This window comes from Rhinolophus sinicus, chromosome 15 (genome assembly GCF_057876585.1).
Source record: "Rhinolophus sinicus isolate RSI-liver-muscle chromosome 15, RSI-T2T, whole genome shotgun sequence".
In the NCBI taxonomy this organism is placed as follows: domain Eukaryota; kingdom Metazoa; phylum Chordata; class Mammalia; order Chiroptera; family Rhinolophidae; genus Rhinolophus; species Rhinolophus sinicus.
The window spans coordinates 102943563-103050740 of NC_142515.1; the positions used below are offsets into that span (position 1 = coordinate 102943563).

At 45.0% G+C, this 107178-nt stretch overlaps 2 protein-coding genes across 6 annotated transcripts; one reads left to right on the forward strand and one right to left on the reverse strand.

Annotated features, from left to right (window-relative positions):
* The first annotated feature begins 659 nt into the window (after positions 1-659).
* Positions 660-43612, forward strand: FAM167A (family with sequence similarity 167 member A). 4 transcript variants are annotated; one of them, XM_019733174.3, is made up of 4 exons: positions 672-1108; positions 6999-7098; positions 20195-20983; positions 40488-43612. In XM_019733174.3, the coding sequence occupies exons 3-4, from the start codon at positions 20615-20617 to the stop codon at positions 40749-40751; spliced, it is 633 nt and encodes a 210-aa protein (XP_019588733.3). In that variant the 5' UTR covers positions 672-1108; positions 6999-7098; positions 20195-20614; the 3' UTR covers positions 40752-43612. The 4 variants fall into 4 exon arrangements, 2 of the variants coding, with proteins under 2 accessions (XP_019588733.3, XP_074194443.2); XR_012498134.2 differs by lacking the exons at positions 20195-20983; positions 40488-43612 and adding an exon at positions 8658-10130 and having other exon boundaries at positions 660-1108; XR_012498133.2 differs by lacking the exons at positions 20195-20983; positions 40488-43612 and adding an exon at positions 8701-10130 and having other exon boundaries at positions 661-1108.
* A 34911-nt stretch (positions 43613-78523) lies between these two features.
* On the reverse strand, positions 78524-94761 carry LOC109448098 (L-threonine 3-dehydrogenase, mitochondrial). Of its 2 annotated transcripts, XM_088792545.1 has the most exons (10): positions 94619-94751; positions 89715-89833; positions 86523-86725; positions 84939-84981; positions 84170-84240; positions 82414-82563; positions 82143-82315; positions 81257-81347; positions 79904-80173; positions 78524-79291 (listed from the first exon to the last, which is right to left on the reverse strand). In XM_088792545.1, exons 3-10 carry the CDS (start codon positions 86707-86709, stop codon positions 79152-79154), a joined length of 1125 nt encoding a protein of 374 aa, XP_088648671.1. In that variant the 5' UTR covers positions 86710-86725; positions 89715-89833; positions 94619-94751; the 3' UTR covers positions 78524-79151. The 2 variants fall into 2 exon arrangements, with proteins under 2 accessions (XP_088648671.1, XP_019588629.3); XM_019733070.3 differs by lacking the exon at positions 89715-89833 and having other exon boundaries at positions 94619-94761.
* Positions 94762-107178: the final 12417 nt, after the last annotated feature.

The following is a 107178-nucleotide window of genomic DNA, read 5'->3' on the forward strand; positions in this document are numbered from 1 at the left end:
AGGAATCAGTCCGGAGGCCAGGGATCCCAGAAGCCGGCATACCCCTGGGATCTGGACTGCAGGCTCCTGTCTGCAGTCAGGATTGATCCTAAAGGTCAGGATGGGGCAGCTCTGGCTGCTGTCCTGTATGTGTCTTAGATGCCTGGAGCTCTAGGCTCTGGTGGAGCAGCAACTAGATTTAGAATATAACTGTCTCTAGCGGTTGACACAGCATATAGTATTATATGCCATGAGGCACCCTGTAGTTAGTGGGGGAAACACATGCCTTGGGGCAGGTCCCTGGGACTACTCCCAGCCGGTCTGGAAGACAGTTCTGGAAGAACGTCTGTTTCTACTTCATTTCTGGTTTCTACTTAGCCTCTCTGAGGTTCAGTTTCCTCATCTGTAAACCGGAGATGCCCACATCTGCTTGCTGAGTTGTTGTGATGGTGTGGCACGTTAGGTGCTGGGCAATGGGAGCTGCTGCTGGGAGTTTGAATGCAAGCCGCTTGTGGGTGGAGTGTAGGCTCTGGGCTTGGCGACGCCAGAAGGGGATTCTCCTGCCCCCTCCACTAGGCAAATTGCTGACAGTGGCAAAGCCACGTTGCCATGCTTGTGGGGAAACTGCCTTGGCTTCGGGTTTAATTTTTTTTTTTTTTTAATGGATATTTGGGTTTGGTTTCGTCTAGGATTTGGCAAATGGGTGAGGTTTGCTTCTCCTTGCGGCGGGGAGGCTGCTCTGGTCCAGGTCCGGGCTGGAAATGTGCAACAGCAGGGCTTTAGGACCCGGTACACGTCAGGGCGTCCCAGTCCGGGAGCCGCGGGCGGAGAGGTATGAATGAGAGGCTGGAGGGGATCGTGGCTGAAAGGGATTGTGGCGGAATAGCTCTGCCGTCGCCAGGCAACCGTCCTGACGCAACGCAAAAAAAAAAAAAAAAAAAGTCCCTTAAAAAAAAAAAAAAAGAATAGTGCTGAGAATTCACAAGAGCACGAGAGAACCGCAGGCAAGAGCCAGCTCAGCCCCCGAGGCCAGCAGGGCCAGAGGCTGCAGAGCAATGAGCCAGCGTCGGGAGGAGGAGGCGGGGACATCGGTGACACCCCTGGAACGGGCCTTCGAACACCCCGGAAGGTAGGTTCGGAAGGTGGGTTCCTGGCAAGGGCGTGGACATTCCCAGGGCTGGGGGTCAGGCTGAGGATGATGTAGCTGTGACCGGTGATTCTGGCACGGGAGGGGCTGGAGCAGTGTAGGTCCCCAGGGCAGGCAGTGGCGGGGAGCAGCCTGCCGGGGTCTGAGGGAGCGCAGATCCCAGAGCACCCTGTTGTGTGTGGACACCCCGCCTCACCGGCTCCTGGGGCTCACCACCCTCAGTGGCAATAGGACAGCGTGGCTCCATCTCCCATCTCCCTGCTGGCCCCTTCCAGGGTTAAGATCTGGGTGGAGATTTGGGGCATCAGGTCTGAGTAGGAACCCCACTCAGTCCCTCCAGGTCTACTCCCAGACTGCTAGTCATTTCTGAGCCCTCCATGTCCCCTCTGTCTACTTCAGGCTCAGTGATATGAAGTTCCTGCTCCAAGGATGCAGTGCCTAAGTCAGGAGATGTGACCAGGGGCACTTGGGTCCAAGGGTGCTCTGAAGGGCCGAGACCAGTGTGATAAGGGAAACTGCACGGCCCAAAGAGCCCTTGGGAATGGGCAGGTTAGCCATGAGGCTGGGCACCCAGGTCACTAGGAGAAGGCAGGAAGGTCTGCGGTGCCCTGCAAGAGGGCAAGTGTCTCCTTCCTCCAAGTCAGGTTAGATGTTCTGCTTAAAAACAAAAACAAAAAGCAAAAACAGCCCTATTGCCTGTATCTGGTGTTCGTTCCCCTTGGTGTATGGTTCTTCCTGAGAGTCTGGAAGGCACGTTGGTTGTCACCATCTCCCAGCCATTCCCGGTGAGTCCCAGGTAGGATGAGTCCAGGTCTCTGTAAGAAGGGCGATCCCCAAAGTGCCCAAGGGAGGCAAAGCTCTAAAGCAGCTTCCGTTCTGATACAGAAAGTCCTGCTGCCCGCCAGGCATGGATCAAGAATGGAGAGTGCTGGGCAGAGTCCTGGGAAAGCAGAGGTGGCTGTGGCGCCTCCCGCCTGACCGCGTCCACAGGATGGGAGCTGCTGCCAGCATGTTTGTAAGGGGCTTGGCAAAGCAGCCATGAGCTGTACTTAGAGTGGATAAAGATGACAGCTCTTCTTTCTTGAGTGCATTTACCTATCGGGCGCTGTTTAAGAAGCCTTCCTTGGTCATTTTGTCCTCACAATTGCCCTTTGAAGGGACATTATATCCCCATTTTGCTGAGTGGACTCAGAGATTAGTAATTTGGTGCAGTGCACATACCTGGTGAAAGAGCAGGGATTCAGCCTGGTGTGCCTGACTCCTAAAACAGTGCTCTCAAAGGAAGCCTACTGTAGAAGATAGGAGGAGAGAGGCCCAGAGAGGGGGAAGAAACCAACCTCACCCAGACAAAATGAGAGCTGTGTGGTAGCTCATCCTGTGATCTGGGAAGGTCCTTTGCCATCTCAACGGACCCCATGGAGCCAAAAACTATTTCTTATATCACGGGCTGAAAGGTTCTGTAATCAGGCCTGGCTTGCTTCAACCCCACTGGCTTGAAGCAGAGAGGAGGGTCCTCCTTCACCCCTCTTTTCCTCCTTGCCCACCTGAAAACCCCCCAATTTCTCATGTACTTGCTCTCGTTTTGTCCTCCCAACTGCGTGCATGAATTTCCACTAAATTATCAGTCCACTTCCATATTCACCAGCGTGATCTCCCTCCAAGAGGGGTTGTCTGGGAAGTAAATTAAGGCAGTGCCTAAGTATTTGCTGAGAGAGATCCACAGAGCCTCAGACAAATGAGGAAGAAACTACTTGGTAGGCTACTCACACACTGGACAGTTTTCTGTAGGTCAATTTTGCTAAGGGAAAATTCCCTTGGTCATAAAGGAGCATCTGGAATTCCCAGAACCCCCTGGGGCTGTGCTCTCCCTGCAATGGCTCTTTGCTTGGCTGGGGTGTTGAGCAAAGGTGGAAAGTGAACGATAATCTGAGCAGTTTTGTCCTTGGTTTACAGACAAGGAGTGGGGGATTGCTCACACTCAAATTAGAAATCCTTTAGATTAACCAGGATAGCTCTTAACATGCAAATGTTCCCTGGGATTTGGATTGGGGAGAGGAGAAAGGAAGGCAAGGAAATTCTGAAACAGACCTTGAAGGGGTGAGGATGGGTTACATGAGGGCAGTAGCCATGTGGGAGCAGGAAAGATGAGACGAGATGAGAAAGGGATTTAGAAGGGGGGTAACAGGTAGTAGGCCTAGCCAACGTTTCAATCAGCCTGCAGTTAGAGCTGCCACAAAGGGCCAAATTGCCAATGCTTGGAAAGCTGCAAATAGCAGGTCTTCCATGGTTAGGACAGTTTTCCTGGTGCTTGAAAGTCCAGTGCTTCCCCACTCTCCACTCGCGCCCCCCCCCCCCCTTTCTTCGGAGAGGTGTGGGAGAGGAAGGAAAAAAAGGAGACAGAACGTGGGCAGTAGGAAAAGTTAGAGGCTTGTGCTGCCCCATGCCTATTTCCTTCTAAATGCTACCCAACCCCCTACTCCTACCCCACAACAATGTTCACCCATGAAAAACTCCTTAGAGAAGGGAGTGCAGAGAGGAGCAGCCCATCTCCCTGCGGACACTTTCCATCAAGGAAGGGCTCTCTGATCTCTAGAGATAGAGGGGTAGTCAGCTCTTCAGCATCAGGGGCCTCTTCAAACCAGAGCCCCTGCCCAGCAGCCCCAGGAAAGTGCAGGGGTTCAGCTTCTCCCAGGGCACAGACTGAACCCCCATTTCTTCAAGGCAATCTCCACAGTATGGCCAGAAATTCTCCTCAGGTATCCTGATCCAAATGTGGGAGCTGTTAATGGGTCCCCAACGACTTTCTCATAGCGCTTGTCCCATGGGATCTCAAAGGGCAGGTCCAGTTCAGAGCTGGTTTTCCAGATATGTAATGGGCCCAGACAGTGACCTCCGCCGTGGCCACAGTTTCAGGGCTTATTGAAGGCTCAGCAGCATTTCCTCATTCCAGACAACCAGTAGAGCCTGTGGGTGTGACCCGGGCACTTCAGTCCCGGAAGGCCAGCTGGGGAACTCTCGGGGCTGAGTGTCCAGGAAGGTTCTGGATCAGGATCCTAGACTTGTCTGCCATCAAGTTAGAAGAGACTACCACCCTCTCCTGTGAACATTTACGTGGGCAAGGCCCTGGAGACATCGCATGTCGGTGAACTGACCTAAGTCTGTTGGGTCATAACTCTCCAGTTTTGCTGTGTTGGTGTTTGGTTTATTTGTTTGACAGCAGCCACTGAAAACTTAGAGGAAGTGAAGGCAAACCTCATTATCAAGTCAAATAAAAGCAAGCCTCAGACCAAATTCTGCCACAGATGTGGATCATTTTGGGGCAACTATGTATTTGCAAGCGGATCCAGCAGATTCACACAGACTGTTCTGGGGAGTCTGTCTCAGCATGCCCAGACAGAGTCACAGCCATCTGTGTCTCTTGGTGCCCTGACTGTACCCCGCATTCCCCCTCCCCCACCCCCACCCCAGGTCTCACTCCATTCTTTCACCTGCTCTTACAAGAGTCAAGAGTGTCTCAAAATTCATTTGGCCAACCCACATATCTTAAATACCTCTGCTTTCACCGAGGAGAATGCATTTCTAACATTTACTCTGCTAATTATCAAATGCCTGGTGTCGGGCAGACAGAAAGACAGCCAAAGTGCTGGCCCTAGCCTCCTCTAAAATGGGGACACTGCAGGAGGCTGCCACAGGAAGTGGGGACTCCTGATGTGAACATATCCTTACTGAATGCAGCTGGTGGCAACTAGCCCAATGATACCACACACGTCTGTGAAGGATTCTAAGATCCATAACAGACATTCTACCAAGGAGGCATAAGACTGGCCCTACCCTCAAGAAGCGTGGAGACAAGAAAAGACAATTTGTGCAGCCGAGAATACTGTGCTCACAGTAAAGCAAGGTTCCGAATATTCTGGAGCACACAGCTACGCTTGAACTAACTTTAGAGGCTCAGTAGCTGTTCTCTTTTGATAGGCCCAGGAGAGGTCCTGCCAACAGCTGTCATGGGCAAGAGGTGACACTTTATTAGAGACATAACTAAAAATTTGCATACAGTCTATCTCTTGGATCCTTCCAAGATTTTGAGATAGGTTCCAGTATGATCCCATTTCATGGATGAGGAACCTGACGCCCTTGGGGGTTAAATCAATGACCCAAGGTCATAAGATTAGTAAGTGTCAGGGCTGGGCTAGCAACCCACGTCCACAGCACCCAGCCCTGTCCCATCCCTAACTTGCTGCATCTGTCTCTTCTGCTCCTGATTCCTTCCCTCTGTGAAGTGTAAACTCAGGTAGCTCAGAAGCCCTGTTAAGTTCAGCTCAAGCTGACACAAGCGTGGAGCAAGGTCACACGTCCCGTTTTCTGTTATGCCTGTGTAGTGCCTGAGCCAAATGTCCCCTCCAAGCCCCAGTGTAAAGGCAGTATTGCACCTTGGATTAACTGCAGGCAGCAGGAAACATTGCTATCCAGGCTGAGGCCACATGGGAACTACTCCCAACTCCCTACCCCCAGTGTCCTTAGGACGGGCCCTACCCCCCACCCCCACAGGAAAACTCTAAGGGCCCTTCAACCCCTGTGGGAGGTCAGCATGCCCAGACAGAGTATTAAAGTGAAGTGACTTACATAAGCACAGAGCACAACATGAAACTTCTTAGGAAGTCCTTGTGAAACCATTGAGTTTTGGAACTTGTAATGCAGAGTAAAATAGAAAGCCAGCCATCAGAACAAATCCCACTTGAGCTGGAGTTTGTTGATTCTGCTCATTTGATGTCGGAGCCAATTATCCTGTGGATTTGGATAGTCCTAAATCTGCCTTGTTTGGGGGCTGAGACAAATGCCAGGTAGGAGACACTTTGGTGGGCTACACCCCACATGCGAGTATGTACATCCCCACTGTCATTAGTTGTGAAATGGTGCCCTGAATTTCAGTGACCCATTCCTTGTTCTTATAGCCAGAACCCCTGCTCGAACTGCGTACTACTTTGATCTCTGCAAATTGCCTTAAAGGCTACTCTGTGTCTACTTTCTGCTCCCTAATCCCTGCTGCGATGGCCTGTGGCCAGAAAAGTCCTGTGGTCACATGCAGCTATCAGCTGGGGTGGCCACAGGCTGCCTCAGCTCCTCCTGGGTATCTCTGCCTAGTCAGGCGTTTTCATGCTTCAGACTCTGCCTTTCCCATGGCTAATTCTGCGCCTCCCCACCAGACTCTCAGATTCCCAGGCACCTTTCTCCCTGCCTGTCACAGCAAAGCAGCCCTTTCCCAGGGCCTGGAAGCCTTAGAAGGGACACGGCAGGGACTCTGGGTGGCCCAGCAGTCCCCCCCCTACAGCAGTCCTGTACTTTCTCCTCTCCTTTCAGTGAGGCAATAAATTAGATCTATGGCTCCCAGGAGCTAGGGCCTCCCCCCACCAACAGGGAAGCACAACTCTTTCTTGGTGATTTTCTCAGCAACTTCATTCACTGGGCAAAATGATAGGAAAGGTCTCCACATTCCCAGCCTGTGTGTCTGCTCCAAGCAGCCAAGAGCAGAGGCCATCAATTATTCAGCACAGATGGAGCATTCTGAACGTGCAAAGGTCTTCACAAGTATTTTTACAGATTCTTACTTCACAATATCCCAGCAAGACAAAGCAAGGTTTCCCTGTATTCGAGACAACAGAAGCTCAACTTAGAGTCCAGAACAATCCAAACTCAGCCAACCTCACTAATGGTGCTGTGTGACCTGGGCAAGTCTGGCGACTTCTCTGGTTTGCGGTTGCTCTGTGGTCTAACTTGGGAAAACTCCTCCAGCCTAAGCCATCGTGTGTGGGGAAAAAAATGTGTAAACTACAGTGTGATTTCAAAATATTTGTGATTGCTCTTCTTATTCCAGGTGTGCAAACGGAAGCTTTGAATGATAAACTAAAGTGCAACGGTCAGCACAGGACATTGCAAACCGAGCTGTACTGGGAGACACAGCTGGGAGGACACGGGTAAGTGGATTCCTCTGTCCCTGCTCACGATGGGGGTGGCTCCAAGACATGGCCACAACCTCACAGGTGCTGTGCTCTAGCTTCTGTGCTTGTCAGGGTGGAAGGAAGCACAGAGGTCATTGCACCCAAATCACGCATTTCCCAGGGGGAGAAGCAGGAACCTGAGAGGGGAAGTGAGTTACAGCAGTCACTCAGGGTAGGACAGGGTCTCTGGGGCGGACTCCCAGGCCAGGGCCTCTTTCCATTGTTGACCCCAGCGGAGTGTCCAAATGATTGTCTCATTCCCCTCTCCCAGTAGCAGTGCTGGGTCCCAGGTGGGAGGTGGCTTGGGGCTGCCTGGAGCAAGAGAGTCAGGGGGAGAGAGGAGTACAGCCCATGGGTCCCCCTGCCTCCTTCTGAGTCCCGGAGGGGCCTCACACCCCTCTGCCTATCCTTCCACACGGGCTGCCTCAGGTCTGGGCATCACAGCTGCCCCAGGACTGCCCCAGGAACCACTATACTCCCTCTTCCCACCCCCCACCCACAGAAACACCATGGACAAAGGAAATGAATTCTGTCCCAAGCCAGGTGCTTCGCTCAAGTTCCAAGAAGTCATGTAACTTGCCCAGGAGAATTTCACAGTTGGGAATGGCAGAACTTTCCTTAGACTCAGGTCTTCTCACCACCAGGCCCTGCCCTCAGAGAAGGGCTCTCACCCTGGAGAGAGACCCTTAGGCTCCACTAGCTTCACTCACCAGCATCAGCAGAGATGGACTTCCGTCTCAGTGCTTGAGTCTTATCCGCCTGTCTGCCCAGATCAATTTCACAAGAAAACAAAACAGTGCCATTAGAATATTTAAATGTTATTATTTGCCCCTGGCATTCCTAACAACGCTGGGCTTTAAAACACTGAAATACTATAAAGTGTGTGTTCCTGTCACTTTATTACATATGAAGCCGTTTGGGGACATGGTCACAACCATGGAGTTGTGACGACTTGGGCTGAAATGGTGGTTTCTTCACTTACTTGCCATGACCTATCAAGTAGGGGTAATGCTAGTCCTATCTCAGGGTCATTTCAAGAGTTCAGGTAGACATTTGCACAGTGCCTGGCCCACAGTAGCCCTGAGTAATGATTCTCTTCCCCTCTACCTCTTGATTCTAAGAATTTTCATTTGTCCCTGTATTCAGGTAAAGAGGCATAGGCATTTATTTATTTCTCTTATTTGTACAGAAAATATACATTAAAGTTGAACTGTATAGATATACCAAGCAAACAGCTATGAGATGTGTGGGGAAGACTGGAGACAGATTGTGCCCTCTAGGATATCACAGTCTAGTGTAGGTAGGTTACTCAGATCCCTTTGATGGCAAGAGACAGAAGCCCAGCTTATACTAGTTCAAACAAAGGAGGGAATTTTTTTACTGCATAGAATTGGGAAGTTTAGGTCTTTGGGTTCTGCTGGGTCCAATGGCTCAAAAGATGTTGTTCTCTCTCTCTCTCTCTCTCTCTCTCTCTCTCTCTCTCTCTCTCTCTCTCTCTCTCCCTCCCTCCCTCCCTCTCTCTCTCCTTCCCAAAGATTTATTCCTTCTTACCACAAACATCCTTTCTCTTTAAGAAAGATGGACCCTGGAAACTCCAGGTTTATATCCTTCCAGCCAAGCTACCCCAGATGAAAAGACACCTGGTTTCTCCAAGTGTCTATATTTAAATCCCATTAAAATAGCCAGACTGGCCTTGCTTGGCCATGTGCACACCCACTGGACCAGCCACTCTTGCCAGAGTAAGGGCTGAAACGAACGTCTAAGTCTGGGTCACATAAGTGTTCCTGGGGGTCGGGGCGATGAGCAGAAAGCTATGACTCACAGACCACCTGAAGCGATACAGGGGTAGTCCCCACAGAAGGGATGCTGAACACAGACATATCTGTCCACCTAACAGGCACATCAGAATGTAACTAAATACTATGATTCACGAAGACAAATGGTCAGTACCTAAGACTAGTGCAGAAAAGTGCTAAAAACATTTATTAGGGGAGGAAATGATCAGTTCCATCCAGAAAGCGCAAAGACCGTAGAATGAGGTGGTAAACTAGGCTCAGACTTAGTCAAATTCAAACATGAGGTTATAGGGAAACGATAAAATAAAGAGTTGAGACCAGCCTCCCAAGCCACCCCTGGCTCTCAAGTCAGACTTCACTAGAAACATTCTGACTTTGAAAGTCTTACCCATGAATCTGCAGGCGGTTTTCTCCCAGGTAGGAAGCCACCTGGGGGTGTGAACTATTCCATTTAGAATGTGTTCAGTGATTCATACCATCTCCATCCTCAGCATTTATTGAACATCTGCTGTTGGCAGAACCCTGCGCTCAGCACACAAAAGAGGAAATAATGCCCTTCCCGTTGAGGAGCTAGACATCGGATCAGGGGGACAGGATGCTATCACAGTTCAAGGTCGTACAGGCCAATGTGCAGTGAGCATGGTGGAAGCCAGTGCCAGGGGAATTCAAAGAATGGCCTGGAAGGTGTCTGTGTGTGTGTGTGTGTGGGGGTCCTCTAGGGCTTAGAAGAGGAGGCAAGCCCTCAGTTGAGCTCTAAAGCAGAGCTTTAAACTTGGTGAGGAGCAGGGAGTTCCCAGATGGGCCAGAGAGGAACAAGGGGATGAAACAAACTGCCCAGAAAATCCTCCTTCATTCATTCATCTATTCATTCACTTAACAAGTTTATTGAGCACCTACTGTGTGCCAGGCACTGTTCTGAGCACTAGGGGTCACCACAGTGAACAAGGGACAGTCACTGCCCTCCTGGAGCTTCCATTCTGGTGGGTGAGACACACCATAAACAGGTAAACAGGTCGACATATCACATCATAGTTATACGAGTGATAAGAGCTACAAATAAAAATGAAGCAGGGACATTTTGATAGGATGGTCAGAGCTGGCCTCTGTGTGGAGGTGACATCTGAGCAGACATGAGTTAAGCGGCACGTGAAATCAAGAAGTCAGGAGATAGAGCCAAGGCTTGAGGGCAGGGAACACAGCCTCAGACTCTTAGAAGAAATGGCTGGATTTTCACAACGGTTTGCTGCCAGGAGGATGGGAGAAGTGATCCAGGTAGCAAATGGATGACTTCCAGGAAGTAGAAAATCGAGGGTTGTCCTGACCGGGCGGTTTGCAGCTCTAGCAGCTATGCTCACCCCTGAGGTCTAGATCACCGGTGCATTTGAGAAAGACCCCACTGTCACACAACCCTGATACCACCCCACTTCCCTTCCTGGCATCCCCACTGCAAGCCCAGAGCACATAGGCAGCAATATAATCCCCCCCCACCCCTACCTACAAACACACACAGTGTCCCACCATCCACACATAATTGGTGCTAAGGGGCCGGCCTCTGCACAATGTCATTCTCCCATCTCAGGCGCTCCCAGCATCGGCTCTGACCAAGACCTCGAATAATGACGAGCTGGGAAAGACAATCTGTGTAGAGCCAGACCAGCGGGTGTCCCCTCCTGCTTCGGTCACCATGGCAACCTCTGACAAGGAGTGGAAACATGCTTTCTGGCAGCTCCCTGAAGCTCCCTGGTTCCAGGGGGCAGCTCTGTGGGGCGCAGGGCTGTGCCCCCAACCTCTCAGCCCCCGTCATTAGCACTCCTGCAAGTCTGCAGAACACAGACGGAGATTTCACAGCCTCCATCAGCCGACCCTGGAGGTCAGTCCTGAGTCCCAACCCCGGGATCCTTGTTTAAGATAAGCATCAGGGTTTATGATTAAACCCTGACCAAAAAGCCAGCCTTGTCACAGCTCCACATCCACATACCCGACCCTTGTCACAGTTCCACCTGGGATAAAAAGGGATCAGCTGCTTAAAAAAAGGAGAAAAAGATTCAGGTGTGAGTGTGGCCTGAGCCACCCTGCATTTTTTTTTCAGTTTATAAAACACATTATAGTCCACCAAGCCCTTCCATCCTCACTATGGCTCTGCAGGGTGGATGCTGCAACACCCCATTTTCAAAAGAGGGACCGAGATCCAGGTAGGGGAGGCAGTGACTCCCCAAGTCCCACAGCTCCCACTGGAGGTGGCTCTGATCTCAGAGTGCAGACCTGCCCCTGGGGGGAGCTGAGGTCACCCTTTGTTCTCAGCCCTATCAGCCTCTGACCCACTCTCAGGTCAGCCCATGGGCCCTGCTTTGGTCTGGGGTAGAAGGTGGGGCCCCGCAGCTCAGCTGAGAGGTGGGAGGGGGGCCTGGCTTGGCTAAGACCGGAAGTCAGTGTGGGTACTTCAGCTCCCACTCCTGCAGCCCTCTGCCTCCCCACAAGGGTTGGCAGAGGACAGGGAAGAGCAATGCTGCCTGTCCTTAGGCCGCTTCTGAGCTCAGGGAATGACTCTCTCTAATGAGGGTTTTTGGCTTGGTGACACATGCAGCATGCTCAACAGAAGTGCTGGGTTCCGGGAGTGACCCCTCTGACCTGTTTCAGGAGTGTGACAGCCCACAGAGGGAGAAGGTGAATGAGAAGAGGTGGCAGAAGGCGCAGCAGCAGATACAGAGCCAGAGGCACTGTCCCCCAGGAGTGGGCCCTGCTGCTGTGGTCTGTCTCCTGCAGTGACATTTCTGCAATGAATTGGCTACACTGTGGCTAAGCATCCTGCAGAATCTGAATTTCCTTAGCAAGGCAGGTCTGGCAGGAGGATGGCATGTTGTAAGGGTCCCATCCTGCCTTCATGTCCCCACCATTGTCTATTATCCACAGCAGGTCTGTTGCTGGAGGCCGGGGCCAGCCTGATGGTGGGCAGGGCCTCACACGCGTGTGCACAGCAGTCTGTGGCTCCTCTGTTGAGCGTACTGAGTGTGTCCCCAGGCCTAAAAACAGAGCATGTCAGTTTATGCACAAGGACCCCTGCCTGGGTGGCACTTCTGCTAGAAGGAACAGTGTAAGTGTAAATTTACACATACGGAAATTGTTATCACGTCCTCATCATGCATTGCCTGTAGTAGATTATAAATTAGGAAACATATCAGCTATGAATACAGATGGACTCTGAGTAAAAGCTTCTTCTTTAAGAGGACAATGGTCATCCACCCTGTGGTTCTCACTGGAGGTGGCACCAGTTCCCTTTAAGGGACACATAGAAATGTGGGGAGGGGAGTCACACTATTTTATGACATTGCTTTGCCCTCAGTTATGTAATTTGCCTCCCCAATGAATTGTATGTTTCCCCTCACTTCAGCCAGGACTCTTGGTTATAAGCAACAGAAAATAACATTATTATAAAGCATTCACAGAACTGGCAGGAGGTAAAGACCCAAGTGCAGCTTGGAAAGCAGACAGGTGAGAGACCCTATAAATTAAATGATCCGTCAGAGACCAACTCAGTGGGATGCTAGGTTTTTACTCACACAACACCCACAGAACACCAGATGTGTGAGTGAGTTTTCCACACTAAGCAATTCTCCAATTCTCTGCAGACACCAAGTGGGCGTCCTTACAATTTAGTTCATTCTGACACTATCTACCTAAAGTTAGTATCTGATTCTGCCCGTTAAGGGCTCAGTCACACAAGACTGTCCCCTCCTTCACACACAAATTGCAAGTGCCAGGTTGTCGCTTGTATTTCTGAATGACTGGCTCTACATCAGGAATTACCCACAAACCCCTCTTTGGATTCAGTAGTTTGCTAGAATGGCTCACAAAACTTAGGAAACCATGTACTTATTATATGTACTAGTCAGATGAAGAGACTTACAGCACAAGGTAGGGGGGAGGGGTGCAGAGCTTCCATGCTCTCTCCAGGTGTGCTGCCCTCCTAGCACCTCCATGTTTTCACCAACCTGGAAACTCTCTGAACCCATTCAGTTAGGGTTTTTATGGAGGCCTCATTAGACAGGCATGACTGATTAAATCATTGGCCATTGTTGATTAACTCAACCTCCAGCCGGGTCCCCTCCCCAGAGGTTAGGAGTGGGGCTGAAAGTGCCAATTCTCTAATCACATGGTTACCCTGGCTGCCAGCCCCCATCCTGAGGGGCTTTCCAAAAGTCAGCTCATTAACATAAACTCAGGTGGGGTTGAAAGGGGCTTATTATGAGTAGCAAAAGATGCTCTTTACACTTTTATCAGCTTAGAGTTGTTTCAAGAACTGGGGATAAAAACCAGACATTATAACAAAAAGTATTCTTACCGATCTCATCACCTAGAAGATTAGGAGCTCTGTGTCAGAAATTGGGGAAAGAGACCAAACATGTATTTCTTATTATATTACAACATCATACCTTCCAACAGTTCTTTACCAGGGGTCGTTTAGCTGAGATTAATCCCCCTCCACCCCACCCTTCACATCTGCCTCGAAGGCTCGATATGGCCACAAGTGACCCCTAACTGTCCCTCTACCTGGCTTTACACACCAGATTCAGAGGCCTGGGCCTGGACATCTGATTGGCCAAGCTCAAGTCACATGGTTGCACCTGGTTGCCAAGGCACCAGGTGGCCAGGAGGGAGGGATGATATGATGCTCTGGTTTCAGGGGAGAGGTGCCCAGCCTATCTGCTGTCCCACACAAAATGGGGAGCTCCCTAAAAACAGGATATGGCAAACAAACAAGCAAAAAAAAGACAAATATCAACAAATATGCACCATGTTATTTTATATTTTTTGTCCAATACATGCTTATGTTGGTTACAAATGTCAGAAACCCAGCTGAAAGAAGCTTAAGCAACAGAGAACATGTAAGCTACATAATCAAGGTCAGGTGGGATGGCTTCCAACAGGGCCTAACTGTGGGCCTCTACCTCCCTCATCGGCTTGTCTTCGTTCGTCAGGCAGACCCTCTCCCTGTGGTGATTGAGATGGCAAGCCAGCAGCCCCAGGACAGCCATGGAACACAGGCTCAGGATGGTTCTGGCACAGAAACCCAGGAGGGCTCTGATTGGCTCAGCTGGAGTCATGTGACCACTCTGGGGCAAGAGAGGGCCTGTCAGTCCCATGGGAAGCACATGGAGGTCTCCACACAGGAAAAAGAAATGCTTTTCCCAAAGGAGGGAGGTGTTGCTGAGTAGAAATTACCTCGTGATGCTGGACAGCAAGGAGGTCCTCGAGCTCTACCTGTGGTGCTACATTGCGCTCTCTGTGCCAGCTCCCTGTCCTGGTCCTTGATGCAGGGTGAGGCTGTTCCTGTCTTTCGAGGGCCTGACAGCCTGTGTCTGGATTCTGAGGTCAGGGCAGGTGTCATGAGGACAGGTGGTGAGGATGCTGTCACGGGAAGCCCAGGTCCCCTCTGCTTCTCTGAGGCGGTCCAGCATGGCTCAGACTTGAGTGAGTATAGGCTGCAGCGAGTAGGTGGGAGTGGCTGGGGGAAACCTATTTGCTTATTTATCCTATGAATGCTTAAAGAGAGCAGCATGGTGCTACGTGCTGGAGGTTCCCGGATACAAAGCTGGGTAGAGGAGACCATCATGAAGCTCAGAGTCTGGGTAGAGCAGACCATCAAGAAAGTTTCTAGTAGACGTGCGATGGTTTGAGAAGGCCAGTAAGCCTCGTGGTTACAAGCCAGGCTGGAGCCAGCCTTCAGTTCCAATCCCAGCTTCCCCTCTTAGTTCTGTGACCTCAGGCAAGCTATCCAATCTCTCTGTGCCTCAGTCTCCTCTTCTGTGCAGTGAAGACCATGATGACACCTGCCTCATAGGGTTGTTGTGGGGATTAAATGTGTTAGTGCGTGTAAAGCTCTTAGAACAATGCCTGGCATGGTACTCTCTGAGTAAGCTTAGCTAATATTGTTGTGATGACATAATTGTTTTTCTGATGTTGTCTCATGCATCCCAGGCACACAGAGCTCAGGCAAGTTAAGGAAAACTGAAGGAGAGAATTCCTGAGAACAGCATACAAGGGAGGAGAGGGCGTTCCAGGGAACAGCTTGTGCAAAGTCACAGGCTGTGAAAGCGTGATATTTAGTAGGACAGGAGTGTTGGAAAGTTTGTGTATTATGGAGAAGAAATGAAATGGGTCTAGGGAAGAACCCAAGACTGGAAGAAGCAGACACAAGCCTGTGGATCCAAACAGAAAGGGTTGGTGTTTTAGTTTCTTAGAACATAGGGTGATAGAGAGTGAGAATACTGCCAGGAAATGGGCTCACACTACGAGAGAGAGAGAGAGAGAGAGAGAGAGAGAGAGAGAGAGAGAGAGAGAGAGAGAGAGAGAGAGAGAACGGATGAGCAGCCCCTTGCACCCTTCTTGCCCTCAGAGACCATCTAGGAAGTGGGTTTGAAAGTTGTCCAAGTGAACAGATTAGGTCATCATGAGATGAGGTGTTGGCTGAATGAGCGAGCTGCCCCCACCTGGCTCCTCCAGCAGACAGAAGAATTAGCTCATGGCTGGCAGGGCCTCCTTCGCTCCCGGCAGCCACTGTGGGCCGGAACGAGTCATGCAGCGTGTTTGAACAGCAGTGCCTGTGGGCAGTGTAGGTCCCGGGGCACAGGCATGTCCCTGCTGCAGAAAGACTGACACTTCCCTCCCCGCCCCAGGGCTGGTCCTCTGCTGCGGAATCTCAGGTTCCCCTGCAGCTGGGGGGCCTGCCTGGCGGGGCACGTCTGGGCCTGGTGGGATTATGGTCTGACTTTGTTTTTCCGGATGCTCTGGGTCCCGGGTCTGGCTCTCCTCCTCCAGCTCTTCATCTTTACAAAGCCTAGAAAGAGAGACAGAAAATGTGCTCCCTGGAGCAGGAAGGACGTAGGTTAGATGTAAAGAAAGACTGTCTGCCCAGGTTTTGAAGGGCTACTCTGCCCAGGGCCTGCACCGTCCAGCTCCCTGCTTGTCCAGATGGAGGGAAAACCCCCACGGCCCTTCTAGCCCAGGAAGCTGTCGGTGCTGGACTCTGCTCCCCCGAACCTGGCTGGCACCTCTCCACCATCTTAGCGTGGGTCCAACTCAGTCACCCCTGGAGTGGTCTGCGTGGATGACATTCTAGCTGGCGGGGAGGGAAGAAACCCTACTGGGGGGGGGGGCACTGGGACATCGAGAGAGGCAAATGTTCCCTGGAACACTGTCTGGACCAGGACAATGGATCCTGTCTCAGCAAATCCTGGTCATGTGGGCATGCTGGGGACAATGGCAGGCAGTCAAGCTTCAGCCCTCGCCTGCTACGTGAGCCCATGCCTCCTAAAGTTCCTGACACGAGCCTCTCAGGTGTGTACCACTCTTTACAGTGTGCAGAGAGCTTTCATGGTACAAGAGTTCAGTTGATCCTCACAGCCTCCTTATGAAGCAGGTGGGGGTGGGGTTGGGGGTGGGGGTGGGGCACCAGTATATAGATTAGGAAACTGAGGCCAAGAGGAGAGGGCTGATCCCCGGTACTTGGCTTATTGGTAGCAGATCTGGGGCCAGAACCAAGATATTTGGCCCCGGTCCTTGCTCTCACCAGGTGGTTAACACACTGTCAAACCTGGGTCATCCTGAAGCCCTGAGCCATCGGGAGGGGTGTTTAAAATGTGAGCAGGGAGGGAAGGGAGTAGGTTATAGTGTGGTGTTTTTGTAAGCTGGGCTTCTTTTTTCTTCCTGAGGCAGACCTGCTAGTCAGGGCATGATGAACATGCAGTTGAGACCCGAAAATCTAGGGGGAGGTGAGGGCCAACCGATCTCATCTCAGCTGGCTTCCAGGGAAGGATGGGACGGTGCCGAGATTGGCTCCCGCTGCCCAGCAGGTCAGGGACCAACAGGATGACAGCTCAGTGCAGCCAAAAGGGATCTGTCTGGCGATGTGACTGATGTGGCACTCATAGGTCTTATCTACTTAAGAATATTTTTTATTTAAAGTGTGACTTTGTCTAGGGTTCACTGTATACCAGACACCATGTTAAGGGCTTTATATTTGTTACTTTAATCCTCTCAATGACCTATGACGTTGATAGTATTACCCCACTGGCTGGCTTCATGAGCAAGGAGGGACCCAGGCAACCCCTGGGGCCCTGCACTTGAGTTAATGCTCTGCTGTCGCCATATTGAAATTCTTCATTCTTTTTAACAAGGAGTCCTGCGTTCTCATTTTGCATTGGGCCTGGAAAATTATATAGTCAGTCCTGGTGACCCCCACTTCTCAGAAGAGGACGCAGAAGCACAGAGTGGTCATGATGCGACATGCCCATGATCAGAGAACTGGGGACCCCAGGGGTCTGATCCCAAGGCCCCCGCTCTCTGGAGTAGAAAGAGGCTGACCGGAGTCAGAAGACTCTGTGCCCAAGTCCTGTTGCCGGCACCCACCTGTGGCCACGGGGGAGTCCCTTCATCTCTCCCAGCCTTGATTTTTTTCATCTGTGAAATGGGATGATCCCACCTGTTCTCAGGGCTGCTGAGAGAAGTGATGGGCCCATGGGTGCTTTTACACATTCCCTAAAGGTCAAGGGATCAAAGAATCATCATTAGCTGACTCACAGCGCACTGGTGCTTCTGTTAATGCCTCCAGGTTATCCTGACACTGTCTTCGAGGGCCTTCTCCGGATTGATTAAGAAAGAGCTAATTAAAATAAGCTCCCCCTTCCCGAGGAGGTAGCTACGTAAAGTCATCAAATCGTAGCTGTTGCCCACCTGAAAGAGAAGACTTTTCCCTAACAGTTTCTCCCTCCAGCCGCGGATGGCCTTGCCCTCTGTGGTGATGGTGCAGCTGGGAGAGACTCCCCATCAGTGTCATCTGCTTATGGCTCTCTGCAATTAGATCCTCTCCAAAAAGTATCACTGGAAATAATCAGAGCTCCTGTGTCAGTGGGAAGAAGCCCTATAGGGGAAAGCTGCCCCAAGGCACGCTCAAAACAGATTCTGGCACCTCAGCAAAGAGGCTGATGGCGCCTAGGAGGGGCTCCAGAAAGCAGCTAATAGGCCTTTAGATTTGGAGAGATTCTAAAGAAGCCTGTGTGACAGGAAAGACACCCATGAGAACACCCTACCTTTGCAGAGCGTGCTAAACCTACAGAGAGTGTGGACAACACTTAGTTCTGCCGATGCCCCAGACCTAGGATGTTGTTAGTACCGTGTTTCCCCAAAAATAAGACCTAGCCGGACAATCAGCTCTAATGCGTCTTTTGGAGCAAAAATTAATATAAGACCCGGTATTATATTATGTTACATTATATCATACTATTTTGAACCTGGTAGTATAGTATAGTATATTATATTATATTATATTATATTATATTATATTATATTATATTATATTATATTATATTATATTATATTATATTATATTATACTATACTATACTATATTATATTATATTATATTATATTATACTCAGTCTTATAGTAAAATAAGACCGGGTCTTATTTTAATTTTTGCTCCAAAAGATGTGTTAGAGCTGATTGTCTGGCTAGGTCTTATTTTCCAGGAAACGCGGTATGACCCCATTTTACTTGTGAAGAAACTGAGGCTCAGCTAGCCTGACAGCACCTACAGCTAAGGCCATGTGGTTCTCAACCCTGCTGCTCACTGGACTCTGTGGCAAGCTTTAAAACTATGCCGATGCCTGAGTTCCACCCAAGATTAACTGAATTAGAATCCCCGGAAGTGGGGCCTGGCAATCCATGTTTGTGGAAATTCCTCAGGAGATTGTCACATGTGTGGCTGGAGGTGCAATCTAGTTTTCTCTGCCATCAGGTGGCGTGGAATATTCCTACTTATTCCTCAGGGATGCCCCAAAGCAGGGGTATCAGAGTGTGGGGAAGGGCAGCCAGCCTTTCTCTGGTCAGATTGCATGGCAAATGGGGATTATAGAAGCATCTGGAATAGACAGCAAGCTCTGCTCTTCTTGAGCATCTCCATGCTGAGATTGGAGAGGAGCCACACACCTCTGTGGGTGGCCCAGCCTGGGTTTTGATTTTGCCCCCGCCCCCCGCCCCCCTTCTCTGCCTCCTCCTCTGCTTGCCTACCATCACCCAGTGCCCAGTTCCCATCACCCCAGACAAGCAATCACAACTCTTGGTTTCCGTTTTCCTCCTTGCCGAGAACATTGTAGGTACATACAAGTCAATACAAATCTCTCTTCCTTCCCTTCCTGTCCCACACCAATGGTGGCATACTCTCTAGGCTGCTCATGTCTCATTTTTTGTATGTAAGCTTTATCTGGGACATCATTCCATATCACTTCCTTATTTTTCATAGCTGCATGCCCTCAGCACAGATATTTAAAACTCACCCTGAAAACCAAAACCTTCTCTCCCCAGGGCAAGTCAGGTATCTCCCGCTCTGATGCACCCTGTCCAAAATGTCCCTGTGGGCCCAGAGGCTGTGGGGCCGCGGCCTAGTTCTAACTCTGAGTGACTTCTCTACCCCGTGCCCTGATATGATGAGGCAAATACCTTGGCTCAAACCGCCTCCCTAGACGTGGGGAGGCCAAATCAGACCAGAGCACTGAAGCCCTTGCCCAGTGGGCATTTCAGGTGAATGTGAGAACCATCTCTCTATAATGGTGAGTCACCACCTTGCTTGGTTTAACAATCTACCTTGAGTGCAGTCGTCTCTTCCTTCAGCTGCTGCAGGTTTATTTGCTTCCTCTTCTGAAGAGGTGAGGTAAGGTGTTGTTCTTGGAGGAAGAAGCTGAGAGTGTGCAGTAAGACTGGCCTTGAAGTGCTGGTGCCTGAAAATGGGTGCTGTGGTGGGTGGGGTGGGGTTGGGTGGGGTCAGTGGTCTGTGGACCCAGCGGCAAACCTGTGTCTGCCTGGGGACCTGCAGGCAGCTGCCGCTCAGAGACATAAGCCCTCAGACTCCGACGACCTGGACTTCTCCTGGCTAATTGCTGGGAGCTCTCGGGTGAGTCATTTAATCTCTGGGAGACTCAGGTACCGCAGGGATAAAATTGGGACAAAAGCAAGTAACTACAGACTTGCAGTAAGGATTAAATGAGATAACAGAGGGGGAAGCATTTCATAAACGGTGAAACAGTATACAAAGTATTGATTTATTATTAACCTCTCTGCATCAAGTTAAGGCATTGCATCATTTCCCTTGTAGTCCTGAAGTAGCAATTAGCAGCCCTGTCGCTGAACCTCTGTGAACCTCCATTTTCCCTCCTTGGGAGCTCAGGAGCACACAGGCCTCGTGCAAAGGGAGGGATTAGTACTGACACCCAATCCTTCCTGCAGGGCCGGCACCAGCCAGCAGATTCGCACCACCTGCCCTTCCCCATGAGGAGGGAGCTCAGCCCAGCTTCCCTGCCAGTCTCTGATCTGCCCGCACCTCCAGGACTGATAGATCTTGGCAAAGCTGCCCCCAAAGATTCCTGCTAACACTTGTCTGTTCCTGCCTTTTGTGAAGCATGGCGCCCACAGGACTCCGGGAAGAATCTTAAAGCCCGGAGCTCCCCAGCTGCTCCAGAGGGACTCTGTGTGGCTCACCCACAGTCTCTCTCAGCTCTCTCAGTCTCTCTCAGCTCTGGGAGCTGCTCCCACCCCAGCGATGCCCTCAGGAGCCTTGGCCCCAGCTGGTTGAGACCATTCCAGAGTGGGACCCAACCTTGCCACCCCACCACCTCCCATGTCTGGCTGCCCTGGCAAGATTCTAGAATGTCTGTGCCCCAGATTCAAGTAGAAGAAGTGGTGGTGGGGGAAGAAGGGCCGGCAGGAACAGCCCCACTTCCCGACGACCACCTCCGGAGCCTGAAGGCTCTCACTGAAAAACTGAGGCTGGAGACCCGCAGGCCCTCCTACCTGGAATGGCAGGCCAGGCTAGAGGAGCAGGCATGGCACTTCCCGAGGCCGGCTGCTGCGCAGGGGGAGTGTGAGGAGGGGCAGCCCTCCCTCTCCACCAAACAGCCCAGGCCGCATCCTCCACCTAAGGAAAACGCCAACCAGGATGTTGTGACCCGGTCCACCGGCAAGCTGGAAGGCTTTGAGAATATTGATGAAGCTATAGCCTGGCTCAGGAAGGAACTGGTAAGTGGCTGCCCGTCCCAGGGTCCCCAGAAAAGATGCCATCGTGTGTGTGTGTGTGTGTGTGTGTGTGTGTGTGTGTGTGTGTGTATATCTCCCTGTCTCCATCTCACTCTGTCGGTCTGTCTTTCTGCCTCCACCTCTGTCTCTCTGTCTCTCTGTCTCTCCTCCCCATCTATACCTCTCCCAGTTGCACATCTGTCATCTTCTGATTAAATCAAGGGTAGACCTTATTAGTACATGGTTACATGAGATTCATGTGTCAATAAGCCCCTGATCACAGGAGGTGATGGAGGAAGCAAGTGTTGCCCCTGAGAACCTGAGCCCATGGAGGTGCCCTCCACCTTCCCCAGTGCCACTCCTGGCATCAGAGTCTTATAATCTTGTTCTTGGGCTTCTCACGGGACTTCTGGAGTGTGACTGCCCCTCCTTCTCTCTGAAACTCTCTCACCCTGCCATTCACCCAAGCTGCTGGCCGGCTCCTGTGACCACCTGGTCAGCAAGCGTGAGTGTCTACTCACCCACAGTGCTGTGCTGCCCAGTGGGGTGAGCTCAGGGCAGAGCCATTGGGGCACAGAGCTGTGGGGAGACTGCTGTAAGTGGCCCAGGCTCAGCTCAGCAGTACTCTACTGATACTGAGCCGTGTGCAGGAGCTACACAGAGGCCAGCATGGCTGATTAGGCCTATGGTGGAGGCTCTGGCCTGGGCCTCAGAGGCTGAGTAGGAATCTGCTCAGAAATCAGGCCTGGGAGAGTGTCTGGGTGAAATGAGTGTAAGCAATGGGTAGGGGTGTGGAAGCTGGGGCCAGCAGCTCGACCTTATTTCTGCCCATGGGCACAGCAGGCTCTCAGCAGAGCCAGGTATGATGCTAACCTTCCCCATCACCTGCGGCCCAGGTCACATGTGTGCTATCAGGCCACTCTGGCCACAGGTGAGCCAGCAATCAAGAGCCAACTGCCCGCCAGAGCCGCTAGTATCTCCTGGGTCAACAGGATAGGCCTGCTTGGTTTGTTCTGCATAATCCTAAAAAATACACCCCTTCTGGGGCCTGGAATTCCCCGTAAGTTGAAGTAAATAACTGGAGTGGGGCAGGTAGGGGTGAGGAAATCGGGCATCTGATTAATTGTAAATATTTTTTTGGTTTTAATCTTTGAGACTGCTTCTTAAAATGTTCCATTCTACTATGTCTGTCTTTAGTAACTGGAGTGTTAGTTGGTTTGCCTAAAAGACGGGATACCTGTGGGTTCTCGCTATGTCACCAGACACTCCATCGCTACTGGGTGTTCACGGGGGTGAAGAGAGATGGACTCTCCGTGGCCGGGATGGACCCTGGAAGGTGCTGTTTAAATTCCTGTAGCTGAACTACTTTCATTTGTTTTCAGAAAGAAGAACAAAAAATATTTCCATTAACCAAGGATTCAGTTTGTTGGTTTAGGGTTCATTTGAGGTTTTATTGCTTTGGGAAGCAGATGCTTTTGCTTTCTAAGTTAGCATTCTCCATGGGCCCCACTTTGGGGTGGAGATCAGAGAAGGAATTCCCTGTGTGTAAACGAGCAGGGAGTCCTCTGGAGCTCGTCCTCATCCTGTAGATGAGAGCGGTGCCTCTCAACCCAGGGTGCATATTAGAATTGTCGGGAAGCCTTGAAACCTCCCAAATCCTAGGCCATATCCCAGACCGATCAAACGAACATTTGGGTTAGGGGTACCGAGGTGTCAGCAGTTTGTAAAGCTCCCAGGTAAAGCCAAGGGCAACAACCATTGCCACAGACCTACAGGCCATGCTCGTTTTCCTTGCCCAGCCACTGCAAGCCTAGCAGCACGAAGTGCCCTGGTCAGAGGATGCTGGCTGAGAGGAGGAAGGTGGGCCAGTTCAAGGACAACCATAGGTAATATGTAGAGTAATAATACTCCGTAAGTGGAGAGAGGAACATTCATTGTCAGGACTAACTTGGCTGCCAAAAGCTGTCTTAAATAAATACAGGGAATATCAGCATTATTACTAATACTTTATATTTGCGTGATGTTTTCCACCCTCCTGCCATGTGTCTGTGCTACCAGGGTTGAGTAATAATAGTGATAATAATACCACTGAGATTTGTCACTAATTGAGTGTTTGCTGTATGCGAGGTACATCACATGCATTACTTACCTCTTCCGACTGTCACATCACTTTCCTGTTACCCCCATTTTACAAAGGAGGGAACCAAGGCTCCGAGAGTAAGTGAGAGAGTAGAAATTTGAACAGTGGCCCATCTGGTTGCACCATACTGCATAGTATCTTCCAAAGATATTTGACTTTGCGGTGTGATTCCTAAAAATATAAATTCACAAAGATGTAAGGAGTCAACAGAATGCATGGGGGCGGAGGGAGAAACAAGATTGAATGACAGAGTCCCAGCCCTCACTCCATTATCTCTTTGATTCCTACAATGGACCTGTGTCATTGCAGTTATTGTCTCCATTTTACAGGCGAGTAAACTGAGGCTCATTGAAATCAGATGACCTTCCTAGAATTAAATGACTAACAAGTGGCAGTGCCAGAGCTTGAACTCAGCCTTCACAATTGAGAGCAGAGACCTTGGGTAGAGGCGGGAGATAAGGCTGGAGAGGTGGCCCTCCGGCAGGCGGGGCTGGTCAGGCATGCCTACTCCAGCTGTGTGGCAGAGTATCTCTTAGAGTGGTGACTCGACTCGAAAACTCTAATGCGCATACAGATCACTCCGGTCTCTTGTGAAAATATAAATTCTGTTCCTAAAGGTCTAGGATAAAGTCCATGGTCCTGAGTTTCCAACAAGCTCAAAGGTAATGCTAGATTGTTGGTCTACCCACTATACTTTGAGAATCAGGACTGAAGGGCAGGCATGAAAGACAAGCGCCAGAGGACCAAGAAGGGACCTTAGAGAAAGCCCCAGGGATCCCCAAGCCTGCACCCCGAGCCCTGTCCCTGCCATAACTGCCCTTTTGGCTTGGGCCTCAGCCAGTGAATGGGCCTCTGGGAACCGCCCTCAGCATTCCACACTGAGGGTCCAAGAACTGAACTCGTTCAGAAGAAGGTATGTCTGAGGTCAAAGGCAGCCCAAACCCAGACTGGCAGTCTGGTCAGCTCAAACGTGCAATTCCACACAGGAGATTAAACAGTAACACGGCAACTTAAAATCCTTTGATTGGATTAAACACAGATTTCCACATTTGAATAACAAACCCATTCTCCTGATTTTAAGTCTCAGTCAAGACATTAAACTTCATGTTATTTGTTTTTCTAATTCATCATCTGTGAATACATTCAAGGTGTCATTAAAAGTCAATCTATTTTTTTTAACCCAATGAAAGCAGTCTCAAGTAACCTGTTTCATTTTAAGCCCAGCATCAAGTTTTCTCTACACCTGGGCAAGCCCTCTATGCCAATTTGTCAGGCTCATGTGCAAATTCGTCTTTTCTCATGACTTGACCAAGGAAGCATTCAAAATCGGACTAGTTGTGTGGCCGTTTTCCCTATGCAAAGCCAAACACTCAATTTGATTGAAGTTTTGGCTCACTTGTGGGTTTGTGCCCCGTGGAGGGCAGGCCCTGAATGTTTCTCTGACCATCACTGTGAGGTGGCCCCAGCAGCAGTTACTGCAATCAGTGAGGCTTTGTTGTCAATGTTGATCCTTTTAGACCAGGGGTGTCCAAACTTTTTTCAACGTTTTTCACCAAGGGCCGTATGCGATAAAATACACAAACAGCCGGGCCACTCACTCAAGGTGAAGTACATATCGCCTCACCTGGTTTATTTAAGTAAACCAAATATATTTTTGGAATTTGCTGCGGGCCAATTAAAAATGGATTGCGGGCCACAGTTTGGACACCCCTGTTTTAGAGGCAATGTTGGGTCTGGAAGGATCAGCTAGTTCCCCCTCTCCTGCCCCCCCCCCAAGTCTCCTCCAGCTTAAAGGCAAAGAATGACTGTCTGTATCTTGACTTATTTCCAAGGCAGTGAGTAAAGGGTCCCAAAAGCTCCCTCAGGGGTCCACTCTCCCTCTTACCTTCCACTGCAGGGAAAATGACAGCCCCCAGAGACCTGCAAGTAGAATAAGTTTTCTTTCAGGTTCATGTATTGAGGGACACAAAAAAGGTGGGGCTCTTCAAATCCTGTTGGCATTAGTCCTCCAGCTAGGAAGGCCTGACCTTTGACTTCCTGAGTATTCAGAAAACATGCTGCCATCTGGCTATTCGGGCAGGGCTGCTGCCTCTGCACTCAGTGGCTTTGGGTCTCCTGGCTTCTCCATGCTGATGCCCAGCCTTGTTGCTTGTGGGAGATGGAGACCGGAGACCAACTCAGAACCCGGTGAGGTGGCCATTGTGCAACTCTGCTTGCTCTGGGCTGCTCACTTTGCCAAAAGGTGGCAGCCTCCAGCTTCCTACCTTCAGGCCACCCTCCGTAGGTGGCCAAGTGGCCTGAGGTGGGGTTGGGGGCAACGCTTAAGGAAGGGGTAAGCTAGAGAGGGCACAACCCTGAAGCTGAGGGACTCAGCCCTCTGACTGAGTCTGGAATTCAGAACATATCACAAAGGCCTCTGACTGTGTTTGGGCCCAGAGCTGGCAGCACTAGGGGAAAAAGGAATGTTCTCTTCTGTCTTCGCCCTTTAATCCTGCTGAAATGTTTCCCTTGCCAACCTGAAAGATAAACGGGAGAAATCTTCTACTTGGCCTGTATGATACCAAAACTAAAAACAAAACAAAAAACATTCCAGCTTCCTAAGGGGTTGTCTTTGTGGTGAGAATCCCTGGGCGTCAACAGATATTTTTCTTTTAGCTTCACACAGGTGTTGGATCCCCACAGACAGAGCCCCCGAAAGGTGTATATGGTTTTTAAAGAAAGGGAGAAGAAGCCTGACAAGTTTTAATCATTCTGGGGCCTGATGTGGCAAGAAGGGGTGGACCTGGACTCAATTGGCCCCTCCTGGTGGCAGCTTGAGTTCATCCTTTCCTGGTTAACCCTCTCCCGTCTATGCTGCCCGCTTGGCAAGCACGAGTAGAGTGTACAGGCATCCCTCTGAGGCCAATCTTACCCATTTCTGCTGAATGATATGCCAAGTGACAATTCAGATCCACCAAGCATCTTGTGATGGGGATGGAGGTGAGAAATGTGAGGATGGCAGCCATGTTAATACCTCCCATCTGGGGAGTATTTTACATACTGTATCCTGTGCGAGGTGTGGAAGTATTTGCTCTTCCCATTTTACAGATGAGAAGACTGAGGCTCAGAAAGATCATGAACCTAAGGGTCAGAGCGGTTAAGTGACTCACCCAAGGTCAAAGGCAAGGATGTGGCTAAACTAAGACTTAGACCCTCATCTCCTGGCTCTGGATCCAGATCTCTTTCCTTTGTATGAAGTACAGGTATTCACATCAAATGTTCAAATCACTGGGGCCATGAGTTGTCAAAAAGCCTGCATTTAAAACTATTAATTTCAGAACAGGACACATGTAAAGGATTATAGAATTATTAGCTATGATTCATAACAGTCCTTTAGCAATGTCAGGGCAGCTGTGCCTGTTCTATGATAAGGATAATAACTTGCTCAGAGCCGCCCAGGGAGTTGCTAGCCAAGCTGGTTTGATTCACAAGAGAGGCTTTTTTTGTTTTGTTTTTTCCCTTTCTTCTGCCCCCCCCCCCCCATTCAAGCTGTTGTTTCTCAGTCTAGTTGTGTAGGACACAGCTCCCTGGCCACTCACGCTGGCCACCGGCCACTCCCGGCAGCTTGCAGAAGCCCACACCATCCTCCAGCTGCTTACAGCAGCCCAGCTCCAGAGAGAGCTATTGTTCACAATCTTAGTTGTGGAGGGCGCAGCTTACTGGCCCATGTGGGAATCAAACCAGTGACCTCAGTGTTAGAAGCACGGCACTTTAACCACCTGAGCCACTGGGCCAGCCCTCACAAGAGAGTTTTTAGTTCAGGTGTCTCTTAGCCGCAGGCAGAGTCTTCTCAGTCTGGCTTGAGGCTTTCAGCCTGTCCACACCAGCAACCTGCAGGAGGAAAATTCTGTTCTATGAATCTGGCCCTTTAGTGGTTACTGAAGAATGTATACACAAAGGTGTCAGCAAAGGAAATAGGATGAAACAGCAATCATCTTTACTTTCTGGGAGCTAATATGATTCTTTGGACTTTTCTGTAGTTTATGAAATTTCTAAAATAGGAATATAGTATATATAATTAGGGAGAAAAAGAGATAAAAATAAAAGACGAGAGAGAGAAAAGAACGAAACTCCTCTGTCTTGCCAGTGTGATTGGTACACACTCCCTACCTTGTAGTCTTCAGATTAAATAAAAAGCATTGAACCTCCTAGATAAGAAAAATGAGGCCCGTGCGCCCCAGAAATTTCCCACGGAGCATTAGAGCTGATGAGGTGGGGGCTGTTGACCAATGAGATGCAGCGGACCGCGAATCAGGAGGTCTCGCCTCCTTTCCTTTTCTTGGCTGCCTTGCAGTGCAGAAGAGAAGGGAAAGGGAAGGAGAAGAGGCCTGATGGCCGTACCCAGCCAGAATAACAGCACAAGGTGGTCCTGGGCTGTACCAGACAGCCCGGGGTACGTTGATCCAATCCTCTGTCTATTCACTACAACTCGTGTTCACTGAGTGCCTCGGCTTAGGCGCTGGTGCAGGTGGGGGCCCAGGTGAAGGGACAGGGTTCCTGTCTGTATGGGGTTTCCCCGCCTGTGGAGGAGAAAGACATGTAAACACAGTGACACGGTGTGACAAGAGCAGTACTAGAGGTACAATAAATATTGTTCCAAAATGCTTGGGGGAGCTGAGGTCCGTGCTGAGTGGCCACCGTGTGCCCGTATAGCAGACAATGAAATTAGCCAAAGGGAAATATACAAATCCTTAACTTCCTCAGCAAACAGATTCACATCTTTAAGCATGATGGACATTAGGCTTCTCCTTATTTCTCCTATAATAATTAAAACCCAATTCCTCTGATGGGCAGCCACCCAGTTATAATAACTACACAACATGCTAGTGTGTTGTGACTATTGGATGAGGCACCAGGACGTTTGTTAAGAATACAGATCCCTCTTGGCCCTTCATAAAAATTCGGATTCCATACATCAGGGGTGATGTCAGGAACTTGACAAGTGCCTGTGCGTGATTCTCATGCAACTGGCCTGTTAGCTGGTCATAGGCAGAGTGGGCAAAGCATACCATTGCTAACTGGATTGGACTTCCAGTCAAATTCTGTCACATCCTCGTTGTGTGACTTTAGGAAAACCAATTCATGTAGCCCTGGGTTTGTCATTGTAAAATAGGGATAACAATACCTACCTGGCAGGGTGTTGTGAAGGATGGATGAAGAAGGCAGGAGCGGAAGGGCAGTGAGTGACTGCTGAGTTCCTGGAACAGTCAGGTGCCAGGTTTTGCACATTTATTTATAGGTCATTTTCCTTTCATGGTCATTTAATTCTCACAGCACTCTTTTAAGGTAGGCACTATTATTATTCCCATTGTATGGAAGAGGAAACTGAGGTAAAGTGTGAGGTGTGATCACAAAATACAGTGAATGTTTAAATAAATAAAATTTATTTCAGTAGAAGAAACACTGCCATTAATGCTCTCTCAAAACACTCCCCCTCGCTTCAAACACACTTATCTCATTGTTCTCGCCACTCTCTGAAGCAGTTCTGGAAGTCCTCTTTCCTGAGTGTCTATACTTCATCTTCCATCATGACAATGCTCTATGTCACACATGGCTTCTGGTACAGCAATTTCTGTCAAATAAAAACATTACAGTGTGTCCTCATCCACCTTATTCAACGGATCTGGCACCATGAGACTTCTGGCTCTTCCCCAAAGTCAAAATGACCATGAAAGGAAAATGTTTTAAATCGATTCGAGGCATTGAGGCAGCCACGACAGCGCAACTTAAAGACACTCACTAAAGAGGACTTTCAGAACTGCTTCAGAAAGTGGCAAGAACAATGAGATAAGTGTGTTTGAAGCCAAGGGGAGTATTTTGAGGGGAAAATGTGTCTTTCACTGTAATAATTTTTTTTTATTTAAACAGTCACCATATTTTGTGACCGTACCTCATAACTTGCCCAAGACCAACCAGCAGAGCAGAGACTGAAACCCAGATCTGCTGACCTCTGAACCCCTGCTCTGTACAGTTGCTAAACAGACAATTGCTCCTGTGATCTAATGAGCATGAGTGCATTTTGTGTTTCATGAAGTTTTATGCTCATTCAACACATTCTCTGAACCCCTGGGATGTAGGGCTGCTACTCTCCAAAGTTTACTCTATTTTGCCCTCCTTCCTAGAAGTCCCTCTGTCTCCTTTGTTCTCATACAAAGGCCAGGTCTGGTGGCAGATAGATTCAGAAGGGTTTGTTCAAGACCAAGCCATGCCCCTGGGCTAGACAATTCCTTTCCGAGGTCTGTATTATTTTGCAAGCTTCTGGACCTACCCCCTGCCCCCAGGCTACTGCCAGGGGCCGGAAAAACTGGGCACTGCCCAGCAGGTGTTAGTTGAGTCCCTGGATGCAAGCCTGAACCAGACACAACCCAGTGAGCAGACAAAAGCCAAGGGAAAGTTACAGAGAGGTTCACTCAAGGCGGCTAAGCGTCAGCAGCGTGGAGACAGTTTCCAAGTCTGTACCAAGGGCCTGGCACTCAGGAGACACACCTCTCTACCACCGGGGCCAGGCTGTAACGTGAAGTCTGCTCAGGAGCCAGGGGAGAAGGTGGGTCCCAGGTGGGTCAAGAAGCTTCTTTCTCCCACCCAGCTCCCACCCAGGGCAGGCACCCCACCAGCACCTGTGACCGAGGAGGACAAAACCTCCTTTTTCTGATGGTGCTAATTCTAATAGTACTAGTTAGAATTATGAACAGAACCATCAAATCTTAGAGCAGCAAGGAACAAAAGGGATGGTCAACCCTCAGTTTTCAATGAGGGAAGCTGATGTGAGGAGAGATTCTGTGAGGGCCTGTCAGACAGCAGCTCACAGGCTCCAGCCCAGCCCTCTCCACCCACGCCCTTTCTCATCTCTCATGTCAGCAGCCCTCTTGGTCAGTGGTCACCACATTTCACAGTCCTCAACAGTTCCAGAGACCTTCCTGAGCACACAGGGTGTGTGTGTGCGGGGGGAGGGGCAGCTCTGATTTCTCCCCTAACTCTGCAACATGAGAGGGGGCCAGGTCACAGACGCTCCACAGGCACAGCACTCTCCTGAGATGGGTTCTGAGTTCACCCCAGTCCTGCAGGCTGCGCTGAGGCCCCTCCAGCCGATGAAGCCTAAGCCATCTGTTCTTCCTAAGAAGGCAGGTTCCAGGCTAATGGCGTGTAAAATGATTTTGGAGAGCAAAATGGCCTTAATTATGCCTGGAAGGTGGAGCAGACACTAGATTTGCTTCACCTCCGATTGAATGCACAGGTGGGAATCTATATATAGAAACCGCAGGTGCGTGGGAGCCTTAATTACTTACACAAGACTCAACTCCACCGAGCTCCCCTCCCAGCAGCAGCCCTCTATCCTCTTGGTCAGTGGAGTCACGTCCCCTCTGGGTCAGCTTCGTGGGCTTGCTCAGCATCAGAGGGGAAACTCCACTTGGTTAGTTTCCAAGCTGGGAAGTTCAGAATCCAAGAACTCCTATAACCTAGTAGGAGAGACGAGAGTGTCATGTGGGAAATAATAACAACAACAAAAAAGATAAGTTGAATGCTTAGCTCTGTGACTCTGAAGAAGGGATAAAGTAGAACTAATATTTATGGAACCCCATGTCCCATACTAAGTGTCTTATTTTTTTTTTACTTATTTAATTCTCAGAACAGGAGTTATTATGCCCATTTCACAGATAAAGAAATTGAGGCTCAGACAGCTTTAGCAACTTGCCCAGAATCGCACCACCAGTGAGTGGTAGAGAAGGACTTTGGCCTCACGAGCCAATGCTCTGTTCATTCTATTTGCTAGCTCCCCGCAAGCCTGGAGGGCAGCCTGAGTGGGAAAGTCAGCAATAGTTTCCTCAGGATTGTCCCAGCTATGGAAAATCAAGACTTAGCTCTGGAGAGATTCCTTTCCTTTCCTTTCCTTTCCTTTCCTTTCCTTTCCTTTCCTTTCCTTTCCTTTCCCTTCCCTTCCCTTCCCTTCCCTTCCCTTCCCTTCCCTTCCCTTCCCTTCCCTTCCCTTCCCTTCCCTTCCCTTCCCTTCCCTTCCCTTCCCTTCCCTTCCCTTCCCTTCCCTTCCCTTCCCTTCCCTTCCCTTCCCTTCCCTTCCCTTCCCTTCCCTTCCCTTCCCTTCCCTTCCCTTCCCTTCCCTTCCCTTCCCTTTCACAAATGGCTTTTGCACACCAGAGCCGCACACCAGAGCCACACACCAGGCGCTGGGATGGTCCTAGTGAACGCACAGTCTTCATGTCTCCTTGATGTTTTCCAAACCCTGGTGGGGACGCAGGTGATTAAGCAGGCACCATCAGTGGCATGTGTAGGTGTTATGACAGAAGTTTCCATGGTGGGGTGTGTTACCCGACATGCAGGGATGGGGAGGCAAAGGCTAACCTGGACCTGAAGGATGATGGGGTGTAAAGCAATGTCTGTAGGGGAGGGGACAAAGACCCAGTGTGGCTGTGATGGCAGGGGGTCGGGAGGCGTGGGGGTGGGTGAGGGGCTCTGAATGGCAGTGCCGAGGCTAGAGAGAGCAGGGGAGCCAGGAGGGCTGGTTGGACCTTTGAAGGTTTGAAGAAGGGAAGAGACCTGCCCATTTGCCTGTTGAGTATAGAATTGAGTCCAGAGAGTCGGAGGGGAGGCAGGGAGGAGACTGGTGAGGAGGTGAGTGAAAGGTGCTGGGTGAGAGGTGACTGTGCATGTGCTAATCTGCGCTTGTCTTTCCCAACCTGGGAGCAGTGCCCATCTCTCCTGCGCTTGCTTTTGGGCACAGAATTCATTTCTTGGGCAGATAGTGTCCAGCGCCCCCCTCATGTCCAGAATGCAGTCTTATGAGGTAGGGAGAGGTGATCAGCATCTCCTTTCCACAAAGAGATCACCTCACCTGCTCAGAGCCACTCCTCTCATTAGGGGTTGGACTAGGACAGCATGTGCGTCCCTTTTGGCGGCTACCACAGATGAGCTGGCTTATAAACAACAGCTATTTAGTTCTCACAGTCTGGAGGCTGCAAGTCCAGGATCAGGGTACCAGCACAACCAGGAGAGGGACCTCCTCTGGGTCACAGACTTCTCACTGTGTCCTCACATGGTGGAAGGGGCACGGGAGCAATCTGGGGTCTCTTATAAGATCACTGATCCTATTCCTGGGGGCTCCACCCTTATGACCTCATCAGCTCCCAGAGGCCTCACCTCTAAATACCATCACACTGAGGGTTAGGTTTCAATATAGGAATTTGGGGGAGATAGGAACATTCAGACCCTAGGAGACTAGAACCCAGAGCCTCTGGGGACAGATCTGGGAGCCCATCAGCATTCATCACCCCATCTTTCCCCAAGGCCAGTCTCACCCATGAAGATGGCAATTTGGCCTACGACCTTCCAAGTTTGCAAATCAAAGACCTCGTCGTATATGTAGAGCTCGACTCTTGCCGTCGAGGACAGAGAATCCCTGGCAGGTCCTGAGGCCCCCGCTGCTCTCTGTCCCAGTTCTGGGGCTCTGTTCAACTTTTCCTCCCAGCAGACAATGGCTCCAAGGGGAGCACGACAGCCTGTCAGAGACGCCCAGAGAGACAGATAGATGAGCCATCTCCTGCTCAGGTGATGGGCGCCATGGTGCCCTCCTGCCCACCACAATCCAAGCTTGGGGCATCCCAGAGAGCCCAGGACCAACCTGGCACCTGCTCTGGCCCCAAGGGCAGCATGTGGCAGTCGTGAGCAAAGCCTCTGCTTGCCAGGAGCAGTGCTCGGCTCCCTCCAGAGTAGAGACCTTCAAGAACACATTTTAGTCTTCGCCTGAGTTGACAGCTTCCCCTGGAAATAAATTCACAAACTTAGTTTGCTTTCTAAGTGTGTTTGAAAAAAATGTTTTAAAACTTTTCCCAGATTCTAAAGTTGCCATCCAGCAGCACACTTCAATGACCCCACTCACCTTTCCTAAGAGCATTATTCTGGCTCTTTCTCAGAGGCTAGACGCAAGCTCAAATACTGAATAATATTTTATCCAGGCTTCTAAATGCGTTCCTACACAAGACTGATGAAAACAATAAGCTGGACCTTTCGGTTAAATTGAACAATCATGAGACAGGTTACACAATCTATTTTCGAGGTTTAGAATTAAGTCTCATAGACAACAGAGAGTGTTCTGTTCCTTCACATGCTGCTGAGAAAATGGCCTGGATTTTATTCCCAGTCTCTGTTCAACATCATTCAGGGACTAATGGAAGCTGTTGGGCTGGGATAGCTTAGATACAAACCTCAGGATTGGGGATTAAACAAAATTCCCTTGATCACCTTGAGATTTTTTTTCTGTCTACCCAGATCTGTGCTACTTACCATGCTCTCCAATCCAGCTCATTCGTTCACCTCTGGTTGGCCCCTGGGTGCTGGGATTTCTCTGGGGCAATAATTAAAGATGCATTAGGAAATCCCTTCCCCAAATGTGCTTGCAAATTTGCACAGGGTGTTGTGTCAAGCCACTGTCACTGTCTTGTTTTTCCAAACTAAGAGAACAGAAGCTTCCACAGGCAAACGTGCAGAATTCTCCAGAAAATGAAGGACTAGAGAATAGAAACAAAGCAGATCATGAATAACGTTCCAGGAAAGACTTTTGTTGGAAAGAGAAGGATCTGGGTGACAATCCATACATTGCACCTGTTTTAGGAAGCAGAGGCTGTAGTGGGTGAAAGATGGCGCCTTCAAAAGAATTGCTCCTTCTGCTCCTGATGGTCTGATATTTATCTGTCTTTTTTTTTAAGCTCCCAAAGTCTTCAGGACATTTTAGACCTGTAGATATCAGACCCAATAAAGTATTCAAGCAGATCCCATTAGCAACTAGGAATAAGGGTATTTGCTTCCCTGAGACACCAAAAAATTATTCAGTGTTTTAGACAGAGCGAGTGAACACAGAGGAAGTAGGCAAGGGGTGCTGAGGAAGGAAGCAAATTCTCCAGATTGCCAAAAAAATGCTGCTTCTCCCAATGCTGCGAGAGCCGTTGGCAAAGAACAAAACACTCTGTCCCTTTGCCAGTTGGTCTGAGTCCTCCATGTGTGACCACCGCTCCTCTAACCCACCTCGGAGAGGCCGTCAACCTCCCCACCACTCAGCCTGGGTCAGGATCTGGTCAGTTCTCAGTGTTGCTCAAGTTACAGTCTGCATCCCACTACTTACACGGGTGGTGTCTCCAACTGGCCAGGATGGGTTCTCAGTTGCCCACGCCTGCAACCACACTTGCTGCAGGTAGGGGGACCAACCATCCCTGTCTGCCTGGGACTGAGGAGGTTTCCAGGACTTTGGAGGCTAAATCCAGGAAGGTCGTGGGCACCTGGTGGTCGGGGTGGTCACCCCCACTTTGCAGCTTTTGTTGTTGCTTTTTAAATTGTGGTAAAATGTGTATAGCATAAAATATACCATTTTAACCATTTTTAAGTGTACAGTTCATTAAGTACATTCCTATCGTGGTGCAATGGTCACCACCATCCACCTCCAGAACTTTTTCATCCTCCCAAACTGAAACTCTGCATCCGTTCTCCCCTCTCCCCATCTCTGGCAACCACCATTCTTTCTGTTTCTATGAATTCGACTACTCTAGGTACCGCATATAAAAGGAATTATATATATTTGTCCTTTTGTGTCTGGGTGTTTTAACTTGTATATTGTTCTCAAGGTTCATCCTTGTTGTAGCATGTGTTAGAATTTCTTTATAAGGTTAAATAATACTCTATTGTATGTATATATCACGTTTTGTTTATGCATTCATCTGTCCGTGGACACTTGGGTTGCTTCCACCTTTTGGCTGTTGTGAATAGGGCTGCTGTGGACGTGGGTGTGCAATTGTCTGTTTGAGTCCCTGCTTTCACTTCTTTTGAGTATATACCAGAAGTGGAATTGCTGGATCATACGTAGTTCTATGTTTAATTTTTTGAGGAACTGCCATATGTTCTCCACATCATTTGGCTGCAGGTTTTGTATTTATTTCACCCATCCCAGAGGCAGGAGTCGTCCCTTCTTCTGACTCCCCAGGAAATCACTAGTGACCCATGAAACTTGGCTAACGAGACCTCACAGCAAACCGTTCCACCCTTGTAATAGATCTTTCTGTCCTCTGAATTTCCTTGCTGGCCACCCTCCCAGTGTCTCCTCTCCCCCAGGTCTCTCACCACTCCTCACCTCACAAGCACTCCTCACCTCACCAAACCATGCGAAGTAAATCTTTTCCTCATCTTGCAGAGCAGTGTAATTATCGCCTTTAGTTACTTAATCCTGCCCTTGGGGATTCACCTTCTACCTTAAGACACAGCCAGTCTCTTCTAAGCATGCTTGTCTGACTTGAGGAAACAGACCTGTGTTGGCTATGGCCACGCATAGACCATAAGCGCAGTTATTGCAAGAGGCTGCTGGTTGTCCACTACCCCCCTTTCTGTGCTTTCTCACCTGATGGGGACACACCCTGTCACCACAATGCACTGACACTGACACAGTGACATTTCCTCCCCTTTCACCAACTACTATACCATAATTACAGGATTGCTAGAATTACAGGCTGCCCCTCCAAGAATCAAGCAAGCGCCTTTATCCCTGGAACGGGGGAGTAGAGATCGTCACGTCCTATAGTTGAGCCTTTGCCAGGAAAGCATTAAACCCACATTGACAGTTGAGTCACTGGGGCTAGCATCTCAGTTTCTTTAATAAAGTCTTAGCACTGGGAGGGCCTGGCTGGTTTCCACATCCTGCACCTTGGCCTGGAGAGAAAGGACTTAAGTGGTGAACCTCTTACCTTTATCTGACAGGCATTGTTCAGTTTATTTGGCATATTACTTACTATCTAATTTGCTTCTCACGGTTTTTGGAATAGGCATTATGCCTTTTCTGTAGATGAGGAGACAGAAATTCAAGGAGCATTACTGGTTTGCCCAAAGCCACACAGCTAGTGAGGGGTAAGGTTCAGCATGAAAATCCAGATTCTAAACCCAGGGCAATGAAGTTCTTATTTCCGCTGACTCTGGGACCCAGCCCACCTCCGGGTACAGAGGGGCCACGGTGAGGCCACCAGCACTGAGCTTTCATGGGCCCCGCTGCGATCTGAGTACCACCCTGCATAGTTCCGTAACTTCTCAGAGCTGGTTTCCTAAACCATAAAACAGATCAAAATACCTATCATCTAGAGTTGTGAGAAGATGCAGTGAAATAATATATGAAACCTGTATCTGATAGTATGTGGCAGAAGATACGTGTGTGTTGTCATGGCCTCCCAAGTGTCTCCTTGGCAGAAAAGAGAGAAAAAGAAAGGGGGAGCTCCATCCCCAGACCCTTCTCTCCACACCCACCCTCAGGATCTGCTGTTCTTCTGACTTGCTCTCCACAGGATCAGCAAAGACATGTTCAATAAAATTTTCTAAAAAGATGTAATTTATAAAAAAGCCCCTTTAGCTGTAGGAACTGTGAAGACATTGTGGTAAGTGAAATAAACTAGTCACAAAAAGACAAATACTATAGATTTCACTCATCTGAGGTTTGTAACGTAGTCAAATTCAGAGAGCTAGGAAGTAGACTGGTGGCTGCCAAGGGCTGGAAGGAGGTGGAATGGGGAGATGATGTTTAATGGGGACAGAGTTTCAGTTTTGAAAGATGAAAAGGGTTTTGGAGATGGATGTTGGTGACGGTTTCACAACAATGTGAACCTACTTAATGCCACTGAACTGTACACTTTAAAATGGTTATGATGGTGGAATTTTATGTTATGTGTATTTTACCACAATTGAAAAAAAAAATCTGGGAAAAAACCCTCTTAGCCCCGCACATTTTGCTCAGGTTTCTTTGGAGGCTGTGTGAACTTTATATGGATCTGGTTTGATGACAGCAGAGTTACTGCTGAAGCATGGACTCAAGTTAGTATTTAAGACTTAAGCTACCCTTGGAAAACCCCTGTGTGGCCCACAGAGTAGGTGAGAATAGGGCCAACACTTCCAGTTTTTCTTGTAGTGTTGGAACAAACACTGTTTCTTTGAGCATCGGATAAAACAGTTGATTTATATTCATGGGTCATAACAAAATATACAGAAGGTGCCAAGAAAAATGTATACACATAATGTATACACATAGCTTTTGTCCTGTCAAAGGAAACTAGACGTGTGCCTTACTACCACCCCTCTGTCTAGCTGATTCTGATGGGTTTTAAACCCTAAATTGTTCCTCTGACATTTGACCAGATCTATCGGCCATAGAAAAGTGGCCCCTTCCTCCACCGGTACCCACTACAGGCCACATCTCACAGATTCTCCCAGACACCTGCTCAACCTGGAAGTCTCCCACTTTAAAGGGTCTTTTCAGACCAAAGATCCGATTCCTGAAGCCCAACTTCAAATCTAAACCATATGGTTCCTAGCTTTTCAATGAGATCTGTCTTCAAATTACAGAATACTCCAAAGAGAAGTGGTTTGAGTAAAACTCCCAGAAGACTATTATCAAATAAAACAATGGGTGTGAACTTGCACTGTCTTTCAGATAAATTTGACCCCTGTCTCAAAAGGGTTTAGGCAACACCTAACCCAGTTTCAGGCATAGCCAGGGGCTCCAAATAAATGAATAAATGACTAACTGCCCTGCAGTGAGCCCGCCATCATTCATTTGGTGCTATTCTAGATCAACATAATTTCTGATGGGCACTAAATTTGGGTTGTTACACCCAGGGATTGAGAAGTAAACTAATGAACGGGAGCCTATGAATTTTAATCCCAATTCAGCCATTAAATACTTTGCTTATCCCCAATCAAGACTTTCTCTCTTGATTTTTATCATCTATGAAATTGGAAGAAAAGCCATCTATGGAAGTCCATAAAAACAAAAAATGAAAGAGGGGAAAAAAAGAATAATGAAACGCTTACTGGTGAAGTCACTTGTTTTTCTACTCTGCAATAAACTCGATTCCAATCCTGAACAGGATATAAAGTGAAAACACTTGGATTCGTTTCCATAACCTTGGGGAGGGTCCCTCTGGAAAAATCATGGTTGATTTTTCTGAATCAGTTTGGCTCCAAACACCAGGGGAATGACACAGCTGAGACACACACACACACGACACAAAACCAATAACCACTTGCAAAGCACAGGAGGAGGAATTGGGTAAGAAGGAATTGGCTCTCGTGTCAAGCGGGAGCAGCTGGTGCTCTGTCTTCGTGACAAAGTGTCGTTCATGGAAAACACTCTGCAGTAGGAACCTGAAGAGGCCCTGTGAGCTCCCATCTCTGCCGTCACACAACCGTGAAACTGAGCAACTCACTGAAACTCCCCTGGAACGTGGGAAACTCTCAGACTGTCCTGCTGCTACCCCAGGTCGGGCTGTGAAGTTCCAACGAGGTTGACGTGTAGGTGAATTGTCACATCCCTTCCTAACAGGAAATACTGAGGCCCTAGAACTATTATGAACCTTCTAGTAGGTCCTTGAGCACAGAACTCTTTCCATAACCCCACACTCCAACTTTACCTGAAGAGGAAGAAGAACTTAGTTGTCAGGAGTTTGGGTTCCTGGGTTCGATTTTTCTGGGTTCCCAATCCCAGCTCTGTCATTTATGAGCTTTGTGACTTGACACAGGGACTTACTTGGCTGAGCCTCTGCCTTTTCATCTATAAATTGTAGATGATGATGATAAAATTACAGAGTTGTAGTGAAGACTAACTGCTGCATGTTAATATAACCTGTTATTGACTGAATGTCTGTGTCCCCCAAATTTCACATGTTGAAGCCTTACCCCACTCTGTGATGGTATTTAGAGATGGGGCCTTTGGGAGGTGATTAGGTTTTGAGGTCATGAGGATGGGGCCCTCATGATAGGCTTAGTGTTCTTCCCCCCCCTTCCTTCCACCTCCCCCAACCTTTCTTTCTCAGTCAAGTTGTGTAGGACACAGCTCCCTGGCCCATGCTGGTATTATGAGCCTTGCACTCCCCCCAGCTGAGGCAGTCGGTCGCCAGTCGTTGGTCGGCCGCTCACAGCAGCTCATGGCAGCTCTCACCGGCTGCTGGCCACTGGCAGCTCCTGGCAGTACATGGTAGCCCACGGCAGCACAGCACTCAGCAGCCCACGGCAGGACTCAGCAGCCCATGCCAACCTCTGGCTGCTCACAGCAGCCCAGCTCCAGGGAGAGCTGTTGTTCACAATCTTAGCTGTAGAGGGCGCAGCTCACTGGCCCATGTGGGAATGGAACCCGTGACCTCTGCTGCTTTAGGAGCTGGGCGCTCCAACCACCTGAGCCACTGGGCCTGCCACTTAGTGTTCTTATCAAGAAAGAGGGAGAGGGAGAGGGAGAGGGAGAGGGAGAGGGAGAGGGAGAGGGAGAGGGAGAGGGAGAGGGAGAGGGAGAGGGAGAGGGAGAGGGAGAGGGAGAGGGAGAGGGAGAGGGAGAGGGAGAGGGAGAGGGAGAGGGAGAGGGAGAGGGAGAGGGAGAGGGAGAGGGAGAGGGAGAGGGAGAGGGAGAGGGAGAGGGAGAGGGAGAGGGAGAGGGAGAGGGAGAGGGAGAGGGAGAGGGAGAGGGAGAGGGAGAGGGAGAGGGAGAGGGAGAGGGAGAGGGAGAGGGAGACCAGAGCTTTCTCTTTTCCATTATGTGAGGACACAATGAAAAAGTGGCCATCTGCAAGCTAGGAAAAGGATCCTTACTGGTAGGAACTGAATCAGCCCTCACCTTGATCTTGGACTTCCCGACCTCTAGAACTGTGAGAAATAAATGTCTATTGTTAAGCCTCCCAGTTTATGGTGTTTTGTATGGCAACCCGAGCTAATACATACCTGAAGAGCTTAGGACAGTGCCTGGTACAATATGGTAAAACATTCAATAATTATTAGCATATATTTATGTTTGGCTCTTTTGAAACTTTATTAAGGAATATGGCAGGCATTCCAAAATGTTTAAAGAATAATATAATAGCATAATGACCACCCAGCATAAGATTTAAGACAACTTCAACTTCAATAGAAGGTGAAGCCTCTGTGTACCTTCCCCAATCACATTCCCTCCTTCCCACCCAGAGGTAACCATGCTCCTGAAGTTGGTGTTTATCATTCCCATGCTTTTCTGTATACTCTTTACTCCATTTGTAAAAATGAGTCTGCATCAGAAATGCCATTAAGCCAGGACTGACATGTACCTCGTGCAGAAGGATTTTGACATAGTATCTAGCTCAGTACAAAGTATTGCTTGGCACCTTGATATGTGTGTCTTTTCACCTCCCTGACCTGGGAATGTGCTAATATCTCCAGGTGGCCCAATCGATGATGCAAACCATTATTTAGGTCTCCTATCAGCGGGGAACTATGTCAGGGACGCTGGAGCTGCAGCCCCCCACCCAGCTCAGCACTGATGCCCCTCCTCCCTTGCAGACAGAGATGCGGCTGCAGGACCAGCAGCTGGCCAGACAGCTCATGCGCCTGCGCAGTGACATCAACAAGCTGAAGATCGAGCAGACCTGCGATCTCCACAGGAGGATGCTCAACGATGCCACCTACGAGCTGGAGGAGCGGGATGAGCTATCCGACCTCTTCTGCGACTCCCCGCTGGCCTCCTCCTTCAGTCTCTCCACGCCACTGAAGCTCATTGGCGTCACCAAGATGAACATCAACTCCCGGAGGTTCTCTCTCTGCTGAGAAGCCCTAGAAGGGGGCAGAGGAGCCAGAACAGAGGGTTTGGGGCATGGAAGGGAGTTGAGGCCGAGTGGGTCTCCCCAGAGTCTGGGCTTCCCTGAGACTGGTGATCTGTGGACCCCCCAGCACCTGTCGGCAGGTGATCTCTCCCGGGGTCCCAGCTTTGGACCCCAATATCTCCATGACTCGCTCTCATGGGATACCCAAAGCGCCCTTTAGAAGGGCCACTCCATCCAGATGTTCAATGAGACCTGGGCTCCCAGAGTGATACGCCTCAGTACTCCCCTCAGTGACCCACATTCTTGTTTCCCAGAATCACTGGTGCTATGAGAACTGGGATCCCGAAGGGGGGCCTCCAAAAGCTGTGATTCTCGCAGAAGGCTTCCCACAGGCACTGAGCCCCCAGAGGGAGGGGATTAAATATATCAGATGTGCCCATCTTGCTGTGGCTGTCCTCTAAGTACTGGCTGGAATTACCCTAAATAGGTGACTCAACAACTTTGACAGGGACCCACCAGGAAAGGAAAACCAAAAGGAATAACAAAGTGCAGCTTGGGGACGCAGGTGCCACAGTTGGCAGTTCGTGTGCCATGTAAATTGTCCCCATTGTGTGTGGGGCCACAGCAGTGTAGCTTGGGTGGAGCAAGCAGAGGCCCTCTGTTGCCTGTCTGGCCACATACACCAGTCCCAATCTCCAAAGAGCCCCTTTGCCGCCCCACAACCCTGGGGGAGTGCCTAGGAGACCACCGGTGATGGATCCAGGCAGGTCTGTCTGTGGATTTCCCATAACTGAGTTCTCCCAGAGGGCAGCAGAGGCCTCCTAGTGGATCCCAACAATGTCCCCTATGTCACCTTCTTGCCCTACCTAGAAAGATTCAAGGGAGCCCAGTTGCTCGCCCTGAGCTCCTCTGAGATTCTGTGCCTGACTTAAATGACTAATTTTAATTGAATCAGACTGTTAGTAATCTGTTGCTAACTTGTTAATAACTGTTTGATTTTTGTCCAAATGGCAGAGCCAGTTGGGTAGGTCTAGTACAGAGGTTCAGGACTTTATTTGAAAAGGTTCATCCTAGTAACAAGTGTGAGCATCAGCAAGGTGAGGACTGAGACCTCGACAGGTTGGGAAAGTTAACCTGTAGAGCACCATGTCTCATTCACAAAGGAGTAAAGTGAAGCCAGCGGAGGAGAGAATAATTTCCTTCAGGTTACACAGCTCATTAGTGGCTTTAGAATATTGATGTGTTAAATCATGATTGATAATTCCTAGACAGATCATATATCAATGAACTTGAACTCCAAAGATGGTCCTAACGCTTTGCCAAACCCACAAACTGCCAACCCCTCTACTGTCCACCTCATTCAACCCTCACAGGCACCTTCCACTGTGCAATTCAGAATATTTGAGTCAAATTCAGAGCAATGTCTGGACGGCAGACCCACCGAACACATATTACCAATCACAATTCCATAGTTGAAGGAAGGTGTCCTGCCTTTCGGATTTTGTCTTCCTGTGTAATGTCATTGGGGCACACACACCCACATACCCCAGAACTCACGCTGGGAAAAGGTGGCTTTTCTTTTGTGGACAGGGAGTGGGAGGATACAAATGACTGCTCCCTAGTTAGACAGAAAAGAAGTTGGTTTCTTCTTTGTGATTTCGAGGACCTGCAGGGTTTATACTTCCTTCAAAGAAGTTATAACCACATAGCCGAATGTGTTTGGGCCCCATTCTCAGCAGTGACGAGAGTCTGAAGCCCAGAAAACTCATCCATGGAGACCTCGGGCAGAAGGCCAGGTCCCCTCAGGCAAGAAAGGAGGGAGATTTTCTTCACCCTGCGATGTCTCTCCTCAGGAATCCGTACAAGCACTGCCAAGGCCTGCAGGGGCATTCCTGCCAGCCTTCTCTGAGACAAGTCCTGTGGTTGCGCTCTGTCAGGCGGGCCTACACAAACCACGCACTCCGTACAGACACACACGTAACACATACTCGGTCTCACGCAGGAAAACCCCTTCCATATTCTGAAAAAAAAAGTGCCAACCTGATGTGTTTTTTCTTTCTAGAAATCATTCATCACAGAAACTGAAAAAGTTGGAATCAATTAAAGCTGAGTGATTTAGTTGAATTTCGTCAGCTCCATTGGATTGGAGTCAAGTGGACAATTTAGTTGCTCCGCTAGCCTAATGCTTCCTTCCTTTCTTTGTTCTCTGGGAGGGAACTGAGCTCAAGGCACACTTTCTTGGAGAGGTTTGCTGTCTCAGCTATTTTGCTTAGTTTATCTCAAGAGAATTTTAGTTTTGGATAAGCAGGAAGAAAAAGAGAAGGGGATCAGAGGAGAGAGGTGGAAGGGAAAGGACAGCTGTGTTTTCTTACTTGTTGTCCAGTGTCGACTAGCTCCCTTATTTCCACAGTGAATACAAACATCTAACCAGGTCAGTTCAGCTTTGTGAAGTCCCTGCCCTGTGGGGGTCAAGAGGTGCCTGAGTGAGCTACCACCTGTCTTGTGTTGCCAGCTCCCCAGGGCAACCTTCTGGCTTACCGTGTGTATACAATGCCATTTGCAGTTTCACTCATTATCTACCCATCTCCCTGCCCTCGCCAAGGACCCCTGGGTGAAAAGCTCAGAGTCTCCATTGACACTGCCATGTGTGGTAATGTCTGATGCCTTCGTGGGCTCAGCTGTGATCACAGAGGCCTGGAGAGCCTGGGCAGGCTTGAGATGGTCTGACCCGGGCCCGGGCTTCCTCCCTGTAGCAATACCAAGTGCTATTACATAATCGATGGACAGTTTATAATTTTATTTTTTACGATTATTGGTTTCTATATTGCTGTTAGAAAAAGTGAAATAAAATATTTCAAAAGAAAAGATCAATGTAAAGAGGAGAGATTTGTTTCCTTTTATCTGCTTCCTGTTACAGCACACACAGAGCCAAACACTTAATTGAAAGAAAGAGAAAGAAAGGAAGAAAGAAAGAGAGGGAAAGGGGCGAGGGAGGGAAGGGAGGGAGGAAGGAAGGAAGAAAGGAGTAAGAGGAAGGGAGGGAGGGAGAAAGAAATGAAAGGAGGGAGGAAGAAGGAGGGAAGTGGAAGGGTGGGGGAGGAAGGAAAGTAAAGGAAAGACAAGGAAGGGAAAGACAAGCAATCAACCACTGGATGGAGTTATCCGAGATAGAAAATGATTCACTCTAATCACTCTGCTTCCTTTCTCATGCCTTCCCCCAAGGGGCTGCTTGGCACTTGTTGCCATCAGGAGCTTCCCAGCTGTGGACGAAGTGAGCTCAAAATGAGGAGCTAAGAGATGCAGCCATTATCCTGAATTTGACAAGACCAGAGCCAAAGTAAATCCATTCTCTCCTACAGAAGGCCCTTCCAAAGGTGACTCATTGGTTTCAGAGTATTTGGGTCAAAGTCAGAGCAATGCCTGGACAGTGGACCCACAGGTTACATATTTCAAATCACAATTCCATTGTTGAAGTACAGTGCTTAGCATTACCACGCTCCGAGAACTTGTGCCTTAAACCTTCTCAGTCTCTGAATGCAGCACTCCTCACCATTAAATCTGCATGAGGATCACCCGGGGTGCCTATTGCAAATGCATATTCCCAGGAAAATTCCTAGGCTCCACCCCAGGGATGCTGGTATGCAGCTCTGGCATGGGGCCTAGGAATCTGTTTTTAACTAATGCCCCAGGAGACTGACACAGGTGGTCCGTGGACCTTTGAGAAACCTTCAAAAGGCCAGAGCGGGCAAGGGAGGCCATTGTCTGCATCATTCCTATCTCAGTGGAGAGGCTTATATGAGAAGGTCCATGCAGGGGTTAGTAGTTCCGTTTTGTGGAAAGAACCGCCTTAGAGAAGCTCTCTGCAGTCCCCTGAGGTTATGTCACCTGCCTGTCCCAAGAGGGTGAGTGACTAGATCTATTCCTCTCAAAGAGAACACAGTATAAATTGGCCACGTGGAGTATGGGGTACGAGGTGAGGGGCGGAGTTGGCACTTGGAAACCCACCATCACCCTCAGCTATGTGGTTCAAAGGGCACATAAGAAGCTATTGGGCCTTTCCAACCCTACAGATGGGACCATACATACTCTTTTCCAGCTCAAAGTGAAATTATTCTACTTTGGCTTCCAAACAAATTAAGGAATTTTAAGTGCTGCAGAGAAGATAAAAATGTGATGACCGCATCATTGTGTGGGAGGGGGCAGCTTTTACCCTGTGCTCAGAAGGCTTCTCTGAGAAGGTGCTATTTCAGCTGCAACCATGCAAATATCAGGAAAGAGATTGTTGTTCTGGACAGAAAAACAGGGACCCAGACTCTAAGGCAGGAAGGAGCGTGGTCTGTGGTGCAGCTGGAGTGCAGAGAGGTGGTGGAGGGTGAGCTGCAGAGACTGCAGGCCTGTCACATCAGCCTCATAGGTCAGAGTGAGGAGTCTGGGTTTTCCTTGGGTTGTGCAAGAAGCGTTTTGAGGTTTCTGAGAAGGGGAGTGCTATATGGGCTGATAAAATGCTAGCACAATCTATGTAGAAAGTAAGTGGGGAGTGGGGCAGAAGTGGAGTCCAGAAGAAGAAATAGGAGAGTGACTTGGAGGGAGTGGAACGGTGGAAGTTCAAGGAGGAAGACATTTTGAAACAATTATCTGAGAGAACGACATGTTAGTGTCTTAGGACAGGGTAGTCGAATCATCCTCGGCTTTGGCTGCCCATGTGAGGCTTGTGGTCATACATGTGAAGGGAATCCAGGCAATATGGTTGAGTGATTTTTCTCTCCAGCCATGATTAGCTGTCCCAGTGCAGACACAGGCATATTGCAGAGAGCGTCTATGCCAGGCAGGGATGCTGGAGGACAGGGAAGGCAAAAGTTGAATTGTTTTGCAAAGGAGCAATCATAGTGCTGGACCAAGGAATCCAAACCCAGTAAGGAGGGAAGAGAGGACATGGGGACCCAGGGAGGAAGGTAATCGCAGGGCTAGAGTAGTAGGGTTCCTGGTTGGAAGCCTCAGGGACATCTGGGAATTGCTGGTGTGCGTGTACTGGTAGAGACAGAGACACTGAGTAGAAGGTGATGATTCAGAGTATGAGGAGACTAGAGGAGACATTCCAGGGAGGGCTTAGCTTCCTTTGGCAGAGACAGAAGCCTGAGGCTGTACTGTTAGCTCCCAGTGACCCCAGCTAAGTGTGTGCATGGTGGACTGCTGGTACCAGTCAGAACCACGGCTTCTAGAGCCTCTCATAGATCTTGTCTATCTTATTTAGAAAGGGAGTTTTTTTAAAAAGATTTTTAAATATTTAATTAGATTTAGAAGGTACTTTCTGGTTTTTGTTTTTGTTTTTCGTTTTTTTAAATTAGTTTCAGGTGCACAAGACAAAGTACTACTTAGATGTTTATAATTTATATCCCTCACACTGTGTGAACCCCCCTCCCCCATCCACTATCCCTCTGACATCACACACAGCCATTACATTTCCACTGTCTCTATTCCTAATGCTGTACTCCGCTTCTTGTATATATACATATACATATATACACATATATATAAAATTATAGTTGACATTCATTATTGTTCAGCTTCAGCTTCAGGTGTACAGTGCAGTGATCAGGCATCTGCATCATCCGTGAGGTGGTCTCCCTAATGGGACAAGTGTCCATCGGATGCCCTACAAAATCAATCTGGGGACTGTAATCAATAATGTTGTAAAAAGGGAGTTTTGAACTTTGTTGACAACATTCCCTCGCTTCTCGGCTGGAGCAGAAACATCGCCCCTTCCTGATTCGCTGTGTCAACGCCCGGAAGCCTGTGGTCTTGACGCCTGGGGAAGAAAGCTGTGGCAGTGGGCTGAAGGAGCAAGATGGTAGTGCGGCAGAAGGGGCCCCTGCCAGTACAAACAGGCCTAGCATGACCGTGTGCCCTATCTGATGGGAGCTGCGCAGGCACATGGAAGCTTTCAGATGTCACTATTTTAAAATACCCTTTTCACAGGCTCAAAGCAAACACCGATGGAGACAGCTAGGCGGCCTCCAAAGGAAATTAATTCAGGAAGAGAAACCTCAAACATTTGAGGGCTCTGCAAAGCAGCCATCTACTGCTCACTGTGAGGAGATAAGTTCTCTGTGGACATTTCTCTGACCAGCAGGGAAGGGCACCAGGAGGGTGTGGAAATTCCCTGGGGACTAATCTGACAAGCCGTGGTTCCGATTCACAGGACTGTAATGGATTTCCTAAACCATTTTGTCAAACTGCCCCAAGAGGCCCTACTTTAGACTCTCTTCTCCATGCGGGGACAATTGAAATACTAAGGCGGGACTACTTTCCAAAGAACATCAAGAGTCCCAAGGGAAACCGGAGTTAGAAATGATGAACCAGCCTCCTGTCTCCCTCCAGGAGACTCTCCTCCCCGGGGGCCCACAAGCAGGAATGTTTATGAACGGGATGCTAATGACCACCCACCATTCTTCCCCACCTCACCCAGAGTGACCTCCAGAGAAATCCCATTGGCCTTAGCCCTAAGGACACCTTGGCCAGCAGACTCTGTCCTGTGGTATAGGCACCTGGGCATGACCAAGTTGATGCAGCGGGGGGTGAGAAGAAAAGATGAGAAATTCAATTAATATTTTTAATCTCTTCCTTTCTACTTTTAATATGCTTTAAATGTGCATAATGTGTTGGTACAATCATGCATTCTATGACATGCAAATCTGTCGGCGGGATACACACAACCCTATTTACTGATGGAACGCAACATGACACAAGGGAGACTGGCCTTTGCCTGCAGAGACACAGACTGGATTTGGACCTACTGCGCGGCCCCAGGCTGGGCCAGATGGACCAAGATGGATGCTTCTTCTCCGGAAACACAGGCACGACCTAGGCCAAACATCCCACTGCCCCTGTCTGGTCGCTAAAGGTCAGTCGCCACACTTTAGTCTTTTGGTAAAAGGCACAGCCTTCTGCCAGCTGCCCTGGGCTGTGTGTCACCCTCAGTCGTGGAGCAGAAAACACAAGGTGGAGAGGAAGAAGAGGGAGCAGGAGAGAGAGGAAAGGAGGAGGAAGCTAAGGAATAAAGAAGGTGCAAGAAAGCGCAAAAGGGGGGAGGAGTTTTTTCAAAGTACGGAGTTGGCACCAAATCAGAAAACATGACGGCCTTCCCTTCTGTGCTGCATCCCCCATGCTTCTTATAATGTCCTGGTCGATTCTTAGAACAAGGCCCAGATATCACAGTTTCTGAGTTTGAGACTCAGGGGGCAGGAGAGGATCCAAGGCCAGGCAGCCACAGGACTGGCAGTCACCCCACAGCCCCTGTGAGCCCCAACCACAGCTGCAGCAAAAGCAGTGGCTCTCGCTGTCTACTCATCCCATCTGCCCTGGCCTTGGCTGACCACCTCCTGAACAGCAATTCAGGGGGCCCTGCCGGGAATAACCAGAGCTCAGCCCACAGAGGGAGGGGCACATGGGAACTCCTGGAGACTGGGGGCTGGACATAGGAAGGGGTGAGGTCCCCATTGCCTGCTTCCACTGGGAGGAAAAACAGTACACGAAAGGTCATCTCCTGTATCCTCCACCCCAGCCTAGAGTTGCTTGTGAGCCTCTCTCTCTGAGATTCAATGAACCATTATAAAAATGTTGCAGGATGCCCCTGAAGGTGGAAATAGGTTTTCTAAAAGCAAGTTTCTGTTAAAAGTTTCCAGCCACTTATATTTCTAGTAGAGGAAACAGCGATTCTCCCTGAGAAAAATCGCCTGAGTGGTTCCTTTCAGGGAAGTGCATGAAAGGCAAGTCAGCAACTGTTCCTCGGGGGGAGGGTGAAGCAGGACTCTCTGTGTTGACAAAGACCACCCTCCCCCATTTCCCCTGCGATTGCTAGGGAGGGGAGGACAAATTGCATCTGGGCCAAGAAGCCTTCTGGAAGAAAGGGATCTTGACTCCTTTACAGATTCAAAGCTATTGAAACATCTTGGAAGCATCTCTGATGCTGGAACGCCTGACTTCTTCAGGGGGAGCACGTATGCAATTGAAGACATTCAGGGCTGCAAGAAAACAGGGTCTGTGACACTGGGAGCCTGGCCCTACAGTAGGTGACAGCCTCAACTTTAAGGGGCAAAGCAGAGCACTAGGAGCAGCCTGGGGGAGTGATGAATCTCAAGGAAGAAGGAAGGGAGAGACAGATTTTCCATGATGAAATGGGGCTTAAAATTATATCATATAAAATATTAAAGGAGCCCTGGCCTTACATTGAACACAAGCTGCTGATGTGGGACATATCCGTGCAGTCAGAATAAGTGGGCTTTAGCAATCAGAGTACGATTTTCTTTTCTATTACAAAACAGCAGGTCCAAGAGCTAAAGTGGCTGGTCAAGGTCACTGTCCAGTTGGTGCAGAGCAGGGGATGCCCCATGGCCTCCTAACTCCTCATCCCAGCTCTCCTCCACACGCTCTCTTCCTGCACCCCTTCCACCTCCAAATTCTCTGGCCCAGAACCAGCAGAGAAGGAGGTCTGAGAAAACAAATCTGTGAAGTACATCCGCCTATAAACAAATGGTTTTGTCATGTTTCTAATTCAGACCCATTGCTTTTAGGAAATCCTAAAGTGCCCCCATCTGGAGAAGCAGAGGAATCTATTCACATGTGGATTTTTGTCAAATAGTTTAGCAACACCAATAATTTGCACCTTGAAGTTTCCTGGCATTTCCGATTGTCATCACTTTCCATGCTTGTTGGAAAATTCAAAGTTCAGATGCTATTTCCACTACTCAAAAAGTGAAATCTCTAGCTGGAATACTCTGTCATAACGTCATTTAATTCTACAAAATAGTTTTAAACATGAGGTATATGCCAAGCGGTATGCCAATTCTAGGAAAGCAAGATGACTAGAGACTAAAGATATATGCAAGCTTTGGTTTCATCCAAGACATTCGTGTTGTATCTCTGTTCTGGAACGCAGTCCTTCATAAAGAAAATAAAGTGGCCATTTACCTGAAAATAGTACAAGTTTTTTAATCTAGTGTTTAATTTGGTGCTTTTCTTTTCATTTTTAAAAACTACAACTCCAGGGATGGTGTAGGTGCCTAATCACTGCGCTGTACACCTGACACTGAAGCTGAACAATAATGAATGTCAACTGCAATTTAATATGTGTGTGTATATATATAGATATAGTCACAGGATATGGAGTACAGCATAAGGAATAGAGTCAGGGGAACTGTAACAGCTATATACGATGTCAGAGGGGTAGTACATTGGGGGAGGGGGGTTATCACTTTGAGGGATATGAATGTCTAACTATTGTATTATTTTGTACACTTGAAACTAATAAAAAAGTAAAAATTTAAAATATTAAAAAAAATAAAAATAAAAAAAACTACAATTCCTAATTAATGTAGCCATTTCCCCCTTTACAAGTGATAAGCAAGAAACCTTCTATTTTTCTATCACATGTTCTTTCAGATGAAAACACCTGGACTATTCCAGATTTCCCCTCATTGGCTTCACTCAGTTTCAAAGCTCTAGCTGTCTTTTTCAGCTGCAGCTGAAAATCTGCCTTTCTCTTCAAGGACAACTTTCTAAGATAGTGACTCATGTAATTCAGTTTGCCTCTTCAGTCTTCCCATTGTCCATCTCTGTCTCTGTCTTTCCTCTGGTCCTCTTTTCCTGTGTTTATCCTGACTCCACAATTAGACTATAAGTTCCCTCTTTAAACTCCTAACACCTAACTCAGTATCCAGAACAGTGAGGGCTCTCAATAAATGTGGGGAAAAAAAGTAGGCTCAGAATTATTTTAAGACTCTCATCCACATCAAGTGTTTACAGAAAGTGACTCTGCATCCTTGGGGAAGAACAGCACCGTTCTGCAGTTACAACTGAGCTGAGCCGGAAGTGGGCATTCTAGAGCTGGACACTCACTTGCTGTGGTCTGAGTCTCCAGCCCCCGTCTGCTGGTGCTATTTCCAGGTGTCAATGAAAATGGCAAGTCACCTGCAAATCCAGACTTGACTCTACTTCGTATGGCCCATCTCCAAGTGTCCTTGGTATGAAGGCATCACACCTGGATCTCAGAAAATATCAGAGTAGAAAACATTAAAGGTATTAGATGAAAAGAAAGTCCTGGGCATATCAAATCCTAGAGAGGACCCAGAGGTGTGAGAGGTAAACCATGGGAGCCTGTGCAAAACTCTTCCATCCCTAGGCCTCTCTATTTGAAAAATCCCCAAATAAGTGGAAATGAAGCAATTCACTAAATAACTACTGCTAAATGCTATTAAATAACCTATGAGTCGAAGAAGAAATCAAAAGGGAAATTAGAAAATATTTTAAGCCAACCAAAATGGATACATGATATATCAAAATGTATGATATTCCAGTTAATACAGTGATTAGAGAAAATTTCGCTTTAAATATTTATATTAGAGTGCAAGAAAAGTCTGAAATAAATTTTTCAATTTTCTACCTTAAAAACTTAGTCTCCTGTCTGTTGTCTGTTGCTACTTGAAGGTTCGGTTGACGTTTTCTCTTTATCAATGGATGGCTGTGCCTACACGGTTACAATCACCATCAGGGAGCCTTTCGTATTCCCATTGGATTGTATGGTCTGTGGCCAGACGTCTTCACTTACATTTCTTATTGAATCCTCACAACCGCTCTTGACTTAGATACTTTTGTCATCTCCATTACGACAGAAAAGGCGATATTGGCTCAGAGAAATGAGTGATTTTTCTAAGATCACCCAGAAAATGACAGACCTGGGAGTCAAGTCCAAGTGCCAAGGAACTTTGTTTTCTGAATTCTCTCACCTCCCCATCCTCTTGTCCTCAGGAAAAGCAACTCAGTTATTACGTAATGAGTTAGAATCGCCATGAGCAATAACTGTTGATAACAGAACAATAACTGACCGAAGAAGCAGAACTATAATGTAACATGCATTTTCTTGCTCAGGTCGTTCCACATGTATTTCTCAAAGGATGGAGTGACTGTCACTCTGATTGTTGTGGTTAACTATGCTTTACTTATTAGTGTTTCAATTGAACAAATATTCTTCAGGCAAAGCACTCTTAGGAACTGGGCATTCAGAAATGAATAAGGTGCAGTGCTTGCCTTCCAGGAACTCAGATATCAGTGTTAAACCCTGTTTAGCTCAGGACTCTTCTTCTCTCCTGTGCATGGGCCTAACACCACCTGTGACTTTCTACCGAAATCCAATCAGATTACTCCCAGTTACTCACAAAATGGAGGCAAGGTAGGGGCACTGTATCTGGACTTTCCGTTTCCTGAGGGGTACAGTGGTGCTTCCCAACGTCGAATGGAGGGGGGCTCTGACAAATACAAGGGCAGTGATGGCCACAATAGGAAAGAGTAATTTAAACAAGACCTGGTTTTCAGAATCCAGAACATAGTGTGCTGTGTAAGGCTGTAAGTCTCGAGCTTGATATCCCCAAGCTATGTGAAAATTGGTAACGTTACCTCAGAGTTCTGGGTTGTTTTTACCATAACTGCCAGATCTAATCAGTCAAACAAGCTTAGTCCACAGGTCTCCTTTTTTCTTTCCTAAACGAATTTTAACACCTCTTTCACATCTTATCATCCTCAAGTCACAAACAGTTCTCCAGGAGAGGAGGTGGTGTAGGGAAGGGCACTTTTGTGATAAACACCATTCCCTTCATTCTTGTCCAGCCTTTTGAGGGCAGGGGAAGGAAGGCACAGGCCGTTATTTCTGTTTTCCAAGGTGAGAAACTCAGAGATCAAGGGGTGGGAACATGAAGGACAGAACGAACTGCCCTTGGTTTTGTAGGTCTCAATCCTTTTTAAAGTTTTGACATACTCATGTGTCTTCTCACACACATTCATTTGAAAAATTAATGTGAACTACACCTAAACTTTATTTTTAGTGCCATAACATGTAAAACTAATAACTTTCATTTCATTTTGCTTATGTGGAACACATATAGAGCAGAAAGGTGGCACAAACCTGATTCTTAGTTTCCTCAGAAACATGTGGGCCACTAAAGATGCACCCTTGTTCATATCACACAAAACAACCTCTGCCTGCTGTCTCACAATTAAGTTCAGCAAATAAATGCTTTCTCCAGTTGTCAACCTGGCTGACACTGGGGTGCCCCCTGGTGGCATAGATTTGTATAACTTTCAAACACCAGAATTCTTTAGTTTTTAAAAAATTACTCTGTCCTTTGATTATGTCTTCTTTTGTTTCCTCATTTTGGCTGCCTCCCTGTGTTTGTATCTATGTATGAGGTTGTTCTGCTATGTCTCTCAGTCATGGCTGGGTGGCCTTATGTAGTAGGTGCCCTGCGGGGCTCTGGCACAGTCTCCCTGGTCACTTGCTTTAGGTTTTCTAGGAGTGTCCCTTGTAGGATTCTGTGTGTCCTCCTGTTATAGTTGAGCCTTGATTGCTATTGGCACATCAATGGGTGGGATTGACTCTCACAATGATTGGCTGTGGGGTTTGGCCACGTCCACAGCTGAGTAGGATTCACCTCAGCCGGCTCTGGTGCCCTTTGTGTTGCTTGTGGGGCTAATTGGATGGTGCTTTGCTGTGGTCTGAAGCCAACTTCTGAGTATGTTGGTTCTGGGGCCTCTTGGGAGGGGCTCCTGTGGAGGCCTAGGTCACCCACTATTTGTGACCAGCCGGGGACTACCTGGTAGGAGCTACAAAGCAATCCACAGTTTTTTTGCTGCCTGTGGTAAACCTAGAGGCATGTGGGAGACACCACACTGTGAAGCGAAGACAGCTGCCACAGTACCTGGCCTGGGATAGCTCCGCAAAAAACCAGGACTCCCCGAGGCCTGCTGCCACCTGCTGGCTCTGTGAAAGTTCAGCCGCTGATAAAGACTTGTGCAGTACAAGAATAGGGTGAGGCAGGGTTTCAGGGGGTCAATAGAGTGAGAAAAGTTGTGGTCACCAACTTAATGTGGACTCTGGTTTGGTGCCAGTGCTGAGCCTGGAGCTACTCAGGAAAAGTCTCAGCACACCAGGGCCAGTTGTCTGCCTGGGGCTTATGGACTTTGATAGTTTTCTAAGAAGAGTGTAATATAGGCAGGGCTGGCTGTTCTTGGAGAAAGTGCTTCCAGTGTTGGGGGAGTCGAGTGGGGTGGGATCCCAGTGAGTCAGCAGGGTGGAGCAGTGGAGCTCACCAGGCCAATCAGATTCAGCTTTGGCTGTAAGCTTGCGGGGCGGGCTCAACACATTAAAGATGGCGGCTGCCTGCCCAGCTGCATGGAAGGAGAACCCCAAACAGGGAAAATGGTGACTGTCTTCCAGCCCTGGCCTCGAAGCTACACACCTCAGTCTGATCTTGGTATGCTTCTGACACCTCCCAAATCACTGTCCCTCCGCTGGAGCCCAAGGTGAGTGCCTGCGCGTGAACAAGTCTGTGCAGGCCCTTTAAGAGGATGCCTGGGTTTCCCGCAGCCTTCCGTCCCACCTGCGTGGTTCCAATCCCACTGTTTTTCACAGCCAGATGTTGTGGGGGCTTCTTTTCCCAGCAACAGTTCTCCAGGCTGGGGAGCCTGGAGTAGGGCTGGTGTCCTTCACTCCTCTGGGGGGAACCTCCGTGGCTGAGGTATCCATTTCTATTTTCAACCACCACGCGCGGAAGTTTGTGACCAGCCCGGGTTTGCATCTGCCCCACCTACCAGTCTCAATGTGGCTTCTTTATATCTTTAGTTATAAAACTTCTGTTCAGGCAGACCTCAGATGGTTCTCCAGGTTGATTGTTTTATAATTTAGTTGTAATTTTAATGTGTTCATAGAAGGTAGCAGGCACAGTGTTTACTCTACCATCTTAGATCTCTGAGTATTACCCATTTTTAATATCCTCTCTGCTTATATTGTTAGGAAATCCAAACACATTATCTGTAGGTCCCTGCACTGGAAAAGATTTCTGCTCTATAGGAATTATGTAAGTTTCACATTGAGATCTAAAGACCTCAGCTAAGCCAAAGAGTCCTTTCCCTTGTAGATACCAAGCAATACTCAGAAACATGGGGCCAGGCCACCTGTACCTCTTGCCCTTGCAATGAGCACCGTGATGATGGACTAATGCTAGGTACCCATTGCCTGGATGTGTCAGTCCTGGGCCTGGTAGCCCTCAAATCTGTTCCTCACCCTTTCTCTGCTCTGCTGTATATTAAAGGTGCGTCCTCAGCCTGCAAGCCCCCTCTCAGCTGTCAGCTGGGTTCAGCTCAATGAGAGGCACTAACAGGGATAGAAAGGCAGGAGAAGAGAGGCCAGGGTATTTCTCTCCTTCCCTCTCTGCCTCCAGCAGCATCTCTAAGAGAATTTACATCACATCTGCAGTTACAGCCATTCTGTACAGGTCCTCTGTGGCTCAGGTTCTGGCAGGGTACCTCAGTCCCTGGCTCTGGGAACCACCATCGCCTCCTCTCTCTGTCTCTCAGCCTAGGATGGAGTGCCTTCCTGCTGCTCCTAGTCTTGCATTGTCCCTGCTTTGTTCTAAAGCCCTCCATCACCTGGGTAACCAATTCTCCACATTTAATCTTCTTTTCTATAAATATATTTTCCTGGTTCATCTTGGGCTGATGTGTTGCAATTTCAAATCCAAATAATAATATCCCATGAGGAGGTTCTGCCTCTCTCCCTCACTGGCCTTGGGTTCTCCCTGCAACACCTCCTGTGGCTTGGATCTGCCCACTGTCATCTCTTCCCAGCTCTGCTTTTCAATAACATCATGTTTGTGGCTGGAGATCACCCATGGAGGGAGCATTTGCACCACAGAAGTCTGCAAACACTACAAACCAAGCCTACCCTTCCCACACCCTCTCCACCAAAAGCCAGCTGTTGAACATTTATCTGCACACCACAGGTGGAGGAGAACTTGATGCGTAATGTGATGGACACTTGTTCATTTAATGACTGACAGAACAAAGGGCTTCTCTGCAGAGGGGGTTTTCCAGCTTGCCCCACCTAGTCTTAAAGGAGAACTGGCCCAGTGTAAAGAAGTGGCCAGATCATATGGCCCTAGAGAGCCTTGGCTAGCTGTTGTCTCTCTCTGAAGCAGGTTGACACTGGGATGAGGTGGGGGAGGAACTAACTACAGGTGAAAATTTTCAGAGAGCATCAAAAAACTCAGTAATCAAAATGGCTCAGCAGTATTTTAAAAGATCACAATTAATGTCCCATAATGAACAAAATATCAAAATTTTAAGGAAAGGCAGGATTGGACAGAGCTGAGATTAGGGTGAGGTAAGATGAATCATGCAAGTGCTGGTCAGATCCTGTCTTGGTTAGATTTTGATCGTTTGTTCACACACATTTTTTCACATTGATTTTGATTTTTTTTTAAAGTTTATGTCTTTGCATTTGGCAATGATTTCTTGGCTATGACACCAAAAGCACAGACAGCAAAAGAAAAATAAATAAGTTAGACTTCATTAAATTAAAACTTCTGTGCATCAAAGGACAGTATCAACACAATAAGAAGGAAAGCAGAATGAGATAAAATATTTGCAAATTAAATATATGTAAGGAGTTAATATCCAGAATATATAAAGAGCTCCTAAACTCAACAACAAAAACAAGCAACTCAATTAAAAAATGAGCAAAGAACTTTACTAGACTTTTCTCCAAAGAAGACCTACAAATGGCCAATAAGCACACAAAAAGATGCATCACATCAAACCATCAGGGAAATGGAAGTCAAAACCACAATGAGATACCACCTCACACCCATTAGGATGGCTATGATCAAAACAAACAAACAAACAAACAAAACAGAAAATAAGTGTGGAGAGGATGTGGAAAAATTGGAATTCATGCATTGATGGTCGGAATGTAACATGATGCAGCTGCTGTGGAAAGCAGTATGATGGTTCCTCAAAAATGAAAAATAGATTTACCATATAATCCAGCAATTCCACTTCTGGATACATATTCAAATGCATTGAAAGCAAGGACTCAAACAGATATTTGTACGCGAACGTCCACAGCAGCCTTATTCACAATAGCCAAAAGGTGGAAGCAACCCAAGTGTCCATTGATGGATGAAGGATAAACAAAATGTGGTGTATCCATACAATGGAATATTATTCACCCTTAAAGAGCAAGGAAATTCTGACATAGGCTAGAGCATGGATGAACCTTGAGGACATTATACTAAGTGAAATAAGCCAGACACAAAAAGACAAATACTGTATGATTCCACTTATATGAGGTACCTAGAGTGGTCAGATTCATAGAGACATAAATTAGAGTGATGGTTACCAGAAGCTGGGGAAGGAGGAAATAGGAGTTGTTTAATGGGCACAGAGTTTCCGTCTGGGAAGATGAAAACGTTCTGCAATGGTGGTGATGGCTGCACAATAATGTGAATGTTCTTAATGCCACTGAAGTGTATACTTAAAATTGGTTAAAATGGTAAGCTTTATGTTATGCAGATTTTACTACGATTTTTTATCTACTGAATTAAATTATAATTTATCATGATTGCTGAGTCTTTTCTGGCACCTTCTTAAATTCTGTTTCTGAGAAGATTGTCTCATTTCTAGTCCAGGCCTGCTTGGAAGCACTCCTCAGGCAAATGTAGACAATTTTTCTGGTTTCCTTATCAGTAGAATACTTCTCCCCTATGTGACCATGGCCAGTGGCTGCTGGTGACCTTCTGCTCCCTGGTCAGGTGGCTGAGAGGTGAGGACCTGGTTTGGGGTGGGAGTGTGGAGGCAGGGTATAGATGTTGAGATGTACCTGTTAGAATCTTGAGATGATGGGCACATTCTGAGGTAATGGGAATTAGGCCCTCAGAAGGTGAATATTTTGGGGGGCTGGGGCATAATTCAACCCATAACAGACCTGACTGGACACCAGTGTTGCCACAGAGACTGGACAGCCTATTTGGTCACATGGCATCGTTGTGGCAGGGGTGAGGCAGTATGAGGAGGCTCCCTTCTTGACATGGGAGGGATCTTCCCATGTCATGAATGGGAATGTTGTGAAAATTGTGAATTTATAGTCTTTGTGTGTGAGTTTATAGCCACTTCCATCCAGCATCATTGTTGGGTATGTGTGTGAGCAGCTAAAGTGAATGCAGCAATGAGCTGGAAACCGCATTGCCAATTTTCTCATTTTCACTTATTCATAGAGTGGTATTTTTAGGCCCCGAGCTAGTATTACATTTAATATAAATACAGAATACTGGGGGAAAAGTAGTGTATTAGAAAAAATTACTGGTCTGGGAATAGGAGGCTTGTCTAGAGGCCCAGTTCTACTTTCAACAAAATTTCCCTCTCTGGGACTCAATTTTTTCATGCATAAAATGAGTCTTCTGTTGGTCAGGAAATATTTTTAAAATACTGATAAGTAAAAAAAGCAAGGTGCATATGTACCAAAGAATTGAAAATAAGGACTCAAATAGATATTTGTACACCCATGTTCATAGCAGCATTATTTAAATAGCTACAATGAGGAGGTGATCGAGGTGTTTGTTGATGGGATGGATGGGTGAACAAAATGTGGTATGTCCATACAGTGGAATATTATTCAGCCCTAAAGAGGAAGGAAGCCTTGTCGTATGCTACAACATGGATAAATCTTGAGGACATTATGCCAAGTGAAATAACCTAATCACAAAGGAAAATTCTGTATGATTCCACTTATATGAGGTTTCTAGAGTGGTCAGATTCATAGAGACAGAAAGCAGAATGGTGGTTGCCAGGGGCTGGGAGAAGGGAGAAATGGGAAGTTATGGTTTAGTGGACACAGTTTCAGTTTTGCAAGACGAAAGAGCTAGGAAATGGATGGTGGGGGTAGTTGCACAACAAAATGAATGTGCCTAACACCACTCAACTATACACTTAAAGTGGTTAAGATGGTAGATTTTGTTATGTGTATTTTACTAAAATTTTTCAAATGGGGGAAAAAAGCAAGGTACCAACCAATATCTATAATAGTTTACCTTTGTATTTAGAAAGGGGGTGAAGGAATAAAAATTTAGTATTAGATTTGCTTGAATGTGCATTTTTAAAGCTCTGGAAAGATGCTTAAGAAACTGAGAATAAAATTTACTTATGAAGGTGTGGGAACTGGGCAGATGGAGGGCAAGGGTAGGTGTGACATTTGTCACATGTCCTTTATGAGCAGTTCTAATTCTATATAAACAGGTCTCAGAAATTCCCAGCTGTTATGGAAAAGCAGACATGTCCTGATTTGAAGGTTACATAATGGCTACATGTGACCTCCTCAGAACAACTCTTTCTCGTCGGGTTCACCTTGAGCTGCCATTGACCAGTGGATTTTCTTTTATTTGCTTGTTTTATCTCACTTGAAACCCAGCATGAGCCCTCAGGCCAACCCAGCAGAGCATTTTCTTCTATAAACAGTCCCACTTCCTTGACAGGAGTGGGCCAAGGGGCACTGAGCCAGCTCAGTCAGGAACCTTCCCTCTGGGGATAGTTCCATCTTTCTGCTTAGCTTCCTACTGTCTCCATGGACAGGCTTTTATTCGGTGACACTGCTCTGATAAGATCCCAGACCTGCTTGCCGAACTCTTTGTCTAATAAGAAGATTCAAGGGCCCCCTCTCCCAAGCCTCTCTGAGGGTTGACCACTCTGGCCCTGTTGGGAGAGATGAGAAGCTCGGGTGAGGATGAACACCTGTGGGGCATGCTCCCTCTTTGCTCCAAAGTAACTGCTCTTTACCTCTTCTCTCATCCTTGCTTGCTCAGGAGAGTTGACCCAACTCCTGGAGTCCACTCCTTCCCTGCCCACCTTCTCTGGGGCCTGGCCCTCCAGTCCTGCACCCCCCCGTTCCACGCAGGAGCCGTGCCTCATTAGCACTGGCATAGGTCTGCAGTCAGACACAGGTGGGTGTGAATTCTTGCTCTGCTGCTTACGTATAAGTTGTGTGACCCTGGGGGAGGTGGTTAACTTACTTGCCTCTTGGTCTCCTCCCAGGTAAAATAGGGACATTGATAAAGTAACACGTGTATGTGCAACGGGGTCCATGCTCCCCACTTGTGCTGGGTGCTGGCATAGTTCTGCCTCTTGAGCTACTTGATGGCTGCATAGGACTTTGTGTCATAATTATTTATTCAACAATTCATTTGGTTTTATGCACTCTTCTATATGTATATTGTATTATACTTTTTAAAAAAAGTTTCTTAGAAAAGAAAACCTGTTAGGTGCTGAATAAATAATACATGCTAGTTTAGTTATCACCCCCTCCCCCAATACTGCATCAGTTCTCTCCTTTCTTAAAAATCCCTTTGATTCTTGTCGATGTAAGAAATGTCCAAACCTGTAGAGAATTTTTACCGGAGTATATTTGAGCCAAACTGACGATATACGCTGGGAGGAAGATCTCAAATCCTCGAGAGAACAACTGTTTTGCAGCTTCTTTTACACGTTTGAAATTAAGGTGGGAACGTAAGGAAGATTACATGGAAGTGGAAGAAAGCAAGGTGGGGATTAACAAGGTTACGAGCTCTCTTGAGGGTTAATATCCCCTTCAAGGGGTATCACTTCTGGTATTTCACAGGTGTGTTAGCCTAGATGCACAAGAGCAATGGACAGGGCTGGTTTAAAACCTTTCACTAAATAAGTTATATGTCTGGGAGTGACTACCCAGCATGACCTGCCTGGTTAGGAATTTATAATAGGATCACCCTGTGAGGTTACTTTCCACAGAACCCCTTTTTTCCTCCACATTCTTTACTATCACAAATCTCTGTCCCTCCCCAGCCAAGTTCCTAAAATGGCGAATCTAAAATTGCTGCCTCTACTTGTCTCTCCCCTTTCCTTTCGGTGAGCCTTTCGTGGCTGTCGGGCTGTGTCTTGGCAAGTCCAATCTCCCATCACGTTTCTGAGGGGCTGGACCATGGCTCATCGTCTGTTGCGTCTCTCCTGTTCCCACTGCAGAGTTTCACCTTCCAACACTAGTCAGCGTCATCGAGGGCACAAGAATGCTCTCTGGGCACAATTCCAGGAGTTAGGTTCTGTAAATGATATGAAGCAATGTCACCTACCCTTGCATCAGAATTCCCTGGGAGCTTTTAAAGATACCTGTTCCTCAGCCCCACCCTGATGAATCTGCCGGGAAGGAAGCTCCAGAAAGAGAATTCTCATCCACCAGACACCTACTCCCGTGTTTCCCCGAAAATAAGACCTAGCTGGACCATCAGCTCTAACGCATCTTTTGGAGCAAAAATATAAGACCCGGTATTATATTATATTATACCCGGTATTATATTATATTATATTATATTATATTATATTATATTATATTATATTATACCTTGTATTATATTATATTATATTACATAAGACCCAGTCTTGTATTAAAATAAGACCGCATCTTATATTAATTTTTGCTCCAAAAGACGTGTTAGAGCTGATGGTCCAGCTAGGTCTTATTTTCGGGGAAACACAGTGTGCACCAGGCACTTCCCAGACATCAGCCTATTTAATTCTTCTCCCAGTCCCATGAAGTTGGTGCTGCAATTGTCCTCATTTTGCAGGTGGGGAAACAGACTCACAGAAGGTGAGTAACTTGCAGTGGATCACATGGGCAGGAGTGGTGGAGGCAGGATTTGAAACCACGACGGCGGCTCTCACAGCCACGCTCCTCCCTGTCATGCCAAGACCACGCTTTTCATTCTGTCACTAACTTAGTCTGTGGTAGAGCACTGTTTCCAAAAAAAAAAAAAAAAAAAAAATGTTTAAGTGCATGCTGATCACCTGGGATCTTGTTAATTGTCACTTGGCGGCCTGGGGCAGTGCCTGCATTTCTAACAAACTCTGAGGTAATGGCGCTGCAGTTGGTCGGTGGACCTCAGCTTGAGTAGCAAGATGGGAGAAGAGGCAGAGTACAAAGAAATGTGACCCAGCCAATCACTGCGGGTCCCCTGCTTTTAAGGGTAGGTGAGCTAAGGGGTTATAGACTGAATGTTTGTGACCCCCTTCCCCCAAATTCGTATGTTGAAAACCTAACCAAAATGTGACGGTATTCAGAGATGAGGCCTCCGTGAGATGCTTAGGCTATGCGGGTGGAGCCCTCATGAATGGGCTTTGTGTCCTTATAGAAGAGACCCCAGAGAGCTCCCTCACCCCTCTGCCTGTGAGGACACAGGGAGAAGACGGTGAATCAGGAAGTGGGCTCTCACCAGACCTGAAATCTGTCAGCTCCTTGATCTTGAACGTCAGCCTCCAGAGCTGTGAGAAATAAATGCCTATTGTTTAAGCCACACAGCCCTAAATGACTGAGACATGAGAGCAGGGGAACTAGACGATCCCCCTGGAGGTCCCCTCACCACACTGCCTCACTTCTGCCAGCATCAGTCAGACACAAAGGTCAGCCATCTGGCTACTTAACACAGGACTTGAGACCTTGGAAAGTTCACTACAGATAGGAGGAGATGACAGACAGCAAGCTCATCTCAGGCCACATGGCTTCAGCCGTCTTGCCAACCTCTCCTCCAGGCCTGGGGCTTTTGCAGAAGACCACACTCAGAACATATGGTCCCCTGGGGGGGCATGCATGGTAAAGTCCCTTTTCCAGAAGTTTCTCTCTCAGGGACTATCTGCCTTGACTAGACCTCTGGCCGCCTGGGCTACAAAATGTTTTTCATCACATCACATCCTCCTCTGAGAAAAATATTGGCAGCTCTTCGCAAAGGTTTTTGTTTGTTTGTTTGTTTTTACACTTGATCTTAGCCAAAAGGCCGAGAAGTGATTTTTTGTTTTTGTTTTTGTTTTTTTATGTTAACTCTCTCCCTACAAGCCCAAGAAAGAGACCAATCACAATATTTGCTTGTCAGTCCCAGGCTTTCTCCCACTAATTATTCTTCTCCTCAGGATTCAGGGTGGGGTTCTTCTTTTGCAGTGTGGCTTCCCGGCTTCTCCCCACCTTCACTTTCTCCCCACCCTTTTCACCTATTGCATACGGAGAAGATGATACTATACCTACCACATGCTGGAACACAGGACACAGCTGCTGAAACTGAGGCAAGGACTTGCCCTGCGGGTTTCCAAGGGCTGAGGGCATCAGTGTCATTGCACACTCATGCTGCGGTCACAGCTTCCCAGTGGAGATTCTTAACCTCCTCTTCAGGACACTGGTTTTCTATACTTTCTACTGACTTTATCTGTCCTTCTGGCAAGGATAGATAGCATCAGTAAAAGTCACCAGAATAGCCTGGGGAAACTATGAACATGCATGTGTTACTGCAGGGAGCCCAGCATCATTAGGGCTTTAAGGTGATCTAAAGGTGCATCTGAATTTGGAGCTGGGTCCCTTACACTCACCCCATGTCACTGAGAGGGTGCCCTGCCTGCTCTTGCCCTCCCCCAGGGTTGTGATCTCAGACAGGGAGTGGTGAGCTCTCTCTCTCTCTCTCTCTCTCTCTCTCTCTCTCTCTCTCTCTCTCTTTCTCCCCCCACAATTGTTCATCACTCTGGCCCCACGTACCCTGACCTGAGGCCCAGGAGAATATTTGTTGCATTGTTGAGACCTGCTGTGAGATGCCACCCAGTAATGGGTGGGAGTTTCTGCCTCGGAGTCCTGGGGAGCCCCCGTTTCTAAATCTGTCCCATGCGGGCCCGCACCTGCGAATGTCGTAGGTGTGTGCCTTCGCATCTGTCCTGGTCACAGGCACATTTACAGGCAGAGTCGTCAACAAAAGCAGCAGACTGGTTCAGGGGTCAGAGCTGGGGACCTGCTGATTCCCACTCTCTGAGACTGCCTGCTCCAGCAGACCCCAGTGAGCTGAGTCAGCCACTGCACCTGCCCCCATCCGATTCAAACTGGTTCCAACTTGATTACTTAGTCTCATGTGCCAAAGACATCCAGCACGGCCTCTGTCTCTCCTTTTATGAAATTAGTTTCACAGAGAATGAGAAGTCAGGGCCTCTCAAGTGCCTGAGATCCTTAGTGTGATTTGGCCATCGCTCACATGACAACTTGCCCATCCAGCCTGATATGCTTTCCAGAATGCATAGTGTGCACTTCTTGTCAGATGCCTTTCTAGCCTGATGCAAAACTTGCTTCTTTCCTCGGTGGTGTGTGGTAGGAACCCTGGCCTGGAATCCTTACAGCTCTGCAGTGTGACACGGAGCTTGCACAGCGCCCGAGGCCTCTGTAGCTCTGACACCACATAGAATTCCTGAGCCTGCCAATGCTCAGCTGATCGTCTCGTCTCCATCCCTGCAGCCCGCCCCCTGTCACAATCCAGGGACCTTTGCCAACCATAGTTTCATAGTTTCTTGATCGGTTGCTGATGCTGCATTCCTGCACAGGGCCCTGCAAGGGTTCCTATTGATGAGACAAAATGTCCATGGGGCCAAGATTTGAAGAATGGTGGCTCTTACTGGACAACAGCCCCAAGACAGGGAAGAGATGCTGCACTTGGATCCACTGTCCCAAATGACCACTGAGGGGCCTGGGAGGAGGGATGAGCAGGAGAGGAGTCAAAGGGGCCTGTGGAGATGAAGGCCGAACACACCTGCTCCCTTAGGAATAACGTGGCACTCCACCCCCTCTCTGGGAGCTGCCACCAGCTTCACAGCCCTCAGCAGTGTTGACTCTGGCAAGAGGGGAGGATGCTATCAGCTCACAAGTTCTGAGCTTCAAGGCAAGGACAGAGCGGCTGCTAGGTGAAGTGGGGCCTGGGACCTGCTCCAGGCACAGCACGTGACCCACCCTGCCTTTCTCTGCCTGATCACAGCTGGGGTTATGGAGCACTGCCCAGCTCAGGCCTGGTACTCTGGGCAGAGGGTGGGAGAAGTCTGCCAGCTCATGCCTCCAAACATGAGCTGGCTGTGTTTTCTTCCAAATGCACCATGGTTCTTCGTCTTTTCAGGTGTGTGTGGGGTGGTGGGGGGTGGGAGGGAGCCTTTGAGAATCTGATAAAAGCCAGCACCTTCTGCCCTGGAAAACACAGCCTTGCGTGTGCAGCTGAGGTTTTGGTTTTAGATCCCTCTGAAACCTGGTTGAAACACAGACAGGATCAGAGGATGGGAGGCAAAAAGTTGACAAAAAGCCTCTGGGACCCTAGTGGAAGGGGAGTAGAACAAAGAGAAGTATTAAGGTTAAACTCTTCTCCCATGAAAGAGAAGATGGGAAGCACTCTGTTTCAGAGATGGCTGATGAAATAACCAAAGGACACCAGACCCCAAAAGGATGGAGTCACATGTTAGTGAAACATTTTCAGGTGGTCCTGACCTGATCACCTGGCCAGGAAAGAGCCCAGCAAGAGACCAAGAACATAATTCATGAAAGACTTTGGGAGTAGCATGAAAACATCTCCTTACCCCGCTTTCTCTTTGAGTCTTAGTAAATAATTTTAACCCAGAATGATGAATTCTGTGCATGGCCTTTCAGGTGCTGAATAGCTGTCAGACTTGGTCATTGTGACAGACAGACGATAGGGTGGCCCCCACAATCCCTGCCTCCTGATTTTAATTTCTTTTGGGAAACTCTTCCCCTTGGTTGTAAGCAAGACCTTGCCTCTAACCGATAGAATATGGCAAAGATGATGGAATGTCACTTTCCTGTTTAGGTTATGTCATGTATGACTCCATTTTGCCAGTAGACTCACTGTAAGGGCTGTCCTTGCTGGCTGGATGAAATAAGTGGCCATGTTGGGAAAACCTATGTGGCAAGAAACTTCCAGAAGCCTCTAGGAGCTGGGAGTAGCTTCTAGGAGCTGAAGGCAAACTCCAGGCAACAGCCCACAAGCCAGGGCCTTCAGTGATATAACCACAAGAAATGAATTCTGCCAACAACCCAGCAACCTGCGTGAGCTTAGAAGTAGATTGTTCCCCAGTCAAGCTTCCCAATGAGACCCCAGCCCTGGATGACACCTTGATTGCAGAGGACGGCTCAGGATCTCTCAGGAGCTGTACCTGGACTTACCTGCTCCACAGAAACTATGAGATAATTAGTGTGTATTGTTGCAAGCCACTAAGTTTGTTACACAGCAGTAGGTAACTGACACAGCCATAGACTGAGAAAGTTGCTGAAGGGCTTTCTGTACCTGTGTTGCAGTGGTTTGGAGTGTCCATATTGTTAGGCAAAAGCAGAGAGGTGCCAGGACATGGATAAATGCTCTCTCTCTATTATGTCTCAGGAATCACTGTGCTTGCTCTGCGTTAAGTTTTATAAAGCCCAGGACACTACACTGGGATCTCTATCTAAATCTTATTCCTGGAAATGGCTACTGTGAGCCACTATCTATACTTCAGAGGACTCAGATTTGCTTTATCCTCAAAAGAACCCAAGATAAAGGGACATGCAGTTATTACTGACGTTGCAAAAGCAGAGCTGGCAAAACCTGTCCAGGTACTTCAGTGTCTCTGAGTTGTTCAGGCAGAGTTAAGTCTATTCTTTTGGAGATAACTTTGGATTACTTGTGTCAACCTGATTTCTGATTACCAAATCTTCTCTGATTTTGCAGGTTTCCCCTTACTTTTTGATGCATGTCTTATTAATTGTGACATAATGCTAAAATTTGTGTAATGCCCAATAATAATATATTTCTACCCTTTCATTCAACTAGAATTTATTAGGTGCCAACTGTGATAGCAGGGCCCATGAGAGTTGACAGATGATGAAAAGCAGCTCAGGTTGCTTCAATGACTTGCTTGCTTATGTAGGTCACCAGTGAGGAGGCCCAGGCTGTAATCCAGTCTTCTGGCTGTAGAGTGCTTTGGGCTGTCATATGAGATTATAGGAAGATCCTTAACCTCTTTACTTCGAGGCTATCCTTCATCTTTCAAAGGACATCTCTTCTTGCTCTCATTCAGTGTGGTCAAATATATAATCATTGAACACCTACCATCATAGTCTCAGAGGGAAATGCTGGGCTGGATGGTCCACTTAAGGAACCTCTTAAGTCTGAACATCAAGGCTTTTGACAGGCTCTGAAGATGGTGAATGTGGGCTCGTGTCCCTATACATACCCTATCTGGGCTTCAAGCGTACATGTGGGGATGGGGAACCCCATCTTTGGATGCCTCCAACCTCTATTGATCAATAACAAGTCTTCCATAAGAAGTTCCTGAAAGCAAAGAGCCTGTGGTTGACTTGGTTTATGCAAGAGCCATCCAAGGAAAACTAGAACTCTGTGCCAGGCTTCGCAGGACAGGATTCCTGGGCGCAGTGTGATATAAGAAATATATACTTTGGTTTTCATCTCCAGCTGCTGGCAGAGGTCCCCAAACATTTATAACTTCCTAAGTGATAAGAGTGATAGGAGCATTTTTGTCATTGTTATAATATTTGATTTTTGTCTCCAGCTCCTTTCGACTGATAAAGACAACTTTCAACTCATAAAGGTGAAAGGAGCATCTTTTGTTATTTATAACAAGCCCCTTTCAATCACACCTGACTTTATGTTAATGAGGTGACTTTTGGAAAGCTCCTAAAGAGTCTCTCCACTAGACTCTTAGCCTATAGAAGAGGGACCATTTCTTGTTCAGTATACCATCTCCAACACCCAACAGAGACCCTTGCCAAGGGAAAAAAGTAAGATAGATAGGGTTGCAAACACATTGTTCTACCATTCTGCATTCTACCTGAGTGTTTGATAAAGAACTTGGTAATTCCATACTGACGTCTTGGTCCTGCATGTGATATGGTGGAAGGTGGAGAAGCAAATTGAAATGATACAACGATGTAATGAATGGTATCCACCTTCGGTCATGAGTAAATTAGTTACCTAATTAACCAATTAATTCATTTCTTGGAAAATCAGTGAAACGTTGATCTAGGAGACAAAGCTGAAACAGAAGTAAGAATGGCAATGAGGGAAAAGGGAAAGTCAGTATAAAGATTCTGAGGCAAAAGAACAGGAAATGTTTGGGGAACCACAAATTGTTGAGCATTACTTGAGCCAAATGCACAGGAGAGAGTGGGAAGAAATGAGGCTGGGTAATAGACAGCTTGAACGTGGAGGGTCCCATAGGCAAATGACGTTCGATTTTATGCTGCAGGCAATACGAAATGAACTGAAGAATTCTGATCAGAGGTGTGGCACAAACAGACTTAACATGCTTATCAGTGCAAAACATTTATGAGACGAAGGGGAAACTAGGAGTAGAGTGATCAAGAAGGATTTCCTGCAACCTTGCTAAAATCACTTAGTAGTTTCAGTAGCTGCTTTGTGCAGTCTATATAATTTTTTTATATAGCCTATCACGTGGTCTGCTAATCTTGATGTCTTTTGTTCTTTCTCATACTTTCATTGCATTGGCTAGAACCTCCAGTACAGTGTGGAATAATAGATGTCCTTTATCAGGTTGAGGCAGCTTCTATCCATTTCTAATTATTGAAAAATTTTATGAAGAATGAATGTTAGAACAAGTGCTTTTTCTGCATCTGTCAAGATGCTATTATAGTATAAATTTCATTTGGGTATGCTCGCTGCTCGTGTGTAGAACAGCAACTGATTCTTGCATATTGATCCTGTATCCTGGAATCTTGCTCAGTTTCTTTTTCAGTTCTAAAAAGATTTTTTGTGTATTACCCTTGTGGACAACAGAAAACGGGGTTCTGTACAAAGTAAACTCATAGGGTGATCTGATCATAAATTCCTAACTGGGCAGGTCATAGTGAGTAGTCAACCCCAGGCATAAAACTTTTTAGTAAAAGATTACCTTTGCCTTAAGCAAGCCCTGACCATTGTTTCTATGCATCTAGGTTAACGCACCTTTGAATTAAGCTGTAACCACCCTAAGGGAGCACATAATCTTAACTATCCTGTAATCCAATCCTTGCTTTGCTATCCCCCACCTCCATTTAATCTTCCTTACTTTCCCTCTTTAATTTCAAATGCATAAAAGAATCTGCAAGACTGTTATTTTCCGGAGCATTTGAGATCTTGCTCCCTGGCATATGTTGTCAGTTTGGCTCAGATAAACTCTTATAAAAAATTATCTACAGGTTTGGAAATTTCTTACGTTGACATCCTTTTACTTTTAACTTATTTGTGTCTTTATATTTAAAATGTGTTTTTTCTAGACCCAGCTATAGTTGAGTCTTGCTATTGCATAGTGTTTTATTTTCTTCTTTATTACACATTAATACATGTGATAGGGGAAGGGAGGTGGAACTGGGGAGGTTGTTAATTTTTTTGAAAAGCAGTCCAAGACTCACAGGAAAATGGAATGGACTTATCTTTCCTTATTTCTCCAAGTACAACTAAAACCTCTGGCTATTATATGTAAAACAAATAGAAGAAGACACTAAAATATGGAGACAAGATGGCAGACCGGCTGGACATACCAGGACCTGAAGAAAAACACGGTGATGAGTTCTCAGTTTGTGATTTTTTTTTTTGCTTCATATATCTCAGAGTGGTTGCTGAAGAAGGTGGCAATCTGAAATTGCTAATGGGCACAGGGAAAAAAAGTCCCCCAAAGTCTGCTCTCTCTAGCTAAATAATCAGGAAAGAGGCAACCTAACAAGACAGAAAGTTTTTAGGAAATAACCACTCTGCTGCAGTCAAACACTACAGAGAAAAAAACTGTGGACCCACCACACCCACACCAGCAAATGTCAAGGTGGAGCCTAGATTTTCATCCTTGCCAAGCTGTAAGGAGATGCCCCAACTACCACCTTCATAGGTAGGATATAGTAAAGCTGAATTTACGCTGTGATCCAGTGTATGCTATAGACCTTGGGGCTTTAATCAACAGAAATGCAAATTTATATTCACCTAAAAACATATAAAAGAAGGTTCATGGCACTCCTATTCATAATAGCCCAAACTGGAAATGACACTAGCCAAGCAAGTAGCCCCCACTGAAAAACTTTAACTTTTCTTTCCTTTAGGGATTTTAAGTTTCCCTTTCCTTAAGTTTCCCTTTCCCCAGTTTCTTAGCTCTTACCCCCCTGCTTTTTAATTATTTTGTAAATCAGTTTCTTAATCATAAATAATAGATTGTTTTAATGTGACTCATAGAAATCCCCGATCCCCGGCTTTAGATAATTACCCTAAAGCTTGTGATTTATGCTTGTTGATTATGGTCACTGTGGCCATAATCTTTCCAGGCCTAGCTCCCAGGTGAACCAATAACTGAATGACTGGTCATAGCAGAAGAAAGGCCGGGCTCCACGAAGCTGAACGAACCTCCCATCATGCATTCCCCCTTTGTCAATGGCTTTGGGTCCTGCTTCTTAGGCCAAAACTTTTCAGTCTATCAACTAAAATCTCTTTCTCCTCATCTAAGGGCCATTAGGATACCAGTGATGCCCCAGCAGGGTTTCCAGTACATGCCGACCACAGAGGTCAACATGGTCCTCCAGGCGGATCTCGAGACCCCTTCCCCTCATCTAAGATCAGACAGGGCAAGAGTCCTGTGAATCCCGAATAGGTAGGGACAATGGCCACACTCAGCAGGAAGCAGATACAGAAGAAGAGACCTCCTGTCCCTCAACGTCCCATAGAAATTTATGGGGATCATGTCTCTCAAGGGGGACATAAGGCAGGAAGTTAGAAACAGGAGTTGGGTCCCCGAGATGCATCAGGTAACATTCTAGTATGTCCAACATGGCCTACGGAAAATAACTGCCCAAAAGACCTCCCCTCTCCACCCAAACTTTCCTTTGTTTACCATAACCATTAGCTATTACAAGGAAGCTAAAGAATACAAAATACCTAACTAGATGAGACCAGTCACCCACACCCGTGCAGTAAAGGCTACACTGACCTTCATCTCACCCTAATCTCATTATAATATCATACATATGCACAGAAGTTCATTAATGTCATTATAACAGACTGAATTCTAGGAAGGAACATGTGCAGTCTGAAAAGATGAGGTAATAGCCTCTTGTCAATCACAGGTGCCAATCAAGAGACCCCACACCTAGAGAGGAGTAGCCCATTCTAGAAGAGAAGGAAATAAAAACTCCGAGTCCTCACCGGTCAGCACCTTTTGAGCCACTCCTTTGTGCTCAGGCCTGCTCCTCTCTCTTTGGAGTGTACTTTCACTTCTAACAAACTGCTCATTCACTACTGTATTTCTGTGTCTCATTCAGTTCTTTGCTTGAGGCACCAAGAACTTGGACACTGTGCTGAGAAGGGTCTGCCCTCTGGTAACAGAGATAACCCAAATATCCACCAAAATTAAAATGGATTTTTAAAATGTTGATTTTATCATTCACTGGAATGCTACACAGCAGGAAAACGAACAAACTATAGCAGCCAACAACCCCATGGATGAATCTCATGAATATAATGGTGAACAAAAGCCAGACACCAAATAAAGGACTCTGTGATATAATTACATGTAAGTCCAAAACAACAAAACTTATCTACAGTGTTAGAAGTGAGTGTGTTAGTTACCTTTGAGACAGGATGGATAGTGATAAGGAGAGAACAAAGGGGTTCTGGGAGCTGACACATTCTATATCTTGATCCTAGGTAGTGGTTACACAAATGTGCCTATCTGTAAAAATGAATCCATCTGTATGCACAAGATTTGTGTACCTATTATGTTATACTTTAACAAAAAATGATTAAGAATATTGGGAACTAGTAAAATTATATATGCATTTACCCTCACCAATGTCAATAACAACATCTGACACACACGTGAATACAATGAAAAAAGGGAGCAAGATTTTAAATATTCATGCTTCTTTTAAGTGAAAAGGGGCAAATACCAAAACCAGCATTTTAAATTTTCTGTTGGGTATAAGAGTGGTATAAGTAATATATATTTTTTTAAATTATGAAGTCATTTTAGGTTTCCAGATATTTGTTGTGAAAATGAAAACAAAAAAGGAGCATTTACTGAGTACTGAAACATAAAATAAAGAACACTGTCTATTAGTGCAAAGCAGTCTTCCCAGGGAATTGCAAATTGTCTTTACTGAATGGAAGTGTTGAAAACAGTTTCCATACAATTATATGAACTACCACATGAGCAGTATTAACAGGGACAGTTTTTGAATCTTTTATTAAAACGATATTAACAGGGACAGTTTTTGAATCTTTTATTAAAACGATATTAACAGGGACAGTTTTTGAATCTTTTATTAAAACAGAAAGATTCTCAAAAATCATTCATTTCTCCCCACCAAACAGAATCCCATCTGTTTCAAGACTGAATAAATATGTCAGCACAGCAGTTCACTTCCAGAATTTAGTAAACATTGCAAGATTAGTTTCAAAGCATATGGCAGATAGTTAGCAATTTTTTTCCCCCCAAACAATTCTATGACTTAAGGGGAAAACTACGAATTTTCAAATAGTTGCAATGTATTCTACCTATTTCACTGAACGGAAATCCATAATTCAGCCATTATTTATTCCTCAGCAAGACAACCAAACAATTTTGCTTTAATATGAATGTGCTGAATAATTTTAAGGAAAGTTATTTTTTAAATGCAGGCGTGTTGACAATAGTTTGTTTAAAGGGAAAAAAAATGAATGGAAATATTGACTCGTCTTCCAGTGGAACCTCACTATCTCACCAGGGAAGAGAGGAAATATGCTGCTATATCCACCTCTAATAAGCAAAACTGCACAAGAGGAAAAGTGGCGAGTTGAGGAGAGGGTGCTCTTGCTCCTAAGCAGAGCTGTGGGTTCATGGCAGTTTATTTTATTGTGCTTCATAATGTACATATTTACAAATATTCTTTCAAGCATACCCAGTGTTACTTTTTCAAAAAACATTTCAGTGTATTTCTAAAACCTCAGCTTTGGGGGGTGGGGAAGCAGCAGCCTTGCTGAGCCAGGCTCACACCTTTCCCACAGGAGAGGAAATGAAGACTCATGATGAAGTGATGGAAGTGACTTTGCCACGCTTAACAACCAGATGGGGGCAAAACTATGGCCCAAATTCATTTCCTTTCCAGGTGTGAAGCTTTTCCCACAAATCAAACCTCCCTCTGAAATCAGAGTTTCACACTTTTATATTTGTTTAGAAGAAACATAGATTTTTAGCGTGCCAAAGGCTCATGTTCAAATACAAAAGTGTAATCAAGGAAAGAAGGAAGACACTTAATGTGCCACATTTGCTATTTGCTAGGCTGGAAGTCTCTTTTTTGGTTCTTTGGATCATGAGTCACAGCAGACTTGAGGGGCCCGGGAATGAGACAAATGCATTAGTGGAACTACAGGCTTTAGTGGAACTGAGAGGTGAGAGAGGTGTAGAAATATGGACCCTAAAGAAGCGACTGCTCAATGGATAAGTGAGCATAAACAGTAACTGCCCTTTTAGAATTAAGCTGGGAACATAGACTTCCTTCCTTTTTCGATCTTTCACTTACATTCTAAGTGTTTATTCCTTATCTATTCAACATAATACTTCATGACTTAGTGAAGAAATTGGTAAACAGTTACTCTGCTTACTTGATAATGCTAGATTATTCCTTTCAGATAATGAAAGTTTCAAAATGGAAAAATTCAAGTTATTTTATCTTAATCTGGAATAGAACAAAAATCATGACCATCAATACTTTGAACCTTAGTAATAATGAAATAACTGTTGGTCCACTTCTAAAGCAGCTGCTCTGTCTACTTAGCAATCAGTCTCCCAGTTGTAAACACACTTTAAGAAATATGAGATATTTATTCTACGTATCTCTTTTCATAAAAACTTTTGTGTTAATATAATAGCACTGTTTTAAGTGAATTCTTTATATTCATTCAATAAGTTTTATTATGGTGAAAAAAAAAAGGGGGGAATATTTGCCCTTTTAAGAACTTAGTTATTTGGATATAAAAACTCTGTTCTTCAAAAATCCCAGAGAGTGACTTTTGTTCTATCAGACAAGTTTTCCATATTTGCAGTGATGTTCTTTGCAGCATTTTCTAAAACAGTGAAAGAACAGAAGGATTCTAAATGTCCATCATTAGGAAATCAGTTAAATATATTTTTGTACATCAACAATGAAAAGTTATGCAGCTTTTAAAATAAATGAGGTAGATCCAAATGAACTCATACTAAAAAGTGTTGTAGACTGTTAAATGAAAAAAGCCTGGTGTACACACACACTATACATATTGGGGGTGCCAAGAAAATGTATATAACTGGACACTTTGGTCAACGTTGCTCAAGCAGCAGTTCACCATAATCAGAAGTGTCTGGACCCTGATGGTAACCACTTTGAGAACCTCTTGTAATTGCAGAAGTCAAACGTGCTTGCATACAATTAAGTTCGTGAACTTGTTGCAATGATGTTGCTAACATTTTTTGTTATCCAAAGGATTATTCATTATGAATTTATACCAACTGGACAGTTAACTAAGTTTACTATTTGGACATGCTGAAAAGGCTGCATGAAAAAGTTAGACAACCTGAACTTTTCGTCAACAATTCGTGGCTCTTGCATCACGACTGCACCAGCTCACACAACACTGTCTTTGAAGGAGTTTTTAGCCAGTAAACAAATAACCATATGGAACATCCTTCCTACTCACCTGATCTGGCCCCCAATGACTTCTTTCTTTACCCAAAGATAAAGGAAATATTGAAAGGAAGGCATTTTGATGACATTCAGGACATCAAGAGTAATGCCATGACAGTTCTGATGACCATTCCAGAAAAAGAGTTCCAAAAATTGCTTTGAAGTGTGGACTAGGCACTGGCATTGGTGCAGAGCTTCCCAAGGGGAGTACTTCAATGGTAACTATAGTGATATTCAGCTGTGAGGTATGTAGCACTCTTCCTAGGATGACTTTGCGAAGTTAATTGTCAGACCTTGTACATATATATACATATTATATGCAAAATATGCAACCAGTCATGATCACCTCTAAAGAGGTGATCAACTGAGAAACAGATTTAACTTTATTTACCCATTCATGCTGCTTGAATTTTACAATGAGCATAAGATTTTTTAAATGATTTTTAAATTGAGGTACAATTGACATAACATTAGTTTCAGGTGTACAATGTAATGAGAAAATTTTTTTAATTATAAACTTTAAAAAAAAAAAAGATAGTAGATACAGACCTAAAATAGAACATTAACTTATATGGTTACCAGCTACTATTGAAAAACACTATATAGTATATATGGTTTTCTTTTTTGAAGATTTCTGGTTTCATGTAAATTTTACAAAGTAAGTGAAGTTAAACTTTGAATGACATTCATGAAACATGATTGTAAGAGGGAAAAGCTCATTTCTTGGTTAACAGATGAACAAATTTGAAACACTAATACACTAATTAATATTAAAGGTATCTATTTTACCACCTCATCTACAACCCTAAAAGTTGTATGTTTAATTTGGGCAGAAAGATTTTAGGGGGATCTTCACATTGAATGAAGAAGCATTACCTGTTCAACTCAGTCCTTTTATAGTCAAGTATACATAATATTAAAACCATAAAAATTGACATAATTCTATTTTCAAAAAAGGAAGTACCCTAATTTATCTTATTAAAATGTGATTTAAAAATAGGATTTATATCTTATGATTGCCTAATGGAACCAATGCATTGATTTAGAGACAGTTATTAGATTAATCTGAGATCTACTATCTTTTTCACATTAGTTCAAATCTTTTTTTCTTAATGGAGGTAAAATTGATATGTAGCATGGGTTTCAAGTATATAACATAATTTGATATTTGTTTACACTACAAAGTAATCAGCACCGTAAGTCTAGTTATTATCCATCACCACACAATTGAGCCCCTTCACCTATTTCACCCACTGCCCAACCCTTTTCCCCTTTGGTAACCAGCCACCAATCTGTTCTCTGTATCTATGATTTTGTTCCTGTTTTGTTTTGTTTTTCAGATTCCACATATAAGTGAAATCATACAGTCTTTCTCCATCTGACTTATTTCACTTAGCACAAAACCCTCAAGGTCCATCCATATTGTCGCAAATAGCAACATTTCATTCTTTTTTATGGCCAAGTAGTATTCCATTGTGTGTGTGTGTGTGTGTGTGTGTGTGTTTATTTAACATTTTCTTTATCCAGTCATCTATGGGAGGACGCTTAGGTTGGTTCCGTATCTTGGCTATTGTTAACTAACACTTCAAAAAACATAGGGGTGCATATATCTTTTCAAATTAGTGTTTTCATATGTTTTGGGTAAATACCAATTAGAATCTTAAGATTCTCCAGCAAAAAATAGAGTTTATATTCCCAAAACCATTATAAAATTAGAACTTTTAAATAAATGCAAACTATATCTTGGTAAATAAGTATGTACCAAGAGAAGGGGTACAGATGGTAGAGCAGAATTTCATCATAAATTAATTCAACTCTTTCTCAATAGAAATTTGAGTATGTAAAATTAAGAGGCAAGTGAAGTGTTTCTACCCTTTCACCTAGTAATTGTATTTCTGGGTTTCTGAATAAAGCAATTAAATAGTGGATTACACAATTACGATCGTCCATTCAATGGGTATTATGCAGCTATTTTTAAATGGTAAATATTAAATATTTTAAATGGTAAATATTTAATTTACTTGTAACATGTCTGAGAAGAATGGATAGGAATATGAAAAAACAGCTAGTATATTAGCTGGCAAGGATTGCAAATGATTCTTTTCCAAAACTTGGCAATTTTGTCTTAGTACTACTTTTATAGTTATGAAAAAAAAAAAGTTTATCTGTTACTATGTTGTATAAGCACTGGGAAACACAGATATACACTATACTGTTGAATCAGTTATTGATTGCATTTAAAGAAGACAACTTTTTTTCATTATATTACTTTTAGTTGTTTAAATTCTTAATAAGAACATTTTTAAATGAACAAATTAAAATAAAAGAAACACACACACTTATGGCCTTACCATAAAACACAATAACAAGTTGTCAATCTGGCCTAAGCATGTTAAAAAATACTATTAGCATCCACCCCCTTCTACAGTAAGTGTCTGAAGTAGTGCAATAACATTTGTTGCCTAGGGTCTATTTCTTGATTTTAAACAGTATAATTGCTGGCAGTCATTAGGCTGTGCTGTTTGTGCAATGACACAAAGGCATATCACGGCAATGCCACACAGAAAACATATTAGCAGAACTAATAACCATATCGGTTGTCTGTGGAAATCTTTGAAGTGAAAGACATCAGAGCAAAGTCAACATTTGTATCCTTCCTTTTCTAATTTAAAATAAAAAGAGTGTTTTTGTGGTTAAACTCACACTTTCCCCTTCTTCAGATCATTTCTAAATTAACCATAAAAACCCCTTCTCCCAACAGAAAGGAAAGCTTCTTATAGTAAAAGATTGAGTCATCTCCTGGGACTCCAAGGTGTGCACCAGATAGAAAGTGTTTAGATCGAAAGGGCAACTCTAATTTCAGTCTTAATTAGAATGCAAAGATGTCAGTAAGAATCATCCATATAATTCAAAGCGTTCCTTGTTCTTACACGCTTCTTTGAGGTTCTCCTGAAGAGGCCTTTATAGATTTATAAACTCTATAGCCATTCTAGAACAAATCCCTCCAAAGGGCCCCAATTACAAGGTCACCCAAGGAAGTGGTTGAAACGCTGGAAGAGCAGGGTCTAAAGAAAAGGGTCACTCAAGTCAGTTCCTTCTTCCCTTCTCATGGAAGGAAAAAATTAATTTCTGTTCCTTTAAGATAACTGGGAATAAATTAAAAGAGCTTAAGAACTGTTTTTCAAACTGTAAACAGTAAGAAATAAATGAGTTTCAAAATTCAATTAGCTACAAATATTCATAACAATATTATTTATAACTAAAAAGTGCAACCAACCAACCTAAACATTCTTCAACTGATGAACAGACAAAACAAAACGTGGTATGTACACACAATGGAATACTATTTAGTGAGGAAATCAAGTACAGTAAAAGTAAATGAAATACTGATACACGCTATAACATGAACCTTGAAAACATTATGCTAAGCTAAAGAAGCCATTCACAAAAGACTATATATTGTATGATTCCACTGATGTGAAATGTCCAGAATAGGCAAATCCGTAGACACAGAAAGTAAACTGTTGGTTGCCTAGGGTGAGGAGGGCTAGTATGTGGTTCTTTGTGGGATGCTGACATGGCCTAAAATTAGATTATGGTGATGGCTGCACAACTCTGTGAATATACTGAAAAATCTAATTACCATATACAGCTAATTACCATATACTGAATTTTACAGTATATGAAATATATCTCAATAAAGCTGTAAAACAGAAAAGCTCATTACTATCTGTTTGGTTTTAGAAAATAAAACGTAGAGATGTAAGGTTAATTATGCTATGTAAGGGGAAGAATTATATCAACAAAACTTATTAAATAATTCAATTATCTAGAAGTTCTCCAGTTATATGTTAAATATAAATCCAGTTATGCCTCCAGGAAAATTACGTTTCTGCCTAGCTGTTAAAAATTCCAAACACATAACATTGTCATTAAGCACATATAATAAATGCCTTTTAATCCTTGACAGCTGTTTACCAATATACCCATGATTCATCTGTGCCATTTCACCTTTTAGTGATTCCACATGTAGCACGTCCTGAGGTAGTTGGAAAAACAGTAAATCTGTATATATCTATACAGTAATGGCTTCTGAGGGTTTAGAGTAGCTCCTCTGAAGTCTCAGTCTAAGAGCATATAAAAAAGGCTGTAACAAGAAAGCTCTCTTTAGAAAATAGTGTTTGGAACTGGTCTACACAAGTGGGCCAGAGCTGCAATAGGACTAGTGGCACTTCGAGATGCCCGTCCCCATTTATTGAGACAACGTGAAGGGGTGGAGCCCAGAAACCTGCATATTTAGACAAGCTCCTCTGAGAGACTGACATTGTCAGGTAAGGGAATTATATTCCTGCTAATGACCATAGCTTACTAATGGGAAGGCAATCAAAATAACAGGTGACATGCCCTTTACTAGTTACATCTTCTTTTATTTTCTTAATTTCCTACAGACATACTTTCTTACAGAAAAATAAATGAGAAATGATCATTTTTGAAAAAGTGTTAAAATCTCTTCAGCATTGTGAACATGGGATTAATAAAGATATCAAACACATTTTATGTTCTGATGGGACAGGAAAGAATACTTTTAAATTAGGAGAGCATCTTTGATAGTCTCTAAAATGTAATCTTTAGTCTCTAGTCAAGAGAATAATAAAGTCTTAGGAGTGATATTTAAATGAAATTTAATTAAACACAACCGTCACATACTTTCACCTTCCCAGAAATGGTCACTTCATTTTAATTAGGGAAATAGAAACTGTTACAACTTCAGTCTTCATTCTGTGATATGTGTGTTTGGACAAGTTTAGGCAAAGAGCAAAGCTTTACAAGTCCTACCACCTAACCGACAGCATTGTGAAAATGCCAAAGCCAACTCGATTCTCTATCTGGCAGTTCAATGTGAGCTGCCAAAATTTAGTCCAATGAGGTCTTTGACTCCAATAATCTAGGTTCTTAGGGGTCTTTAACCTTAGGGTCACTACTGTTTTCCTTTGACAGAGGTTCAAGAGGCACAAGCTCTTTCTTTTGACTCCCTCAGTTAGCTTGAGCAACTCTGGTATCGAAACCATGGAAGTTCAACATGGTCGTCACCAAGTCTGGAAGATCAAAATCATGTTTCCATCCCCAGTCCTTCCGAGCATTGCTGTCATCAAAGTTCATGGGCCAACTGTCGGCTGGGAAAAGATATAGAAGAAGAGCTTAAGTTTTTCAGGCTCTAGAGCCGCAAAAAGGTCTCCAACAATTTTATCGAAAGGTCTATCATACAAGGTACCACACAAGAAATTCTGTCTTTCAAACGCCCCTTTTGAGCAGACCAGGGCAGCTACTTTGCACACACATAGTCACCCTCTTAGATTGGAAGATTGTATTACTTGTCTACTGTCAGACACTGTGAATTGTCACATACTATTAAAACCGCAAGCAAACTCATAAGGTAGGAATCTTATACTCAAACGGTGCTCAGGGCCACAGAATGGCACAATCACAGCATTTAAAACCCAGGGCGGTTTGCATCTCATGTCTTCTTGTTTTATGTTTAAACTGTAAAATGCTGACAAGCTGTTGTTTATTTGAAATGAAGCTACTCCATCCCCTTTAGATATCATTTCCCAAAACTGCAGCATCTACAGGCTTTGGCTCAACAATTGCTCCTTCTCCAGAACGTGTCAGGACCCCTGGGAAGGCACCATGCTCTCTTTATCCTCCACAGTTTATGTTCTCAAGGGACTCATAGTGCAAACCGAAGTTTAATTTTGGTTTTGAAGGGTTTGCAATGCTATACCAACCTATGGCCTGTCGAACAGAATCCACGTTGTAAGTGATCTGGAATTCTGGTACGTGCTTCAGGACCTCCTGGGCCAGTTCCTCGGGGGAGAAGCTCATGGCGTTGACGTTGTAGGTCCTCATGGAGAGGGACTCGGCCGGGGCTTCCATCACTTCCAGGGTGGCCCTAATGCAGTCATCGATGTACATCATCGGGAGCCTCGTGCTGGCTTTCAGGTTGCACTCAAATTTGCCATTCTTTACAGCATCGTGGAAAATCTGGACTGCGTAGTCTGAAAGAGAATCTTGTCTTAGAACAAAATCATGAACGAGGCTCGTGCATTAAGGCAGTAGTTCTCAAACATCTTACTCTCAAAACCTCTTTATGTTCTTAAACAAAACAAAACACTGATGACCCCCAAAGAGGTTTTATTAACGTGAATTGCATCAATATTTACTACATCAGAAGTTAACTGAGACTTCATATGTATGATATTTTATGTGAATAATAACATACTTTCCAAACCAAAGAAAATTAAGTGAGAAGAATGGCATGTTTTATGTTTTGAAAATCTCTTTACTATCTGGCTTAATAGGCGATAACTGGAGCACCCCATCTGCTTCTGTATTCAGTCTGCTGTGCTATCACCATCACCTAGCCTCTGAACAACTCCACGGTACACTTGTAAAGGAGAGTGAAAAGGCAAATAACATCTCAGTATTCACATAAAAATAGTTTTGACCTCTTGGACATCTGAACAGGGTCTCAGGGATCCCCAGGGGTTCCCAGTTGGAGAAGCACATTAAGGCAAAAGCTTTTTAAAAGTAACCAAAACGGAGCCTCCTTTAAATTCTTTCAGATTTTTGTCAAATATCTTTTATATTGCATCTCAGGACCCCTCATATGGGATTTCTAATGTAGGAGCTACTGAATACAATGCATGCTTGAGTCCACACCAATGATACTACCACCACTACTACTAATAACAATGCTTATGTTCCTTTTAACTATGCAATATATAGATTCCATTTCAATAAGGTTCTCTGTATTAAGAAATAAAGGCTGTATTCAAAGAAAGAGGCTATTTCTTATTTGTTGTCTTCCTACATTGTGGTAACACGTTTGCTCTCGAATATTATCTGTTTGATTCCAGCACTGTGGATGGCTGACCTGAGCTGGATTTACAACACTGGCAAGTGTAAGTCAATAGGATACAACAATAGGATACGATGAGCTTCGAGATGCACTTCCTGGAGAGGATGCAGAAACTCAGTCAGCATATGGCTAAAAAGATGACAGACCCATCAGCAGTCTTCCCCGTCTTACACACAGAAAGCCTATCTTACACACAAAAGAGATAGGAAACAACACGTACCAGTTGTTCCTCCTCCAGGTTGGGAGTCAGCTGAAATGATGCCGGGATATCTCAAGCATCGGAAATCTAACCCATACCGGTAATAATAATACTACAAAAAAGAGAACACTCGCTTTTAAAAAGAATCTTTCAAATCAGATACAGCAATACAAAGAAATAACAGACTTTTTCTGAAATATTATCCCATGCAGTTATACTACAATTCTCCTAAAGGAAAGGCAGATTCTAGAATTTCTAAGTGTCGCTCATTTTTCTTTAATAACCCTTCAGTTTTTATCTTCACATAACCATCATTCTGCGGATCCATCAACATGGTAACTAATACATCAGCTTACAGTAGGGGTTTCCAGCCTTTCATTGGAAGGGACTCCCTGCTCATTGTGCTACACAATTCTCCATGAGCAGGTCCCTGCCATGAAGCACTGCAAGGAGTACAGGGGAGGACAGTGGGTGACACGAGAGCAATGACTGTGATATATCAGCTAAAGGATCAGACACCAACAAAAGTCTGCTATAGAGTTACAAAGACAAAGTATAAAAATATAAAATAAAACCAAAAAGACATTTGAAGTTTTCCATAATATAAAGTTTTTAAACTACCACCAATAACTACCAATATGGGAGCCTGAAAGAATAGTGCAGTACAAATAAAACAGGTAGCAAATGCCATTTGAGGGGCCTCTCGGAGGCATGACTATTACCATATGGCTGAGGAGTTCTTCTGGAGCTATCGTACCTGCTGCTTGGCAAACAATCAGTGTAGGAGAATTTCTGGGGGCTAGAACCAGGGGAACAGGAAAGTCCCCTCCAAGGAAGAATCAGCAGGTGTTTGAGACAAAAAGAGTAGAAAGGGAAACACTGAGACATCTGGCCAAGTAATGCGTACTTCTCCCATGAGCTCCGCGTGGACCTTGGACACCCCGTAGATTGTCCTTGGTCTCTGGGTGCAGAGATCAGGGGTTGGGTTCCGGGGAGAAGTGGGTCCAAAAGCTCCGATCGTGCTGGGCACAAACAATCGCAAATTGTGTTCTGTGGCAACATCCAGAATATTATGCAATCCTGAAACCAACAGACAGTATCACAATCTGAAAAATCTTTTACCAAAGAACTGGAAAAATTGGGAAACAGATCATTTTGGGCAAGATTCAGAGACTTACCTGTGATATTGACAGCTCTTGCCAAGGATACGTTTGCTTCTCCAACTGCACTGAGCAAAGCGCTATAATGAAACAACCAGGTAATGCGATGGTTTACCACTGTCTCTCTAAGATTCTTGTAATCCAGAATGTCGGAATAAATAAATGGGCCTGCAAGGAAAATGGTGAAACCATGGAAGTAAAAAAAGTTTTGGATTTGAAGAGCTAACTGGACCTTTCCCCTCTCTGCTGTTGACTTGTGGATTCCATTAGTACCAACTGGGTAACCGAACCACTTAGACATCATGTAGCATTTTTGTTATGGAAGAATCACCAACTCCAACCACCCCACAGCTAATCATAGCCATTGCTTAAATAGGATTGCGACTTACAGGCACTATTCTAAGGGCTCTCTGTATATTTAGCTCTCACATGGCATTTGAGGCAGATACATTTACTGACGAGGAAATTGAGGCACAGAGTGGTTAAAACTTGCCAGGATCAAATAGAGAGTAGGTGGAAGAAATGTCATAACCAGGCAGCTGGTTCCAGTTGGTACTGTTAATACCAACCCTACATGCAGAGTGATTTCACTCTGCTTAAAAGTTACAAATTTTAAAAGGAATAGAGAAATGGGTTGGGAAAAAACCCCATAAAAAACCATGGTCCAGAACAGGGTGTCCAAACTTTTTTCAACGTTTTTTACCAAGGGCCATATGCGATAAAATACACAAACAGCCGGGCCACTCACTCGAGGTGAAGTACATATTGCCTCACCTGGTTTATTTAAGTAAAATAAATATATTTTTGGAATTTGCTGCGGGCCAATTAACAATGGATTGCGGGCTGCAGTTTTGACACCCCTGGTCCAGAAGAATGACAAATCATGATTTCATCATATCTGGTTAGGCGAGAGGGGGAGCCGATTTTGTTCAATGCCAATTTTCCCCACTGATAGCAAATTACTGCTCTTCCCCAAAGAGCAAATTACTGTAAGTTGCAACAGGATGACACTGAACCAGGCAGGATTCGAAGACATTATAAAAATGATTCTGAGCTAGTGGAAAATTTGACTACAGGAGTTTGAGGTGTGTGTGTGTGTGTGTGTGTGTGTGTGTGTGTGTGTGTGTGTACAGTAATTTAAGTCCAAGTCCATGTTGAAATATGAGGATTAATTTCTCCAAAAAGTTTTTTAAAACTTTTTTAAAGTGTGTTTTTCTAGGATGCATCAGCTCCAAGTCAGTTAGTTGTTTCAATCCAGTTGTGGAGGGCGCAGCTCACAGTGGCCCATGTGGGGATCAAACCGGCAACCTTGTTAAGAGCACTGTGCTCTAACCAACTGAGCTAACTGGCTGCTCCTCTCCAAAATTTTTAAGTTCCTTTTCTTCCTTACAGAACATGATTTTTGCTTGTTTGCTCTCTGAGCCAAGAAGTTAACTAAAAACTCAAAAAGACAGGAATCAAAGTTTTTATTTCAAAGATACTACTCCAAATGACATCCAAAGACATTATTCCAAAATTTTACCTCACGTGTAGAAGAACTCTGATGTTCTTGTAACACATGAATAAGCAGCAGTGTTATTGTAGACATTGTACAGAACTACCGAGAACAAAAATACGACATTTTTTTAAGAGACACAACTGTGCCTCGATAACGTCTCTTTAACTCACAAGCCTGGCAATGAGCTGTTGCCCACACTGATTCCATGAGCTGCCTTTCCAACTGTACTTTGAAAATTAAAGCTAAAAATAAAAGCAAGCCATAATGACGTCTTACCACTACGGAAGATGTGATCAGAGGGTTTCCTTATGTCAGACAAAATCACATTATCCTTCCCAAATCGTTTCCTAAAATCAATACACGTAAGTTAGTATATCTAGGATATAACTTGTCCTATGAAAACAATCTTTCAAACAGGAAGTGTAATTTCCTGTCAGCCTCCAAATCCTTCCTTTTCTTGCCTTTCCTCCCTCTTCTTCCCAAACACACACACCTTCAGTGCGGGCCACACTCAGGCCTCCCTCTGCCTACTCCTGGCCCCATCCTCTATTTCTACTATCACCCCATTTTCACCCCTATGTTTGCCACCAGTAGCCCTAAGTTTTTACCTCTCCCTCCTCATCCTTCTCTCCTCCGTTATCCCACTCTCCATTCATCCCACTCTCCATTCATCCCACTCTCTCCGAATCCCACACCGTTCTTGTCAGTTTCTGTATGCATATCCCTCTGCCCCCAAACATCTGAAAATCAAGTGATTCTTCTGGAGTTCTGTGTCTTACTCTGTCTCAGTTAGAAAACAGGGTGGGTAACTGATCAGTGTAGGGGATGCTGAGTCAAGGACCTGCAATAATGTCTACCTGGGAGGCAAAATGAAATGTATTCTAAACAGTCGTTTAGATAGGAGATCTTAAAAATAGTAAGGGGCAAGAGAGGAGAGAAGAGATCACATGGTTAAATGGTAGCAAAGACATGCTTCCCATACTGAAGAACTTAAATTTTAAATTTTAAATTTCAGATTTTAAATTTTCACTTTTAGGGCTCTTACCTCAGAAAGGTAGCAAGCCCCACTCCCAGCTGGCCAAGACCCCCTAGATGAAGGGAAAAGAAGTAAAACTTTAATCTAAATCGAACCAATGCAATTATTTCCAGAATGTAATCATGAAATAAGACTCTATTTGTTGTCTTAGCTTATTAGGGAAAGCCCCAGGTTGGCCTGATAGAATTGAATTGCCTCCTCCAAGGGAAGACAGAAATGAATGCAGGTAATATTAGTTTCAGAGACAAAGGTGTCACCCACATAGAGTGCCTGAGGAGGAGCAGGGTGCAGAAACAGAAAAATCACAAGAAAACTGGACAACCTTCTGGCTCCTCGGGCCAGGAATTCACTCCCATCCTTGCCTTCATTATTAGATGGGTTCTGAAGCTTGTCTGCTATGGGTAACAAAATACTCAAACACAAATATAATAGTTTATATCAACCTCTGATGGGATTTTCCAGAACCCCATCCTCCATTAAAACTAGAACGGGATGTGAAAGGAGAGAGAGGGGGACCCAAACCAAGAAATCATCTGAAAAAAAAGGCTGATAACTGAATCGATAAGGAGTCATTAACATAAACAAAATGGCATTTAAAAATGCCACTGATAGAAACAGGAGAGCTAGTGGGTTGGGAACACATTTGGGGGAACAAAATCATAAATTTCATCTGAGAGAAATTACTGAGGCAGGAAGATACAGAAAATAGGATTTCCTGTAAGCACTGGTTAACATGGAACTAAAACTAGGCCCACTGATGCTAACACGGGCTCTGGAAGATGCTTCGTTAGTGGGGGTAGGAGGGAATAAAACAACACACAGACAAGCTGCGTGAATCACAGACGGAAGTGCAGAGGGGAACCGACTACATTGGAAACCCATTCACAGTGGGAGGAGAGCAAAGGAACACACACACCATCTGTGACGAGAAGCCAAGAGAAGAAAACCTGGCAAGAAGGAAATAAAAGGGGGAAATTAAATCAGAGGTGGGCTTGAGTAGGCTAGAAGTACATGGGAGTGACAAAGTTTGGAGTGAGGAGGGTATAGAATCAGGTGTTGGGTGGACACCAAGTAAGGAGGATCAGGAAGCAATTCTGGCGAGGATGAGGCAGACAACAATATGAGATGGGGGGCGAGTTCCTCCAGACAGCCCCTAACTTATCTTCTCCAACACACGAATGTGCAATTACTGCTTGGGATGAAGGACACCGAGTTTCGATCGCGGAGTTTGGCCAAGAAAAGATGCTCCTGATCCCAGAATCCATACTCTAGTCGCACACTCCCTCTCCGTGAGACTAGGGATGGGGAACCGAGTTCCAAAGCAGCTTTTGGGCCCCCAGGTTCCTCGGTCCTCCCTCAGACAATGAAAAATAATGGCAGGGAAGAAATCAAGTGCTGGCAACAGTGACAAAATGAAGATTTGAGATCTGCAAGATTCCAGAGGAAGTCATAAGTGGAAAAGGGAGTTTCTGATTAATAAGTGCCAGCTGGTGGCATGTTAGACATTCTAAAAACACATACATAGCCACAAAGAAGCTGCAAAGAAAATCATCAGCCGCAAAATAATCCATGGAAAAAAGGGGAAAACGCAACCTGTAATTAAGACGCGTGGCTGGTCTGTTTCAGAGAAAGAGGCAGAGTGGAAGCCGGCATCGACTGGAAGCTGCCAAGGGGAGGGGCCCGGGCACAGGCCGGGCAGGGCTGCCTTCCGACAGCGGCGGGCCGTGCTCTGCAGCACGTGGCATACAGTTTGCCGCAGCGTCCTAATGACCACTGGCATTTTCTCTTCAAGTACCCTGTAAGAGAAAAGGAGCCGAGTTCATTACGTGACCTTTTATTCTCCCAAACCCTCAAAACATAAACTCTTTAACCAAAATTAACATAAGAGGGTCAGTTCATGAGCAAAGCCATGTTTTGGGTTCATGAATTGAACTAAAGAGACTGCTGAGTGTGCCAGTCAAGAGCCTACCCACCGTGAGTCAGGCCCTGTGGAAAAGGGATAAAACGTTGCTCATACAAAGTGCAGACACACAAAAGCTGGACAGAGACTTAGAATTGGAATTGCATAAGGCTGACATCAATGGGGAGCTAATGTCACGGCGGAGGTTACTATAATATAATACCCAGAAACACCAAGTCCGTGGATCCTAGGGAAGGCTTTAAATTTAAACAACTGTTATCAATCTGTCCACACACCATCAGAGAGTTCAAGTAGGTCTCAAGTTAAATAACACAGTGCCCTGTAAATCTCGAGCAAACACTCAGATGTTATCTTGAGAATGAACCAAACTAGAAAAGCAGATGGTTAAGATAAAAAGGCCCCCGGCAATATTTAGTAAGCTGTGACTAATTTCTGTTTTAATGTCATCCCTTTAAAAAGGATTATTTAGAAAAACCATTTTCTCCTTTCCTCCCAGATCATGTATATTTCAGTCTAGCTTCGCCTCATCAGCTTTACCGCTGACGGACTATGAAATCAGCTCTGGCCTCAAGAGGTCAAGATGGTCCAATCACACATGGCTTGAGACAATGCATGCAGGACAATGCATGCAGGGCTTCCCTTTTCCCCATTCTCTCCCCAGCAACCAGGCAAGTGTGTCACAAGAGCAAATCAGAGCCTCACAGCTTGTTCTGATGGTTCAAACAGCAGACGTCCCACCCTCTAACGTGAGGCCCATTCCACACAGTACACAGCCCCACGGCCCTATCTCTGTCAGTGGTAACATTTCCAAAAGAACTGGTAGATGAACCTTCAGAGCAGACTCTGGTGCCCCACCCCCTCAAAAGGGATTACCAGGTCTCAACCATCTTATATTTTGCATCATGAAAGGAGAAAAGGTAAACCACAGTTGAAGACATTTCCAGTTTAAGATATTAATTTAGCCCACTGCCATATTCAACTCGGTGCTTTGAGTAGATAACAGTAATTCTAAATGAAAACACCAGAGGTAACAGGAACTTTCTTGTAATCCCTCAAGTCCAAATTATAGAAAACAAAAGGAAAATACACTCTTCTGAAAATATATGCTTTACCACTCTTGTATGAGCCATGGTGATTTAGTTCTTTAGGCCACTGAAATAAGGCAGGTAGAGCCCCAGCAGCTCCTGTTGGGTTGGTGGCTTGGCCCCAACAGGTCCCCGGCATCAGATGCAGTCCTACAAACCTCCTCCTGAGGCCCTTCATCCTGACTAACTTTCCCAGAGAAGCAGAAGAGAACCTTTCGCTGGCACATCTCTGGCTTCCTGTTCAGGGTCAGGATTGGAAAAGAGGCATCCAGGGTGGGCCATGTTACAGAAAAGGCCGGAGGTTCTCTTCAAGCATCTCTCAAAAGACCTTTGGGGAGAACATCCTTGCAGCCATGTTGACACCCGAGTCCAGGTAAGAACTTTGATTCTCAAAGTCACTTATTTCACCAAGTTCAAGGAGATGGCATGGAAGCCAAGAAGCAGCTAGATTTACCAGAACACTTGAAACTCAAAAGCAATGCTCAATGCCAAAAACAAAATGACAAATGGCCACAGTTGAAAAAGTTATTATTATTTTTTTTTCTTTTAAAGGTTGAGGAGATGGTTTTCATGGAAAAGGCAAACCCTGAAGATATGAAATAGGTACAACTCTATTCATCTTCTCTTTCCCCACAAGGAGAAAGCAGGAAGGAGGCAAAAATTCCTAATTGAACATAAAGCGTTTTAGTTGAACCATGTGGACAATTCATAATTGAATTGGTTCTTCCTATTCCACTGCCGTTAATAGCTAACATTTGATGCTCACTATATCCCAGGGAGAGCTTCCCTACACTATGGGGCTTTAACCACGGCAACCACCACTCCTCCAGAACCCAATGCTTCACCACCAAGCAGCACTGTTGCCCCTCATATGGGATTGTGTTGGTTAACAATGCACTGACATTAAAAACAAACAAAACAAAACCAAACAAAACCCTTCCTACCATCTACAGCATATAGCTTTTCTAAGTCAAGTTTATATCGCGACTGCCAAGTTCCAGTTGATTCTCTTAAGGCAGCAGTTCTCAAGTTTGCTGGTCTCAGGACTCCTTCACACTCTTAAAACTTGAGGACTACAACGAGCTTTTGTTTATGTGGGTTATAGTTAACAATGTTTGCTGTATTAGAAAGCAAAACTGAGAAATGTTTAACGTCTTAATTCATTTAAAACCAATAAACATGTTAACAAGCATATTTTTATGAAACTATATTTTCAAAACAAAAAAAAAATAGTGAGAAGAGTGCCACTGGTTTACATTTTGTACATCTCTTTGATGTCTGCCTTGATAGAAACAGCTGGATTCTAACATTTGTTTTTGCACTCAATCTGTTTGTTGCTTTTATTGAAGAAAATCCAGAGTCACCCAGCAAAGTAGTGGGGAAAAGGAATAGAATTTTAAAAGCTTTTTCAGATAATTCTGGATACTCATTTTTGATATCCAAAACTCAACACATGGTAGTTTCTTAAAGGTTAGTTGCAATGTAGAATTTGAAGCCATATCAATGAACCTTTCAGACTCTGTTACATTAAAGCCCAATGGTCTATCTAATACTTTGAATGGATCTTTTACCCCTGCATGATTTTGCAATTTCATGCATTGGTCTTTTGGAAAATACTCATTCAGTGATTTATGCAGCGCTTCCAAATGTTAACACACTTCCCTACATAGCGTCAAAATCATTCTGGTTAATATCACGACTGATCTCATCAGAAAATTCCTAAGTATTGGGAGGCTATCAAGCTCATGGTGTAGACACAAGTTAATTGGCAACAAATACCATTAGTTGTTTCCTTGAAGTCACAGGCTCACTTGGTTCATTTTGTTTTAGAAAACGTATTCCAATTATCCAAGAATGAATAACCACAGTTTGTCATTCTTTGAAGCAAAAATGGTTCTCTGTGAAAAAAAAGGGGGTCCATTTCAGCTTACAATTCAATCATACACATGCTTAACCTCAAGACAGCCATCACACTCCAACACAGAACAAGTGCATTCATTCAGCACACGGCATACTAAAAAGATATGTCCTCAAGGGTCAAGATAGAATAAAATCCATCATTTTTACTGTTCCATAAAGGGCATTCCTAAGTAAAACTGGCAATTTCTTTTCCTTTTTTTCTTGAAAGCATATGAACAATACCATGTGAACTGGTACCGTTTGTTGCCACGGCCTTGGTTTGTGTAAAGGCACCAGTAGTTTTATCCAGTACTGTATTTGCGTCATCAATGCAAACACAGCACAGGTGTTCCAGAGTACACCATGAAATTCAAAAAGTTATTCTATACTGAATATGTTGCCCTTGCTTGTGTTTGCTGGCAAGCATTCATTCACTAAAAAGATATTCTTTGATGATTGGTTCGGAGCTGATACCAGAAGAATACAAACAAAACGGTAAATCCATCCGTGACTGTACATTCTTCCATCTGTAAAGCAACAATACATTTCTGTTAAGATACTAACTCAGTCTTCATGTCTGCAGCTAAATTTTTAATTTGACAAATTTCTGTATTATTACAAAGTGGCGGCACTATGATTTCTTTCAACGCTTTTTCATCCGAACCAAGCTTTATTGTGTGTTCCTCCGGCCACTGCAATTTGATAACTTATCCTGTTAGATGTTTCAATAGCTTTTTCATTTCTAGTTTGGGAAGCTGTAATGAATAACTTTTGGCTCCTAAAGAGCTCATCATATCTACATTTAAGCCATTCAATTCATTTTTGTTTAGATAACTCTGAATGGTTGGTTTCAGAATAATGTTACTGGAACCATGTTATTAAAAAAAGTTCTGTGACATAAGACACGTACAGTAAAGTTCTAACATCTGTAAAACTGAGGAAAGCATTCATATTTTTATGTCTTTAGATTTGCCCATTTCTCTAGAGTAAATCCCTTCCTTCAACAAGTCAAGGAACTCCGGTATGTTATTTCATTTTTTTTAGCATTTACAGACATGGATGGTGTAGCTTTGAGTAGAAAAATCAAGTGCTCTAACACCCCCCTTTTAAGTCAACAATGTATGCTTAAACATAAAAATTATATAAGTTAACATCCTTTTATTTTAGAATAAAATAGTAAATTTGAGAAAATTTTTATACCATTTAAAAATTCAGTAAACTTTTCAAATCAAAACTACAAAGTATACTTACTTTTTATTGTTTTTTCCTATAGGCACAAGGAAAACTTAGGAATTTGAAAGTAATGCCTTATTAAAAGAAAATGAGGTCACAGATGACAGCAGATATAAATGAAGGTAGCCAGTAAGTGCACAGTAGAAGGGCTAAGAACAAACAGTTCATCTCTGAAAATGTACACATGTATACCCTAAGCCTACTACCCTTACAAGATTCTAGAAACACAAGAATACACAAGCACACCTTTCATAAGCCATCAGAGGAAAAGCTCATGACAAGTTTTGTAGCCTCTGGAAAACTCCACTGTACACTTGTAGAGAAAAAAAGAAAAAGGCAAATCGCTTCTTAGTATTATTTTGAAAATAGTTTGACCTCACAGACCCTATGAAAGATCTCAGGGGACCCCAGCGTTCCCCAGATCACACTTTTAGAACAATTGTTCTAAAGTAATACTTGCTTTGCCAAGCTAGTTACTGAATTTATATAGGGAACCCATCAAAGAAGACTCTCAGTCCCTCCTTAACGATCAGATGATAGTCCATAGTCTGTCTCTCCCAAACACCTTGTTAACTTTAACTGCGAAGGGATAAAAAGGAAACAGGTCGATAGACTCTCCTCCAGAAATGATGGAACGCCTCCCCAACCAGGCCTCTGTAGGGTGGTTATTACACAACCTCTCCCATCTCCTAGAATATACCCTTATGTACATGAACCACAGCAGAACTGTGAAATAGTAATGGCACCACCAAGAGGGTGGGGGTGAGAGAGATAGACTCAGAGCGCAACTGGTTTTGGTAATTGTTTGGATATGGCAGGGGGATGGTAAAGGAATCGAGAAGGATAATACTGAGGTCTCTAATTTGTGCTGATGCAAGCATGAGCTTCCTGGAGAAGCAGGTCAAGTGAGAAGAGAAATGAGTTTGGTTCGGGATGTGTTGGTTTTAGTGGCCAGGAGACAATATGGCTGCCTCTCTCATAAAGCTGTGACCTCTGATGAGCAATTCCTATTAGTGCCTCATGTGTGTCAGTATTCACCAAACACTGTGTTGAACGGGCAGATAGGAAGGAGAAAACAAGAAATATAAGGGGTTTGTCTATACTACAAAATAGAATGCACCTGTTCTCAGAAAAAATTACTTATTTTCTTAGGGAAAGCTTACTTCAATTGTGATTGCTCTGAAGATAGATAATTCTGTTTCAGGAATAATAAAAGGAGCTCCAATTTGAAATATTAAAGACCAACAAAATAGGCCTTTTCCCTGAGGGTGCACCATCAGTTTCCCTTAATGTTCTTGCTGTCTTGTGATCTTCCCAAACTTCTATCTCTAATCATTCTTAGCCATGGAGATAGTAAATAAGGGCGTATTAAGTAATGTCTCCAGTACATTAAGCATGAAGCTAAAAGTATTTAGCCCCTGAGGGATGAATGGATCAAGAAAATGTGGTATATACATGCAGTGGAATGTTCTTCAGCCTTGAAAAAGGAGATCCTGTCACATGCGACAACATGGATGAAACTTGAGGACATTATGCTAAGTAGTAAATAAGCCAGTCACAAAAGGCCAAATATTGTGTGATTCCACTTATATGAGTTATGGGTTATCTCGAAAGCAGTCAAAAATCAGAGATAGGAAGTAGAAAGGTAGTTGCCAAGGGGGGGGCAAAAGGGGAAGGGAATATTAGTGTTTAATTAATCGGCATAGTTTGTTATGCAAGATGAAGCTAAAGATGCTGGACAACAATATGACTACCCTTGCCATTACTGAACTGTGCACTTAAAAATGGGTAACATGGTAAATTTTGTTATGTGACTGAAACCACAATTTGAAATAACATTTAAATTAAAAAACAAAAGTCTCTGGCCCCAAGAAATGGTCCGTGCATACACATATTGCGGAGGAGCTAGAAAATTCACCCAATAAAGATCAGTGCTGCCCCAGAGACTTGACAATTCGATTGCCTTCCGAACCCCAGTCTTGTCCAAACTCCCACGCCCTTGTCCCACTGAACCCCCATCAGTTTTTTCTTCACTTATGAACCTGCTGAAACGTATTGTTCTACTGCCTTTATCTTTCCTCCCAGTCAGAGGGGTCTCCAGGAATGGTCAGCTGCTCCAAACCTTCCTTCCTTGCCCCTCAAGGCGGAGCTTCCTGCTCCGCGCTAGGTGAAACTGCTTTCACAAAAGCTCAGTCATTGCCTAGTTTGCAACTTCCAGGACCCTGTGCCCTCTCCCACGTCTAAGGACAGGCCCACGTTCATGTCTTCTGGGTTCTCTCACCTCGCATTCTGCTTTAAGGACCAATAACTCTTATAAAACACATTTGCAAGGCAGTCTCAGCTTTAAATGTCTGGTTCATTAAATAATAATAATAAATGTGTCCTCTTAATTGTAATGACCCAAGGGAAAAATCAGGCACCTCATAACTACTGAGGGTTGACAAGCCCCTGCTTTCCTGAACTCTTATTTAACCTTCACAGTAACCCTGAAGCTGGGATCTTTTCTGCATTTCGCAGAATGAACTGAGCTGGCCAAGGTCGGGCAGATACTCATTATCAAGAGGAGGTGGGAGGAAACCAGGTTCCTTGAGTCTCTAACCCACCCCCATTCTTCTTCCTCAAGAAAAGAAATGAGATCAGGTACCCAAAAGAGAAAACAAGAAAACACAGCCCTGGTCGCGCAGGGGGCATCTTCCCCACAACCCTCTGCCCACTCCTGCGGGGCTCCTCGTGCCCTTCCCCCAGAAGAACACCCACCAGCCTGCATTTTCAAAGGACAGGCACCACACTCCCTTGCTGTGTGAGCCTACATACACTACCTTGCCAAACCTTAATTTTCTTCCCCCCTAGAAAGGGGACAATGATTGGACCACCAAACTAGATTGTTCAAAGAATTTAATAAAAATCAATCTATGAAAAGAACTTAGCAAGCTGCTCAAACAATGTAAAGACTCCATCAACGATCTGGTGAAGTCTGGCCTTACTGTGGGGACGGTCAGAAAGACGAAGTGTCGGGGCGGGGGTATCCCGGAGCTCTAAGCCTGAGCTGCAGAGAGAGGTCTGGCTCTGCGGAGCGGACGTGCCTGTCTTCCCAAGCACACCTGCCGGGGAGAGGGCACCCAAGAAGACGCAGGGACGAGCCGCCCACCGGTCTCTGACCTCAGCCTGGCTCCCTGCGGAAAGGGCGTAGGACCCCACTCTCCCCGAGAGACGACTGGATAAACCGGTTTTATGAGTCCAGCCGCTCCTGTCCCTATTCCCTGGCGGGGGGCGCCCTTCCAAAAAGTGGAAGGGGCAGGGTGTCTTGCCCTGCGGACTCCAGCAGAGCTCTGGACCTCCCTTGGTCCCGGCGCTGACCTCCCAGTTCCACAGTGATGGTTGGGGACCCGCGCTCACGCCGGGGAGTACACAGTCTGCGGCGCCGCGTCCGAGTCACACGGATCCGGCTAGCCGGGAATAGGGTGCCCCGCGACGTCGGCCTCTGCTCCCAAAGAGTGCTCAGCCCTTCAGGACAGCCATCGGGGGGAACCTGCGGCCACCTCCACACTGACCTTCCGACGCAGCCACCCAGAGACGCTGCGCTGCGGCGCTGGAGCTGGAGCAGCACGTGGCCCAATGTCGAAGCACCGCGAGCAGAATCCCCATCCAGGCGCAGAAGCGCGGCGCCTTTATCCTCTCGGCGCCCGAACCCGCCCCGCGGCGCGCCAATCCCTTTCTTCGGCCAGGGACGCTCGGGCGTCGGCGCCAGTTCACCTGGGGGTGGGGCTTGGGGCGGAGGAGCGCGCCCGTTGAAATGGCAGCGCTCTCCCAGCGGGTCCCCGAGGCTTCCTGGCCGCGCGCACCCTCACACCCGCCTCTGCCTGCGACTCACCCCGTGGAGAATTCAAGGCCTGAGAAGGACGCAGTAGAGTCCCGTGCGCAGCGTCTCCCGCAGCGGCGGTGCCAGCCTGCCCATCTTCGCGTGGGCACCGTCGGGGTGGGGGCAGCTCTGCAAGGACATCCCCCTAGAAGGGAAACCAGGGGCCGGTTTCCCCAGAGAACCCGCTGGAATTGGCGTTTAGTGGCTCCGCATTGGACATGGGAAGAAAGCGGGACGCAGAAGAAAAAGCTGGAAAGATGGGCTGAGGGAAAAGCCTGGGACTGGAGTGAGGAGATCTGGTACGGAGAGACCTTGAGCAAGTCCCCTCATTTTGGTTTCCCACGTGGGAAACATCGCTATCGAATTAGAGGCCCTCCAAAGCCACTGACCAGCCGAGTTCATATTCCCTGGGAACTTATTAGAAATGCACATTTGAGGCCCAACCTGAGATTTGTGAGTCAGGTTCTCTGGGGGCAAGGCCCAGTGAGCTGTGTTTGAACAAGACCTCTAGGTGATGCGATGCGTGCTCAAATATGAGAAGTTTGTACAAGGGCAGTGGTTCTCAGGCATCTATGTGTATTGGTATCGGGGAATTTTTGAACCTTCCAATGCCCAGGCTGCACTCAAGACCAAATGAATCAGGATCTCGGTTGAGAATGGGGGTGGGGGGAGGGGGGAGAACGCCAGCCATAAGTATCTTTTTAAAGCTCCTCAAGGGATTCCAATGTGCTGTCAAGGCTGAGAACCACCCATTTTCCCTAGAGAGGCTTGGTGTTCAAATGTGGTCCCTGGACAAAGTGTCCCCTGCCCAGATCTACTGAATCATAACCTGCATTTTAACAAGATCTCCAAGGGATTCTCATGCACATTAGGGTTTGCTTTAAGGTTTCCTTACTATTAAGAATCTATGGTTTTGTGACATATGTCTAATTTTATGTTTTTCAGGGTTAGGAGGCCCCATTTCTTCCACGTTTTCTAATATGACCTAACCCATTATGAGTCTCTGATGTACTTGAATTTTGAAATCTTAATTACAGATGCTTAGCCTCTCAAGAGACCTTAGAGATTAGTAAGGCCAGGTATACCCATTTCACAGTAGAAGAGGTGAAGCCCCACCCAGAGACATGAAGACATTCGGTGAAGGCTCAGGGGACCAGAGTGCTGACCCAGGCACTGGGTCCCTGCCTTTTCTAACATACCACATCATATCATGAGGAATTATATTTTGTTTTGCTCAGAGTTTATGGTGGGTTTGGAGATGACACTGAGAGCATAGCTTCAACCTTTATTCCTGAGGACAGGGCAAGAAGAGTTGACTTCCAAGGGACTGAAAGGTGGGTGGTTTCTGGCTACCTAGCATCTATTTCTTCTCTTCCTTATGTAAATCTTGTGATATGAAAATCATCAGCCTTCCGCCTCCCCCAGCTGACGGACAGACCCTCCCTCCAGACTTGAATCCTGATTGGAATGACAGAGAAGCTGAAGACAGCCAGTGCTGTCCCCACCAGCAGAGGTCTTCTAAGGTGAGTCCTGTCTCCGGCCACTGCCTGTGGGCTTCCTGAGACACAGAGGAACCCAGGGACTGCATTGAGTGCCTGTCCCTTTCCAGGCTGCTTCTTCAGCCTTTCCAACAAGTCTGTGCCTTTCTCAGATCCTTTGGCTTAAGTCATCAAAGTAGGTTTCTGTTGCCCAAACTTAGTGATAATACTAAGACTTTCCCTCCATTTTCAGAGTTGAGATTTTGGCTTTCAGATCACAAACCCAAACAATAAAAAGTAAATACCCTCCAGTCTGCCCATATTGATATAAGTAACTAACTGAATGAATGAATAAACAAATGAGAGAGAAGGGACAACTGTTTCTTACAGAACAATTCCAACTAACAAATATGGAAGGGATGAGGAAAATAGATTTCCCCCATAAGAACACCATAGCAAAATTGCTGTAGGCAAAATCCCCAGAAAGATGCTAAAATTAGTGGGTAAAAGCTTAAAGAAGAAGCAGAATATTTGCATAGTCTCAAGATGTCTCTCCCAAAATAGATATTTATTAATATTATAACAAAAGGAAAAATAGTAACTTTATGGTGAAGAAAACTGGCAGTTACCCCTTTAACCAACAGACTAAAGTTAACATCATCAGCAATAAGACATATTGACATGATGTACCCCATGGTTTTCTGCAGTGGGAAGAGCATATCATCTCTGTCATATCTTTCCCAACAATGTATAACCTCAATCTAATCATGAGAAAACATCAGATAACACAAATAGAAGAACATTCCGCAACATGACTAACCAGTGCTCTTCACAAATCTCAAAATCAGGAAAGACAGGAACTGTCGTACATTAAAGAAGAGAGTGTGTTACGTGCCAAAGTCAGCATCAGCTCCTGGTGACCCTATGAATGAGCGATGTAGACCCTATGAATCAGCTCTGTAGACTCATGTCTATGAGTCTTTTATGGAGTCAACCCATCGCTGTTTGGTCTTCCTTTTTTGTCTAAATGTAATGTGGGATCCTCGACTGGATCCTGGAAAAGAAAAAGAACATTAGTGGAAAAACGGGTGAAACCCAAATAAAGTTTGTAGTTTAGTTTGTAGTATTGTCCCAAAGTTACTTCCTTAGTTTTGAGAATCATACTATGGTCACATCAGATGTTAATATTAGGAGAAGCTGGGTGAGGATATAAAGGAACTCTGTACTATGTTTTGCTACTCTGTAGGTCTAAAAGGATCTTAAAAGGGAAAGTTTACAAGTATTTTTAAAGGGAAAAAAAGGCATGCAGTAAAATATGTCACAATAGAAATCTTCCTAACAAAATATAAAAATGTAAAATTTCACTTGGGGAAAAAGACTTTGTAAACATAATGACCACAAAAGGAGATTCACAATGGGAGGAACTGTATTTGTTTAAATCTGAAATGAGAACAAAAAAATGACCCAAGGAATGAATCAAATCTTTGTTGTAAAATTTAATGAGAAGTAATCAGTTCCAAATAAAAGTCAGTAAAATAAAACTCAAAAGTGTTACCGGAGGTTAGGCCTGATGCCCAGGCTTGGCTCTCACACCAGGGGGCAAACCCAGCAGAGTCCAGGCTAGATTCCCACACCGGTGGGGAACCCAGGCCTCCTGGAGGAAAACTGGGAATCCTAGTTGCTACGTTGCCGGAGGTGGACCCTCCTTAACGCGATGTCCAGGTTCTTGGCGTCTCGAGCAAAGAATTGAATGAGACACAGAGGTAAAGTGGTGAAAGAGAAGCTTAGTAGAAGATAGTACACTCCAAAGAAATAGGAGCCGGCCCGAGCACAAAGAAAAGTGGCTCAAGGACCATTATTAGAAGAGAAAGTACATTATGAAGGTATAGTAGTGGATGTGAGCGAAAGTAGGGCTCAAAAGGCTCAAAGGGTGCTGACTGGTGAGGATTTGGAATTTTTATACATTTTTTTCTCTAGAATGAGCTGTTCCTCTCTGGGCTTGGGATCACTTGATTGACACCTGTGATTGACAGCAGGCTATTATCTTTTTAGAGTACGCATGTTCCTTCCCAGAATTCAGTCTGTTATAATGATATTAATGAACTTCCGGGCATATGTATGATGTTATAATGATGGTATAATGAGGCCCAGGTAAAATAAAGGTCATTGTGGCCTTGACTGCACAGGTGCAAGTGACTGGTCTAATCTAGTTGGGTATTTTGTACCTATTTGTTTCCTCATAGGGGTAGATAATTACAATGAAAAAGGGAAGTTTTGGGTGGAGAGGGGAGGTCTTTTGGGCGGTTGTATTCTGTGGCTTGTGTTGGATATGCAGGAATGCAGAGACCCAATGCCTGTCTCTGACGGCCTGCCTTGTTTCCCCTTGAAAGACGTGATCCCCATAAAATCTATGAAAAGTTGAGAGACAGGAGGTCTTTTCTTCTGTATTGGCTTCCTGCTGGGCAGGGACATAGAGCTGTCCCTACCTATTGGGGATTCACGGAACTCTTGCCTTATCTGATCTTGGATTAGAGGAAGGGGTCTTTGAGATCTGCCTGGAAGACTGTACTGGCTTCTTTGGTTGGGACTAGTAATCCTGCTGGGGTATCCTCTATATCCCCAACGCCCCTGAATGAGGAAAAAATAGATTTTAGTTAATAACTTTAAAAGTGTTGGCTTACAACACAAAAAAAGAGAACTACAGACCAATATCTCTGATGAATACAGATGCAAAAATCCTAAACAAAATTCTAGCAAATTGAATGCAACAATGCATTAAAAAGATTATTCATTACGACCAAGTGGGGTTCATCACAGGGGCACAAGAATGGTTCAACATACGCAAATCCATCAATGTGCTACATCACATAAACAAAATAAAGGACAAAAATCATATGATTATATCAATTGATGCAGAAAAAGCATTTGACAAGATACAACGTCCATTTATGATTAAAACACTTAATAAAATAGGTATAGAAGGAAAATATCTTAACATAATAAAGGCCATATTGACAAACCCTCAGCTAATCTCCTAATTAATGGTGAAAAACTGAACCCCTTTGCTCTATGTTCAGGAACATGACAGGGCTGTCCCCTATCACTTCTGCTTTTCAACATAGTGTTGGAAGTCCTCGCCAGAGCAATCAGACAAGAGAAAGAAATAAAAGGCATCCAAATTGGGAATGAAGAAGTTAAATTGTCACTCTTTGCAGATGACATGATGCTATGTATAGAAAATCCTACAGACTCCACCAAAAAGCTATTAGGAACAATCAACAAATATAGTAAAGTTGCCGGCTACAAAATCAACATACAAAAGTCCATTGCATTCCTATATACTAACAATGAAATCTCAGAAAAAGAAATACAAAACACAATTCCTTTTGCAATTGCAGCAAAAAGAATAAAATACCTAAGAATAAACTTAACCAAGGATGTGAAAGACCTATATGCTGAAAACTACAAGACATTTTTAAAAGAAATTGAAGAAGACACAAAGAAATGGAAAGACATTCTGTGCTCATGGACTGGAAGAATCAACATAATTAAAATGGCCATATTACCCAAAGCAATATACATAGTTAATGCAATTCCCATCAAAATCCCAAAGGCATTTTTTAAAGAAATAGAACAAAAAGTCATCAGATTTGTTTGGAACCACAAAAGACCCCAAATAGCCAAAGCAATCTTAAGAAAAAAGAACAATGCTGGAGGTATCACACTCCCTGACTTTAGCTTGTACTACAGGGCAACAATAATCAAAACAGCATGGTATTGGCAGAAAAACAGACACGTAGACGAATGGAATAGAATTGAGAACTCAGAAATAAAACCACATAAATATGGACAGATAATTTTTGACAAAGAAGCAAAAAAAATGCAATGTAGAAAAGACAGCCTTTTCAATAAACAGTGCTGGGAGAATTGGAAAGCCACCTGCAAAAGAATGAAACTGGACTGCTATCTGTCACCATGTACCAAAGTTAATTCAAAATGGATCGAAGACTTAAGCTTAAGACCTGAAACAATAAACTGCATAGAAGAAAACATAGGTACTAAACTTATGGACCTTGGATTCAAAGAGCGTTTTATGAATTTGACTCCAAAGGCAAGGGAAGTAAAAGCTAAAATAAATGAATGGGACTGTATCAAACCTAAAAGCTTCTGCACAGCAAAAGAAACCATCGACAAAATAAAGAGGCAACCAACTAAATGGGAGAAGATTTTTGCAAACAGTGCGTCCAATAAGGGGCTAATATTCAAAATATACAAGGAATTCATGCAACTCAACAACAAAAAAAATAAACAACCCAATTGAAAAATGGGCAGAGGACCTGAAGAGATATTTCTCCAAAGAGGACATACAAATGGCAAATAGACATATGAAAAAATGCTCAACATCACTAATCATCAGAGAAATGCAAATAAAAACCACAATGAGATGTCACCTCACCCCAGTCTAAATGGCTATCATCAGCAAGACAAATAGTAACAAGTGTTGGAGAGGCTGCGTGACAAAGGAACCCTCATACACTGTTGGTGGGAATGCAGACTGGTGCAGCCGCTATGGAAGGCAGTGTGGAGGTTCCTCAAAACATTACAAATAGTATTACTGTATGACCCAGCAATCCCTCTCCCAAAAAATCTGAAAACATTTATCCATAAAGACACATGTGCTCCAATGTTCATTGCAGCTTTATTTACGGTGGCCAAGACATGGAAACAACCAAAATGTCCTTTGATAGATGAATGGATAAAGAAGTTGTGGTATATATACACAATGGAATACTATTCGGCGGTAAGAAAAGATGAAATAGGACCATTTGTAACAACATGGATGGATCTTGAGATTATAATGCTAAGCAAAATAAGTCAGACAGAAAAAGCAGAGAACCATATGATTTCACTGATATGTGGTATATGAACCAAAAACAACAAAAGAACAAGACAAACAAATGAGAAACAAAAACTCATAGACACAGACAATAGTTTTGTGGTTACCAGAGGGTAAGGAGGGAGAGGGGTGGTAGATGAGGGTAAAGGGGATCAAATATATGGTGATGGAAGGAGAACTGACTCTGGGTGGTGAACACACAATGGGATTTATAGATGATGTAATACAGAATTGTACACCTGAAATCTATGTAACTTTACTAACAATTGTCACCCCAATAAACTTTAATTTAAAAAAAAACTAAAAAAAAGAAAAAAAAGGCAAAAAAAAAAAGTGTTGGCTTAAAGAGCAGAGCTCAAAGCTAGTATTGATGTGGGGTGGCTGGTTATGTAATGGAAAATCCATCAGGTCTATGGAGCCTGTGGCCATTCAACCGGTCATTTAGGTGGTGTTAATTGTCCAGGAACTGAGCCCAGAATGGGTTGGAAAGAACATTAGGCTGCAGTGATTACAATCGATAAGTATAAATCACAAATTTCAGGATAATTATCTAAAGCAGGGGGTAAAAACCCTTCTTATGATTCAGGCTAAAAACAATCTGTTGCCTAAGATTAAGAAACTGATTTACAAAATAATTAAGAAGCAGGACTGGGGTAGGAGCTAAAAAACTGGGAAAAAGGAAACTTAAGGAAAAGGAAACTTAAAATCCCTATAGGAAAGAAAACTTAAAGTTTTTCAGTTTGTGTGTGTGTGGGGGGGGCTACTCGCTTGGCCCATATCAAAAGGACGGAAAATAAATTTTATAGAAAACTGGTCACAGGCTTATATAGACTTAATGAAAATATATTTTTCTTTCTATGCAATTAGGAAATATGGAAAAGTTTCTAAACAGGGTATGTCCACAGGTAGTGTTTTGTTTAAGATATCCGTATGTGTAGTGAAGGAAGAACACATGCAAATTTCATGCTTTCATTTCAGGATCCCACAATGATTTAATCTAAAATATGAAGGGAGAGACTTGTTTCTGTGTAAAGTCAAATAAGATTGCTTGGATAGGGACTTGTGCCCAGAAGGAATAATGGAACTGAGACCCAGGGAACAAGAGAGTACAGTGGTACCTTGGTTTTCGAACGTCTCCCTTGACGCACATTTCGGTTTACAGATGCCGTAAATTTTATGGATCTATGGTATCATTAGATAGTAAAATTCATGCTAAATTTGCAGTTTTAGGGGTTGATTTTAAAGGTCTGGAACGGATTAATCCATTTTGCATTACTTTCTATGGGGAAACCGTGCCTCAGTTTTCCAACGTTTCAGAACTCTAACAGTCTTCTGGAACGGATTATGTTAGAAAACCGAGGTGCCACTGTAAAGGACATCACCAGGCTACAACTTCTGTTCTAGCTACTGGAAAGAGCACCAGGGCTCCGCTTCCAGTTGCAGAAGCATTTGGTCGAGAACTACACTGTCCCATGGCCACTCCCCATGTGTGGCTACTGAGCACTTGCTACGTGGTTAGTCGGACTTGAGATGTGCTGCAAGTGTAAAGGACACACCAGATTTCAAAGATATAATATGAAAAAAGTAATGTGAAATATCTCATTAATTTTATACTGTTTACAGGTTAATTGGATAATATTTTGAATATGCTGGATTAAATAAAATGTGTTATAATTAATGTAATCTGCTTTACTCTTTTGATTGTGGTTAATAGAAACTTTGAAATTACCCATGTGGCTCCTGTCACTCATATTCTATTTCCATAGCATAACGCTGGCCTAGAAAGTTCCCAGAAGAGGCTGCATAAGCTATAGGCAACCTCTCCCTCTCCCATTTGTAAATGGATTCCTTACATCCTTGAAGTTTTCCACATTCCAGCAGAAGAGATGTGTGGATGAAAAAGGAGTTCTATGGAAAGTAATCTCACAGGGTGATCTGATCATAAATTCCTAACTGGGCAGGTGTGGGGACAGAGTCCCAAAGAGCAGTTTCCAGGCTCTCAGCCTCATGTGGAAAGGTGCTGGCTCGGTTATTAGATGGCCATCAGCTGTAGTCAGATGGCCGTCCGCTGTGGCTGGGTGGCCGTCAGCTGTTACCAGTTAGCCATTGGCCGCTAATATAACTGCCTGTGGCTGTGCTAGTGGGGTTGGTTGGTTGGCAGCGAAGCGGAAGGCGGATTGTACATCATGTGGAGCCTGCTTCCTGTATCTCCAGCCCAGTTGCCAGCGAGACTATAATGGTATGAACCCCCTTTCCATGGCTACATTCCTTTTTGGCCTCACCATATCCTGTGTTCTTGTGCGGGGAGTGGGACCAGAGACCCCGCATGACAGCAGGCCATGGTGGGTAGTCACTCCAGGCATATAACTTCTTTCCTAAAGACTTCTCTTTGCCTTAAGCAAGCCCTGACCATTGTTTCTGTTTATCGAGGTTACTACACCTTTGAAATGCCCCCTTTTACACTCCTTCTAATACCTGACCACCATTTCAGAGCCCTCCTTCTAAAGTGTGACCACCCTCAAGAGTGGATCCTCACCTTGCTTTCTCTCACCTTCGTGTAACCCTCCTTATATTCCCTCCTTAATCTCAAATATGTAAAAGTAACTGCAAACTGTTATTCTCAGAAGTATTGTTCTCAGTCTGTTGAGATCTTGCTTCCAGGCGTATCATCTGTATGACTCAAGTTTTTATAAAAATTCTCTACAGGTTTGTATGTTCTTATATTGACAGATGAAAGCAATGATGGTAACATCTAAAAAAAATCATCCAAGACATGTTCTGTAATCCATAACCTCCTGCTAGAAAGAAGTTAGTATTTCTGAAATAAATGCTTAAGTAATTCTTTGATTAAGACTTACTCTGACAAGCTAGTTACCCACCTACTGCCACCTCCCAGTTGTCTGCTGACATTGAACCAGACTTTTTCTTTAACATCTGACCTAATAATCATTAACAAATCCAGGGGGTCTGAAACTATAGTGCACAACAGAATCATCTGGGGAGCTTGTTAACACACATATTTCTGGCCCCCACCCCAGAGATTCAGTGGGTACAGGGTGGGTTCTGAGAATGTATTTCTGGCCAGTTCTCAGTGAGGTTCATGCTGCTGGTCCAGGGAACACACTTTGAGGACTGCTGCTCTAATAATTCACTTTTCCCGTGAAATGTCCCTATTTAGATGAATTTTTAAATTGACCTATTAGAGATCTTTCTTTAGCCTGCCAGGTTATAATTAAATGTTGACCCATGCTCATAAACAAATTGTCTGACAAAAATTCTTTCATATAAGTTGGTCTGAGCATAGCGTTTAATAAGATATACACCAGTCTCTCAGTGTTCTGAAATTTCTGTCTCATTGCCATTGAGATGGTTAATTTTATGTGTCAACTTGACTGGGCCACAGAGTACCCAGATATTTCCTTAGACATTTTTCTGGATGTGTCTGTGAGAGTGTTGCTGGCCTATGTGAAAATGTAGACTTGAGTTAAAGCAGATAGCCCTCCCCTATGTGGGTTAACCTCATTCAATCTGTTGGAGGCCTGAGTAGAACAAAATTAAGGGAGAATTTGCTCTCTCTCTCTGACAGTCTTCAAGCTGGGACATCAGTCTTCTCCTGCCCTTGGACTCAGGCTTGGACTGGAACTTACACCATTGGCTCTCCTGGGTCTCTAGCTTGCAGATCTTGGAACTTCTCAGCCTTCATACCTGGTGAGTCAATTCCTTATAATAAATCTATAGATGTTAGATAGATAGACAGGTAGACAGGTAGACAGACAGACAGACAGACAGACAGACAGACAGACAGACAGATAGATCCTACTGGTCCTGTTTCTCTGGAGAACCATGGCTAATATAGTCATTAAGAGAATCTAGCAATTCTAGAAGATAGGGAGTCACCCTAATCTGGGGCAAATCCCAAAACAGAGTTAGTGCCACAAAGAAAAAATACTTTCTGAATGAAAAAATCTTTAATATTTGCATAGTTTTTATTGAAATATTTGTACTTATGAAGAGAGTCAAAACATCTGTCAGGTCAAAATGATGGAACAAAGAGCCCTGAACCCACGTGGACTTAACTAACATCTTAGCCCTTGTTAGTACCACAGAACAGGAAGTCCCTTTTTGTATGAGGGAAAAGGACATCTGTAGAGTGTGTCAAAGAACAGGGTCTGCAAAAGAAATGTATCTTTTGTATATTTTATTTACATGGTAATTGTGAATAGCATGCATGTTTATAGGAAGATATTTATGAATGATGCAGAAAGAAGCAAAACAAAATTGTCACTTGGATCACTGCATTTTAAAAAGGTATGCATAAGAATAAAGCCTGGATAGGAACAACAAAGTAATTGTTGGCAACAGTAAATATTGATAAAAATTTCTTCTGAGTGTGTTTTGAACAATGCATGACAATTTTTAAAAATAGAGACTTTGGAGTAAATGTATATAGAGTATTGAAAACAAACCTTTGACTTATGCTCCCTACCCAAATTCTCTAAAATGATTGTAAAGGAATAAAAAGTATATATCATGATAAAGAAAAGAGAAGAAATGTTGGCAATGTTGAAGAGAAAAACTTTTTTAAAAATTAAAGTTTATTGGGGGTGACAATTGTTAGTAAAATTACATTGGTTTCAGGTGTACAATTCTATACATCATCTATATATCACATTGTGTGTTCACCACCCAGAGTCAGTTCTCCTTCCATCACCATATGTTTGATCCCCTTTACCCTCATCTACCCCCCCACCCCTCTGGTAACCACTAAACTATTGTCTGTGTCTATGAGTTTTTGTTTCTTTATTTGTTTCTCTTGTTCCTTTGTTGTTTTCAAGTTTATGTACCACATATCAGTGAAATCATATGGTTCTTGACTTTTTCTGACTTATTTCGCTTAGCATTATAATCTCCAGATGCATTCATGATGTTGCAAATGGCACTATTTCATCTTTTCTTATGGTAGAATAGTATTCCATTGTGTATATATGCTGCCACTTCTTTATCCAATCATCTATTGAAGGACGCTTTGGTTGTTTCCATGTTTTGGCCACCGTAAATAAAGCTGCAATGAACATTGGAGCACACGTATCTTTATGAATAAATGTTTTCAGATTTTTGGGAGAAAAATCTTTTCTCCAAAGGAGAGAAAAATTTTTTCTCTCCTCTTCTAGGATTTCTGGCCGGTCTAATAATCAAATTGACATAAGACACATTAGCAGAAGAAAAACAAATTAAAATTTAATTACATGTGTTGACTGAGCATTAATCAGAAGGCTTTGGCTAGAAATAAGTAATAAAGATGTATTTAAGGATCTTAGGATTTGCTAACTGGAATCACAGCTAGGCAAAAACTCAGAGGTGTTTCAAAGAAGAAAGAAAAATGAGGAGATCTTAGAGTAAAAGTGTAAATTTGAGAGTAATCAGTCCGATATTCTTAGGGTTGGTCCAGGATGGTTATCAGTCAGATGTCAGTTGGTCTGGATGATAGATGCCAAGGGGTCTGGGTGATGGGTGTCAGGAGGTCTGGTCACGTGGTGGTTGGCAAAATGGATGTCAGGTAGTCTGGGTACATGAGTCCTTCAGGGGGTGGAGGGTGTAACAGGAGGGTTATCTGAAGCGCTGATGTATGTCCAGGCATTGACACAGGACTGGAAAGTTCAAAAGTTTAAGTTCCCAGGCTGGTAAAATCAAGAATAGAATCATCTCCTCATACCTCAACCTACTTGAGTTTAGTAACTTAATAGTCAAGTGATTCTATTTTATTTCTTCACTCTTTCCCTCATTTCTTCCTTTTGCTCAGGGTTTTTCTCTCAGAAAACATCAAATAAAACATATTTAAGTCTCTCGATGCTGAGGTGGCAGTGCCTTCCTTGGGGC

What these genes read in the sequence shown, in the direction of transcription:
- FAM167A (XM_019733174.3), top strand. Translation starts at nt 20,615, where the DNA reads ATGTCTGTGCCCCAGATTCAAGTAGAAGAAGTGGTGGTGGGGGAAGAA. An exon ending in CCTGGCTCAGGAAGGAACTG is followed by an intron (nt 20,984 to 40,487) that starts GTAAGTGGCTGC and finishes CCTCCCTTGCAG; the next exon opens with ACAGAGATGCGGCTGCAGGA.
- LOC109448098 (XM_019733070.3), bottom strand. Translation starts at nt 86,709, where the DNA reads ATGCCAGTGGTCATTAGGACGCTGCGGCAAACTGTATGCCACGTGCTG. An exon ending in TGATCACATCTTCCGTAGTG is followed by an intron (nt 82,564 to 84,169) that starts GTAAGACGTCAT and finishes TTTTCCTTGCAG; the next exon opens with GCCCATTTATTTATTCCGAC. An exon ending in TTCTGTTCGACAGGCCATAG is followed by an intron (nt 79,292 to 79,903) that starts GTTGGTATAGCA and finishes ATCTTTTCCCAG; the next exon opens with CCGACAGTTGGCCCATGAAC.